Source organism: Dicentrarchus labrax, unplaced genomic scaffold, assembly GCF_905237075.1.
Source record: "Dicentrarchus labrax unplaced genomic scaffold, dlabrax2021, whole genome shotgun sequence".
NCBI lineage: Eukaryota > Metazoa > Chordata > Actinopteri > Moronidae > Dicentrarchus > Dicentrarchus labrax.
In genome coordinates, this window is record NW_026136705.1 from 15,611,961 (window position 1) to 15,733,856 (window position 121,896).

Genomic DNA, 121,896 nt, shown 5'->3' on the forward strand with positions numbered 1-121,896 from the left:
GAACTCAATAACTGCATGTTATGAACTCTAAAGCAGGACTTCACTGGACAAAGCTTTTCACTTTGTGTTGAGAAAATTCTACAACTTTTTATAATAAAACTTCCAACGTGCCAGATCCAGTAACATTTGTGGAGATAAAAGGAGCATTTATTAGTAAATGTAAAGACAAGACATCACCTCTTCTAAGACTTGCTTGTCCAACATTCTTCACACATTTTTTGGTTGAGAGCAATTTATTGACCACCTGTCATGCATCTGTCTCATAATAATAACTTGATGATGAGAGGCAACTAGTCTACTGTATGTGACAGTATTTTCACATAGATGCCTCCTTCCTTGTTAGTGTAGAAAGTGTATATTGCATAGTAAAGGGATAACCTGCAAGAGCCACGTTTCTTTGGTTTTGGTGGAATATTTGACTTTTATCAGCTCATCTACCTCGGATGCGGCCTGTCTCATGAGATTTTCAATAGACTCGCTGTCATTTAAGTTTATGTAGATACTTTAGGACTTTTGTCCTTTCTTTTCGGTTTTTCTAAGAAAAACATAATACAAGTGTATATGAAAACATAATGGATTATTACTTTATGCTATTTAGCACAAGTAAATATTCTGGGCACAGCTTTTGCTCTCTAAATAAAGTTGTCCAGTGTTAAGAACAAACAGAACTGATTTGAGTACTTTGAATTACACCTCTGCTGCCTTCTTGCCCATTTTGGTTTAATTCTACCCCTATCATTTGGTGCCTAGATTAGAGGTTTTCAGTGTGTCTGACATAATGAGAGTTTCAGACTAATGCCACCCTTCTCAGTCCTAATGGTGCTGCCAAGCTGCCAGCAGGGCATCTGAGTAGGGGGGAATCTAGTATTAGGCGTATCCATGGACAGAGCATTGCTCATTTCCTTTGAATGCCCCTCCTCCCCGACAGAACAGGCAGAGCGCTCTGTCATCCTCCTCCAAAAGCCCCTCATTAGAAAATCTGCAGAGCAGACAAAGCTACTTGAGACGGCACAATGGTGACTCCCCACATGGTGATTTTAAAGAGCATAAAGGAAATCCAGGTCATGTTTTACTTTTTTGGATCCTCTCTCCCTGATTTTGACTTATCCACTGAGCCACCCACCTACAAACCTTCTGTTTAGTTTCATCCACCATGTTTTTAATTTTCAGGTGACATTATTCAGACTCCCACATACCAACAGAGGGACTCACATGGCTGGTTAATACATTTTCTCTATGCAAATAAAGAGGAAAGGAGAATGAGATGATGAAAAGGAAAGTAGCATTTAAACAAGTGAACACACATGATCATGACACAGCTCTGTGATTCAGCATAATTCATAATAATGATGACAAAGCTTATATTGTGTCTGAGGAAGAAAAAGCTTCTTTACAAACTACTCATCACATGACGTCATCCTTTATTGCTCATGGTGGTCCTCCTGGAGTGGCTGCAGCTGATTAGGCTCAGAGTAAGCCTCTCAAGGTTTTTCCAGCTATGAATAAGCTTCCATGGTAACTGATGAGGTCTTGTTTAATGGGGCTGTCATTACTAGAGAGGTCTGTCCTGCTCATCTCCCTCTTTACCGTAACAACAACATCACACCATTACGACTCATGCTGTGCTCAGACTATGTGAGCATGTACCGAATTAAACACATTTTCCATGGATCAGGAATGTTAACTCACATCCTCTCATTAATTTATTCAATCATTGACTTATTCTTTCATAGTGTTGTTGAATTTGATCATTCCCTGTCAGTCACAGTTACTTTTTATTTAAAATGACCAATTACTGTAGTATTTAAGTAGCAGCTGTGTTAGCTAAATGCTAACACCAGCATACTAACATGTCCTACAGGCAGTGCTAACTGGCTGATGTTCAGCATGTGTAATGTTTCCCATCTTATTTTACCATGTTAGCTCTCATGTAAAGTACAGCTCAGGCTGATGGGAATTACAACCTTGACCTGTTGATGGTGCTAGATGAAAAGTCAGTGGTGGAAAGTACATATACTTAGTACTTTACTTAAGTATATTTTTAATTAAGATAATATATATAAGAGTTATTGAACCACCTTTATAAGCTGCAACATTTAAGTTATATACAAATAAATGCTTCAATAATTATAATGCAATAATATAACTTATTAATATATATTATTCTGAAAAGCAGTGTTGTACTTGTACTTCTTCCACCATTGTGAAAAGACAAGGAATCACCCCAAGTGTCACCAAATGAGGCCCCAGCTCATCCTTATTTACCCTAATAACACAGCACTAATGATTTGTGGCAACACGGTCACAGTCATCCAAGCACACAGGGTTTGCTCAAAGTCACTTTGAAACTTCAACCTGTTCAACTGTTGTCATGGCAGTTGTATTTTTCTTCCTTCAGTGAGTATTTCATTGTGTCCTCCAAGTCAGTCCAGCGTAAAGTGCAAGTACAAGCGTACAAGTGCATCTCAGAGCAGCTGGGTTTAAAGTGCCTTGCTCAAGGTCATGTTGACAGTTAGTGTTAAGGGAGGCGACAGCATGTCTCCTTCATTTCCTGCACTCTGATTTAGCAGCTTGCCAGGGGATTTAAACTGATGGCTTTCCAGTTTCTAGTCTATTCTCAAGACTACTGCTGCTGTGACTCTGCAAAACGCTGAAGTGGGTTGTGAGAGGGACTGTGATAGATTAATTTGGACTGCTGAGATGAAGGCTTTCTCGCTGCATCATCATCACTGTCTCATCATTTCATGATTTCAACTTACAATAAACTGGAAGAGACAGCAATTAGCAATGAGGGTCATGAAGATGATTGTCTTCGGCCACTTGTTTTTTGGGAGTCATCATCAGTTGGCTTAAAAATATTAAGTGATAAAATCTAGTTACATGCATATATTGTTATATAATATTTGATGTAGTTGACAGCACCAGATGGAGTCACATTGTTGGCCAGTACAACAATAAACGAAGACTTTTTATCTGGTTCAACAGTGACTACTTCAATTCGTCTCACTGGGACACAGAAAAGTCAAATATGGGCCTCATTTGTGTTTAGTTCCCTAAATTATAATTATGATGACAGATGTATTTATGAGAGACTCCAGTGTTTGCGTTCTATATGCAAAGCCCTGCTTGGCTTCACAGTCACTCTGCAGTCCCACTGTGTTCCTGGATGTCCACCTGTCTCTCCATGGCTCGACCACTGTGGGCCTGTCTGCCAGCTTGTGGACATCTGTTTACTTCCTCCTCCATCAGTCGTCATGGCTGCAACCCCCCCCCCACTATTGCCACCAGACCCCTCCCCTCACTGGCCAACCTCCTCCACCCCTCTCTCATGTTTCCCCCCAGATACCAGCTGTGAACCACTTATGCTTATCCTGCAGTCCACCTCATTCAGCCCTGTCATACGGACGGCCAGCACAGCACTCTTTCTGAAAATGTACTTTGCTGTTTGTACTGGTGTGCTGACACACAAACACCTCTCTTAAATAAGCACACTGAAACTGGGTGCAAGTTTACAACAAACAAATAAGCTGTGTGACATTTTGCACATGGTTAAATGGAAGAGAGAAAGGCAAATGCAGTTTTGAAAACACCCATTGTATCTGTTTACTATTGCTACACGAAATGGCAACCAGACTATAACACATGTGATCCTACTCACTTGTGATAATGAAGAAATACTCTATATAGTTCACTTCTTGGGTTGATCTACGTTTTATGATGTTTGTTATATTTTTTTGTGTTTAAATTTGACATCAGTATGTACGTTAAACTGAAGTAGAACATTATTTATCATGTGTCTGTTGCACCGGAAATGTTGGCTAACCTGACCTGACATAGACATAAGCTGCAGGCTATGAATTAGTTGTTAAATTCAGTATATTCAGCCTGGAATGGCTGGCATTTAAAGCTAGTCATTGCTAATGGGAAGGACAATTGTGACTGTTGCTTCACCAGAATACATCAGGTCCTAACATTTGAGAGGCAGAATTTAAATAACTTCAAATTGTCTGTTATTGTGGGGCTCTTTATGTGACAGTAATGATGTATGAAAGCATGGTGAGGTCATTTTGATTTTATCATCTTGAATAATTTCAGCACTTCAAAACGTTTATTCATCAGCATACTTCTTTTAAGTGCCAAGAGTAACATACTAGTGTTTTCATATTATAACTCGTTAAAAGACTTCCAAAAGCTTTGAAATCCTAAAAAAGTATGTATGTATATGTGTGCTGTGCATCACAAAACTATGTTTACACTGATAAATGGTGACATACAGTAGTTCAATTATCAGCACAGGATTGATTGTACTCATATGGATGGTATTTTAGCATTTTCCCCCCATTTCTCTCCAGGCAAAACATTGATGAAATATGACTAGACAACTAAAAAAGAACTTATCAAATATACTCAATGATAAACACTTCCCCTTGACGTTGAATTTAGAGATGTCACATTTACTCTGTCCACGGGGCCAAATAATACATATTAGAGAGATTTCTTTTCTTCCAAGTCAGACAGACAGAGAAATGCCTCTTACACTAACAAAGCATCATAACCAAAAAAGGAATTATGTGACCAGATTTGTAAAGTCGCTGGGTACATCTTCAGTTTTGGCATGAAACATTGTGTGACACAGCACCATACTGAGAGCCAAGTATCCAAATCTGCTCCTCTTCCCATATGCCCCCCCAGCCTAATAAACTGCCTCTTGCACTGACACTTTCTTCCCTGTCCCCTCTGACAGACTGCATGCAGCGGGCAGCAGCCCATGGGGAGCTCGCTGAGGGAGGTGCAGAGCAGCCAGTGATCAGAGTGAATTAGAGTTATGTGTGACATGCAAAGGAGAGGCTCCAGAATGTGACAACAGCTGAGTTTTAAAGTGAAGCTTTTCCGCCTGAGGGGAGATTAATAGATGACAAAGAGAGTGCAGCTTGCTGTGAAAAGAATCAACTTTTGTTGGCTCTTTAAAAACACAGACCTGTTATCCATTGGTCTTCTTGTCTAAAGCAATGGGCAGCTCAGTGATGTCTTTAACATCAAAGTAGACAATCTAATTAATGAACATGGTTGCCACAGTGTAAATCATCTTTGCACCCAGCATCTGCAACTATTGTTATCCTGTGACCAGTCCATCAAGACAAAGTCTAAGCATTAACTTACATTTCTTGCCCAAAAAACACATTTTAAATGTAATTCTGAATTGGCAATTTGTGTAAAACTGTGTTTGACTCGTATTTTAATCCACAACATTTACCAGGAGTTGACATAGTTGTAAAATAACTAAATGTCATGTGGATTGTGGTGAAAATAACCCAAGATCTGAGAGACAAAGCCACATAAACAGGGTATAGAGAAGGTAACCTTCAAGCGAAGAACATCAGTTACTAAGAGAACCAAAATAATGTTTATTTTTTCACAGTTTATTTAAAACCTTTCCCTGTCCAGACACATGGACTTCATAAAAACTAATCAGTGTTACAAAGTTGGATAATTTAGTTTGAAAGCACATTTTTTCATTCTGTGTTTGGCAACATTCAACACCAAAGATGAACCTTATGGAACCTTATACATTGTATTGTGGCCCAGTTTTGAGGCCCAGAAGTAATTACTGTCCAAAGAATACCATGACAATGGAGTTCATTTGTTTGGTGATGTTACACTTGTGTTTTTCTTGCTACATTTGAGCCTGTTGGGAGTATCTTGTGACACCTCTAAAGCTCTACATCTCACCTTTCCCTGATCTATGACACTTCCTGTGGAGCCTCCACTAGTCTGACTGAGTTGTCAGTGAACTCGATACCCCACTACAATAACTAGCACAAGGCCTTTTTATCAAAATCAGTTACACGAGGTTGAGAAAAGTCTTCATTCCCAAGCTTGTAATCTAATATGAAATAATGACCAGCGTGGGCTTTACAGTGACGTGGTGTTTTGGTTTCTTCAGTCTGACAGTTTCTCCCTGTGTAGTATCTGTAAAATGAACCTGACAGTGTCATGGTAACATATCGCTTTGCTGCATCTGTCATATAAAGTTCATGCAAAATCAACCACAAACATTTGTTTCCTTGGTCCTTGGCGAGCGGTTGTCACTCCCATCATCAGATGATTTATTACTCCTGTTATCATTAAGAGCAAATATGTCAAATTACTTCTTAAAAAGTAGAATTCAAGGTACAATACAATAGCTTTATTTGATTTACTCTTCTTTGAGGCTGTGTGACATATTTTCAGACTAAAGCACAGGTGTTCTGTCAAAAGCAAAAGTAAAAAAAGTAAGCTGAATGTGTGTCACACATATTGGCAATCTTGATGTTTAATCATTGTCGACTTGCTGTATAGAGTTAAACTACAAAATATATGGTTCCCTGACAATCAAATACTTCCTCCCAGGAAGGGAGGTCAAACACAAGCACTGTGGTAGTCAAGCTTTTATCTTCCAGCAACAAAGAGCTCCACCAGACCAAAAACTGTGGTTTGTCTCAAAGGGACACGCTGATGATTTTGACTTGCAGGGACACACACAGCGAGAACCACAATATTGTAGGCTGATAATAAAACAAATCCAGCAACTAATATCAGGGATTCCTAGGGAAAGAAAATAAATTTCATTTTCACTTGTTGAGAGAAAGCATCAGTGCCTCAAACATATCATAAGACCTCTAATAGGCTCTGTCATCTTGACTCCAAATAATAAAGTCTTTACTGTCCATATACCTTTTGGTGAGACTGATGTCAGCTCCACCCCAGCCCCACGCTGACTGGTACCCACACTGTTCACCCACAGTGGGCGGGTCCAGGACTCGTTGGCTTTAGGACCCAGTGGCTCCTCCAGTGAGGCAGGCAGCGGCACGGCTCTCAGACTGAAAGCAGACAAAGGCGAAGGGAGAGACGGTGTGCCGCTATCCTGCAGCATCGACTCACATTCACACACACTCCCCCGCGCACCCACTCCCTTCACTCCGCAAGCAGCGACGCAGGTGAGTCCCGTATGGGGTGGGATTATCCGCAGACTTTAACTGGTAAAATGAGAAAATGAAAGTAAGGGTGGTTTTCGTTTTGGAGTGGGCAAATTTGGATGACATTGTAGGTGTTTTTGCGCAGAGGAAATTAATTTGGGTTTTTTTCAGATGGGCGTTCATTGAAGCAGGTGGATTGTGAGTAGGTGTGTGCACACCCAACCCCCCTTTTTTTTCCTCAAGAAAAACTTGCATTTTATGCCGCTGCTCTTTGCCATGCGGTCACACTAATCCATCATAAATGAGAAGTGTCGTATCATGAAACTTTTCTTCTTCCTTTTGTGACTTGTGGTTTAAAAAACCCAGCTCTGCGTTGTCCGTGGGGTTTTTTTTCTAGACAAACGCTGCATGTGGATCAGCTTTGGATGAAGATGACTGGAGAGTCATAACGTGGTGCTGGTCTGTCAGGAGTGTGTAGTCACCGGGGTGTTGTGTGGGTGGCTCAAACAGGAACACAGAACCAGCAAAAAATATCAGTGATAGCGCACAGTGTTGCTGCAGTGCTGCTTAATGCTCAGCACAGGCTTTAATTTTGGGAGAAGGCATGTGTTTAAGGCTGTGGTGGTGATTTCTATTCAGCTGTTAACAAAAGTCTGAATCATGAAGAGAGAAAATCATGATGTAAAGCTGGATGTCATTTAGTTTAACACTGAAAATCTTTGATAGCATTCTACTATTACTGCTCCCATTGAGAAGATGGACTTTGGGAAAGCCGGCTGTAGGCTGGAGCAGCAGTGATGGTGATGTCACTCAGAAGGCAGGCACCCTGTTTGAGACAATGGACTGTCCTAGTTGATGCTCCACTGGGGAAGGGTCACTGTTAGCTCTGCCCATTAGTGCAGCAGATGGGCTTGAAACCTGGCCTTTGTCAGCTGAGGAGCACCCATTCCACAAAAGTCCCACCCCTATCAGCGTGCCTGTCATAAAACCCCAGTCAGCAGCACAGCCAGGGGTTAGCAGGAGATTGGAAGGCCCCGCCACATGGATGGGTGGCGGCAGCATGTTTCCTTCTATTCTATTTAATGGCCTCCATTTGTCATTGTGGTCGTCTGTACAGTTCCGTATACTTATATGTACCATATAGGCCATTAAACCAGCAAATGAGAAGTATTATACATTGTTTCATTCATTGGTTTACATGCATGGAATGAAAGGAGTGAAAGAGGCACTGGAGGAGACTGCATTAGAAGTAGAACCTGCATAATATGTCTGCGATCAGTGTTCAAAGCTAGGGCTGCACCTACTGATTATTTTTCTTATCTGATTATTATTTTCTCAAACGATTAGTCGGTAAAATGTCAGAATATAGTGAAAAGAGTCTGAGGTGACCTCATCAAATGTCTTGTTTTATTTGACCGGCAGTACAAAAACCTAAAGATGTTCACCTTTACATTTATATTAAACACATTGGAGAAGCAGGGACCAAAGAAGGGTTGACATTTTTGATGGAAAAAAGATAAAACAATGAATTTATTATCAGAATAGTTGCAGATTAATCCTTTTTTTTGTCCTTTTTTTAATTCTGTTCAAAGCAATGAACCGTGTTCTGCCGTTGTGCATATGGCAGACAAAATTCAGATGTGAAACGAGAAGTGAAGAAATCTGTTTCTGTTTTAGATTTATGTAAAACAATAACAAAATGCTGAAAGTTCATATTATTACTATACAATTCCAGTCCCTAAATAATATTGAAACATTGCCCACTTCAAACTAGAAGTAGATTATCTTAGAAGTATCTTCTCACTGCGAGTCTGGTTGAAATTTGCTGCAAAAGATTATTTTAGTGAGAGAAGATGGTGGTGTCGAGTCTTAAACGTCATCAAGGAGGAAAAGGCGACTAAAACACAATAAGGGACATACAGTGTTTGTGTTGTTAACAAGCCACTCAAAGATGAGATGTGTTCAAAGACCAGTGACCTCAGTATTGTCAAGCTAATTATGACCTGTAAGAGAAACCAGTGACATACATGACACTGGGTCAGACTAGGCAGTGAAATTCATAGGTCAAGACCACTAAACAGTTAATCAGAAAAATAAAAAGATAGGATTGTGATCACTCTCTGAGAAAGTTGTATTATTTTAAACAAAGTACAGTTAAAATTAGATGATGTGGTGGAGCAGGTCTTTGAACTTTGCACAGAAGTTCCTCTTTTATGTGGGTGTTTCTGTGGGTGTGTGTCAGTGTTTAGTTATGGTTCAATGAGTTTTTGTGGCTTGTGAGGTTTGGGTTGTGGTCATCAGGTGGCAGGTCAACGGACGAGAACAGAAAAGCTGCTCCAGCTTTTGGCCAGTCCATCCTGTAGCATAAGTGGTTTATTGTTTATTGGCTGAACAGATGCATCATTTGCATCATTTCCAAGAACCAGGAAGAACTGGATCTCCTGTTATATATATATATATAAGTCTAGTCTATTTTGGAAATAGAAACGGGAAAAAACAAGGGTAACGTTTTCTTTCAAATGATGAAAGCTTCTAAATAAAATTAAAATCTAGTCAGAATGTGATAAAACCTGAAATTTCAGTAGAAATAAACTGATAACACTTAAACTCACTTACTCTAACACTTTATCCACTTAAATATTAAACACTGCTCTGAGAATCCATTATTTCTACTGAACAGTGTAACAGTATCACAAGACTTTGACATTTGATCTTGTAGACATAAATTCAAAACGATGTACAGTGGGATACGCATACCCAGAATGTCCGGAGTACTCTTGAGTACTTGATATTGAAAGAATACTTTACACAGATGCTTTATTAAATTGTTTTCATTACACCGGACACAGTGACATATAAACTACACCAAAGAAATGGAGGAATAGATTTCAGATGTCTAAACCAACAATCAACAATTTACCAAATGTTCTATCAAAGGGTAATTTCATATCTGTACCATTGAACTATATTAGTTGGCCACATGCCAGTTGCTGATTCATCTGCACAAGTGAGACAATTGCTCACAGGTGTATGTAGGTGGGAACAGAAGAAGAGAGAGAGATGTGTCATATGCTACATATAGCAGTTTAAGCAAAGAGGATGAAACATTGAACAGTAATGTTTCTCAAAGCAAAAAATATCAACTTAATTCATTATATGTCCACAGTAGAAGAAAGGCATGGGGTGACATGAACGTTTCCTTTCATGATTATCCTGGCCAAAATAATTCATGATATGATAATCATCAAAATATTCTCACTAAAACATACTGGAAACACGTTACCTTACATTTAATTAAGAAACAAATATTTTTATTACATCACAGGACATCTCAGACAGGTACCTCATCTCCTTCTTGTTCTTTAGTTTGGAATATATATTAGTATTACTACACATCTGTTTTTTTTGTGGGGGAAATAGGCGAGCCAAACCTTCAGCCATGGTGATAGGTTTAGGATTTAGGAGTGACTGGAAAGATATCAGTTCTCCCTTGTCCCCTTGTTCAAAATAAACCAGGAAATCAATATAGGACCACACATTACCGAGATAGACAGCCTATGAAGTCAGAATAGCATGAAAATGTTTATCATCAAATCTAATCTGACAATGAAAAACCTAAATAGCAAGTTAGCCAATTTAATCCCCTCTCTGTATAATCCTACTTTTACATGCCTAAATCTCCACCGTCAGTATCCCTCCGCTCCAGCTTTATGAGTATTTAAACAATTGAAATTGAAAGGCGTAATCTAATTCCACATCAGAACTCCACTGGCTGGTGCCGTAGGGTATCAAATCTGCACATGGTTGAAGGCAATTAGATCATCTGTGAAGATTAATTTTTAGTGTATACTTTAAAGCTAGTAGTAGTAAGGGAGGTGATCTGGAGTTTTTTTTGGATAGTACAACTTGCGCAAGGTCAATCATAAACTGACACGTCCATAATGTTCTTTAATGTGGTCAGAATTTGTCACTGTTTGACTATCAAAAGCAGTCCTTTTGTCTCACTAAAAATGTTTGATTAGTGGTTTCATTTATTGTCCTCCTGTATGCAGACGAAACCACTACCATCATTGCAGATTTTTGAATTCAGTTCCTAATGTCCAAATCACAGAAGTTAGATGTCTAATGAAATTAATAAAATGCATGTTCTGTTTGTACTAAAAGTTGTGCAAAATATAGAACAGAGTTTAGCTCACCTAGTGCTATAGTGATGTCATCTGGTGACTAATGAGAAAATTCATCAGACCCAGTACTTCTGTCAATCTGTGACTTTATTCCTGGCTTTTAAAACAGGTAATTCGATCCATTAGTTTGGAACAGGCCAAAGTAGTAAATCACAATGTTGCATTATTGTTTTGGTTATTATTATTATTATTATTGTATTTTACTCTACGATTACATACATTGTTTTCCTTCTTTTCCTAGACTCTCCGGAGCTGGTCACCACCACCAACCATCTGACACAACCATCACAACTTTCAGTCATCATGGAGCTAGACTTTGGACATTTTGACGAGCGAGACAAGGCATCCCGTACCCCGCGGGGTGGGCGCATGAATGGACTTCCCAGCCCTACCCACAGCGCCCACTGCAGCTTCTACCGTACACGCACTCTGCAGGCCCTCACCAATGAGAAGAAAGCCAAAAAGGTGCGCTTCTACCGCAATGGAGACCGCTACTTCAAGGGCATCGTGTATGCTGTGGCCAATGACCGATTTCGCACCTTTGACTCACTCCTGGCTGACCTCACACGCTCACTCTCTGACCACATCAACTTGCCACAGGGTGTCCGCTTCATCTTCACTATTGATGGCTTGCGCAAGATCTCAACCTTGGATGAACTTGAGGAAGGTAAGCACATTTAGTAGGACGCACCAAGCACTTATTATTAGTACTTATTATTTAATGCATCTCCTTCATGAGATAAGGGATCATTTGAATTTTCAGTTTCTTTGTTTCCCTGTAGTTGGAGCAAATTGAAACATTATAGGCCGCCATGTTAAAGATGATCTGCAGTTTCAAGTCAGTTTCTGTGCTAAGATTTAGAAGCATAACATTTCCAGTTCTGAGATTAGAAGTCTTATCTTTTCGGTCTAAACTCCTGTAATCTCTTCATATGATGTATCCACTTCTAATCTGAGGGACATGGTCCACTTCTCTCAACTGTTTGCACATTGTACATTTTGTAAGGCTTTTAAGTTAAATTCAAAATGGAACTGTTCTTTATTTGACAAATGAAATGCAGTATTTTCTCTCAATGACAAAATGTGTGAGGAAATGTATCTGAGATGTGTTTTAAAAACCTTGTCTTGCCTCATTTTACATTCACACCACATAACCTGTTACTCATGTTAGATTGTATTTCATGACTCTGCTTTCAAAGATTTCTTGAAGCAGCTTATAAAGCTGAAACCTGGTCTTCCATTTTGGGCTTAATGGGAATCAGTGGTCTCAGATTTTGGGTTTTTAGCTTTAGACTCTCACAGGGGTTCATACTGTGCTGTAAAGTCAGCTCTCTGCAGCTCAGCAGGATAAATGGTTCATTAACAGACGCCATTAGCCTCTACTTCTTTCAGGAAACCTCCAGTCACTAGTGGGAATTTTTACTGTCAAATGTCGGATTCAGCAGTCAAGGTATTTTATATAACAACATATTTTATGACCATTCTGATCTTCTGTCTGATAGATGAAGTTGTATAAATGAGAGATGGCTTCATTAGCAGCTGCCATCATGGCTTTTGGTGTCTGTTGTAGCCTATATTTGGCATTGGTAGACTGATCAGAAGTTATTTATGTGCTGACAGATCAATGTTGTAAAAGTCAGCAAAGATGATTTTGAATCCTTTTTGGTAAATGAATGAAGTTTTTGCTTGGCACTGGACAGGATGATCCATGCATTTCAACCTGAGGAAGCTCATATTTCATCGTAACCTTTGTCTGGATGCAGCAACATAAAGATGGATAGAGTAAAACAGTACAGGGTTACAAAAGAAAATGTTTTTCGATTGCTGATGTTGTTTTTGAATATTTACTGAATACTGTTTAACCTGGCAAATCCTTTATCATTTTCAGTCAACAGCCATCAATCAGATCATTTTCAGGAATTTCATTTCTAGACCTAGTTAAATGACCCAACTTTAAGTTGTGGCCCATTTACTGACAGACGTTACTTTATGAGAAGTGGGACGAGGTGGACAGGGTGAACTTGGGGTAAAGCTAGTAGATAAACTGCAGCTTAATTTGTTCAAAATGAGATGATCATCTCTGCTCCTTGAGCTGCTTAGGGAAGATAGGAGTGTGTGTGCATGCCTCCATGTGCTGTTCTGCATGTATGTGTGTGTGTCTGGTGACTGCAGTAAAGAAGGGGCAGCACTGTAAGCACTGTGGGTGGTGGAGGGCATTTCATTGTGCTTCCTCTGGTGGGATATAATTAATTGCTCAATCTCCTCTGCACTGTGTAATCCTGTTTTGTGCCTTTGTCTTTGCTGTAATTTCTCCACATTTGGCCTAATTGTTGCCTTCTAGATTCCCCTTTTGTCAAAATTTCTCTTTCTCTCCATCTTTCTCCCCCTGCTGCATTTTGTCTTCACTTAAACTCCTCTCCCTGTCTGGGCAAGAGCAGCACAATCTGCTGTAAAGACTGGTGGTCGATAATGACAAAGAAAATGGAGGATTATTGAGAGAATTGGAAGAAAGATGGGCCAATTTAGGAAAAGTACATTTGCAGTGAGAGGCTGTAGATTTTTTTTTGAAAACCATTTCTTTTGAAAAATGGTAAAAGAATGCTTAGTCTCTCTATGGCTGAATTCCTCCATTAACAAGGAAGTCTCACGACAGGTTTAATCTCAAAGGATGGTTGTTATAGTGTAAGTCTAACCAAGCCAAGGGTTACATGCTTTAAACTCAAAACACAATTAATCTTTAATAAGTGAAGATGTGTCTCTACTGTATTGCTATTTCTGTCAGTGTGTGCTGTAAAGCAGGTATTGTTGAACTGATATGTGCTATGGTCTCATGGAAGAACCTTTTAAGTTAAAACTCAAATTCAGCACCAGACAAAGACATGGACTTGTGAGCTACGACAAAGAAATGTGTATTAAACATTAACATGAAATCCTAAGCTAGTTTCCTTCCTCCAAAGGATTACTTTAAAGCCCTGTATTTCTTTCAAATGACAAAAACACGTTACCATTCATCCTGTTGGTAATCTGACCAACCAGATGTTATAGTTTTGGTGTTTAAACATTCATCCTGAGACTCCTGCCGTTCCCTCAATACGATGGGGATGAATGAAATTTGGTTTGTGGTGATACCATTTGGAAAAACTCAACAGCAACATGTCTCCAGAAAGAATCTGGTTGCCCAATGCCTGGCTCGTAACAGCTTTTACTTTCTTCTTCAACAAACAAAACTAAAATCTGCAGTATTTACTATTTACTTCAAAGTAAAATGATTTGTAGTTATTACATTAGATCAATGTGAGATGAAATCCAAGATGATGATAATCAAATTATTTGAGTTCCTGAAGGTTCAGATGTTTCTGAGTGGACACCTCTGGGACTCTCAGGTGTCAAAGTTGAATAGCTGAGTGTGCTACAACACACTAACCCAATTTTCTTTGTCGTTACAGGGGAAAGCTATGTTTGTGCATCGGAGAACTTCTACAAGAAGGTTGACTACACAAAGAATGTCAACCCCAACTGGTCCGTGAATGTAAAGGCCTCAGCGAGCCAGAAGAACATGCAGTCCTTAGCCGCCAAGGCTGCCGGTGAGACCAGAGAGGGCAAGGACTTTGTTCGACCCAAGCTAGTGACGGTGATGCGCAGCGGTGTGAAGCCACGCAAGGCTGTGCGTGTCCTGCTCAATAAGAAAACGGCACACTCCTTCGAGCAGGTGCTCACCGACATCACAGAGGCCATTAAACTTGAAAGTGGCGTGGTCAAGAGGATCTACACACTTGATGGCAAGCAGGTATGTCTCGCTCTCAGCTATTATCCAATTACATCATGCTATCCAGTAAAGAAATTCAGTCACATATGAAAAACCTAATTCAAATATACCACGCTGCTTCCTTTTTTTTGGTCTGCATTTGTTTAATGGATAGGGCCCTCTGTTCTAGGAATAACTGGAATAAAGGGGGTACAGTACTGTGTGTAAGCAAAGCTACACAATAGGAAAATTTGTGGTCAGGGCTGTGGACAGTTCATCATTCATACATCCACCCACACCCAGAAAGGTATCCGGATCAAAGGAAAGCAGGAAACTAAATGATTTGCTTGGAAATGAAGCCCGCTCCTACCCTCAGTCAGAAATGACACAGCATGTCCATGAGAACCTCGAACATCCATGAGAACAATCTGTGTACACAGTGACCTTCATTGTCTACTATTAGTCTGAGGCAACATACTCTCTTCTCTTGTGGTTCAGGTCAGTAGTATCCTGCCCACTAGCCTTTGTTGTGAAGTTAGTTTTTAGGCCATTGCTATTTCTCAGTTGATCTGTCATTGAAAAGTTCAAAAGTCCTGGGAAGTTCTGTCTTCTACCCATTATGGTAGTCTACAAAGGGCCAAACCCTGTATTGTTGTTTGATCATTTTGTCCTCTTTGTTACTCTATTTCGGATGCTGCTTTCTTTTAGTTAGTTTTAGTTAACTTGCTGAGACACATATGAGGTTTGGGGTAAGACCAGTCACCAGACAGTCCTAGAAATAGCACACTATCAATAATATCAGCACACTGGCACATGATTATCAGCATGAATTCCCATTTTAAGATGATGCTTTAGTTGCATGTTGAAGATCAAAATGCAGACATTGTCGTGTAACAGAATCCACAGAATACAGAGCAAAGTGTCTTTAGTAACCTTGACTATTCTCTGGTGTTCGGTTAAGGGACCCTTCGGCTGTAGTAGCCAAAAGAATTCAGGACACTGGAATCCCACGAGAAAGAAAAAACCTGCAGAAAATACACTGGCTGGCTGTGAGCAGTAAAAACTTGCACTGACATGCATATTAAACATTTTATATACACAAAAGTAATTTCATTAATTGAATTTAATACAGAGTCTCCTGAATTAAAAAAACAAGATTTTTATTTCATTACCAGCTAACATTACATATTGACCTTACTAACTTACTGACAATTGTTAACATTAGGCTGGGAAAGATGCACATCAGACAGTTGTAATTTATTTAACAGGAAATATTGAAACATGCATCCTGTATGCATTTGGTTTATGGCTGACTGGGCAGTTGGTTAGAAGTGCTATCTAATTTGTTTACCTGATAACTTTAGTCAGCATAATATATCTTTATTCAAGAAATTTCTCAATAATTTCCTAATTTTCTATTTGTCTCATTGATTTCTGTCCATGTTTCCCAGTGTAGATTGTGTCAGTCAAGCTGCAGGAACAAGCCTGGTATTCATAAGGCAAGAAAATGCTTTCTCTTTTTGCCTTTTTAAAGGGATAGTTCGGGTATTTTGAGGTTTTATGAGGTCCAATTTTTGTGTACTGTAGTGTGTTATCTACAGTAGACAGCGGTCAGCACGCACCCAGTTTATAGAAGCAAACACATCCAGGTGCAGGAACAGAGTGATGCACTTCTGTGGACTGGGGTTGCAGAAAATCCTATTTTAACCTCATAAAAAAGCCCCTAAATAATCTTATCTTGCTCGTAAAGGCCAACTGTACCATGCACTGTAATATGCAGATCAGCTGTTTTGTTCAGAGAAACAGCTGCACAACCCCAAAAAACACACCATCTTTGAAATCTTGCAACTTTCTGACCCAAAACGGCTAAAAGTCCAGTCTTAAGATGTGATAAGATAGACTTTATGGAATAGAAAAATAAAGGATATAATGAAAATAGGAAAAATAGAATAAGAGTTAAATGTACACTATATACAGTCTTTTATATATGTGTGTGTGTGTGTGTGTGTGTGTGTGTGTGTGTGTGTGTGTGTACACATACATACAGATGTGATTGATATTGAGCATTACACAGGTCACAGCAGGAGATAGGCATGGTGTAAAAAATAAATAAATATACACATTATAAAACTATAAAAGTACTGGTAGTAAATAGTGCAAAAAGTGACTTCTATGATATGCAAATCTGCAAGCGCAACCACTACATGTGTCTGTATTACAACTGACCTATCTTGCGGTATTAATGATTGTAAAAAATAATGCCAGTATCTTTCCCGTGATTCAGATCAGCACAAAAAAAATTTTTTATGGGTTCTTCCATGGACCGTGATACACCTTTCCCCCAAGTTTTATGAAAATTGGACCAGTAGTTTTTCCCATAATCCTGCTGACAGACAAAGAGACAGCACTGAAAACATAACCTCCTTGATGGAGGCAATAAAGTCCATATAGGCTAGCACTTAAACACATAAAAATGTAACTTGAAGAAGAGCAGGAGGCATACTGTATCGAACTAACTGGCAAAAGTGAATCAAATGATCCATATGATGCAAACAACATGCTTTAACTTTGCCTAAAAGTCACTCCCTGGGGAAGACTATTGTTTTATCAGCACACTGGCTAAAAGGACATAATGTTTTATTCATGTTCATGCTTTATTGGAGCAGTGTTGAGGAACAACCACAGCCACCATGCAGGGTCACCCACCTGGCTGGCTGTGGAAAGGTCTGTAAGATGGACAGTGTAGGTTTATATCAAACGTGTGCTACTTTATAAAGTAACAAATAAAATGTGAGTGTTATAGTCCCAACAAAGTTTGGATATGAATAGGAGAGGTACATTGTCAAAATACGGTTCTAAATATTTGTCTGTGCAGTAGGGAGTGACCTTTTTAACTACAAAAACATTCAACAATTACCATAAAATGTGTTTGCAGATTAACACAGTTATTGATCTATAATTTCTCTTGATCATTTCAAAACTCACACCTGTAACCGACTGCATAGATCACATACCTGTGCTTTCCACACTATTGTGAATCACAGTTAATTAACAGAGGCGGATGTGGAGTGAGCGTGAAAACATGTGTGGATATGAGCACGGACATCTGTTCCTCAGTCCTCTCTTTGATATGGTTAAATGTTCACTAATTCTCCTGTCGGGACATTTTCCTGTATTATTCATTACAGATGGACTGGGGATCGTGCCCTGCTGAGCTCCTTTTGGTGTTGTACTTCTTCAGTTGTTTTTTTTCCCTCTGTATTAATAAGGCCCAAATCACATGAGGCTTGGAGGGAGGGGAGGTGCGCTGAGATGATAGATGGGGGAATTTGATTTTAATGCTCTCTCCCAGGGGTGCAGTCTGGCTGCCCCTGGTCTCATACTGGTTTTCCTGCAGAAACACCTGCTAAGATGTTCGGATATTGTAATCACCTTATGGAATATGACTGTATATGATTGTTTTAATCTTTGTGGTTGGGATATGGATTTGATTCCTCTCCTTCCCCCTTGAATTTTTCCATGCATTTTTAATGATGTTTCCACAAAATGAATTTAATAGCCACCATATGGTAGCTATCCCAATCTGAGCGTATTGATTCTGTTGTCATCACTGTAGATATAGATTAATTATTTCATGATTAGTGTCCGGTGATCACTGACTCATGCCAGGGACTCCCAGATTCATCGCGATGCATGAAATTGTTAGAAATGCTGCACACATTATTGCAGTGTCTTTGTGTGCAGAGGCACACTGCAGCTGCTCTGTGGTGGAGGTGATATGGTAGAAGCAATATTGATGCAGTGCCCGCCCCTCCCTGACTCTGCGCCGATCCTCCTCTTCCCATTCCATTACGATAGCTGCTGGGACCGGTTGCTAGGAGACCACATCCCAGGCACAAAGAGAGCCCAGCTGGTGTGGACTGGTCTGTCAGATACCACATCCTGTAGTGGGTGTGAGAGTTTACTATCAATGCAAGCCTTTGGTTTAAAAATCACATGTCATGGTTTTTTTTTACCTGTATATGTTCTGTAAGTGGGTGTGAATTGGAAGCATGATGGACTGTAGCAGGTGCATATATATAGTTCTAAAGGATCCGTTTTGAGATTAAGGGTGATTCAGATTGTGTTTTTACAGCATTTTTGAAATGCCCACTTTTCACTCATGATTTTCCTCTCTTCCTTACTGCTGTATAGGCTCTAAAGACAGCCTGCTCTCCTCTCTTTTGTCAGTGTTGTGAACAAAATCACTCCCATTTTCCCCTCAAATTCTGGTGCTTTTCACTTCAATCTGGAAGGGTGGGGCCAGTAGATTCAGGACTCATTTTCCTTTCTTAGAGCAAATTAGGATCATTTTATTTTTGCTGATGGGTAATAATTATTCCCCCTGCCTCAAAAAAAAAAACATTACTTGATTTGCCCTCACTGCTTCTAAAGGCTAAATTAATTCAGAGAGTTTATTTAATAGCTGGCAGCCATTTTGTATTCATTCATTTTTGATAGAGGTGTCTGCCTAGGAGAATTGTTCTGATTTGCATTTAAGATCCACTGCTTGTTTGTCTGAATTGCACTTTGGTTTCTGTCTAATAGATGCCGAAGACATATAAAAATGTAATTTGTAAAATATGTTGAAGGTAAATTGTGTTGCTGTGCGATTTGTCCTTTATGAATTATCTTGAGTCCATTTGAGTGCCTATTATTGTGACCCGGTTTAGAATTTGAGGTTTAAAAATGTATTTGTCAACAAATAGCCACAGAAGAAAAGAAAGAAATGGATGCTTAAGCCATGTTTCAGGCACAAGGTCACACTGTTATTGTCGGAGAACAAAAGATTCCAATTTGCTTTAAAAGTTAATAACTCATTGAGTGAAATTTATTCACTGAATAGGATATGGATACAGGCATGGGCTGAGGGCTTCTTAACGACTAAAATACATCCAGTAATGGGGAAGAAAAGCCTGCTTTTCCTTGGTTATCAGTGCTCTTGCAGTCTGCCTGCTCTTTCCTATGCTGCAAAAGCAGTTGTCATGGCAATAAGCTCCACCGTGATGGATTCAGTTTGTGACAATGGCTGTAATACGCTGAGTGTGCTCTTTACATCGGGTCTTACCTGCTTGCTCTCTGTTCCTCACCCCTCTGCACAGCTCACTGCAGTGTGTGCACCCCCCCCCCCCCCCCCCCCCACACACACACACACACAGACACACTGTTAAACCGAGGCAGACAACCAGGCTGACAGAGGGGCGTGGTCCCTATGATGAAGCATCTTGAGCAAGCATGGAAGCCTGAATCCCCTCGCAGCTCCCCCCCGTTCCTGCACAAGCACCACATCCCACATCAACAAGTGAGCATGACCTGGGGGAAGGGGAGGAAGCACAATTTAATAATGCTAAGGCCACATCAGTCAGCCAAATGGAAAGCCTGCTTCCTCGGGGTTTGGGAGGGGTGGGGTTAAAAAACATCATGCACCAGCTGCTCCCCATGACTGTGCAGATACTGCTGCCTAACTGGCTCATCTGTGCTCCAAATGCATCCGGAGCACCTACAGTAGCACATAAACACTATGCCAGTGCACCAAGGTCACAGACAGGTCAGAAAGGCAGCCGACTGTAACAGTAATGTTTAGAGTGGGAACGATCACTGCAAATCTATTGCAGATGCTCAAATACTGGCTTTCTTTTATATTTTGATCTATTGGATTTGACTCCTATCACTTAATTATATCCATCAACTGAGCTGTTGCTATAAAAGCAAACACCCTGACATGATTTTCCAGCTGTGTAGCTTTGTATTGTCTGTGAAACCTTCAGTTGAGATGGACAAAATGGAGACAGTGTGTGTGTTTTAGAGGAATATTCCACTCAGTGCAGAGGCTCTGATATTGATCAGGTCTGTGTGCTTACGGTGAAGGAAATGGTGTGGGAGTTTTCCCCATGGGTTGCAAAGCAAGGTCTTTCTGGCTCTTTTTCAGCCTTTATATTTTTTTTCTCTCGCATAGCGTATTAATACGGAGACTAGACAGTATAACATTTAATAAAAACTAATTTACTCATTGTGAAATTTGTATGAAATGCAAAATGTAAAGAAAAGACAAAATAGAAAATGCACCCTTGCAAATCGCCTGTCTTAATTTCAAGAATTATTTTGTTTCCAGCTGATTTGTGTGGAGGCAGAAGGAAACCCTCACAAACCGATCTGAGAGTAGGCTACCCCTCTATAGTGTCTTTCAGAGCACAGCAGTTAATTAGTCTAATCAGTCATATTTGATTCTACTGACTGGCCATTTGCTGACGCATCAGTGGTAAGCCTTTACTGTTTGCTAGATAAGTGCTGATTAGATTACCCACCCAGGTCATGTCAGAGAGTGAAAACGGTATAATGCAGCATTGAATAGCTTTACTTCTGCACAGAGATCAATTAACATGGCTGTGCAGAGTCAGAGATGAGACGGATAAAACGGAGGATCAACAGTCGACCATTCATTATTGCTCTGACTGTGCTGCTGAAAGGATGAGCTGAACTCAAGACAAGCAGCTGCCTGTAGAAGACAAAGGATGCATGAGCTTTGTTTGGAGATGTTTCCTGCTGCTTCAAACAAAAGCTGTGGCAAGGACTGCTGTTTGACCATTATTGACCTGAGATAGTGAATGTTGTTTTGCAGTCTAAATTGTTTAAAAGGTTGGCAGTGGAAGGTTTAAACCGTTTGAGTAAAAAGATACATCATACTGTAGCATATATTGGACAGGAAACTTGGAGGCACTGCTCAGCCTGTGGTTGTGGTACTGCACATGTTGTCCCAATAAGAGTTTTCCCCATTTACAGAGGGATTTACAGGATATATCTGTTATTTGATTTGCTTATTTACCTTATTTATCACGTGTTAATGTTTTTGAAAAATTCTATCAGCATTTGTTATATTTAATTTCATAGACGTGATACTGTTTGTTGTGGCGAATTTCTCTGGTGTCTCAAACAGCTTGTAGTTTGATGAAGGAGTCCTATAAAAGATTAAACGTCACATCTCACATCTTGGGTAATTCACAGAAGTTTTTGGTTTTGTAGAACTAATACTGAAATGAAAAACTGCTCGAGAGGGACTACAGAAAATTAACTTAACATGTAACGCTAACTTGTGGCCCACTCTCATTACAGAGTGCTCCATTTCTATATTTACCACTTGACTACCATGACCTACCTACCATTGGCCGCAGTTGGGCTAAAGGAACTCTGAATAATTCAGTTGTTGTAGTTGGTGGATCCCTGCGTAGCTGCTGGTGGTGTTGGTGGTTTTCAGAGGTCATGTGGTCCTGACAGCTGGTGAAGCAGAGATTAGGGATGGGCTTGGTGGGACAGAGTATGGTGGTGGGCACCTGGAGTCTGGAAGGAGCCAGTTTTTCAAAAAACCCCACCAGCCTGCCTCCCATAGACACACAAATAGATCTAGAAACACTAACTCTGATATGCAATATGACAGGGCTTTTGATAGTATGTAAGTTGAATGTCAAATTGTCCTTCTCCTAACTTCTGTTGGCAGGTGGGTCTGGTTGACGCAGTTCTGGTTGACCTTTTCAAATTGAGAGAGGATGCTTCTTAACCTATATACAAATGTGCCCAAGCTGGCTTGCCCTTTCCTTACTGCAGCCATGTTTCAAAGGGATTGACATTTTACATGCATGCAAAGTAGAACAACATTTCTATCAACTGTAGACAGATGTCCGACCAAATTTCACTGAAAGTTACTGTAACTATTAACCCATGATAGGCATGCCATGTGAAAACAAATGACTGAATCAGAAGGTTGTGCACATGCAGGCCAGGTTTAGGTGATTGTTTAAGTGTCTGTGGGTCATTTGATGCACACTGTACATCAATTATTTGGGGGCTTAATGATGCAAAGAGGACTGGTCAAAGATCTGCACTGTAACTGTACAGATAATGTGGATCTTAAGTGATCCCTGCAGGGAATAGGATTAGTAGGATTGTTTAGAAGGATTCAATGTTTTTGCTAAGGACTCTTAAGGAGGATGGGTGCTTTCTGAAACATAGGGTTACACTCAGGTTTTTTCTCAGAGCACTAAGTGACCCTGCTTCTAAATGTTTGACACATTTATTTGTTTCTGAAAGATTTAGAAGCCATACAAACATATATACGTTTAGATTTTGGATGTATCTAGCAATTGACGTACCAACAATCTTGGTTCAAGAGCAATGCTTCTGTAAGTAGCTGGCAAAGCTACTGCACAGATTGGAATAGTTTTGGGGGTTTTTTTGCTGTGGAAGCCAGATAGCCAGAGGCATCTAACCGACACTGTCTATTTGGCTTCTGTTTCAGTCTCACTTTTGAGAGAGAGAGGGAGAGCAAGAAACTATGGATTTGAAAGCCAACAATAAACACATTTTTAAACACAAAAATCAAGATTTACAGTCATGCTTAATGTTTAAATGCACGCAAAATATTTAATTTTGAAGTATTTATGTTGAATCACCTAGTGAGTGGACAGATTCAGACAAACTAATTCTGCTTGTCAGAAACCTGCAGAGAGTCTTCATTTCCAACAGAGATTCTGTTAAGAGAGATTAAGGTAGCAGTCTGTTGGATAAACACTTTATCCCTTTAATCAGATCTGTTCCTAAAGCTATTAAAACATGGACTAGCCTCTACCCTCCCACCCCAGTCCAGCCCATTTCCATCTCCTCTCCACCAACCGCTGGCCTTAAGGGAAAAAAAGAGCACTTCTTAATGCTTCCATCTTATGATTAACTGTCAGGTGCCCTTGTTGCCACACAACAGTTTAACCTAATGAAAATAGCATGTATCTAATCTCTTGATAATGAACACAGTAGAAAACCCAAGTTTTCAGCCTGTAAATTAGCCCTGGCTGAAAAGCCAATTAGATTTTGATCCCCCTGGAGTCAAAGCACCATCTCCGTACATCAGCAGGGATCTGCCAGGCCTGTATCCAGGGAATCTTGTGGGACACAGAGAGAGGGTACAGCTGTTGGATGCCTCGCCAGCGAGTCACCACCACACACTTTTAGCTTGTCTAGCAGGACAGAGAATCAACATGGCAGCTGCTGGGGTGGGGTGTTCCCAAATTATCTGCAGCGCCATAGTTTGGATGTGTATCACAAAGGAAACCATGATGCATCTTGGCTATCCTGGCAAATGTCCCAACACAGGGTAATCTTTCACGCCATGGACCTCTCAGAGAGTCTTGAGTCAGTGAGAATATTGTGTTTTTAGAAGAATAACCACAAAATTAGCCCTGTGAACAAAGATGGAGTGAGTCATCTGTAGTTCAGTGAGTTCATATGTTCATGTATCCAGTAATTCAAGTGAGAAAGAACTAATTTCAAGTGGTGTTGAAAGGCAAATTGGAAATGAGGCTGAGACGCTTTGTAACAAATCTCATCTGCACCAGGAAAACAAAAACAACCAAAGGGAAGCACAGCTTTTAGCCTGAATGGCTTTAATAGGCGTGCCTGAGCTGGTAACAGGGCCTGTATAATGGAGAGCAGAGGAGAAGGTGTGGCCCAAAGACATCTGTCCACTAAAGCCATATTGTGTCAACAGCTGCTATAGAGTAAAAAAGACCCAAGGGAAGGAAGTTGAATCATTTAAACATTACAGCAAAGGTGTAACAATATACTCTGTTTGTGCTTTTTTTTTTGTGTGTGTGTGTGTGTGTGGGTGTGTGGGTGTGGGTGTGGGTGTGTGGTTACATGCACCTACTGCAGCTAAAGGCATGTTAACATGACAAGTAAAACACAAAGGTGGCCTACTACTGCCTGAAGCTGACTAAATCCTTTGGCTGCCAGACAAGGAAGACCTTACATTTACTCAGTGAATTCATCCAAATAAGGCTGTGTGTTCACACAGTTCATCCCCTTTTTTAATTAAATGTAATTGGCATTTAACATTTTCATTTCTTTCATCAAATCTGTGAGCACATCATCCATGGTGTTTCCTCGGCACAGCTATTAGAAACGTTTCATCATGCTGGAAATGCCTGTATGGATGTCATGTTTTAATTAGTCCTGAATCAGCTTTTTCAAATGCACTTTATTAAATTATGAGTAATAACAACACAGATATAATCAGATGATTTGGAGATGATAATCCTCCCTTGGCAATGCATAGTGTTCAGTATTGTAAATCTTCAGTAATGGCCTTGATTAGCATTTAAAACTGACATTTTAGCCACGCTAGCAACATGGCTCCACCACTTTGGTCCAGACTAGAATTGCTCAACAGCTATTGGATGCCTTGCCAGCAAAGTTTGTGCAGACATTTTTCATTGAGGATGAAACCCAGTGACCTTGGTTGATCCCTTGACTTTTCCGCTAGCACCACCAACACAGTGAAATATCAACAACTTTTGGATGGATTGTCGTGAAATCTGGCCCTCAGATACCCTCCGGGGGAATTGTAGTAACTATGGTGATCCCTTCACTTTCATCCAGCGTCATCAAGTCAGACATTTTGTCCAATACTTTGTTCCTGATTAAACACCTAAATACTAATAGCCTCATCTGTACTTTGTGTTTATTGCCAGTTAGCAAATGTTAGCATAGTTTTAGCCCAAAGCACTGAAGTACATCCTCTCTGAGCTGCTAGCATGGCTGCAGACGCCTTGTGCGGTTATGTAGCAGTTGATGCACTGATGCCAGATTATCAAGTTTTCTGTCTTCTTGGCTCACAGGTTACCTGCCTTCAAGACTTCTTTGGTGATGACGATGTCTTCATTGCATGTGGACCAGAGAAATTCCGCTACGCCCAGGACGACTTCTCTCTGGATGATAACGGTGAGCGTGACAGCAGTCGTTTCTATTTTACATCATAGTATACAATACATGCTAGCTGTATATTGACTGTACATACAACATTATAATAATCATGCAGCAATATCAACCTAAAGATTAAAAAAAAGACCCTAAGACAGTAAAACAGTATAGCTGTGAAAAGATTACTGAGTCATATAACAAGTGACACCCATAAATGTATCCATATACATTAAGACACACTCCACGGGGCTTTTGCACTGTTTATGTCTGCATTTTGATTTACGTTAGTCAGTTAGTGGAAGGCGTCCAGTGGGATTTATATTTTGCACTTTTGCAATTTGGCTCTTGCTTTTACTGAGTCACTGGAAGTGTAAACTGTAGAGTACATCAAGTGAAATGTATATATTAATGTTATATTATGGTTGTATGTGTCATGAAATATAAATTACTGGTTACAGAGGGTTGGTTTTTACCAATATTGTGGACTTCCTTACTCTGGATTCTTATTGCATGGGTTTACTCAACTAATATAGTGAGACAGACCTGACGATTAGATAATTAGAAAAGGGATTTGAGAAAATAATTAAAGAAGGAAACTTGAGCAATTTAGCAGCATTCTTAACATTCAGTTTAAAATATCATGTTTCTGGTGTACTACCTCTAAAATTTGAATATAGGGACTTTGGGGACCCTTTAGATTTATTATAATGGAGTTCTCTCTAAAATAAGTTATATTCATATACAAAGCTGTGTGTCTGTTTATAGTGAGAAGAAAAATATGTATGTGAGAGGCAGGCAAGTAAAGAGAGGGAGTCAAAGAGAGAAGTCTGTTATCTGCAGCCGGCAGAAGGGATAAGAGAAGGTAGAGAAGAAGAAGAAGAGTCATTAATCTGTCCGGTGACAGGTTTAGGCCACCTGATCCGTTGGTGCTGATACTGCTGAGAAGTCGAGGAGAGAAAATGTACAACCAATTCTCTCACAGACTCCCTCTGCTCCCCACAGGCCTGGAAGCCCTAGTTTTAACAACCCACTTCCACCTAATGTCCCCTCCTCAAAACATTCAGTATCTTTACAAATGTCTTTTAATCTTAACGTTGTGCTGATTTGTCTTTATGTTCCCTTCATCTCTTCTCCTCCCCTCAATTCCTTGTCAAGTCTTGGTAGGACGGAGATGCTGGTTCATTTATAATGATCTGGGTCTTTTCCTTTCAGCATACTCCCCCGATGGAACCAAAGCTAAATTGTTTCATTCAGTCTATAATAGCCTTGGGGCAATACTAAATAGAATGGCTGAGAGTCTCAAGCATCCAGACATCACTGAGTTTGCCTCAGTGGAGTAAAAGAGGAGAGAGCCCTGTCTGTGATACATCACATGGACTTTATATTACAATGCACAGATCACTGTGGATGACTTATGGTCAAATCCTGATGTTTTATAAGGCAGCTGTTGTGTTGAAAACAAAGTGTTTTCAAGGAGTTAAGATGCTATATGTGCAAAAATCAGAGATAACACAATCGTGAAATGTTTCTTCTATACTTCTGTCTGCGCTGGAGATGAACCGAATGTATTTTTCTCTTTTCTTCCTCTCACAGTTGCTTTCAAGTTACTAGTTTGGCAGAATTACTAAAATAGATTCAAATCCCTTGTGGTTATTTTTCACACTTCTTATGCTGAATACAAGAAAATGCAGATGGACACAGACATGTACCTGCAGCTCTGTTTAAGCAGCGACAACATGAGTTGAAGCTGAGAGAGAATCTGTGCAGATACATTGTGGGCTATTTTGAGACCACTGAGTAGACCAGACAAGCTGCCAGTCTGAAGCATTGTCAAAGGCGTGGTGGCACACCTTGCAAACAATAGCACATGAATGTACGTCTGTATCCAGCAGTGTGTGAAGGTTAAGAAAGAGGAGACAGACGTGGTGCGATCCCTGGAGAAGGAGGGAGGACAGATAGTATAATTAGCATCAAAAGTGGAAGAGAGCGGAGGGAGGGGGAGGAAAGAGAGAGCCTGACAGTACAAACAGAGGGGAAGATGCAGAGGGAGGGGTAGCAGTGTCTGGAGTCTGTCTACCCTGATTAATACAGTGACCCAGAATACTGCGTACATCTCTATATGATTTATATAAACCCTCACTGCTATGCATTTACATGAATTCACAAGCAACAGATATTGCTCTTGAATAGTAAACCCAGGAACATAAAGATGGTCATCAAACTATTTACGATTTGGGCTGAGAATTGTTTACATTATTTAATACCATTGCCAATAAGATACCTTTCTTTCCGTACTGACACCAAGATTATATATTTTTAAATGGCTTACTTGTGTAAGTAAGTAATGATGTTTCTACAAACTACCTTTTTCATTTAACAAAAGAAGCAAAAAGCCAGTGTAAAATTGGCTAAATTTTGTTGTGAATAAGGTAATATCTGATATATCTGGTAATAAACACAAATATGAATCTGCCCAGAAATCCAATGCCACCTTTTGACACTTGACAGTGTTCGTTGCTCAGTGCCACGGATACATTTGTCCGTATTGAAGTCTGACTTACAATAATGTTGCTCAGTGAACTGAAATCTAGAGCCCTTCAACCTGCTGCTGATTGTCATGTTTCAGCAGATTTAACACAAACCAAAGTGCATCAATTAAATCCATTCTAGTCGTCACATCTGTGCATGATTATAACAGCCTGTGTGAGTTTCTTGTTAGAAGAGACATGGTGATATTCTGCAGGAAACAAACCCTATCCATGTTGTATTTTATGCTTTTCTACTTTATTCCTGCTCATTTTAATCTCCCTGTCATGCTCATGCTGCAGACACAAACAAAGCTGGGTGTGTTTCCATGCATTGTTTGTTGTCAGAACCCAAAATATTAGTTATTTAATTATTAGTTATTACAAGGAGTGCGGTCTAGACTTGCTCTATTTGGAAAGTGTCCTGAGATAATTTCTGTTGTGATTTGGCGCTATACAAATTGAATCAGGCACTTTCTGAATTTGTCGTTCAGAAAAAAATATTTTGTTTGCAAACGTAGCTCAGGATCACAGCGGCTACCTCGCTGCTTCTCAAGACTACATATGTTCTTAAGCACTGAGTTGTGAATATATATATATATGTTTATGTGTGTGTATATGTATGTATGTATGTGTGTGTATATAATATATAATAAATATATATATATATATATATATATATATATTGTGTATATATATATATATATATAGTGTGTGTGTGTGTGTGTGTATATTAATTTTACATGATAAGGATAGCACCAGTGTGAGAATTATTTGAAAGGTCAGTTATAATCCAAATTGCAACAAAAGACCAAACATATATTTTATAGAGATGCACAAACTAAATTAATAAAAAGCTAAAATGCTAAATTCTGGGCCGACACCGATGTTTGAAATAACAATTTGGCCAATAGCCAATGTCATTGTTTTTTTGTTGTTGTTATTTATTCATCCTTTTGTGCCAGGGGAAACAATGGAAATCTACAAAGATAAGCATCTCTGCCTTGTTACAGCTCAGTCTATTTCTCTTCTCATCCAACATGTGAGACGCAGAGAACAGCCGCTCAGTGCCGGAAAATGGAGATGATTATTACTCCATTATCCAACATCATAAATTGGTGAATGCCACCACGATCGGTCGATGTCAGTCAACAAGGCGAATATCAACCAATACCAATGTTCAGCCGATAAATCGGTGCATCCCTAATATTTGCACTTACTCCTAGTGTTATGTAGCCGTGTGGTATCTAGGTATTTCAGTTTGGGGATAGTGATGATTTCTTTGTGCTTCTTTCCACAGAATGCAGGGTGATGAAGGGACCCAAAGCTCAACGTGGTGTAAAGAGTCCCGGCCCGATCAAGCGCAGCAAGTCTCCTGCCGAGTCGAGTGAGCCCATTATTATCTCACCTCCACTGTAACACTTCCTGTTTTAAAGTAAAGCAGAAACTCTCACCCTGTTCTGTAAATCAAAACAAAGAGCTGGTGGAAAATAAAACCAGGCCGTTTCCAAGTACAACATGAAATATGTCAGCAGAGTGATATAGTGATCAGCTCTTGGGTTTGTGTTGCAAAACCTTGACCTTTGATCTTACTTTGAAGGGAATGATGAGCATAAATATGGATTTCTCCTTTTAGGATCAATAGTGTATCATAGATGATTGCTAAAAATACCATCAAGCTAGCTTTCAACAACAATACTACATGTTTTTTTTTTTGGTGGGGGGGGTTATGTTCAACTGTAATTTACATTTTGGTGTCGGAATTTCAAGGCAGAAAATGAGTTAAAATCGTGATTCCTCTGTGTTTTCTGGTTATGCTTCGAGAGTTGGAGTCAGACTGTTTTTACTTAGGCCGACGACATCAGCTCCTTAATCTCACTACAACGCCTCATAAAGACCCTCTAACACTTGAGAATGGGGACAGTAAAAGTCCAGCCTTTGTTTATTGTACTAAATCTTTGTTTAGTATAATAAACCAGCCTTGGTTGTTTTGTTTTTTTTATACTAAATCTGATGAGATTTAATGTTGCTAATGCAGATTCCTATTAAAAGTCATGAATAAAACATGAAAAGTAAACAAAGACGGCATAAACAGCTCTCAGCTGTTTGTTTGACAATCAGGCATTTTAACATTTAATAATATCCAGGAGGCAATGGAACATAATAGAGACACTGGTGCCTGCTCATGTTTAAATCTTTTATGTTAACAACACTGGAAAACAGTGCTATACCTCTTTGTTTCAATGCTATCTGAGTTTATGTAGCTGCACCGTTAGCTGGCTGAACAGTTGGTGTCATGAAATCTGATCAGGTGCAGGCATGTGAAGAAAAAGCTTGCTTCCTCACAATCTGTGAACACTGGAAAAGCAAAACTCATCCAAATAAGTTTCAGTTCTTTTCTCATGCCTCACATAACTGGGTTAAATTACGCAACTGTTAGATTTTGTGTTTTGTAACACTGTATTAGGTCTCCTACTGGTTATTGTTGTATACCACGATGACACACCCACATACTGTGGAGGTTTTGGTATGTGTTCTTAAATCCTGTTAAAGTATGAGCAAGTGACAGTGTGTCTCCAAAAGTGGAAAGACAGAGCAGGTGAGTTGTTAAATCCCCTGTAGGATAACTGCAGAGAGTTGATGCTCTCAGAGCTGGCAGTGTGGCAGCAGGAGGTAGTCCGCAGTTCGTGTTTCTGTACTTTACGCCATCGGTGGGCGGGTGTTGGTGTCTCCAGCCCTCCGGGTTAACTCAGTCCTTCAGCGGTCTTGAATATTTTATTGATCAGTAACGGGGGATGCCTGGCCTTTATGACAGCAGATGGTTGGCCAGCATGCTGGGAAGGCAGTAAACTGTTGAGCATTAGCCATCTCTGTAATACTTGAGAGGTCAACAGGGTGATAATGTGGTCGTGGCAGAGTTTAAGAACGTATGTGACTTGCCTATGTTAACTGGGATTAGTGCATGTAAATCATGTTGATGAGAGTTTTCAGTTTTCTTATGAGTGTGTGTGTGAGGTTGAAATAAATATTTTGGGATCTTTATATCTTATCTCTTTTTATACTAAAATATATGTCTAAGCAGCACTTTCTAGAGCTCCTGGCATTAAAAAAACCCAACTTGTATTAGGGTGCACTGGGTTTGGCACAGTCCTGAGACAAAAGCCCACAATGAATCACAGTTATCTCTAGTTCAGTGTAGTGAACTGAACTGAAGGGCCAAACCTGGACAGTGTGGAAAATTTTGCTGTACACAGAGAAAGGCTGTCTCTAAATAAAACAGCTGCTCACTCCGTTCAGTATGTGGGATAGCTGCTCATGTTTAGGAATACTAGCTTTAAGATTCCAAGATAATACAACTTGTGATGTTGTCCTTTAAAGTGTTCAAACAGCTTGTTAAGTCCACATTTGTAGGTCTGTGTATCTGGCTGAGTGGTTAAATGAAGCCAGTGGCATTAAGTTGGTTAACAATGAAGCTTTATCCGCGTTGTGTTTTCAACACTCAATGGCTCAAATTTACACTGGCCATCTGGCTTATAGTCTTCAGAATCCTTTTCATCTCTTATAGACAAAAAACTCTTTTAAAGCACTTAACACACACAACTACATCACATCGCACCACTCTCAGATATAAACACAATGTTCCACACAGAGGGAAGCCTAGCAACGTGGCAGGACGCAGAGTGAGTGAATAAAATGTCATCTAACAAACAGAGAGCTTGTCAGCCACCTAGACCTGGACTAACAGCGTCCCTCTACGCTGCGGCCAAATGAGGCCACAGTTCAGGAATGACTTTTCTCCAGAGCCAAGGATTTCTCTTTGGTTCAGGCCTCTCTTGCACACTTTCTAATCCGCACTACTGTTTACCTCTTTTTCTCCTGTTTCCCTCCTCTTCCCTCCCTCTTTCCCTCTCCTCTGCTCTGTGGGCTCTCTTAGCCAACGGGACAGGCTCCAGCAGCCAGCTCTCCACCCCGATTTCCAAGCATTCCCCCACCTCCACCCCCAACAGTCCAGGGCTCAACAACAAGCAGAAGGTACCCCGGACATCTCTCCCTCTCCTGGCCTGTCATCTTTTTGCCCTTTTTTGTCTCTAAATGCATCATTTCCCCGCTCCTAACTGTCACCTAACCCCTCTCTTTGTTTGCAGGATCTCTACCTGCCCTTATCTCTGGATGATGATGATTCTCTCGGCGAATCGATGTAGACTCTCCTCCTGGAGCCTGCCTCCTTTATGGCCTGAAACACAGAAGTTTTTATACCTCTGCTGCTTTCCACCTTCACTCACAGTGCCACCTGTTGTCTAGGAGAACTACTCTTTGTGTCTTTTTAAGGCCTTAGCCACCGGGGCTATGACACCATTTGCTGCTTGAGAATAACACAAAACACCACTTTTTTTAAAAATCTGTTTCAGCTCACTAATGTTCAGACATACGTTTCTATGTGGAGGTTAGCAACTATTTCTCAAAAGGGCACACATTTCACTAATCAGCAGATTTCACGGTGTAAAAATTTCACTTTGGCCTCAAAACATTTTGTTAAAGGATGCACTAAATATTTCAGTCACTGAATTCCAAGCAGCAAATGGATATTCTTAGGGGTGTTAGTCAAAGCTGACTCAACTTTTGTATCACTTGTATTCGTGACGTTCCTCCATGTCCTCCTGTCCTTCTGCCCTATGGTTAAAGGTGTGAAAGGTAATGGTTCCTTGTCAGAGGAAATCTGCTAAGCCAGATAAAGTCCTTCTAACCCGCTGTAAATACTGTCTATAGCTATCCATCGTAACATCTCTGCCCAATGTCCATTGCTGTGCTTCCATAACTTCACTACAACGTCTGTCTAACATTTGCTCAACATGATACAGGGTATGGTCAAAGTAAAAGAAGAACCAAAATATAAAGTCCCACCACAGAGGGTGAGGATGTGTGGGATCCAGCTCCTGACTGAAGAGGATTATCGGTCAGAAGCGAACGCCTCCTCAATGAGAATTCATGTTCCCAGTGGAACATATGAGAGATTATAAAACCGCAACCACAGAGGCCTCAAAATCCTGATGTTGGCAATAATTGGCTTTCATCTTGTCTGATCAGGGACAAGGAAATAACAATGTAAGAAGAAAGCATCCCACAGAGCCCTCAGTGAATTCTTTATGTTGGTGTTTCCTCTACTTTGACCCTCTACATAGACCGTAGGCTATACATGGTATATACCCTCTGTGTTTTAGATTTTCACAAACTGCAGTGCATGATATTGATGAATGATTATGAAACTTTGGGCATGTAGAAAGCTGATTTGAAGGACCTAATGGTGCATAAAAACAACCAAAGGAAAAAAATAAAAAATTAATTAGGCCCCTTTTTCAACATAAAAAAGAAGCCAATGCACATTCAGTTTACAGTTGTTGTTTTTTATTGACTATGTCTAAATAATTCCCTTTTAGGCCAGTTTACATCACCACAACTAACGGGGACATTTTATCGTATAATTGTGAAATTCAAAGATAAATAAATAACGGTGTCAAAGCCAAAGTATGATTTTAGACCAAGAATTATAAAAAGGGGAAAATATGTAACTTTATCAGTTTAAAACTCTGGAGGAAAACTCACCTGGAGATTTATGCATGTTACTTTTAATGCATCAGAATAACATCAAGATTAAACCATGCTCATCTGAGGCAATTAGAGTTTTATCAGGGCGCTAAACAGTAGTGGTATTTCACTTATTTTGCATGGCTCAGCATAGTTCTCAGATACAGGGGAGATGAAAACAGTTGTCTAAATCTATGTGTGGGTTTTAAATTTTTATAAAGTTTATTAATTTATATCAAGGGTACTGGTCTAGTTTTTTTTAATTTTTCTTCTAGTTTTAACCTGCTCACATGAGCTCTAAACACTAGTACTTTTTTCAAGCCTCTGTGTGCAACTTTTTATGGCCATACTTTCTCTATTGTCACGACTCGCATCGCGTGTCTTACAAATCTACTGAAGAGTTTTCACAGATTTCTGCAGGGAATCAAGTTTGAGAATCACTAATTGGACAACACTGAAGCACAAAGCAGGGAGCTACTTATCCATCACAGCAACAGACACTTTACTGTCTACTTGCCAGCATTGCAATGCGTGACCACAATTAATATCTCAATATATTGAAAAGAAAAATGCTGCACCTGTAGCATCCTTTAGATTAACATCTATGCATTCGGATTCAAGAATAGTTAAAACAATATTTTCTGTAGGAATGGCCTTTTTATACCTAATAGCTTAATAAGAAATGAACTAAAAACTGAAGTTTCCATGCAGTTATTCCATTGTGATGATGTGACGGTCTGAAAGTTGTATGTTTTAGGAGTGATCCGGTGCCCGCCCTCTGGATTAGCTTTGAATAGCTGTTATCATCAGCCCCTAATGCTCAAGACAAACCATCATCAAACCTATCTGGTGCTGTGAACTACACCTTTCTCCTGCAGGGAGTGCTGTCACACCAGCACAATAGCTAATAATATCAGCTAATCCAACAGCAGGGACACACTCACTTTACCCACCATTTTGTACAAAAAACTCCCATTTGTTGTCATTTTTCTCAAACTATTGGTTCTGTATAACCTTACATGCTAATAATATTCCTGTTTCCTGGATTTTTCTACAGCTTATTACAGTGCTACAGCATATAAAACATAAAATGTTGGTTGTCTTGTGTTAACCGGCCCGCCACCATGTAAGATGGATGGTGTGAATTCATCACCTACAGTGGTGCCTTTTTTTAGATTACTGTCTTTTGATAAAAAAAAAATGAAATGGGACATCAAAGGCTTGTTCTTTGTTAACAGCTGTTTGTAAAACATTTTTAAACGTCTTGAATGAGGAGGCCTCCCAACACACTTTGTTTTGTAGAGTTACAGGACACTTTATCATGGTGTAAATACGCTCCCTTCCTGAGCTCTTTCATATGTATGCCTTTCTGATCGAATGAATGACTTTTCTTTCTTGGAAATTTACAGTGTCCTTTTTAGTGGTATTTTGCAATGTCACAGTGGCTTGTTTCAGTGCTTCATTCAATGTATTAACCGGTATCCTTTTGCAATTAAAACAGTTGTATTTCACTTCTCTTGTCTCTGAGTTTATTACAGTGCCACCCACCTAAAGATTGTTTTCTTTTCTCATCTTCACAGATCTTCAACAGAGTCTCGTTGTTTGTATCAAATCACTGCAACAGTGCTTTGCACATCATTTTTTTCCCCATTCGCTGATAAATCTATAATTCAGAATGTTTCAGTCAAACTAAAAAAAAGAGTTGTGTATGCAACCCTGATGGCCAATGTTGAATGTGCGTTAAGAATCTATTGAGAGATGTATAAATAGATAAAAGATTTGTGAGTTAAAAATAGTATTGTCTTCATGTGTAGATCACTACATAACCATCTTCATCACCATGGGAACAGGAAATCTATCTCACATTTTTAGTGGTTGTCAAACAATGGTTGAACTATAAACTATAAACATTGTCAGTTTATTAATTTTCACTTGAGACTGAATGAAAATGTTAAAATAGGTTCCATCATGCTCTTTTGAATTCTAACAAGCAAACTAACTCAAATGCATTTTTTTAGTTAACTTTTATATGGTATATGGATCAGTGAAACTATATTAACTGCATTGGATCTTAATTTGGGCAGTTTTCCACCATAGTGCTGTAATTATAGTCAACATCACAAATACAGAGGGTAGTTTGTATGTTCATTATTCCTACAGCCACCCAATAATCCCTACATGTATCTAAGACGTAGAATATGAGAGGAATGTTCTTCTATAATAACATACAGAACATTTATGTGGATGCACTGTATCTGCTGTACTGGCAGACATCAGCTCATTGCTGTTGACATTCACATTATTAAATACGTAATACGTAAGACCAGAACTCACATTTGTATTGTTGTTGTGTTATGCTGGAAAAACCCCCCACCTCCCACTGCTATCATATAACACTGGATCTGACATGCTAAAGTTTGAAGACTGAATATGCTGCTCTGGCGGCCTCTACTGCAGGGCTCAAGTATGGACACACAGATGGCATTCTTTTATAAACGCATATAAAGGAACATATTTACCTTAATGGCTGTCCTGCCATCTATTGGCTATGATGTGTGTGTAATGTAATTGGACATTTATTCCTGATGGAAAGCCAACATTTTAATTGCAATAAAACTGACTTCAACTTTTGGATTGGCATCCTGACAAAAAAAATAGATAAAACTAAAATGTTATCAGTCACTATCTCCTACTGTTAATGTACTTTTAAAAGTGTGTAAATGTTTAACACAGGCACTGAGAACTGAATACCTGTCTTTGTTGCCAACCCTTCAGGGTCAGGTAAGGTCATAAGCATCAGCAGCAAAAGGTTTTTTTCTTTCTGTAAATGCCTTTGAAAGTTTCCACAGAAGTAATGTCTGGCCGTTGTCTGGGTTATTATCAGCTCAGATTAACCAAGAAGTCTTAAACTATTCATTTTGTTCTTTCATTCTCTGCTTTCAAACACAGAAATAGTTATTTATTTTAGGTAGAATAAAATATAAAATATCCCTAAAACGTGACAGTTTGTTCTTGAGTTAAACTGTTCAATTAAAGCCAATAATAGAAGAAAAGCCCTGACAAACAGGCGTCGTAGAAATACTTAACCTAGGAATTCATATTTGAGTCCAATCAATATTTGTGAACAATGGTCTAATCTTGGATGTCATTATGATAGAAAATCCTGGGCAGCTCAGTTGACATTGTGGATTATGTGTGCCAGAGAATGTACTCTTATTCCAAATGCTCTGTGCTTTTACAGTCAGCCCACTTTTCATTCCCTGGATCAGTTTCAAATTTCACATCTTGACGACATTGAGGGTCAAGGTTTGGCGCCTCCTGGCTTCGAGAGAAATAGTTTCACACTCACAAATATTGGCTCTACAGATGTTTCTCTTTGACCTGTCCTGTTCATAGTGTCCATTATATATCACAAAAGTGTTTCTCTGGGGTGATGAGGGTTTGCTAGAAACATGACAAGGGAGTAGATCTTATATTGATATATAGTAGCATGGGACAGATCTATGCTGTAGTAGAAAGCTATCAGCTGTTACTTGCAGCATAATGAAAAGTCTAAATCTCTGCTAATAGCCCCAAGAGGCTTTAATGTTCCTTACGTCCCAAAATACTAAAGCAATGGACAGAGTGTACGACATAGTGATACAATAATTGTGCAACTTGTACAGCCTTAGTGGTGGGGTAGAAAATGTTTGTTTTCTGGGTGGCACTAGAGGAAGCACATGAAGTTGAAATCTCTTTTATTTCAGTGCGCTTATAGATTCATGAAATATTTTGTGTATAAGTATACTTTGGTGTAAAGTGAAAAAAAGACGTCTGTGCATTACATTTGTGTGATGATAATGCAAGATTGTGGGCCAATAGACCCAAGCTTCTTGGAATGAAATGACTAAATATGTATGTCAATAAATACATTTTATTACACACATTATGGAATGAATAACCATATAAATAAACAGGTATCAACCAATATACCTGTATAAATGATCTATCATTTTCTCGTCTAACTATGAAATTTCCTGAGAACATATACATTCCCACCAGGGAGATCCTGTGACCCTTTCCATAGTGCCACCATCAGACCACACTTTGGCTGCCCTTTCATAACTATAGCCTGTCATTTACTGAGTGCATTGTTGATTGTGAAAGTGACTGTAGATTATTCGGCCTTATGGTCTGCACTCCTTTTATTGTGCTGTCTTCTTTTTAAATATGTTCTTGTCATCCACTGTGTGACAAGATACTTTTGCTTTCCCCTTCTCAAACATGCATTTTCTTATGAACTCTTGATCATTGCCTTGCATTGATCCTCTCTCCTATCACTGCTAATCCAAATGATTTACTTTCATTTTAGGATTTTCTACAGTTTGTTCTTCATCCTGTCTACTTAGCTCCTGCATGGATTTACCATATTACTGTTGGCTCCCTACAAACATTCTTCACCAGCTTTCTTTTTGCCCTCAGTTTCAAAGCTGGAATTATCCAGACAAGATGTGTCTGTTTGAGGGAGTCAAATTGCTGCTTGTGCTCCTTAAAAGTTAAGACCACTGAGTGCCTGGCAGTTTGCCTTATTACCACAGTTCACTTGCTTGGGGACAGCAAATGTATTTGTGTTTGTTCAATGTAAGTGACCTCTGGCTAACTGCAAGATTTTTATTTTTTATTTTAAAGACCAAATAAAATACAATAAATGATTTAACATAGCTAGATGAAACATCCAGCACATACAGTGAGAGAGGAATTAAATTAAATGGGTGCCTTCTGTTGTTAATTTAAACAACAGATGCTGAACAGGACAAGTTTTTTCTTGTTTTCACCTATGAGCTGCTGAGTGGTGGGAGGTGTTCAGTCTCAGTCTCCCCTTCCCTCATCATGTAGCTTTGCACAACACCTCCTGCTGCAGAGAGGTTCTCGTCAGACCAGTTTTCAGTCAGAGTTATTGTGCAAATGAATGTGTTCGGTGAAACCCTCAAAGCCAGAAACTCAAACTAAAGAAGCTGGATTTGGTTCTGAGAAAGGTGTAACTGCCTGTTGTCAAAAACAGATCTTATAAAGTGGACGTTAAATGTGTTTGAGCTTGTAACTGTAAGGATAAGACAGCCCACTACAGGTGAGTGTTGCTTTCATTTTCTTATACTAAACATTACACTTAGTTTCTTGACATAAGGTTTCATGGTATTAGCTTTATGTAGTTCCTTGTGTTTTCTTTGATTCATTACCAGCACTTCAATACTTTTAAATGAGATAACCTCAGTTCCTTTCTTGCCTCAAACCCTTCCAACCTGTTCTTCTTTACTAAATGACATGTGGCGACTTGTGTTAATAAGTCTAGAGGTAATGTACCACACTCCTCTGTGGGCATTTATTGCTTTATAAAGAGGTTTTCTCAGTACAAATTACTCTTTAAAATGTGAAATATTTAAACATGCCGCCAGCCAGATGATATCTGTTGTCTTATCTGATCTGATGTGTTCATTTTCTTGTTTTGACAGCACTTAAAAAGACTTAATCAATGTCTCTAACATTACAAAAGTCTGGAATAGGAACTGCTCTCACTTTTATTGAAAAGCTCAAACAGAGAATAAGAACAAATACTGTAAACAGACGCTCTCGATGTAAGAAACACACGTTTTACAGTCCTGTATTACACTCATGGTCCACTAAAGAAGAGCAAATAACCGACCAAAAATAACCTGCCTGACCACATTAGCCAGGAACTCTCAAACAGATAACACTCACACACAGCATGAACAGACTCGCAACCCTGCTACCCCCTTACCCACAGAATGATTTATTTTCTCAGTCAAAAAAACATGGTAGCCACATACATCTGAAGAAACTTCATTCCTTCCTAATGTTAAACAACAGGAGGTAATAAAATCAGGAGCAAATACTGCCAGGGTGTGGCTGTAACAATGAATGTGCATAAATAGGCTACTTGTGTGTGGGAGGGCGATACAGGCAGGTACAACACCTGGAGACTTCCTTATTGTGAAGCAGGAAGAAATCCTGCTGCTCTCCGAGAGGTACTATCAGCAGTACCTTCTATCAGAAGTGTCTTCTTCTCTTCATTTGTTTTCTCTTCTGGGGTTTTTATCTCTGGTATTTTTTCAAATTTACATCTAAGACATTACCACCTAATTTCTAGTTGTTGCTGTTGCAGTTCGAGACATTTCATTTCTCTGTGCCAGATCTGGTTCATTTTCTGCCCTCTCTGTACAATATAGAAAAAATTCATGGGTCTTTTTTTGCTGGGGCTTCTTGGGAAGAACTAACTGTCTCTAAGTTCTTGTTGCTTTTTTACAAGTAAATTAAATTAGATTTTGTGACTTTGTGTTGTTGTTGGCAAAAATAAAATATTAAGATTTATCCAAAATGATTATATTGGCGTGTCTTGTCCAAACGCAGCCCTGAGTGGTCAGTGTGAAGGGACCAAAAGATCAAGAGTTAAAATATCATCATCCTCTGGAGAATACAGCTGTGTTGTTCATCACATCCTCTGTTATAAATACAGTTATTCTCTGCAAAAACCATCTTATTCCAACTGAATGTGACAGTTTAGTGCCGATCAGACACACACTGTAGCAGCCATTGTGAAGGACATGTAATTATTTTGCTTTTCTGGGTGGATAAATGTTCAGTTTAAAAGACATTTGTAAATTCCTTTTGTCCATCAGACAATCATAGCATCAGACTAATAAAACCAATGTTAGCTTTGGTGAGATATCTTTAGCTTAACTGTAGCTTTCCTTTTTGGGTTTTTTCCATATAAACCAAATAATATACTGTAATCACAGCCCAATTTTAGTGAAGATGACTATTTCAGTTTTTATAATGCTGTAAAGAACAGTTTATGTTTCATCATACAAGCACTGTATGCTCAGCAGTGAATCTAGACTCTCCAAAGGGACTCTGGGTTACAGGGAAGTCTGCTGTGGGATTTATAGGATGCACAAAAGCAGGCTTTGTCCAAAAAGTTCTCAGAGGCAGAGGGTGGAGAGCGATCCTGCCCACATAAAGTACTTTTAAACACTATATAGAGTCTGAAAACGTCTGGTGTCTGTCATCAATCTGCAGCTGTGAGACTTCAGCATCTGGACCATGTTCTCCTCTGCTGTCCCGCACAAAAACCAGCACTACACTGAACTGAAGAGGAACTGTATCAAGGACAAGACGCTGTTTGAAGATCCAGAGTTCCCAGCCACCAGTGCATCGCTGTATTTTAGGAAACCACCTCCTGGATTTGTGGAGTGGAAACGACCAGGGGTGAGTGGCACATGGTGGTGGTCCATCGTAAACATCCATCAGGGAAATCAACATTTCACTGTACAAGGTGGTTTGCAGACTGACTTAGTTAAAGTAGAAAAATCACTGAACCATCACTACACTTTAGATTATTATAAAGATTATTGACAAAAGAACTGAGATGAAGGGCATAATAAAGTGACGGCCTCTCTTTGATTCCCACATGGCAACAAACACCTGCCTTTTTCGGAGAGATAATACAAAGTGTTATTATCACAAATGCCATATGAGAATAGAGAGCATTTTAACAACAATCGAACTGAAAAGACCACACATACCTCTAAACTACACAAACTAGACTGTAAATCTTCTGTAAATTGCATCATGTTAACTTCTCTGTTGTAGGAGATAGGAAATGACCCCCATCTGTTTGTGGAGGGCATCAGCTCCCATGACCTGAACCAGGGAGTTGTGGGAAACTGCTGGTTTGTCGCCGCCTGCTCCTGTCTGGCTTTGAAGCCAAACCTCTGGAAGAAGGTGAGTTAATTTGGTTCCTTTATTCTGGTCGTGTAAGCCGAGGGGCTGGACAATTTAATGTTAGTAACCAAATGTTAATAAGGCTTATGTATTCTGATGAGCACAAATGAAACTGCCGGTACAGTAGCACTGAGGCACATAACCAGCTTAAAGCACAGTTTAAATGAGGGCAGCAGGAATTGACCTCAGGGGGTTTAAAGACGGAATAGTCCCGTGATGCTTACTGCTTCAGCTGAAAATGACTCATTAGTCACACACATTTAACATTTGCTGCATTGTGTTTTGTGTGTGTTTCCAGGTAATTCCTGACTATAGTGAGCAAGAGTGGGATCCAAAACACCCAGAGAACTATGCAGGAATCTTCCACTTTCAGTTCTGGGTGTTTGGAGAGTGGGTGGATGTGGTGGTAGACGACCGGCTGCCTACAATCAACGGAGAACTCATCTACTGTCACTCAAAAGACAACAACGAATTCTGGAGTGCTCTGCTGGAGAAGGCCTACGCCAAGTCAGTAAAGTTCAACCACATTGTCCTTCTAGCAGAAATAGATTTGTATTTATTTATATATAGTTGATATTATACATTTGAATTGAAAAACAAAGTGTTGTATTATGTATTCTGTATTGTTGCAGATAAATGACAATATATTCAATATTTAAATATTTCTTACATACTTCTTACTAAACTTCCCCTGCACCTTCTGTGTCCAGGCTTGCTGGCTGCTATGAGTCCCTGGAGGGGGGAAACACTGGAGATGCTGTGGTGGATTTCAGTGGAGCTGTGGCTGAAGCCATCGACCTGGAGAAAGAAGCTTTCTATGAGGACCAGAATAAACAAGATCAGCTGTTTGAGGATCTACTAAAGGTTTATGACCGTGGAGGAATCATTAGCTGCTCCATTAGGGTCTGTACTCTTCCTGAATGTTTGCTTCTTTGTCGCTATACTTCATAAAACCTGAGCATACTGTAGTAGACAAGTTCTTTTCATGTTTTCATCAGGCACAGCCTCATGAAATTGAGCTCAGGATGGCAAACGGGCTGGTAAAAGGCCATGCATACTCAGTGACTGCAGTGAAGAAGGTGCGTTTGGGTCACGGCCTGCTAGCCTACTTCAAGAACGAAACCATTCCTCTGATCCGTATGAGGAACCCCTGGGGCAAGACAGAGTGGAAAGGAGCCTGGAGTGACAGGTGAGAACTTTCTTCCAGAAAAGCTGAAATTATTTTGAAAGGTGTCAAAATGGAACAGGCACTGTCTGTAGATTTAAAGATGAAAGTGGGTAGTTTGCTCGTTTAATGGAGAAGTATGCACCTTTTCACACATATCCTGTGGTATTATCCACTTCTATCCACTGTCCATCCATACGCTCAGAATGTTCCCCCCAAAATCTGAGTAAGAACAAGAAGTAGGGGCTGTATAGTGAGCAAACCAACATACTTTCCTACTCACAAGCTCACCATTGTCATGCATAATGACAGAGATGGGACTAATGTGCTGCATTTTGGTTAGAATAATGTGGAATATACTGATAATGCTGCAGAACTGATCTTTCTTCTAACCTGACTAGAGGAACCTTTCTTTGTGAAAAAGCTAATTCAAACTTTTTATATCCACATTTTATGGCTCAGAAGGTGGATTTTGTGGAGATTATAATCTTAAAACAATGTATTTGTATCTAGTAGAATTAGAATTGACTTGCTTTGCTTGCTGCTTTTTCAGCTCTGAAGAATGGTCAAAGGTTGGTGACATGGAAAGGGGCAACCTTGGCATAACAGTGGAGGATGATGGGGAGTTCTGGTAAGTTCCTCTTATTACAACAGTCCATCTGAGGAGTTTATCTCCTCTTTCAGAGTGAATTTATGCATTTTCTGTTCACATCCACAGGATGTCATTCACAGACTGGTGCAAGTTATTCACAGATGCAGATGTTTGCCGTCTCATCAATACTTCGCTGATCAGTGTCCATAAGACATGGAATGAAGTTGTGCACTTTGGGAGCTGGACCAAAAATGCAGATCCGCTGTTAAACCGCTGCGGTGGCTGTGCTAACCACAAGCAGACATTCTTGCAGAACCCACAGGTACTGGACTCTGCTCACATCAATGTGTTCATGCACACGTAACACATGCTGCATATATTAACTTATTTTCTACATCTTTTACAGTACTTGTTTGATGTTACAAAGGAGGAAGATGAGGTTCTAATCTCCTTACAACAGAGGGACATGAAGATCCACAGAAAAGTTGGTCAAGGAGAAAATCTAAGCATTGGCTTTGGTGTCTTCAAGGTAACATATATTGTAGCACTTCCACTATACATCCAACATACTATTATTACTACCATTTATCTAATGAATGGTTGGTGATTGATTTATGACTGGGTGTTGCACAATAAGCACTTATAAATCATGGGTAAATTACAGTTTGTGTAACATTGCAAGATCTTGGTGAGCCTGATTAGAGAGGAGTACAGAGGAAATGGTCTTCGTCTGGGACAAGAACGTTAGTCAAGGGTCAGTTTGTTTTGGGTGAAAACAAGGTCATTTCATCACATTTTGGCTTTCATTTTGGTCAAAGATTTTGGCTTCATTTGACTTTTACATGTTTTTTCTATGTTTATAATGACAGGCAGACATTACTTGATAGGTTTATCGGAACCAAAACAGACCATTTCCACAAGACGCTAAATCATACGTGATTAATCACAAAAAATGTACATTCTTTAGTTGATTGTTTCAAGCTGAAAAACGGCGTGGACACATTTAGTGACAATTTCTTCTAAACTCTCAGTAAGATGCAAAGAGTTGAGTACAAACTCAGGAATGTGTTTTAGTAGAGGTTTTAACTCAACTGTAAGTCAATGCAGTCCTCTTATGCAGCTGTAAAACTTTTATCTTACTTACTGGGATTAGTTTGTCACATTCAAATTAGGCCATGTAACCGTATGCGGCAATACTGACATCGCATTTCCCCTAATGTGATTAACTTGTCAGAGATCTGGCTAAGTTCAAAGGTACTCTTATCATGCTGACAGAAGTGTTGCCAAAGGGGAAGGTTCTGGGCAGCAATAAAAGCTGGTGTCACAAGGAGTATGTGATTAAAAAGGTAGCTGCGTGCACACGGTCCCACTGAACGGCTGTGAGCCTGAACCTGGATTTAACCCTTGTCATCTATGGTCATCAAGCAAGTGATGTGTCCAGACTCCAGACATTCTGTCCATTTTCTCTGTTTTATATGTTGCCATCTATTACACTTTGTATCTTCCTGTTTGAGAAGTATATCAGGGGACTTTTAAAATGACTTTTACTTTAAAAATATGTATCAGTGGACGTCTGAGGGAATCCCATCAACTATGTTGACTGTAATTATTATGTTAACCTAATGGTTGGCTGTTAACTATTCAGACAAAAATGCATATGCAGTATAACCCTGGAGCCGGTCCGACAGGATGTTTTTTTTCTTCTTGCTTAACTGACACTAATCTTACCAGTGCAAGCATTATATTACTCTGTACCTTCAACAACACAGTGACAAAATACACACTTATATTAGATTTAAGTTCTATTCACTATTTTGCCACCAGGAGGCAGAATAATCTCTGTAGACAGAAAACAGTAAATTATTACTCCTCTAGCTCCTGTTTAAGTCCTTAAAATGTATTTTTACACCTCTATTACATCATATTAAATGTATTTTATGCACACTGCTATCTCAGTTTTAAGTCTTATCCTGGTTTTGTTCATTTAGGGATTTGATATTTATATTGAATATGGAAAAATGGTAATTAATCTCCCTGCTTATGCAATTCTAACAGTATCCATGTTTTTAATCATCTGCATGCAGTTTTATCTTGATTTCTCACCATCTAAGCCACTATGTTCTGCACCAACAAAGAATATTTTATCGGATAAGATGTTTAGATGTCACAGTATCCTATTTCTGAAATCAGGACAAAATGTTTACAGCAAACACATAACCAGGATACTAGTCCTCATGTAAATGCATTCATCGTTAAAATCATTTGCCAGAAATACTTTTAAAGAGTTAAGTCAGTGATTTGTTCAGTGATTTCTAAATGAACGTTAAATAAAGCCCGAATGGTTTTCCTTTCCCAGGTGGAACTGAACAGGAAGTATCGGATGCATGACATCCTGACCCAACAGTGTGTGGCGACGTCCACCTACATCAACGCTCGTACAGTATTCATGAGAATTACGCTCCAACAGGGCCGCTACGTCATCATCCCCACCACCTTCAAGCCTCAGACACTGGGGGATTACATGATCCGGGTTTTCACAGATGTGGACTCAAACTGCAGGTACGAGGTGTGATGGAGGTGCAATGTTAAACCAGTGACTATGTGTTTTAGGCTGTCAGGCAGAAATGCTTAATGTTTAATGTTTACATATCTTGAAATGATCAGGTCTTAGGAGACAGTGCAGGGAAATCGAGAGCAAGGTTGTTCTGGTGGATGGATTATATCCAACGAAAGCACTCAAATGAGTGTTTCGGAGGACTATAAAATTATGTTCATATTAAATCACTTCACAGTAACATCCCTCCTGTTTTTCTTGGCCAAAGATTTTGTTTTGCCAGACTTTGACGATCTTGTTTGCAGACCTAAACACCGACCCATTCATGTTTGCTCACATACAAGTCATCCAAGCTGGCTAGTCCAACCAGTGTTGTGTTTATGAAACACAGGCATGATGTCACTCCCAATGTCTTCTAATTTGCTGATAGTAACATCAGGAGCTCTATTTCTCTCCGGGTTCTCTCCTCTACTCTCACAGGGAGTTGACAGAGGATAAGCCGAAAGTGAGATGCTGGAGTTCATTTCTTGGATACCCACAAGCTGTGACTCACGTCTATGTCCACGGAGCCGAAGGGCTGGAGAACCAGGACAGTACAGGAGGTTAGAGGGCTACACAAACCAGACTTTACCCCAAATCTACTAATCAACAGAAACAAACTGTAATCCACCAAATTGGTTTGCTAAGATGGATTTTTACATGTTTTTATGCAGGTGCAGACCCTTATGTGATCATCTCCTGTGAGGGCCGGTCAGTCAAATCCCTCATCAAGAAGGACACGTTGCAACCAGAGTTTGCAATAAGCGGCATTTTCTACAGGAAGAATCCCAGGAAGCCCATAACTGTGCAGGTAAGATGGCGTCACTCTCGTCCTGAGGACTGTAATTAATCTCAGTGACTCCTTCACTGTCCTGTGGAGAGCATGTATCTCCAAAAATTAAACTTTTCACACAGAAACAGCCTTGTTTCAGGCTCAAAGACAATGCATTTTTCAATGATCCAATGTGTTTTGAAATGGTTTTGAGAGCATAAGAGGGAGGAGAATTATTACGACCTATTGAGGCACATCATCCCTCAGTTCATCTAAAAAAATCATAAAATTCAGAGATATATTTCTACCAGCTTTTTAAGCTGCTCGTATGTTATGTGCTCAGGATAACTAATAACAATTATAGCACGAACAGACTGAATCCATAAACTGGAAAAACTTACATATATAACTGGTGATCAACTGACAGATTTAATGGTAGCTTGTAACTGGCTGTAATAAAGAGCACAGGTCTTTGCCTGATAACGTTATTGCTCAACATTATCAAATCAGATTCACCACCCCTCTGTTGAAGCCCTGCAGATGTACTGTGGTCATTTTGTAATGTGTGACAGCAGAATTCTTACATATATTTCAAACTGACTGGTCTTCCTCAGGTGTGGAACAGCAACGCGGTGAAGGACGAGTTTATGGGCCAAGTAGTGTTGTCTGGGTTGGTGAAGGACACCACAGACCCTCAGAGACTTAAGCTGAGGAAGCAAGGAGGGCAGATGGCTGATGAGATGCCTGGTAACATAGGTTTGAGGATCATCACTTCTACTCAGCTGACCGCCATGTGACCTCTGCGGTGACCTGAGAGAGGGTTGAATGTTTTGGTTTTTTTAACTATGTGGTGAACAAATTGTGCGCTCATCAAAGAACCAACAGTTGTTCAACCTACTGGATGTCTGTGCTTGTGTATGATTACTCTGAGCTGAATTCTTCACTATTAATTGCACGTTGGTGAATTATTTTGCAAAGTCGAGAGGTGTGCAGGGCAATATTGGACAGACTGAATGTCATTTCCTCTTATTTTTATCCAAACGTTATTTTCTGTATGACTTTTTTTAACCACTTTTGTTTAACTTATAACATATTTTTTTATGCTTTGCAAGTTGATTGTATAGATAGCACTTCTTTTTTTAAAGATGTTACTCTATACTGTGAATAATGTGGCAGTAATTTGTCACTAAAGTCTTTGATGGTCACCTTTATGCAGAAAAACTTGCAGTATGTACAATTCATAATTCATGTATCATCTTATTTAGGCCCAGTGTGTAACATTTAGGGTCTATTGGTATAAATTGAATATAATATTTGTAGGTATGTTTTCATTATATGTGAAATCACCTGACCCGAATAAGAAAAGTTGTTTTTGTTTTCTTAGAATGAGCCAATTTTTATCTACAGAGAGAGCAGGTCCTCTTGTGGCAGAGTCCGCCATGTTTCCACAGCAGCCCAGAACAGACAAACCAAATATTAGCTCTAGACTGGGTCTTTTACGTTTTTTACACTTTTGGAACATACCAACAACTGCAACTAGACCTCTAAATCCTACACACTGGTCCTTAAATGCATCTTCTTTTACATTCCATCAGTTCATATCATGTTTTATTCTCTTGACTGTTATGAAAACAGAAAACCATGAATGGCATAAACAATTAAAAGAAGTTCAACCTAAGAATCACAATCGCCTACAAACATTGCCACAACTCTGGTTTTCTTCCTCCTTTATTTCAGTCCAGTTCCCAAACTGCAATATTTTGTTTTTTTACACTCAAGACACAGCCATGCACAATTCAAAGTTCAAAAAGTCTATTGCTTCAACCACAATTAAAAATAGTTTATCCAAAACCTCATTTCCCCGTCACTCATTTGTCCTTTTTCAAAGATGGGGAAGGGCCTGCTGAGGTATGCCAGATGGATCAGCAGTTTTACAAAGCTAGACAATAATAAGAGTAATAATAATAATAATGATAATAATAATTTAAAAAGTAACATTTTTTGTCTTTGTTCCATTCTCTTGATACACATTAATAGAGGAATTTTCACACCACATGTACAGGTTTACACATTCAGAAGATAGGAATGTACAGGAGCAACCACAGAAAAGGGGCAGGTCAGCAGTGTCTCTTGTCCCGAAATTCACCTTTGTGCTCATAGTTCAGACCTGTACATGGGGCAGAGGCCAAACGTCCCAGGGCCCGAGGAGCTTCCTGACAGGCCACCCACACCTACCGCACACACACATACATGTACTAACACACAGCAGTGGTACTCAGGACAGACTGTGTGGGCCCGCACACAGAGTGCTGCATCCATCGGCTCTCTGTCCAGATGAAGGAGTGTCCGATAAAGCCCAAACAGGAGAGCTGGATCCAGGAGTGCAGAGACAGCTTGTGTGTTTGTTTTTGTCTTTTTTGATTTTCCAGGGTGCAAAACATTTATTGATACATACCATAGAGCAACCTGAATATTGTCATTTTAAGTTACATAATTCTGAAAAAAAGGGGTTTTCTCCCATCATATTTACATACATACATACATATCCTAACAATCTTAACCTATTTGAAGATGAGATACAGTGTATAGTTTGTTTTACATGCATGAGTTCTGTTGCATCCTCCTGTCTAATATCACTCCTTCATCTTCTGTACATTTGCTGTACAATGGAGGTACAATATGACTAAGCAGCTACCCTGCACCTCAAAGTTAAGGTGGACAACACGAGTGAGGCATCTTCTAGTGCAGATTGAGGTAGCCCCCTAACACACAAAAACACACACCACTCACACACGGAGGGATGCTACACGGGAAATGCCTGACAAAGCTACCAAACACCAACACAAAGTAGATAACTTCTGTACAGGAATGAGTTTAAACGCTAACCATGTATGGAAGGAACGTTAGCAAAAAATATGAGCCTCTACTTCAGTTTCTGTTTTCAGTGCTCATCAGGACAAGGTACAATCATAAAATGGCACTTGGTACTTCGCTCAGTGGATAACATTCCCCCTCTCTAATCCGCCACACGTTCCAAAAACGCCACTTCAAAAAGAAAAGAGCATATGAAAGAAAGTCACATAAGACACCATTAAAGGACGAAAAGGACACTGAAGCATGAATGAGCAGCATCTTAAATACCAAAGGAGAGGACAGGGAGGGGATGAGGGTGGGCGAGGAGGACAACTGGTGCCTCATTAGACGTGAATATCCGTGTATATTCAGTATTTTCACCTGAACAGGCAGGTCAGGATTTTGGTTAGCACTTAATCCAAACATCACAGTCATATAATGTATTCTGCAATATAAGAAGACTTAATAATGAGGAATTCTCATCACTTTCATCACATTTAAACTGAAGTTACTTCTTTTATCTGCATATTACATTTCCTTTCATACTTTAAAGTTTAGATGTCTCTCAAAGGGAAAATCATTTTAAGTCACCACAAATAGCTGATTAAATAATTGATTAATTACATGATGAAGAAAATGTGTTTCTCCCTCCGTGTGTTTGCCGGTTTGACTGATCATTTTGGACTGAATATGTTCAGCGTATCTTATGTTTGCATGTTTTTTTTGTCGCGCGCATCTTTCCTGCTAAGGGTTTAAGGTCACAGGGATGCTTGGGGCACTATGAGAAACTGTGACAAAGTGTGGCACTAGACCTCTAACTCTCTGTAGGTAAATAATTACATGACCTTCTGTTTGCCACAGTTTTAGAATAAAGGCTTTAATGTCAATCCACTGTGTGCCAGCAGCTCAAAAAGGAAAATCCCTCATCAAATATAGATATTTAAATGAAAACATGTATATTTCTGTTGAGTCTCTGATTTAGAATTTGTTTTTACTTCTACAGTATTTCATACTTAATTGCCTGATATAATAAAAAGCAGGGATTGACATTCATTAAGACACACATACTGAATATCTATAAATAATCCTATTTGAGATGCTTGTACACACCGAATGCTACAGTTTGAATTATGTATGAATGCATTTAAGAATGATTTGCTGAATTTTTCACATTGGACAATGAAGCTGGCACCATTTTATAGTCATTCTAATAGTTTTCCGAGAGTGATTTAGGTGTGCGACACATCATCTACATGTCAGTGCAAGTGTCTCTAACTACATCACAAAAATGACCACCAAAACAACTGAATATGTATCACTTTCCTCTATTATATATTTAGAATCAAATATTTGCTTGTATGATCTACAGCTGGATCACATTATAGTTCTGGTTAAATTCAATGTTTTATGTAGACAAATTGTGCCCTAACAGTGTTTCAGTATTTTTAAATATTCAGAGCATTAAAGCTGATAACATGTAGCCAGTTTTAGAGAGAAAACCTGCAAATGAACTGCAGATAACGTGAACTCCAGTGACTCTACGGCAGACACTGAGAGAAGTGGGCTCAAATGAAATAAGAGACCCGTATCTCTTCACCAATGTGAAGCGGATTAATGAAAGATGTTTAAAGCTGGCATAGGTCATGTGAAATTATTCTTGAATGTTTCCCCTGTAGCTGCACCCCTACACACATTCACTCACACACACATACACATAAATATGCCACCTTGTGACAATCCGCAGAGGAGTAGCAATGTTTCTTCACAGAGCCATAGTCATGCAGGCAAAGATTGGGTCCCAGAGTCACTCTCTCACATCAGCTGGTCACTGCAGGTGCAAGTGTGGCCTGATTGTGCTCCATGGAGGGACTACAGGAAAGAAAACCAAGCCTAAAGCTGGACAGGGGAGGAGTCACAGGCTCTTCAGTTTCGTCAGATTCTCCTCTTAGCTCCTGACGTTTCTTCTTGAAAATGAGCACATTTTCTTTATGATTTTTTTCTTAGTTTGGAGAGTGACTGCTGCCAAACAAGACATATGACACAAAGAGATGTGCACAGTTTGAACGCACACACACACACACACACACACACACACACACACACACACACACACATACCCACACACGCACACACATACTTGTGATGGACTGCTCTACATGTACAGATTGCTGGAGAAGTAAACGAGGAGGCAAGGTCTGTTCAGCAGCATTGGCCAAGAGGCTGCAAGGCCAGATGTCCGTCCTACATATGAGGCCTGGGGGTCTTTTGTCCTTGTGCTGTCACTGTATGTCACACAAACCCCCCTCCTTGTGCTGTCACTGTCACGTCACCCACCACCCATACACCCAAGCCCCTGCCCCCATGAACGCACACATCACAGGCAGGGCTCCAGCCTCAGGTGGGGACAGAGGGCACACCCTAGCGACTGCTGTTCTTTATGGCTTCCTTTGCAGCTACAATCAGAGGCGTCAGGCTGGATAGAGGCTTCGCCAGCTTGAGGAAGGAATGCTGCAGAGGACAAAAAGGATAAAATAAAATGTAGATGTGGAGCCAAAGAAAGATGTATGCAGATTTGATTCTATACCATCCTTATGGTTGTAACATATTTCTACATTTATAATCATAACACATTTATGTATACTGAGGATCGAGTCTCGGTTCTACCTGGAGCAGCTCCTTGGCGGAGCCTCTGCGGTCCACGTCCATCTCCAGACAGCGATTGAGGAAGTCTCTGAACACAGATGACAGCCTCTCTGGGTTCTGCAGCTCTGGAGTCCCGTTGGTAGCTATCAGGTACAGCGCCTGGATAGATGGATGATGTCAAACAAACCATCGAAAAAAAACAGTTCAGTTAGGGGATCCTACCTAGAACTGTTCTGAGGCACTCAAGATGGTTGATCTAAAAAGCCTTTAATATCTCATGGTTATTTACTCACAATAATAGTTACCAAACAAATCTACACATTTCAGGCCTTCATCAGGGCAAATACCATATCACGAATCCTGTGCTGTAGCTGCACTTTGTGTCTTACCCTGAGTGGATTCTCATTCAGGTAGGGCGGTTCTCCCTCCACCATCTCTATTGCCATGATTCCCAGAGACCAGATATCCACTTTTGGGCCATAAGCCTTCCGAGTCACCACCTCCGGTGCCATCCAGTAGGGCGTTCCCACCATTGTGCTGCGCTTGTTCTGCTCTGGAGTGATCTGGGCACAGAAGCCGAAGTCGGCTGCAGAGGAAGACAGAGGGAGGGAGGTGCAGTGGTGTGTTATATTCTTTGTTTGCATTCTACTTCATCACATAAAACATAGAGTTTCTGCTTTGCTTTTACCCATATTTAATTTAAGTGGTCTTTCATTTAACAGTGTACCATTTCTCTTAACCTTCAAACACTTTCACACACACTCAGAACTGTTGTTTTTTACTTTACTCCTACCACACCAAAGCCAAGGGCAAATTCATATACTTGAACAAATAATTAAGACTTACTGAGCTTGACAGATCCGTCCATACCCAAGAGGATGTTGTCACTTTTTATATCTCTATGGATCACCTGGTTGGAGTGTAAGAAGTCCAGGGCTTGAAGACACTGAAGAGAGAGAAGAAATCTTAAAAATATATCTGATAGACACCTACTCATAAGGAAGGAAGTGGGCAGTGTTTTTTTTCTCTTATTTGAGAGAAGTGTTGAAATTTTGTTCAAATGTTTGCATGTGTCCACCTGAATGTAAGGGTCAGATCATCATAGCCACAGAGGTAGTGGGTGGTATTGCTGATGTCTAAACTTGGCTTCTTACCTCTCTGCAGACTGCAGCAATCTGGCCCTCGTCCATGCAGGTCTCAGTCACTACATCTGTCAACGAACCACCGGCCAAATACTCCATCACCACCCATAGCTCATCTCCTACCAAGTAACTAAAAAAAAGCAAGAGAAAAAGAAAAACGTTGCTTTGACAAATCAATAACCTAGGCACACTGGTTGACACTTGCACATATGCAGAGAATGTAGAGTCAATTACAACACACAGCAGGTGCTCAAGCATGTTACTGTCAGCTGTGAACAATAGGAGAAAGACCAATGTAATGAAATCAGAGCTGAGTGGAACAGATGCTAAAACCTTGATGAGGAACTGAATGGTTGTGTGTTTTAATTATTCTTTACGTTTAAAAACAGTAGGTGGCAGTAATGTACCTAAAGATTAATGCTGACCACTATTAAAAGGCAAAAGAAGAAAGAAGAAGACACCGAAGAAGAAGAAAAATGATCTGAAAAGATCCTCAGAGGATCCCTCAATGTCATTATGGTAACAACATGCATTGACCTGTTGGCAAATTAACACCAAATACATTCAGACCTCTTCCTGAGATTATTTTTATTAGGACCCTCCAACCATCTTAGAAAAACAAAAATAAATAACAAAGAATATAATTAACATATGCTACAAAAGCTATAACAACTGTGCCATATACCTGTTAATGTCTTGTTAAAACTTTGTATGGGCTCATAATTGTGTAGATATGGGCAGGGATGTGTTGTGAATTTTTTTTGATTAACCGATTACAAAATCCAGCGAACTGATTTAGTGTTCAATTAAATGTCCTTTATCAGCCCATCATCTGCTGGTTTGGAGGTCTTCTCTCTATTATATAACTGGAAATCTCATATATTTTGGTTTTGCAATTGGAAGACATCACCATGGGCTCCAGGAAAATGTGATGGCTTTAACTAATATAACCAAAAACAGACCTTGACCTCAGGTTTATGTTTATTTTTGTGTGCATTGTGACCCTGCATGTGAAAACTGACCTGTCCAGGTAGTTCACTATATTGGAGTTTTTGTTTTCCCTCATCACCAAGATCTCATTGATGATCAGTTCTTTCTTGGGTTGCTGCTGAAGGTTCATCTGCTTGATGGCCACCTGAGAAAACAGACAAGGAATCTGTGGCTAAGAACAAGAGTAAGCCTGACAGCTTAGCAAGGAAAAATAAATAATATACAGTATGTAAATGTTGTATCATTGACATTAGACTGATAATTAGATTAGATAAAGACTTACCTCTTGGCCGGTTGCTATATCGATGGCAGTGTACACAGTGCCGGATGCTCTGGTGAAACACAAGATCAAAATCACATTAATGATACACCATTTAAGTGATAATCAACAAGTCTAACAAATTTACAATTCAACATCTCTATCTCTATCTTTGTCTATACAGCGTAAGGTATCTCTGAAAAACTTAGTGAAAAGCTTCAAGAGACTTATAGCATATACTTCAGTGAAATTATGTTCATCATTTTGCACTGCAGCCTCAGAAACAGAGCTAAATGCTTCTCAGACAGGCTTAGGAGGACACAGTATGATTCACCCACGTTTCTATATTAATTGGCTGAAGACCAATTTTAAGTTGCATGCATCAGATTTAGTAGTTAACATTCAGACCACAGATTACAATTTAATGAAACTTAACAAGAAAAGCGAACCCTGCTGGGATGTGAGGGTAAAATTAGACTGAGTGGACGAGTTAGCATGTTGGCATGGCTAAATGGTTTTGTTGATGCCAGAGGCTTGAAGTTATTTTATTTTTATTTTTAATTTGTTTTTTCATCAACAAACTGTATGTGCTATTTTTAACTTAACCAGTATTAAATAGCCTTAGCAGTGATGAGCACACTGGATCCACAAATTTATGGCTTCCAATAGCTGGTCAAGGGATTGGTATGCAGCCATTCTGTCCTTATTTGGAAGCGTAACTGATGATACTAAAACCTTTAGTAAATTTAGGCTCCTAGTCTTTCCCTCTTTCTCTTGCTGTCAGCTACACCGGTGTACTGTCAGAAGCTATGAATAATGAAGCACAGTTCCTGGTACTAATAAGTTAATGATAACCCGGCAGAGAGTACATAGACTGTTATCTACTGTTTAAGATAGAAGCTTCCTGATCAAATATGGAAATAGTGACCATGAGCAGATAACAACCGCACAGTTTTTATCTGTGCAGATGGGAAGTGAACAGGGAGAGTGACAGAAAAACAGCAGCCTTTAAAACAAAGAGAGAGAGAGAGAGAGAGATGGGTGGGCTAATCTTGCCTTTGGCCATTTCAGGATACAGTTCTCATTTCCTCTCTACTTAGTTTTCTCCCAGTCATTCAACCTGACCCTCCCTCTGCCTGTGTCTCACTAAAGTGGTCACTACAGCTCCATCTCTCCCCACGAGAATGACTGCTCCTGAAATTGCTCTGTGTGTTGCTATTTCTCCACTGTGAAGACTGGTTTATGACCACGGATGTACTTACCCTTGTCCTATTTTCTCGAAGCGTGTGTACTTCTTTTTGGGATCCCCCACGCTCACAATACTCCCTGAGTCAAAAAAACAGTAGATATATAATGAGATTGTGTGGGCACACACAGCCATGACCGCATTCACACAAATACATAGAAAACATTGCTGAAATAGAAAGGTAGAACCTTTTTCTGCCTTTCTATTTCAGAGATACATCTCTACTTGCAGGTGCTTGCTGGTAACACACTCAATGAAAATTCGAAAAGTACTTCCTAATTTGATTACATTAGTGCTCCCACGTTCTTTTACACTAGAAGCAATATGTGGAAAACAGCCACTGGAAACCAAATATCCATCTTCTGACACTAAGGTCAAATCTTCAATATTGTTTTCGGAGTATATTCTACAATTTTAGATGATTATGATATATTTCAGACTACATATCTTTAATATAATTAATTCATTCATTAATTTTTTGCCAATTAAACATTCCAAAATCAAGACATTTAGGATTTCTCCACCAAAATAGTTCATAGTGTGGAAGGGTTTTACAATCATTTGCAGAGATACATTTTACAGGGAATGAAACTGAACAATCAAATAACTGTGAAATGTAAAAGTGAAAACAATTTAAATAATTAGAAAAAAAACGTTTTAGTTGGTGAAAAATGTCTTAAGACCCTCAGTATTTCTAAAACTCTGCCCTGATACACATAAAAACACGTGCAGCTCTACAGACACGTACTGAGTCTCTCCAGAATCTCCTCATCTGTCATTTTAGACTTCTTCCTCTGGCGGTCAGTGTGGCGATACATTGTGTTGGACGTGTTCTCCGGTTGAACCTGCGACTCTGGAGGAGTCAACACTTCTTTGACTGGGGTGGGAGGCTTTGGTGGGTCCATGACGGAGCGCGTGTAGATCTGCAAGGAGAAAAGAGTCAAAGAATTGCAAAAGGCATTTGCCGCAGAATGATTTCACCAATTGTTCGGTATAAACTCACAGATTTGGTGTGCTCAGGCCGAGGCGCAATGACCGGGGGAAGTTCGTCCTCATCATCCTCTTCTTCCTCCTCCTCTTCTTCTTCCTCTTCTTCCTCATCCTCCTCTTCTGACACGGGTGGGGCGATTGGAGGCTCTGATGATGATGTTTTGGCAGCCTTTGGGGGGGTAGAGATGTAAGTGAGTGTGGATGCATGCGTCAAGTAGCAGCATGGAATGAAAAAAAAAACCCTCAAATGTTTCCCTAACTTAAACCAAATTATAATTTTCTCTAATGAATTGCTGTCACAGTCAGCAGCCTGCAAACCCCAAACTACCCAGAGTTTGAGTTCTGGCCAGCTGAGTTTCAGAAGAAGTCTAACATAGAAGCTGTAGTGATGGTGAATTAATTTCTAAATTGCATCAATAAGAGACTGAGATCATATCATTAAAAAATGTTATTCAAAAGCAGTGACAAAAATGAGCACATGTGATCAACATAAACAAAATACAGATAATCTGTTGCGATAATCTACCCTGTAACAGTACATCTTGTGTAGAAAATAAAATAAAAAACAAACAAAACCGGAAATGAATGGGGTTAAATTGTCAGAAGCAATTCTGTTAATAGTGGAGGGAAGTCCAGTGAGAGCTAAAGAGACAAGTGTTAAAAAGAGTGAGGTGCCATTCAGTAAAGTTTATCTTTATATCAGTTTATATCTAACTGTGCTATAGGAGAAATCATGCTGCCACATTGCAGTCATGTGCAGTATGGCGATGAACTGTAGACATCCTTTTGATATGGAAATACCTTTTAACAAGTGTGATTAATAAGCCTCAGGCATATTTATTATGCCTAATGCTCAGCCTTTATTTCCCTCATCCAAAGCTCTGCTAGCCTTGGATCATCTTCCTCTTATGGAATGGAAACATTTCATCCATTTCCAGTCTCGTCATGCATAAATGAAGCAGTGCAGCTTAGTTGAAGTGATTAAAGGGAAAGGGTCTGGCTGAAGGAAAGTCCCAGTCCTTCATTCAGACATAGTGGGCCTCTGACCTGCTCCAGGGAGGGCAGTGCAGAAATGAGTGTCTAGCTAACTGTAAGCGGTGATATGTGGGTTTTTTTTTTTTTTTTTATAGAGCCATGCGGTAATGTCTACAATGGTGATGAAGTTACAGGCACATTATTGGAAATGTGGATTAAATTGTAAGGAATATGAGCTCATACATGCAGTTTGATAGTCATCACAACCCTCTGTGGCATGCGCCCCTGCCCTGCCATTTCATAGACGGTCCATTTGGATAAAGATTAGAGGTGCTCTGGTGGAAGATAATAAATACATCTATAACATCAAAAACTAATAGATCCAATCATAACCCCCATGGAATTTCAGTACAGAGAGTGATGATGCCTCTAAATTAAAATATTTGTACGTATTTTGCATTAGCCAGTTGGAATAATCAAAATTAGGAGATCAAATTTAGCTTCAAGGCCAATGCAGAGAAATATCATGTGGAAAGTAATATGGAGGAGTTACCTTGTCAAATAATGCGCTGCAGGTTCTAAGGCTGACAGGAGGCCCAGATGACAGCAGTCGGTTCTGAATGTGAAGGTTGAGAATGGGAGGATTTACTCAAAACAAACCCACACAATGTTTAAGAGTAAGTGGACTTCAAGGAAGGGGGGGAGGGCAGGGGTACGCTACTGAGGGACGGATGTTAGGTCCGTAAATTGTCCTCCTACCACCCAGCATGTGGAGAGGACATGATAGAGACACATCATGCCACCTGAGGACTGTCCTTGCCCAAGCCTAGAACACATCTCTCTCTACTTTACTTTATTTCTCTTCAGTTTTCTTGCATAAAATGTTATTTTAATCAGCTTTTATTTTAACGCTACAATGAGGACAATAACTTCCACCTCTGTTCATGCACCCATGATGTTCTTATGCCTGATTTCAAATGTCCTGATAACATGTTAAAGATGCAATCCATTAGACTACCAAAATTAAAGATTAGATTATAAGATTGTATCTTAATTATTGTCAAGTAGTGTTAAAGTATACACATATGCACACACAAATACAGACAATTGTGTTAAAACTCTCTTTTCCACTGCATTTGTTTGTGTTTCTTGGCACACACTTTGTTAGAAACTCAACATAACTTTTGGTTTTTAATGTCCCCTTGCATTAGCTGGCAGGAAAGCATTGTTATTGAAACTAGTGTTGTGGTATTCACTTTGACATCAAGGTAAAAATGTAAAATGTGGTGCTGTACAGCAGGATTCCACATGAGGAAAGTTTGCTGTTTGTGTTGTTTATGGTAGTGTTTGATACTTGAACATAACTGTTACTCTGTTGATAAAAGAGAAAAGAGAGAATGGTCACATACTGGCTACTGACTAACTCTCTGAAGAAAACGAAGTGGCTGCTCTCATTCATCTGACTGGATAAATGCTGTTTCATAATAGCCTATAAACATTTTCCATTCAAATCATAATTATGACCATGTAATGATTAAATATCACAGCTGGTGTGACAACTTTTTTTAAGTTGTAGCGAGGTAAAGCTCACACTGATAAACAAACTCTTAATGCTGTGAATGCAGTTATATGAGCAGTGGTCTAGCTGTCTGTGTTGGTTGCCTCGTGGTCGGACACTCAGACAACACACTAGAGTTAAATATACAGGACTTCATCTATCCAGGTTCTATTAATAGGACTAATAGAAAATCATCACAGTTATGACTTAACTGATGGCTAAACAGGGGAAACTCCAGGACAGAAAAACCAAGACCAAGTTACCAATCACTTAAAGCAGCAACAAAGGCAATCAAATTAATACTGAAAGATTGAAGAACTTGTTACTACAAATAACATTTCAGAGGTGAATCTATTGTCTGGTAGAGGGCACTAAAAGGACACTGAGAACAACATTCAGCATGTTAGAGTGGTTAGAAATGGTAACTAAAGTTTAGATTTTCTTTCGAAGTCCTAGAATCTAAATTTCTACTCCAACTTTTTGGCCTGACCAAAAGCTTGGATTAGGATGCAATAGTGTCCCTACACGTAGCACCATTACCACACTTATAAATGTACGCTGCGCTAAGGTCAAGATGAGGCTCTTGATTCACCTAAAACATGAACGACTGGCTCAAATGGATGCTCAAAGAGGTCAAATAAACACCGGAGATATTATAATATGACCAGTGGATAGTAATCTGTTTTCCATCTGACTAAACAACATGGGAAAATGACTCAAAACAGTTTTATTTTATTAACTTCTTTAATCCTTAATGACAAGACAAGAAAACAGCAGGGTAGAAGCGGTCTGTAGCAAGTAATAAGAAGTTGAAGAATATAAGTTGTTTAAGGAAGGCAAAACACAATATATATATATACTCAATATAATCTGACAGAGGGCATCAGGTTGCTCATAATGGGTTACTGTTTCCCTCTGAAAAGAGACAGTTTGCTTCTGTAGACAAAGTATTGGCACCTCTCCTGAAGTTCTGCTTGCCTGAGACACTGCGGCCCAATCCTAGAATGAAAACTGTGGCCCTGTAGCCAATTGCTGAGTCACCTCTGCAGACCGTGGACCATTGTGACAGTCCAAGGCTGAGATGCTCTCAAATACCCTCACTGGGCTTGCACAACCTTTTAGACCCACTGCCACACCCGCTTGCCCTTCACTGGCGAAGAGCTCTTTCAAGCGGTAGCCCTGCATTAACTGACACCATTGTCGTTTGCCAGGGGCAGCGAATCCTACTGAACAGACTTGGATTCCACTTCTTCACCCAGCTGAGCGTGTACAGGCCAAGGCATTCAAAGCATAGATTACTCTGGTCAAAGCCAGGAATGAGGTCAGCACAGCGGGAGTCCTTCTAGATGCAGCTGAGCCTCCAGTAAAGCTTGTCTATTGGTATTTCAAAATCTGGTTAAGTCGATTGGAAAAATAAACAATGAGCAGCAGTAGCTCTCACAGCAGTCACCGTTTCTGTGCAGGATCTGCAAACTGATTGGCGTGTATGGAAAATTCAGGGCATTATGCTGCAGAGTGAGGGCAGCATCCCTCTAGAGAGGAACCCACACATTTCGCCCATTAGAGGCGATGAACGTGGAAAGGAACAGAGTCTATCCCAGAAATTCCTAGACACAGTTATTGAGAGTAAAGTGAGAAAGATTTACTGTGGTGCAGTCGAAGAGTTTCAAGGCGATGAAATAAAGCCACATAATGTTGAAACTTACCTGTTAAGAGTATTACACTGTTACATGTATATAAAATCAGGAAGAAATATATTTTCTCTCCATATTACTTTGATTTGAGAGACTTTCCAATATTACAGTGTGTGGCGAAGAACCAGAGATTGGGTTGATTTGTACTAATATTTTTACTAATAACCAGACAGTCTAGGGAGGTCAAGATATGCAGTGCAGCAATATATTTCCAGATAAAACAGACTGAGGAGAAACCTCCAACAAAAGGGGGCATGTTTAATTAACAACAACTTAATTCATTTAAAACTGAGCATTAAAGTAGTTAGGTATTATCAACTGACATATATTTTTGTTCATGTTTATCATATCATGGTGTTTTTCTTCAACACATATTCTTAATAGTGATCAAATGTAAAATATTACACTAACCAAAGTAAGTTTATATATAAAAGAACTCACCAGAGTGTTTGCTGCTATGTACCCATGTGCCGACTTGTCTGAAACAGAAAAGAACATTGTTGTAGAGGCAGCATACTGACAATCTTTTGTATGAGACATTAGAATGAATATAACATGTTTCTTCACATTGGTGGTTGTTGTCAGTATTTTGGTGTTGCTTACCTCCCGAGGTGAAGCTCATGTACTTCTGGTTGTTGACAGTCTCTTTGGAGTCGTAGAACTTTAAGACGTCCAACACGGCCTGTGGGTTCTTCTTCTGCTCCAGCTTAGTGATGTTCGAGGTCTGTAGGAGCCGTGCCCACTGCTCTGGGATACCCTGCACACATAGACAGAGGTTGATAATGGTCGTTCAATTATAGCCAGAAACTGTTGAAAAATATATATGTAGTGTTTCTGTTGTAACACACAGGCTTTTAGCAGCCCGGATAGTAGGGTGGACAACTGATCACTACAGCTGAATGAGTTGAGACACCTCTAAATCCTACAAACATTTCCCCACACCTACATCTCTTTAAGCCTTAATATCTTATATAGAGATTTTAATATTGCCAAAAATAAAAATTTAATTTGGTAGTGAAAAAGATTTTTACGATTATACATACAATATTTTACTATAATTTCCGTCTGAGTTTTCTTTCAGTTATGTCTACACTCTCAAAACCATTAGAAGAACTACATCTTAAAAGAATTGTTCAACATTTTGGAGAATTTGTTTATTCGCTATTTATTCTTTAGCTTAGCATAACTACTTGAAGCAGCAGGAAAAAGCTGGCATCAACCATACTTGTTGCTTTCACATTTCACTTTCTGTATAGGTTAAACAAACAAGATGTAGCATGTTTAATAGTGAGCTTTAGAGATGCTGGTAAAGGTAGCTAGCTGTTTCCCCCCGTTTCCAGTCTGTATGCTAAGCTAAGCTAACTGGCTGGAGCTTCATATGGACAGAGAGCGGTATCAAGCTTCTCATCTAATGCTCAGAAAGAGAGTGAAATTCCCAAATCAAAAAGTTACTATTCCTTTAAGGTATTTCTACACTTTTTAGTCTGTTTTGCATGTTTTAATGCCTGTGGAGTCTGAATGTGATTGAACAATGGGTTTCATTCATGCCATCTTTGTACATGGATATTTTTACACTTAGAGCAACTGTCTTCGGTTCTGTGGAATCAATGATGTTAGGGGCTCATACTTCGAGGGTGTCAAGGGACAAATCAACAGTAATCCTCCCATAAAACCATGAAAGACATGAAATTAAAGTGGTTTGGTTTAAAACTGTGTTAATGTTTCACAGGCATACAGCTTATCAAACGAACAAGGAACTATTCGTTGCTGATATTATGAACTGAGCGCTGTTCATTTGCAAGTCAAATAGACCAGAACACATACAGTGTTCCAGAGTATACAAGTTTTAAAGGGGAATGATGAAAAGTCTCTATCTTAAAATAGTTATTCCTCTCAGCCCTAACCAAAGACGACTAAACAAGAAATTTAAGGTATAGTATAACACTATTCTGCACCAATGAGCTGAATGAACATCTCTGTGGGATAAAAAACTGACCATTAAAAGCTTTATAAGCTTTGCTTTGTCTAGAGTGTTGCTTAGAGTAACTATTTGCTGGGGTATGGCATAAAGTATAAAACAAAAAAAACACTTTATTAACTGAAAAGAAATTATAAAATTCAATGTAAAGAACTTTAAACAGAGAAAATAATAGATGGAAACATTGTGTCATGGTATTTTATATCTAGGTTTGTGTAAGAATTAAACTACTGCCAACTGATACTGCAGCTAAAACGTAATTTACCAAGAAACACTGAAGGATGCAGTGCAGGTTTCAGCTGACAGGGGAGATAGATTGTCATTCAAGTCACTCATAACCAATTTTATGTGGAGGAGAATATATCATTAGTGACTCTATCACCTCAGGGGATTTTGATTTTAGAAATGCGTGCTGGGACTGTGCGTTCAGATGGGGAAGAGGATTTTAGAAGCACATCAGTCCGTGTTTATATGCCTGATTGTCAGGTGAAAGAGATACTTACTGTGAATTCTCCTGTTACAGCATCAAAGCCAACATGAATGGTGTGTTCAAAGTCTGAAGGTAGGGATATCTCAGGGCGTTCCTTCTCCTTTTTCTTGTTTGCTACAGGAAATGAACAAAAAGTGATTACAGGCTGATTTCTAGTATTTTTATACGCATGAAACTAGTAAATAATGTGCATTAATGTGGAGCTGAGCGCGAATGTGACATGTGGACAAGGATACTCACTCTTGTCTCCCCCGGGGAAGATGGAGCGCAGGCGGACCTTCTTGTTTTTCTCTTCAGGAGCCATTGGAAGCGGTTTAGAGGCGTGATTCAACAATGAAGAGTCTCTGGAACTACTGTTCATTCTCAAGGGGGGGGCTGGTGGTTTCTCTTCAATATCGACACTATCAGACATCTTTAGTAGCACTCACAATGTCCTATGAGAGAGATAGAAAGAGAGAGAAGTTCAGTGTTAAAAAGTCTGGCTAAAGATCAGTAAGAACTTTGAACTTTAACATAACAACCTTGAATTTCAACTAGTACTCCCTAGCAAGCGTACAAAATATATAACGACTATGGACTCAGTTAAAAAATATGAGTCTGTTTTGGTTAATTTTTTAATGATTTTGTCAATATCAAAGTCGGTTGCAAGCAATGACCTTGTAATGACAGCTTGTTGGGTGCAACAGGGAGCACCAATTATATAATATCTGTCTATGATGAAATGCATATTATATAACTGTAAAATGGTGTGAAATTGACCACTGAATTTCCCAAATTGACCACCCAACAGCCCAAAACCCAAAGACATTAAATTTATAATGATATAACACAGAGAAAATAAAATAAAATGAATGTGATTATTTTACTTGAGAAACAATTTCTAATCAATTAATCCTATCAGCAACCCAGCAGTCACAAGAATTTTTACTTGTGACTCAGTAAAAGTCTGTTATTTGATAAAAGTCTGACATTAGTGAGTTGCACAGTGTAAGTCTTTTGGGTGGTTTCTAAAGAAGCAGAACTAGGGTAACATAAATGGGGGGAAAAAGCCATATTAAGACTTGATAGTTGCATTCAGGCAGATCTAATGCTGACAGAACACTCCTAGTTATAGTTTCAAAGTGTTGTATTTGCTGAGCTTTGGCCTATTTTAGAATTGTAACATGAGGAATCCTGTTGCAGCGACACTGGATGCAGGTCTGAGAAATTCTCATTGAATCGTATAGCCTATTTTCAATTCTCTGCTTACAAATCTGATACGTTGCACAACAAATTTTTAATTTTTTAGATTCTTATAAGGTTCTAGAAAATGTCATTTTGATTTTAAAAAAATAATAAAAATCAATATATCCTATGACCTTCATCACGTTTCCTCTTGCTGTTTGAATGGAGGCTATTTGGGAGTGACGTGGAGTCCAATGTCCACGTCAGCTGTGAAAACGGTAACCAGGAGTTGATTCTAAAAGAAACCGGCAAGAGTAAATGTTCCCATCACTCATCCTCTCATCTTCCATCTACCCACTACCATCTTAAACTCCTTCACTGCCTCACCCTGAGGCCAAGCCCATCATGTGATGTGCAGCACAACCGTCCCAGAAAGCGAGCCATCCAGGCTGCCCCCTTAGTGAAGACCTACATTAGCAAACAAAGACCACTCTTTGGCTTATACACAGCACTCACTGCCCCTGACAAATGACACATGTGCTTTCCCAGTGGCCTTTACAATTTTATGCAACCATCTTCTGCAGAAGACAAAATCTGGTTGGTTACACCCTTCTCCTTGTTCACTTCCTGAAAGAACTGGTTTTGAATGAAGGAATTAGATTAGGGGAAAAATGTTGCATATATTGATAAGATCAAGACCTCTTTGTTTTCCCGTTCCGCAGGCTCAAATCTTGAGAAAAGATGCTTCTTCTTGTGAAACAGATTTGTCATTTCCTGTTTGGACGCTACAACCAGAACCAACCAAACAGTCTTTATAACTGCAGAGATGAGTGACTATTATGATTTTGTCTTACAGTCCTCTTATGAATGACACTTACAACAAGTCAGCCCTTTAATCTAGATTCATTCCTTTCCTGACTGCCTACTGGATAACTACAGGTTTATGTACACACTGAATTTGATTAGGTCAGCGTTTTTCAATCTTGCATCCATAAGAGCGGAAGAGTTTCTCATCTACAGTAACAGTTTTACTTCCCTTGGCTAACATTAACCAATATGCATTAATGCATAATTAGTCTGATTCTAATGTTTTATTCATATAAACCAGAGTACAAAATATTTGCCAATACTTATGTGAAAAAAGTCAAACAATGGTCTAAGACAAAAGATTACAAATATAATCTTGATGTTTCCTAATAAACAGACACTGGTTTTTTTCCCCTCTCTACTTGTGATGTGATGAGAGGAAAAGAGTTTAGTTTAACTTGGCAAGAGAATGTAACACAGAAACTGCATGGTGATCCATTCAGTTAACAAACTACTCCATAGTAACAGCAGGAAATGATTTGGAAGGTAGCAGCCCATACTTCTCCTGGCTTTCAATATCAGAGCTTGCTGTAGAGGAATTTTCTTGTTTTATCTGAGTTGATGCAACAAATGGTGGACAACAGTGAAGTGGGGAACATGACAAGAATAAAGATTTCTTTAAAAAAAACAAAAAACCACTGCAGCTCTTTTTCAGATTGAGATCGATTGTATCCATGTGAAACTGGTGAGCTACCCTTTCCCAAAACAGGTCACTCCTGACAGATTGGTTAACTGTATAAATAAAAGTTACATGTTTGATCCAGTTTAGCTGCAAGGCACCCACTATGTGTGAATAATCAGACAGCTACAGAGAAACACCTTGTGATCTTAATGTACTGATAAAGATCATTTTCCTGGCATCTTTCCACGATCTTATGAGATACAGTGGTGGTGGGGGGTGGGGGTGACTCTGCTGGCAGTTTCTACCATCATGCTGGGTGAGACCAGACAACAGCAGCAAACAGGTTCTCTTAGGTTGAAGGTTAGGCGTGTCACTAACAACAAAACCCGGTAAAACTCTGCTGTTTACAAAGGAATGTCACAATATTGACATGCTAAAGCAACAGGGAGTTGCTGCCAGTGCGGCTATCACAATACCTGAGAGAGAAAAAACAACAGGAAGTTGCCGGTAGGGAAGACATAGGGACTTCCATCACTCTGATGAACATTTAACTCTGGACACAGGAACAATCCCTGAGCAATAACCCTGTGACTCAAACATCCACTGCTGTAAATTATTTATTCTCATTGTTTAAATACTGTATATACTGTGCATCCACCTACCTCGTGTATATAAAGTAACCTGTTAGATAAAAGCATTCTTTGCACTCTGCACCATTGCACTAGTGTCTTACTGTATACAAGTGTTGTTTATATATGTTTAGATATACTACATATACGTTATATATATAGTATATCTATACATAACAGTTTTACACATACCGGGTCATTAAAAGTGATTCTGACTCTGACATGGTGGTGTGATATGGAAGCCTTACAGTACATGCAATATGACACAACGGGCCCTACTGTATACAACTGACCATTTAAACAATATCTGAGCTTTCCATTTTCACCATGCTGTAAAACAAAGGTTACAAAATGCTTTATAGGATTTCATTTAAAATGCCAGTTATGGATTGATGCTAAATGATCAACAAAAATGCACAGAACCAAGTACACAATGAACCACTTGAACCTTTATTAGCTTTGCCACTAAGACAGGCTAGCTCAGATCTGCTGGACTGCTACTCACAGCATATCATGGCTTGAAAAACAATGTGAACTTTGCAACATCTTTAACAAAAAATAACAAATAGCATTCAAATCTTAAACAATGTTGCACATAATCCCTTACATATATCCAGCTTGTCCTTGTTTTTCCATTACAAAGACACATACAAGTGCTTCTGTCCTGTTGAGAGTAAAGCAGCTGTGACTGATGCCTCTGTTAATCCATTAACATAATCTTCTGAACACGATCTTGCCAGCTACAGTATGTCATACAGCTTTTATAGTCATGCACAGAGGTGGATTCACGAACATGTGCACATGGCACAAGCAAGACCTGACAACAGCAACTGAGATCTAATCAATCAGATCACAATCTGGTCAGCAAATACAGAGGAAAAAAATCAATGACTGCAACATCAAATAATGACGAGATGACAGGAGGTTTTGAACCCTTTAAACATAAAATTGATATTTTCTTGAGGTTTATTGGGTGAATCATACTGTGTAGTATGCCTTAGCTTCATTGATACTCCTGTCCTCCATGGGAGCATGCAACACAAAATACACTTAAAGTGAAGGTAGAGTGCATGCTCATAAATATGATAATTTCAGTAAAAAAGAGGAGTGTCAATGAATTATGTAGCTGAAAGACACATCTGACTTTGGTCACTTCTATATCAGGCAACAGTGAGAATCTGTGCCACCGGCTGAAGGATACAACCACAAGTAACCAATTTTATACATTACAAATCTCTAATGCAAGTCCTCACTGCTGTGTGGCTGTTGGGCTAATCACCTGACTGCCAGCCGATGCAGCAGCTCTGCCGAGTGGTCGGAACAGCTAAAGATGGCAGATTCATGGAGGCCCGGACATTACTGATTCTTCACTCACATAAAACACTGACCTATTTACTGTGCAGACTGACAGGCAGGCAAGCAGTCAGTGAGTGCACTGTCCCTGAAACAAGCAGCTCCTATTTCTGAAACACACACAGGCTAGTCTCTCAACATCATAAATCAACTCTATGTCTGCCGTTTGCCTGATGCTGAAGATAGTCGGTTCATGAGGCTGAACTCTATCAGCAGACAAGGAAAAAAAGCTTCATTAAGAGACCAAGTTTTCTCTCAATGTAAGACAGCTGCAACACTGATCCATAATATGCTAATTTGTCAGAAATTTCACAGCCAACCCTCATTCTGCTTGGCTGGCTTTGGTCGGATGTGACATTTTGACAGCGATATATAAATGTCTAAAATATCACACACACAGAGAACCACCGCAGACACAGCAGCTCAGCTCAGATATTACTGGGGATGTTTTCACATTTCTCTCCCATAAAATATTAATCTATCCATGAAGAGCAGGCATTTTCTCTGCTCTTTCAAACATTAATGCTGAATTTGAATGGCTAACACAGGAAGAGGCTCTAATCTTGAGCCCATGGCGGCCCAGTAATGGCCCCGCAGTGGGGGGAGGGCTCCATAAGCCCAGCTCTTCTTCATGCCCCTGATTAGGACACACTCTCTGTTTGACTTGGCTTTAGCTTTGGCTGTGCTTCTTTGAAGGATGCTGATTACTTGGATGGGATGGACAGCTAGAGGACATTCAAAGGATAAGGAGGAAGGGGGGGGCACTCCAGAGGTGCAGTTTAGCATTGTTACCTCCTTTTTCTTGGTGCCGTCCATACTGTACTTCTACAGGCCACTTGAATCAGAAAAAGTTAGCCTTTTCTGCTGTTAGCAAGAGCACAGAAAGAACAGTTCACTCGACAACCTTCATACAACACAGACAAACCTAGACACTTCCCCCAGACATCAGAGCACTGGAGGCCAACGACGCACAGATGTCAACATGTTACTGCACAAACGCTTCTCTCTCACATGGTTGGCCTCTCAAGGTCAGAATAAAACACACAAAGTCACAGTGTGGATGACATTGTGCATTAATTTCAAAAGAAAGTGGGGAGGAGGAGGAGGAGGAGTTTGGTGCTCCTTCATCTGTTCTGATGAAAAGGACTCCCTTTGAAAGGGACACAGTCAAATTTATGGTCACAAGATCAAAACCTCATGTGGTCTAACATGCCACAGCATCTACAAGGAAATCATCTAATCTGATTCTAGTTTTATGTATTCATTTTTAGTTTATCGACAAAAATTTAAACAAGGCAAAAACTGTTTTTGAACATAGTGTTAAGTGACTAAGCATTGACAGCTGATGGTTATTATGTTATTAAATAAATATTCATCCCTTCTACTGGCTCTTGAATCCAGTCTCCCTGGGACTGGGTTCACATGGACGTGTACAGACCTGGAATTAATGTTCACTTTTTTTAAAACCATAACCACACTCTTTACTTAACTGACATGTACAGATATTGTAGAGAGATTGCCATTGAATGTCAAAAAACATAAATGTAATCCAGGCTTTTGCAGAATCATTCAGTATCAACATTGTTGTCTCATGACAGGATTTGGGCTTTAAGTGTGATTTGATATTTTGGGAAATTAGCTTATCCGCTGACTTGCAGAGAGTCAGATAAGAAGAACACTCTTATATCAGTAAGCTATAAAGAAACTTCTCCCTACAGCCAGTTAGCTTAGCTTAGCATAAGGACTGGAAACAGCTAGCCTGGTTCTGTCCAAAGGTAACTAAATCCACCTGAAGCTCACTAATTAACGGGTTATATCTTGTTTGTTTAATCTGATTTTTGCCCCTATAAATTCAATATTAGAAATCCAGGTACTTAATCAGTAGTAAAGCCTAAAAAAGCTGAAACACTGTGAAGACCAACACACAGAGCATGCATTGAACCTAGAATTTCCAAAACTAAAATATAGCTGGCTACTGTTTCATACAATTAATGACTGTGACTTGGTTACTGAGCTATAATTATTTTTGACATTTCAGCTTTTGTCAGACGAGGCTCCACTTCTCTGGTTTGGTCCCCCCTCCTGCAAAACTCAGACGCTCTACTTTGCATACAGCTGCCAACGTTTGGTTCATGAAAGGGACAAGTCACAGCTCACCTCCTCAGTTTGCTTATAACAGGTGGCAGGTGAGACAAGGGTGTGTAAGTTTATACTCAACTTGAGACATTAACGTAAATCTTGTTGAGTTCACTGTAAGTAAAGTTCCTGTGTCATATCTCATGGAGAAAGTTTGTTTGTAGAATGATTTTAAAGCAGCAGCAAACATCTATACACAGGGTAACAATTAATATAAACATATTGATGATGTTCGGACAAGAGCTAGATAAAAGCTTTGTTACATATTCATAAATACTGATTCAGTTGTTGTTGCTTTCTCAGAAAGTGTAAAATTGTTTCTTTCATCATGTGTAAATTGCTTCACGAGAATCATGTGTTTCATTACCAAACAAAAATGTCAAAATCAAACTTTTTTTTCCAGCTTCTATTTTTAGCTCACACACACATGCCTTGGGAGAAAGGCATGAAAATGTTGAGCATGAACATCTTTTAATCGTGTTGGTATAAAAGACTTATACCCGTTCATAATATGCTAACTTGAGCATGATTACACAATATCAAAGGCAAACCACTCTAAATGTCCATTCACACCGACCTATTACATCCCAAAGAGCTCTGTAAAACTGTTGCTATACATACACTATATTATCCTGTCAAGATTAATTTTGCTAAGACCGAAAATGACATCAAACACGCAATCGTTATGAAACATCTTTAATCAGTAACCAGTGATCTATTATTAGCTACCAGCCAGATGTCTGTCTCATCTTGGCTTTTTTTTGTGTGTGTGGATTGTCTAGAAAACTTGAGACAAAAAATTACACAGCAATGAAACTGGGTCACACAGCAGTTACAAAACTTGATTTTTCTACTATGGATATAGAGATGAAAGGCAAATTGAGGTCCTCGACTCCACAGAACTAAATCCACCACGTTTTCTGATTCAGCCTCATTTAATCTAAATCAGATTACTGCAATGCACCTTTTGTTTGGCTGTTCTGATCTTGTCCGATGCTAATCAGCAACAATACTAAAAATTGAAAAAGCATGATTGTTTAAAAAAAAATACACAAATGACTCTCTAAGGATCCAAATATTCGTCACACAAAAATATTAAAAACAGAAATAAACAGGTTAGTCTACACTCAAAACCCATTTATCCATCACAGGCTACAATCCACTATGACTCTCATTTTACCAGGCATGATCCTTTCCCAAACTCCCCTGCTGGGGAGGCTTGAGAGCTCGCTGTGTCATTTAATATTTAGTGCTGCTCTCTCATATCCACACATGCACGTGTATGCACAGACAGACACACACACTTTGGCTACATGCTTTAAACCTGTCATGTTTTCTCATTTTCAATAGATTCTTGTATCACAATCTCGACAGTTTTGGTGGTCGTTTTCTGGGGTCATTTAATTAGCTGTGTGCACACATCTTTTTTGATGAGCACATGTCAGCAGCAGAAGTAAACAACATTAAATTAAAAGCATGAAATCAAACTATTGAACAGTCACAGCTAACAAAAGTGCAATGCGCCATGTTCTGACAGTTTGAGCTGCTCTCTCTGGATGAGTTACCAGTCGCATTAAAAGCGCTTTAAAGTGAAGCAGTTTCTTTTCTGTCAGGTGGGAAATTTTATCAAAATGGACTACCAGTAGCATAAATGTGCTTAAAAATATGTCTCATTCTGTCAAGTAGACAAAAGGGATTCACAATGTAATAAAATTACCTAATTTCTAAGCTCATTGAGGCTATACTGGATGTGTTTTGAGAGATCCTTACTTCCTGATAGAAAGGCCTAATTTTAATTGAAGCACATAGTATATAAACTTATTTTGATAAACCTCTGTCTGTTATACTAGTACATTATGACATCTTTTCTATTCTCCCTGACAGAATGACTTACCTTGTTATATTATATATTACATTTATTATATTAGTGTATTCTACTTATAACCTTGCATTCAGGACTTCAGAAACTGTAAATATGAACTGGTATTCACTCAGGTCCAAAATAAAGACACAAGACGGATGCAGAGGTTTGTGGTTACTGCTGGCTTAGTCCAGTGGTTTATATCACCAGCTCCACAGCTCACCTTTTTTTATGGCTTTTTGCCTTTATTTGAAAGTTGGACGTGTGTGGAGACTTACGGGAGAATCAAACAGAAGAAGCAGTTATAAATTATGCATCTTGGACCATAGACTGCAGGGAGGCCCAAAACCTTGAATACTTCATACAGTTTTGACATCCCAAGTAACCCTCATAGTTATACCCTGTGTTGGTGGCTACAACCCATGAATACATGAATGCAGCGAATACACTTTAAGTAACGAGCCATACAATACATCAGTTTCCAACATTACAATAAAGAGACACCAATGGCTCCATGTAGGCGATTGGACTGTCCTTCACATGACACATTCTCATCTGACCTTCACTGGAAGCATCTCTAAGTGTCGAATATTATACTGTAGAATTTTAATTTCATATCTTACCTCGAACTTGACAAAGCACAGCATGGGGACGTGCGGGCAATCAGACATATGAGGTTTGGTAACTTGGCTGTAACCAGTCATCCTTGAATACAAACTATACATTGCCTTCTCACTCCAAAACAGATGCTTTGGGTTAAATTAAGTTTGTGTCTAACAAAGATGTGAGCTCCAGGCACAGGTTACACCGCTCATCTTGTACTGTCTGCTTTAAGGCAACAAAGTGGGGTTCCTTTGCATTAGTGTGGCATGGGTGGGCATATTTGAATGCCAGCTGGAGGCAGAGAGGGGAGTGGATTCCCTCCTACAATGCCAGCTGGTGCACCTGCTCTGAGTCAAGTTGAAAGGGTTAAAACTCAACCATTATAAGGGGACATAGGAGGAGTGATAACAGCTTGTAGATTATGTGCATGCTGTCACTCTCTCACAGTATTTTCTCCAGCAATGTATAGTTTGCCTCTATGCAAGGTCAGTTAAGTTTTGTGATTGTGTAAAATCCTTCATGTAGAGGGAAAAATATATCTAGACATCACACCTATTCTACAACTATACTGCATCTCATTACTACAACTAGCATTTCATTTTGATAACCTCTCCCCTGCCAAATGCATATAGCTGCATTATGACTTCGCATAGACAAACACTACCTGGAGATTAATATTTGTGTCAGCAAGTGAATCAATGGAGAGGCACGTGTTTGCACGCAAAGTAGTTACACCTCCATGCAGCTGAGAAAAGAAACTGAATCTCTTGTTTGGAGACAAGGGAACAGTGTGACAACACTGCTCTGGATGATTCTCAGTTCAAACGTGTTATATATTTGTGACAGCGGAGTAATTCCTTTCTACCTAGAGTTACAAATGTTGGATTATGCTGTTATGGTGATAATACATAATTTTGCACAGAAACTGCGCTTGGATATTTTCAGTGATTCATCTTAGTTTTGTGAGCATAAATGTGTAATATCAGTGACTAATCAAATACAAGGCTTGCTGCCTTTGAACTGAAGTTATGTTGGGGCATGTGTGAAGGCCTTAACTCAGGAAATACAGACAGGGAATTCACAATAGGACAATCAAAGCAATTCTTCTTCTTCTTTTGAACCACATATGAGGCCACTTGTAGTCTTTATCATTCACGACCTCCAACATTTTATATTCTGTAGCCTGTTTATCTTCAATCAAATTCAAGTTCAGACGCTGAAACTTGTTAATCTCTTAAACCACCTGAACCCTTTTCCTCTTCTGCAACATTTCATCCATTAATTATCTACAGTCTCTATCCTATGGGCCTATGGGGAGTCCTCACCCATTGCACCATCTTACTGTAGGGGTTTATACACCTCTTACTTTCTGGAATCTTGAATATTTCTCTTACTATCTTAAGCCATATTTGCTATTTGTGTTTCATACATCAGACGCAGTGTAAGTCACAGAAGTACTATCTTTGTTACAAACAGATGAGCGCATATAAACACACAGACACACACAACCCTATTCTAAGTAGCAACAGACATCAAGTAGGGAGATTACGGAGGGAGCTGTGTCAATGTGTCAGTGTGTGAGTGTTTCCTCTGTTACTCTCTCTCTCCCTGTCTCCCTGCATCCATCTCTCTAATTTACTCCCCCTCCCCTTTCCGAGACAAAATGGCCAGATGGCTTCCAATCCTACATGCTAATCCACAACACACAGACTGTAGCTCTGACACACCTACCACAAGACTACTGCTCTGCTTTAGACAGATATTCCACTAAACACACACAAAACACCACACATGAGGCCACTGCACATTTATAAACTGTCAACAAGAGGCCTAAACGGTCACTACACCGGACAATAGCAGCATAACTCACTCAGACTAAGTCCTCAACAGATGGAGGCCTACTTGCATGTGCTGTGTGTCCTACTATCATATTTCAGGCAGCCCAGTTAGCAGGCTACAAGCCAAGATGAGGTTCTGTGTCCACTGCTTTTGTTAGCTGAGGTGAGGTAAGAGAAGCTGTGTGTGTTGGGTTACACTGGCCAGTGGAAAACATGGGGAAGCCCAGAACTGCACGCCATGGATAAGCCATAGAGACATGCAGGCAGACATACTGTAAAAAGAAAGGTTTCACATTGCTGCTGTGCGCAAATAAAGTTCTGCTTTTATCATTTGTTGTGTTAAATAAAGACGCAGGACAATTTATGGTTACATGTGGCGGCAGATTAAAATTAACCATTTAATTTTGGTCATACAGGTCCAGCCAGATGCTCATATTAATCACATAAATAAAACAAAGTAAAACGATACATCTACTAGTACATTTATCCTGTGGCTATGAGATGAGGAGATCCTGATAGGCAATATCTTTTCTAGTACTGCACACAATACTTACCAGACAAATCAAGCTAGAATAAAGTAATTCATTATTTTAGCAAAAATGTCACATGTCTTTGGTGAAGCAGGAAAAGAAAAACAATCACTTATTACAGTGCATACACTCTACATGTTGAAGTTGTATCTCTTTCCTGGGATGATTTAGTGAATGAGTTTCCCTCCCTTTAGTCTTGCAAGGTAATAATATCTAATGTTGTTCATACAAATAAAAGTAATGGAAGTTTCGGTTATGCTAGTTGATCACAGGGTCAGTTGTGAAAACACTTGCATAAAAAGCCAAGCTGCAATAAGCTTTGATTTTGCCTGCACAATTGATGTTGACACTATAAACAGTATGCTTTAGGGTGCAGTTTTCCTTTTATTTTTAGTAACACAGAATGCACATGCTGAGTATTCGACTGGACACATCACCACCTTTTAACTGGCTTATGTCCGTGTTCTTTCTTTGCAAATATAAAATTTTCATGAGGTGCATGTAACCTACACAGAGACAACGGCTTATACGAATAATTTTAGGCAAGCAGCTCTACCCAGACCCATATCAACACACAGAATAGAAAGCTATTAATTGTCCTTTTGCCTGTACAGACCTGTGTAGATAAAGGTCTGATGAATATATAATTCTTGCGGCATGTGGAGCACAGCGTCTGAGACCCAGAGCGGCAAGCAAATATACAGCAACAGTTTCCTAGATATGTTGAACAGCAGGATACCGAACACTTCTACTCTAAGGGTATATCACAGCATCTCTGTCTGATTGTCTCTCTGCCTTCTGATTGTGACACTGCATTAGATTACTACTGTAGGCCTGGTGTCCTTTCTGCCAAGCCCAGTGCTGTGCAATGTGCTGTACTGGCACAAACTACTTTATGCACTGACAAAATTTCCACAGAATTTCAGGTAGAAACTACCAAGTGATAATCAAATGAGGCTTTTGAGCTACATAAGGGACGAAGGAGTGGCCAAGACAGTTTATGTTTTAACAGCTTTGTATTAAAATGCAAAAAGATAGCAGTAGACACCCTTGGATGAACATGGAAGGAATGGAGTGCAGTCATGGTGTTAGACCGGACAGATAGATTAGTGGTGAATGGAACAGCATGAATCACATCTATATCAATATACCAGGCCAGTGTTCGAAGGGAGTAGTACCTTAGGTACCCCATCCCCCAATTCCCCTCTACAATCATCTGACCCTCCCTTGATCACTGACTCCCTAGTATCACACGACAGCCAGACAACAGGTCTCCCATCAGGCCCTGCTCCTCACAAGCCGGAGAATGACTGCGCTTCCTGATGGAGGAATCTCTCCCTCCCTCCATGTTAGCTCTGACACCACAGTCTAAACGAGCAGAGGTGACGGGGAGGCACACGTTCAGCTTCAGCACCGTAGCCAATCCTTCCATCCCTCTCCACCATTGATGGCTTTGGGAGAATCCGAGGCAGAATAGCTCGGCATTCACAGGACCGGCCCCCACCCCCACTCCGATCCCCAATGAAGTCAGGTGACCAGATGTTGTATATCTCCCTGTCACTACAGCCGCCATGAAACTGCTACACACATCCATGTTAAAGCCAGGAGGCAGTAGCGCGTCTCTGCTGTGTGTGTGTGTGTGTGTGGCCATAGTAAGACAGGAATGGAAACAGAAGCCATTTCTTCATAAAAACCTCCCTAGAAAGGCCATAAGTGAGGCAGTGCAGAGAAAACAAAAGAGCATCCATCAGCGTATTAACCATCCATCACCCCCCCCCGCCACCCGCCTACCCCGCCATCCACAGCATATACAGCTCTGATCCATCCGTCAGCCTCGGGTCTACAGACCCAAAATAGCATTGCTTCTTTTTTGTTCCAGTGTTGCCACTGCAGCTGCTGCATTTCTCCAGGACTGACACACACACACACACACACACACACACACACACACACTAACACACATATACACACATAAGGCCGTACAAACACCACCATTGATTCTAACACCTCCTCATCAATAAAGATGCTATTTGCAAGGCACAAGGGAGTGCATACAGAGATGATGTGATGCAGAAGGGGGTATATGATCACACATAACATGTCCAGCCCATCTGATGCAGGCATCCATTTCCATCTCGCCCTCACGGACAGACTGCTGATGAAACAGCTGCCTCCTTAGCAGGGCAGAATGCAGAGTGGAAGAACAAGAAGAAAAAAAAGGCTACAAAGCACCCCTACATACACAGCCTCCCCCTCCTCCTCCTCCTCTCCTCTCCTCCCTCCTCTGCCGCCCCCCCACCCCCCTCCACATCCCATACACAGAAAGGGAATTACCTGAAATATGTCTTCACATTCTCTTGATCAGTGTTTCGTCTTTGAGCCCGGAGCTCTGGTAGATTCATCGTCAACGTACAGTCCTAATGACAGTTTAAAGGCAGGATTGCCATTCTCTTGTCAGACCAGTTCCTGACCCTAAAAGCAAGCTTGTTCGGCAGGCTGGATGCTTCACTGGCTGCTCACTGTTCCCTAGCCCATGATGTCATCCACCCTGCTCTACCCATTGGCTGAGAGGCTGAATATTAATGCAGGCAGCAGGTCTGGGGGAGGAGGCAGCCAACGGGCAGACAGAGTTGGTTTTCTGTTTGACAGACCAAACCTGCTGAGCGAGAAGGCCAGGAGGGGGGGATTACATGTCCATGCTCAAGAGCTATTCTTTTGCAAACTTGTAAGGCATTGGTCTGTGTTGCTAACGTATTAATCAATTTCAACTGAAAAAGCTTTTGTAGAGGGATGTGTTTGATTGGTTCCTCTAAAACTGTTATGGTTTCACAATGTATATGAAGGAATACAATATATAAGTAAGCAGTGGTAAAATATAACAATAATTTCCTACACAAAGCAAACAAAAGGAGTACACAACTAATCGCATGCTGAAATCCCTGCATTTGAATATTTCTGAAATTTGTCACAAACACCACCTAAACATATTTACCTGTGGTAAACAGAACAGTAAACTCTTACTTTGTGCAGGAGGGGAGATGATGAGAATGATCGCACTCCTTAAAATAAATAGAAATAACAAACATCTGTCAATTCTGGCTATAGGTGTAAAGCTTTCATTTTTACAGGAAGATGCTGCTTGTGTATTTCAGAAACTAACCCTGGTACCTATCCCATATTTCATAAGATGTTTAAGATTTCACAAAACACAAATAGAGACGTGACTAGTTTATGAAATTATAGCTGGCCTCGGATTTAGAACAAAATAATATTTAGCTTGCCAATGAACTTATGGTGATAGTCATCCCTGAAGAACTGATATCAAAGACGATTCCCTATTGCTATAAAGTAATGAATGACATGTAGGATTACTTATAAATCAGAAAATGTATGTTCTGTGCACCATTTGGATGTTTCTGGCAAAACCATGTACTGCTGATGCGATGTTGTTAATTTACTGTAATACTACATTTTCAACCTTAAAAGTGTGTAACCACTGTTAATGAAGTGTCAGACAAAATGTTTCATTGACAGATTTATATGGACTTTTTAAAGTATTATTTCTATCAGAGCAGGTTTCCACATTTGGAAATGATACTAAAATTTAAAACCAAATATTTTCCTGAATGAATGATTTACAGATTTATTTTTTCAGAATATAAAGCAGGCGGAGACAACAACCAAAATGCTCACTGCATTTGCCCTAATTTGCCTATGATGTCATCTTTTTCCTATAGCTCACCTGTGATTGGCTGACTGGCACAGCATCTGCTCAGTCTCATGGCTAGTGCTTCTAGCCCAAGGTGGAGGCCTATCTGAGGCTCTGTGAATCATGGCTGGTTGTCCTGACAACCCCTGTAATGTCGATTCCTTGTCGGAGAGTAATATGGCTGTTCTGAGACAGTGTTCACTCAAATGGAGAACCTGAAAATTACAAGAAGACAGTATCTGTTATAATACTTTATTCACATCAGAAGGTGGCCTTTGTAATATTTTTAATAAACTGCATAACTGCATCATATTTTCTGAGAAAATGGAGCTTGGAAAAAAATTTGGATTATAGAGTACAATAAATGTGGGAAAATTTCAGATTTTTTTGTTTCTTTTAAAGCAATCATTAGACTTGGACGTCTTGGGGATTTAAATTATATTAAAATATTAATCCAATGCTCATCTTCTTTGACAGTATACATTTTTCTCCAGCTTTGCAGGCATGCAAGTGTTGCAATAGCAAGATTAAACCCAGCCAACATAGACAGGAAAGAAAAATGCAAATGTGAATTTAGTTCAGCAGTGTCACGCAAACATCTGAAAGCAGAGAAGAGGTTTTGCTCTGACTTCTGACAGCAGACACTAAGGATCACTGTACACTTACACAGAAGAGACGAGGCACAGTTATTATATAAAAGTGTCAAAATGACACAACTAGCATGACAAAGCCTTTAAAGCATGACATAAGACAACATTTGGAACATACTGGCCTCTTAGATGTTATACTTTCAGGACATATACGTATACTGTATTCAGATCTCTTTTTTGTTCCATTTTCCTAATCTAATACTAAAGTTTAAGACAGCAGCAACCATTAATTTCCAGGCTTACGTTCGTACATGTGACTGTAATTATGAATAGTCAGCGTCACAGTGGGGCCGCCCCAGCAGGCGTCGGCTGATGTAGAGGAAATACCCTGGACAGGTCAGCTGTCCATCACAGGTCCGACACATGGACAAACTCACCCTTTCAGGGACACTATTAACCAGATTCACATGCCTTTGGATTCAAGAGAAACATGCAAATCCATTAAGAGGAAGTCACACTGAGCTATCATGCTCACAGGAACCAGGGTGGATTAATTCATGTATTTTGTATTCTCAGTATCAATATAAAAATTTGTTGTTTGTTTTTTTTGTTTCTTGTACCAGAGCAACCACAGTGTTATGCTTTTGGCCAGCGGTGTTTATGCCATCCACCCCAGAGTCAACGCCATGATACCATGAGTTTTCTCCCACAATTATAAAGGGCTGTTCAATAACTGTAACCCATCTGTTGCTGTACACATGTTCGACCTTAAAATCTATGAGGCCAGAATCTGGACCCACCACCCAACAAAGCACACACACAGAACCACTTCTTTACATGTCTGCATTGACGTTGTCTCCCAATGATGCTTCAGTCCTTCTTTAAGCTTACTTTTCGCCTTCATTTTGTAGGTAGTAGATCAAGTAGATTGAAAGGTGAAAAGTAGATTGAAAGATGAAAAGAACAAGGGATTGTGCGTTTCACCGGGATTAATGTGCTTAGTCCACTCTGTGAGACGAGCACTTCGAAAGAAACAAACTGGGATGGCAACAATGATTAGAAAGGTCACAGACTTTCTGTGTGTCCTTTCACAACCGTGTGTTGTTGTCGTGTCCTTTAGAAGTACAGAGTACCTGCTCCCTCATTGTAAGTCATGCTAGATAAGAGTGCATGAAATGTTTTTATTAAACAGTCACATGAAAGAACAGAATCTGTAATTACAGGCTACAAACAGTCTCCCCCTTTTCTTTTATCTGGTCATTATCAGCTCCAGCAGCTGTATATTGACTAATGCAATATTTTCTCCAGTCCACGTTCTCCTAAATATGTGAAATTTACGTAGCCGAGTAATACTCAAGGCAGATATTTCCTAAAGCTTGGTGGTAAAAGCTAAGATCAGGAGCTGACAGAACAACCTGCAGCTGCAGTGAGGAGGAGCATAATTTACTAGTATCCATAGGCTGTCAGTGATCAGGTTTATATAATGAATCCTATAAATATCCTCGGAAGCAGAGCACACTCGGTGGTGACATTTTGTAATAAGCCCTGTCTGAAATTTACTAGTGTTTTAGGCAAAGTCAGGGAAACTGCTTTTGAAATATAACCTACATATAACATACATATATCCTGAATCTAATCTAAGTTTTGTAGCCTCGATATGTGCATTTGATTTACCTGCCTGTAATTTAAAGCATGTTCCACCTTTGTTAATTCACTGCATCCCATAATTCACTTTACACTGAATTTGTTACAGTGGTAAATAATATTTCCATCAATGTGCATCTAGAGCTTTGCAGCAAATGACCCAGCCAAGATTTGTATGTGAGACCCATGTGGGCATTAGATGGCGCTATATAGGATTGTCCCTAGGTTCAACAGTGGCCCCATGTCAATTGCCCACATGGGCTTTATGCAGGATTACACTAGGTGTTAGGTGGGGCCCAACTGGGCATCCGGCAACCCAAATGACCCCATTTGTGTTGCCCACTCTGAGCCCATGCTCTCATTTTCCATTGGTAACCCAACTAGGTCCCACACAGGGAGCCCACGTGGGTTCGCCCATGAATTGAATAACCCAAAAAGGGCCCACATATACATATGTGGCTGGGTACAAACAAGTGTACATTACATTAATTGTCATACCATGATAATTATATGAAAAATACAAATCTAGTCAATTACAGGCTTTTTATCCAAGTTAGAGGCTACAGGGACGGCAATGTTGGTCTGTCAGTCCACCACTTTGGCCCAGACTGAATCTCACAAGCACTGAATGGATAACCATGAAATTTGGTACAGACATTCATGGTGCATAGAAGATTAATCCTAATGACTTTGGTGATGCCCTGGCCTTTCCTCTTGCACCACCAACAGGTCAATGCTTTCAATTATCCAATGAAATATGTACTGGATAGACTGGCACAAACATTTGTATAGATATTCATGGTTCCTAACCTTGCAAGGCAGCTGGACTTGCGAGATCATAAAATCACAAGATGACAAGAGAAGGCTTTAATTTATGCATTTGTGGCCACATTACAGTGGCTATGGGGGTGGGCGCTATGTGTGACACTATGAAAAGACACTGGTCGTTAAACAACAACGGCGGCGCCAATTGAGGTTAGCGTAGATGCGTGTAGCATCAGTTATATCAGAACTGGAGAGTATTTATCCATTGAAAGAAGTAAAAATAACAGCACCTTTTCCAATCAGTTTCCAACAAGGGCTTCCCAGGTGGTTCTGTATAAAAAACCCTCTCGCACAATTAGGTACAGATATTAATACCACCGATACTTTGATTTATCTCCAAAACAAATAAATTCCCATCAGTCAGCTATACCTTGTGTTTAGGGCTGATCAGTAAATTGTGAACATGTTAGCATTTAGCACAAAGGACTGCTGTGCCTATGTACATCGCCACAGAGCAGCTAGCATACCTGTAGAGTATTAGTCCTGTTTGTGTGTATTTCACATATCATGTCTATACGTGTAATGGATTCAAAGATTTATGCACCTCTTATTGATTCTTTTCTTCTCGGAAAATGTTCCCCATCAGGGGAAAAGGAAGTATCATACATTGCTACAGTGTGCTCAACAAGTTTTCTCATTTTATAGCAGTGAGGCTTTGCAATCCAGTCCAGTCTTTCATCTGCTAGAGGATTCCTTTGGATTACCAAATTGGCACGTCAGCCATGACTGCCATCAACATCATACATTTTTTGTTTGCAATATGAATGTGAAATTTCGTCACTGCTTGTGTATAGCAGCATTTCCTAAAGATCCTTCTTCATCATCTCAAGAAGAATGTTTCATTCTGCAAAATGGAAGGAAGAAATTTGAGATGATAGGTTCTTTGGTCTAGAATCAAATAATCACAGCGCTGGTCAATCACTACTGTATAAACCATATCAAATTATGGTTTAGATTATCATATTATGGTAGAGCTCACTGTGCCTTGGGAGCCGAGGCAGAGGGAAGTTTCAGAGAGACATGCAAGCCTTGCAGGAAATGATGATATATGAGACGAGATGAAGTGTGTATGTGAATCCCACCGAACTAAACTTCACTTTCTGCTACTGAAACCAACAAAATCTCTCACCTCTCACCTGTACCTGAAGATATATCATGTAATAACTACTGCACAGTTTTCTTAATCCAGTAGTGCAATTTAGAAAATATATTGTTTGTTTTCTGCTGATTTCATACATTTAAGTTGAAAGTTTAGAACACCTGTTTCTTGGACACCTGGACAGGTAACCAGTTCATCACAGACCTGTTTTATTGTTTAATAGCAATGGATATTAGGAATAATAATAGCCTTTATATTCAGAAAAAGGAGCAGATTAAAATAAAGTACTTGTTCAGCATAAACAAAATTAAAATAAAGATTCATCCACATTAGTTTTTACAATTAAAATGTCTTTAAAAGCTGTTTTCATTGACCATAATCCACCAACACAAAGCATATATAGCATAAGACAGTATTTGTCTAAGTGTGCTCATGTCAGCGGATAAAACAGAAGAGAGAGGGCTGGTGTGGACAGTGTATTAAATGCTCTTCATTTTACCACATCAGATTAACTTCTGTAAGCCCTCCACTGGTAACTTGGCATGTAAAAGATAATGGGTCACGCTCATCCATGCAACAGCTACATAAACAAACACTAAAACTACTTTTTGTGTTTTGTGTATAGTGGCACAGCAGAGATTACCCCTAAAGGAATATAATTGAGGTTAGTAGGCTTCTATCCAGCTGATTATGGTACTGATAGGTTACCCACGGTCCTATAAGAACTCAAGTCCTAATTTTTCACAGTGAAAATGCTCAACGGTGGCGTAAGCGCTGACAGCTGAGGGCAGTAATTACAGATTACAGCATGGTTTAATGTTGTGCACTTAACACCTTGGCTGTTTTGCCAAGATTTTAAATGTGGGCTATGTTACATGTTTCAGCCTGCTTACTCAAAGAGGATGCTGAGGCTAAGAGGGAGCATTTCATCTAACTCATGCTACCGTATGTTTTGGATGATGAATGCTAGTTTGCGATTCATTTATCCTCACACTGTTAATCTGTGGTTACCCGCAATGGGAGATGTGTGGAGTGGGGTCTTACTGACATTTTGCAGTATCATAGTCTGCTGTATCTGATGGCTGGTATAATCTATTTAATGCAGGGTACATTGTTTTTTTTTTACAAATGTAAATCTAATACATTATGGCCTGTGATGCTAAACCAATCTGAGAGATATGTGCTGCTAAAATACGATTATATCAAAACTATTTTATTTGCACTCAGGGTAGTATTGCATCCCGGAAGCAACTAATTTGCCTTTGAAAATATATCCATCCATGCACCTGCTAAGGGAAACAATTCAGTCTAAACTGCAAAATATTTGAAATGTGTTTGAAACACACTGCTGTAGATATGGTGACGATAACTGCACTGTAATTACATTACATAACTGCTTCTTTGTTTTTATTCTTCTAAAGTCATGTACAGTCTCATCCTACTGTTAAACATTTGGGTAGTATTTTGATCAACTTTTCCCATTCAGTACACTGTAACCTCTGGATTTTAACACGGTCTGGTAAATCCGTTCTTAAGAGGGATCATGGGATTTTTATTAGGACATTTGTGTGATAGTGGAATCTACAATATAAAAGTATAAAAGTATATAAAGTTGTGGAGATGGCAGCACACATTTAAGACAGCAAATATGTCAGGTTTTGGCCACGCAGATTAAATATGTATCTCTTTAATCATTTAAAATAGTGTTCTGTCAGGGAGGTTACACTGAAATGTGTCTAAATAATAACAAAATAAAACATAAAAAATGACAATCACATCTTTGATAAAAACAAATTGAGTAAAGCTGTTTATATTCCTGTTGTATGATGTCAGACAAGTCTTAACAACTGTGCAACCAAAGAACTCTGGTTGTATATTATCTCAGTATTAGTGCAGTATAACAACACACATACATTATTTAGTGTACTGGTGGGAAATCACAAGTAACTTGAAACACATTGCAAGGACATCGGCGTTGATGCTGCTAAGAAGATGCTCAGGGAGACACCTTTGAATGTAAAACAGGTGTGGGGGTGGAGAATGAGGGTGTGTGAGCCCTTGTAAAGGTCAGTTACAGTTGTTACACAAGAATTATAAAAAAGGATATGCAGGGTCAGTGGTCAGTGGTGAAAGCGCAATTCAACAAAATGTAGCACAATTCAACATCTTCAGACACAAACAATCTATTATTTTCTTAATGAAATTAGGTTAGCCTGGTTTTCTTCTTTCCTTTATTAATCTTATCATTGTGTTAACATGCAACAGTTGCACAAACACTCATTTGTACACTGGCTTCCCTCATGGGCACTCACAAACCACAGAGTATCAATATTCACTTCACCTTTGCTGATATTTCTGTGCTGAATACGTAATAAGTGATAATTCATTAACACTGTTCACTTGCCTGTCCTCAATCAAGCCTTGTGTCAATATTAATCAGTGCGTGGCGGCCTCACACAGGAGCACCTATCAGCTCTCAGAGGGCAACACAACACAAAAAGTCCTATCCATGACAACGCTGGTCTGAACAAGCCCCTCCCACTGACAGCTGGCTTATTGTGTGCTGTGCCTCTGAGGCAGCCTTGTTTCCCTTTGCTTGGACAGTTCAATAACTAATCTGAATGCAGCCAGCAGCGTGTAGCTTTGAAAATGAGGAGGGCAGGCCCAATGGAAAGTCGTAATCTGCTTGTCAGTGTTGTGTCGGTTGGAGGGAGGTTACCTTGTCAGTTCACATGAGGATTCATAGGTGTGTCAGAAACAGTGCACACACCTTGGCTGTACAATATGACAGTTAGAGCAGACTGATATTTTCATATTTGCTTTGCAGTTAGTCTCTATGGCTTGCTCTTGAGTAGCCATGTCTTTGAGACAATGTTTCATGCATTTTTAACCAAAATGTCCCACTGGGGACTGAATACCTTTTTTTTTAGTTATCAAAATTAAAAACCACACTGTTTTATTCAGCCAACATCTCTGCGCAGGTCCCAGGGAGCACATTTGTAACCTATTTTAGCTTTTGAATATTTGCAACATTTAATCAACAACTTTTCTTTCAATTTCTACAGAATAATGTAATAAAATTAGTTATATCAAAGGTTATTTGCAATTATTTCTTCCCAAGATTGCAAATGACATTTTGATCTGTCATTTCATTGCAACCCCCATAGTAATGAAACTGAAAGAGGGCAATAGTTTTATTTCCATCCTTCAGTTCATTAATACATCTGTCACATCTCAAGACACCCAATTTTGATTAAGCTCAGTGGGAAGGACACATGTCAACAAAGCTATACTAATTAGCTCAAAAAATGCACAGTATGCACTCCCTTCGGTTCAGTGTGTGAAGGATATAGCATCTGTAACATTAAACCATTATGTTTGTGATGTGCTATTTAATTCAAGTTCAGTCTAAAAAGTGATGGTATTTTTCATTTTGTGCAGATAATGGTGTTGTCTAAAGTCTATTCATTTGTTTAGCCCACCAGTACACCACACATTATCATCAGACTTAGACAAACCTTGAATGAATTATGCATTACGATCAGAGCACAACAGATCAGTTAAGAGCATCTGTAACAATATCTTTGATAAAACGTACTTAAGAGCACGTTGACCTGTCGAGTCATCGCTCAGCCAACGGTTACTTGCAATGACAACATCTGAACAGCACTCACAGCAGAACAAACAGTGGATGTCCCTGATGTCACAGCACACAGGGCACGCGAGCGGCCCCCTCCCTCCGTCACATGTAGGCTAATGAACAGCAGGCTCGTGCTGTTGATGGAGGAGCCTTTTGGACCACAAGAACCATGTCTACACACCACTTTCTGCTTGGACACACACAAACAATGGGACACGTCTGGAGTGCTTGGGGCCCAAACCCTGAGGAAGGGCAGATGGTGCCCGGGATTGAGGACCGCACCCCGATTAACATGAGAAAAGAGAGGGACAGAGGCGGGGGGAACAGGTACCCTCTCTCCTATTTTCCTCCTCAATAGAGATTAGAGAGGGGGTGACTCATTTACCCAACAGAGTCTGTGGCACTGGAACCCAATTAGGAGCAGGCTGTCAACTCAACAGCAGACAATATGAAGTGTGAGGATCCTTATCGAAGTCCTATCTATAGCGGCATAAAAACTGCTGGTTTTTCTTATCCATATTTAAGAGTTTTAGGACATTTTAATTGGCTTGTGCCATGTTAGCTATAGAGTAACTGCTTCAAGATAATATTTTAACAACATAATAAATGAAAAGAAAATATTTTAGTTATATAAAAAGTATATTTTTATGTGTTTTGACATGTGACAAAGATTGCTGTAATTTTTGAGTGAATAAGAGGTCGTATGATGGGTTTTTTAATCCAGCTATTAATTGAGTTATAGTTTAAACGCCAGCAGGAGGTTAAATCAGTACATTACAGTACATTTTTAATCTGCATAAATCTCTGATTTAAGTGGATGTACATCCTGGGTTTTCATGTTGTTAAGAGAGATCTGCAGCTGGCCATGGCTAGAGTTAAAGCTGCTATTATTTGGTAATATACAGTATGAGCTGTTAAAAAGCAAGACTATCCGGTACCAACTATTAAATCACTTTGGATTTTCCTGAATGTTTCTGGGTCTGGTAAAGCTATTTCTCATCATTATGAAACCCCTGATGATTTAGAGAAAGTCGGTTTCAGTATCAGTAAAAATAAAATGTTCTTACAGATTCATTTAGCTTTTCAAAACAAAAAGTTTGCCAGATTCCTTGAGGGCTGGTAGTGTTTTCCTTTCTTTCCACTGGAGGCATCTTTTACCTAAAAACATAAACACTCCTGTTGCCACAGCTGCATATGCTGGAGCCTCTCTCCGGGTGGAATGAGGCTGCTCTGTTGTTTTCACTCATTAATCATACCATACCAACCGAGAATTTTTTTCTTAAAATGTCTCCCTTTATCTCTTTTATTCCAGAACAAAAACAACTTATTAGGGAAGCTGAACTACGACATTTTAAGTTTCAAATGCAGCAAAACAATAATGAAATCATTATGATTCCCACCACACAGTGTGATTAAAGAGGAGAGACTGGAGAGAAAGAGGAAGATACTGCTAAGGTGCATTTCAGTAGGCGTACAGCAGTGTTAAACTCATATTCTGTCTCCCCCTAGTGGCTACTTGGAGGACAAGCGTCACAACACCAGTAACTCCTGCTTTTGATCACCTCCAGCATAATATCTCTATATCGATAAATATGCTGTCCCACACGGATGAGAAGAAATAATTTACTTAATAGCAAAGACTATCTGTCCGTGCCCTCTTCCCTTCCACTTTAAGAAATAACCGCAGGAGACAGTGGAGCAAGTGCTGTGAATATCACTTTCATGGAAGATTTGGGTTTAGCCATGCGTTTCATATTAATGAGCTGGTCTGGAAGGGTGACTTCCAACTTATCAAATGTGAGCTTTTGTAAATTTGTGAAATGTTGTGAATTTTAAACCTTCAGTGTACTCAAAAAGACATATTTTCTACAAATAATAATAACTCTATTCTATATTTAACTGTATCCATTTAAACTCCACCATAGTATTTTTTTACTCCCCAAATATTTTCACCTATTTTGTATTCATCATGGTGAACCACCCTGATGTCATACTTTAATAGCCAAAAAAATAGCCCCAAAGGGTATAAAGCACAGTGTGCTGGAGATGAGTTGTGTGATCATTTTAATTAAGTTGTTTTGAAGGTCAAACAGCCTTGCACCCTGTTTTGTGTGTGTGTGTTTCCAAAGAAAGAGACTGACATAACTGCTAAATGTAACTAAATTGCACATATAAAACTTGACTATTTTGAGTGACTATTTCAGGCCTTTCTCCTTTTGAACCTTAATTCCGATACTTCAAAATGTTCCGCAAAGTGCTACTTGAATATTATCTATACCATTATGGTGGAAAACTTTCATCCCTCACCTCCAGGAGGTTTAAATTCAGATCACAAATAAAATCTCTAAGAGTCATTTAGAGAATTTGTTTGGCTTCAGCAGCACTCACAAATCTGCTGCCCCAAACCAGGACCACTATATATCTTCAACCGGAGGGCCAAACATCGGCCTTTATCACAGGGTTTAATAAAGGCTGATGGCTATAATATTGTGGTGAACCGACGGCAATTATGTGCAGATGGAAGTGACAAGAAGGCGCCCTGCTACCTCAGCAAGATGTCCTCTTAGTTCACGTCCAGAGCTCTAATATTAGGCTTACTCTAGACTCTGGTCAGGGGAGCAATGATAGGGTGAACAAGCCTACCTTGTAGATTGTGACCTTGCAGCTGACTGTGAAGGTGTCATTAAAACCAAATCACCAACAAGTGGTTTGTGGGTTGTAGCCACGGCTGCGACGCTGTGGTAAACAAAACAACCAAGAAGTCTTTCAGTTTAAAACGGACAAATATTAACACCCAGAATTTGGCAATGATTTTGTGTGCAACCTTACCATGAGATTAAAGTTCACCTTGTATACTCTCCAAATTACACAGGTCACTCCTCCACCTGAGCAGAGAGAGCACAACAGTGTAAAAGAAATTAATAATGATGATTTAACCACCTTAATTTAACTGCAAGATCATTCAGTTTCATTATGGCTGCTCAAAAAAAAAAAAAACACTGAAACATAAAATTCTAGTCCTTATATATGCACATTGCATTTTAGCACCAGAAATGATGAAATCTTTTCAAATGAATATGGAAGATTAATATAACGTTTGGGGAGGACTTGCAATGTGGTAACCTAGAATATTTAAAAGAAAATGTTCCTGCTTGTGTGTTGTTGGGTTGACCTGTAATAAAAACATAAACTGTATATTTTAACTCACACAACAGTAATAACTACATTTTGAGTTATTATATATATATTTAAATATATATTAAAACAACAGGCCTAACCTTACTATATAAATGGATACAAATATGACACCAGAATGGTGATGTTAGGGCTAAAGCAATCATTGACTGATGATTGATTGACAATAAAAGTTATTCATGAAGGAAAAATGCCAATTGCCAAAAGAAATGCAGCATTTCGAAATGTGAAAATGTGCAGCTTTTCTCGGTTTAAACTAAGTTTTTGACTTTATTTCTTTATTCATTTTTACATTTATCATTATATTCTGAACAAACAATCCGACTAAACAATTAATTCATAGATATTTTTGACAACAATGACTTATTAATCGACCACAAATCTGCAGTCTCAGCCCACACCATGCGGCCCAACGAGCCTCATTGTAATATCCTAGATAGAGACGGAGTCCTCCTCCCAGTCAGAGATCTCCGCCCCAGTCATCTTGGGCTGCAGCTCGGAGCCCGGATGCGCCGCCATGCCGACTCTATCAGCGAATGGAATAATTTATTCACCAACCTGCCTCACACTGGGCGACTAGGAGTTCACTGAAGAAGTCGACAAGACAGTTTGGAGGGCACAGGAGCCCTTTACTGCCGACAGACTTAGCACGGGATATCCGCGCCGTGTGTGCTCGCGTTGCCTGCCACCGTTGTATCGATGTAGTTAGGGACACTTGTGTGCTAGCTACTAGGCTAACGTTAGCTCGAGTAGGGGAGAGAGTGCGCGGCAGTGACAGTCCGGCCGGAGGCGGGGAGAGCTGAGGTGAGACTGTTACTTTGAGGGTGTCTACACTGTCGACTGTACGCGAATAGGTGGCCATCTGGTAGATAGTACCACTTTTATTAATGTGACTCACGTTTTTAAAGGGAGAAAGGAGAGAGATAGAGATAGAGAGGGGGGGGATTCAGGCAGCAGCATATCGAGGTTGGGTACTTGTTTGTCTAATAACGCTTTTTGGCCGGACTGGAGCTCTACGTTTAGTCGACGTTTCAGTCTTCTGGCCCGCGATAGAGAGGCTAGGAGCTAGCGTGCTAACTCACAACACCGGGACTACTAAACTTTTCAGGTCAGCAACCCCTGAGTAGACGTGCTTCAGATGTCAGATCCCCAATCTGATAATGGTTTAGTCCCAGAGACCGTGCATCTAAAACGGACACTTTTGTTAAGTGTTGTAGTACTCTATGTTAGGAAATAACCGTGTAAAGTTAAATGGCTCATCATATGGGAATACAAGGTGACTGAGCACGACATGAACTTTGAACACCTTGGAGGTGCAGGTCTCCGGATTTCAGCATAACCAAGTAGTTGTGTTGGTTTGAGTGACTTTTGTGTGGTTGCAGTGATAGGGTGGCACCTCTTTTTGTGTAACATCATTCACCTTACCTTAAAGGATTTATAACACATACTTTAAAGGAGTATTTTAACGTTTTTTAATTGAACCGATGTTATTTTTATCTTTCAGATCCAGAGGAATTTCCATGTCCGCATCAGCTCTGGAAACCAGAAGAGATGTCTGTTGATGAGGATACCGTGAAAACTGGCAGTCCACAGGCCAGCTCGACGTCGTCCCTGCAGCTCTCAGAATGCACTGGAGGTTACAACACTATATCTGTGGTGGTGGAGGGTACAGCAGCCACCCCTGATTTTGCAGCTGCGTGTCCTGTCCTGGGCACTGCAGCCTCACCAAAACACACCAGCACGGCCGACACGCTTTCTCACTCCGACGACGCCGGGCAGAGAGCCGGCGGGAACGAGAATAACATCAATCGCAGGAACAGCTTTCATCATTCCAAACAACAGCAACAAACGAAACTAACAAAGCGGCGCAACACAGCGACCACTAGTTTCAAGCATCCGACATCCGGCAAGAGGAGACGAAGGGCCAACTCTGAGAGTGACTCCGTCCTGCCTACCAACTTCCTCCTGGGGGGGAACATTTTTGACCCACTGAATCTCAACAGCCTGCTGGATGAGGAGGTCAACAAGGCACTGAATGCAGAGACTCCCAAATCCTCCCCGCTGCCAGCAAAGAGTCGAGACCCCGTAGAGATCCTCATCCCCAGAGACATCACAGATCCACTGAACCTGAACAGCGGGATAGCAGACAGCAGCTTTTTGGTGTCCCCCTTCAAAATTGGTGGCAGGAAGAGACACCGCAACAGACACCATGGAGGTGGAGGAGGAGGAGGAGGAGGAGGAGGAGGAGGAGGAGGAGGAGGAGGGGTTGGTAGTGGGATGTCAACCACACAGATCAACCTCTCAGAATCAGGAAAAAGTGAGGTTAAAACTGGCACCTCCACACCGCTTCCAGGTATGTTAGCTTCATCTTCTGCACTAGACGTCTCCAAAGAGTCCAACATTTTCTCCAGTGTCACAGGGGATTCCCATGAGCACTCCACTGACAACTCAGCCAGCTGCAAGGAAGAGACGACATCTGTATCTATGGAGGATTCCACTTTCTCCATATCGGGGGGGCCAAACCAGCACACAAGCAGACGCAAGCGTAGGCGCAACTCTGGTAAGATGGAGCTCCCTGTGACCCATTCTACGCCGATTGGAAAGTCGGGATCTGGAGACAGGAGTTATGGTACAGGGGGACAGAGATATTCTCAGTCCTTTCACACACCAAGGATTGGACCCAAACCAGGGCCAGGAGGTCGCCAACACCAGCAGCCCCACCACCAGGCAAAGGAGCAACAGAAGAAGAAGTTCCAGTACGGGAACTACAACAAGTATTATGGCTACCGCAACCCAGGAGCCAGTGAAGACCCACGGGTACGTGTGCTTCGTCCAGAATGGTTTGAAGGTAAAGAAGTTCTGGATTTGGGTTGCAACTCAGGCCACCTAACACTCTATATTGCCAAAGTGCTAAGACCTGCCCGCATATTGGGCCTGGATATTGACAGCGCTCTGGTTCATGCAGCCCGGAAGAACATCAGACATTATCTGTCTGAACTGCAGACTCAAGAGGCCAGGCGTGCAGAGAGGAATGGAAATGGGAGTCACACAGGCACAGACAAGAAGCACAATGAAGCCGAGAGCAGGGATGAAAACGGGAGACCAGTGAAAGGAGAAAGTGGCCCTGTAGAGGCTGTAAATGACAATGACTCCTGTCACACAGATGAGGCAGCGGCCCAGAGGCAGGACAGCAAAACAGAGGAAATGGAGCAGGAAGATTGTGATTCACCCCCTGCTGATCACTCTGTGAGCTGCTCTTTTCCTGTGTCCCTACGGATCTCCAGGGGGCCCATCGCTGCTCCTCCACTAACAGAAACATCCACCACTCGGCCCGGGGAGTTCCCCGCAAACGTGTCCTTCATCAAGGTAAGATGAACTGTCCCAGCGTGTATGAGGGTCAAAACAAGATCAGACAATTAGACACTTCCTGCATTATGTTTGCATCATTAGCATGGTGTAAAAACAAAAACAACTAGCCCTTATACATTGAAAAACGTATTAAAATGCCCCTTAAAAACTCACTACAGAGCACCAGAGGCTTGTTACATGAAACACTCTGAGGTCAGACTGACTTCACAAGAGGACTTGATATAAATTATGTGCCCACTTGTTCTCCCTGGATGGGATAATGATAATTGTCTTGTCTCCAAATTATAATCACGTTTGCGTGATTGGATGCATTGTTGAGAAGTTTTGACAACTCAGGAAATTTTAAGATATATTTGGAAACCGTGAGAAATTAATTCAATGCATTTTTTTTGTTTAACAAAAGCTACTCTGCTTCTAGTCAAAAGCATTTAGGTTTCTCCCCTCTTCAAAGTTAATTAAGATATATAAAGCAATCATGCTGGCCAGAATCTTTAAGGTTTCGAGCCTCTAATAAGGAAGCATCCAGACCAGTTTCATTTTCTGAGTCACTTCAATTATTTTGAGTTTATTGTCACAAACTGTGAGACTGGAGGGATTTTCCACTAGTTTGTCCATCCGTACGTTTGCGCACCTCACTGTGTGTTTTACCAATCAGTTCACTATTCTCTTAAGCTGCCAGTCATGTTAGGAACTGCAAGATGGAAGTGGAAAACGGGAAGCAATCTGTCCTCTTCACCAGATTGATGATGATGGCATCGGCCTATGGCCACTTTATGCCACTCTTAGTTGAGAACTTGAGAACACATATGACGGCAGCTTTTCTCTCATAAATACACCATAAACATTCCTCGCTAAAGGTTTTATTATTGTTGTTTCTATCGAAGTATCCTCACATCCCTGGCCTTGGGCCTTACAGGCTTTGTGTAGGCAGCTACATGAATTGGTTAGATGCAGAAACTGTAGTGTTTCTGAATGAAATCAATAACCGCCTCTTCCCTGCTATGAGCATTAGTGATAATGGCAGTGTAGCACAGAGCTTATCCTGTAAATGAGTGAAAAGCCTCAAGACGAGTGCCTGAGCCCCCTCAGCCTGCACAACACAAGATGGATTTTGGGGTAGAAATGTCAGGCAGCCTATTATTCGTATGACAAACCTACCCAGGTATCAATGTGTGGAAAGTTGTGGGGAAGCATATTTGATTAAATATTGCAGGGGATTTTTTTTTTTATTGCTACATTCTCACCAGTCCGGAAATGATATAATTACCCAAAGTAGTTTCAGTGATTACGAGAAGGACCCCTTATAGGCTTTCTTGGATGTGTAATAGACCAAGCTATTTCTAGTAACACCTGTGCTTTTCTTGATATGACATTTAAAAGTATCTACAGTGAAAAATGGTTGGTTTTGGTAAGCAAGTTACCTTAACTTTCTCAGTTTTCTTTTGTTTGATCCAAATCGAAGACTCTCCTTCTGTTTCTCCTCAACTCTGTAGTTCTGTCCTCTGTTCTGCTTTTTGTCATTCAGCAGCAGTAATGTATATGAGTCTATGCTTGGCTCGTTTGTCATATCTGGCAGTTATAGTATAATCAAGAATATCTGTGTACTGTAACCCGCAGTACTGTGATTTCCTGCCTTATTCTTTACAGTCAGTAATGGCGACCATAGGATGTGAACCTTTGCTGCTGTTGCACTCATCTGCTCTATGTTAGGGCTGCAAGTAGTCATCATTTTCAGTATTGATCAATCATTATTTAAATTGTTTTGGATTAAGGATTTTCTTTGTATAAAATGTCAGAGAGACGACTTATATGTAGAGGATATAAGTTTGCTCATTTTGTTTGATCAACAGTGATTTTATTTACAACAGTGTGAAACAGAAAAGCTCTGTTTGTCCAGATATGAGAAGTAGGAGCCAAGTTTGGCATTTTTACTTGATAAATAACCTTGAAATGATCGATTATTTATCATATAAGCTCTTTGCAGACTGATCTGCTCACAGGCATTCATACTAATCTTGCAATATGTATAAGTCAAATGGTTTCACAGAGCAGCGGTAAAATTTGGTGGGTTTTTAATGCTCAGCTGCTCCTGTGTTTGTGTATGTTGCACAGCCCTGCCACCAGCCTGTACTGGAAGTTCACTTTAATCTTTGTAAGAGCCAAACAGTCAGTATAATATAAAATGTTGTTTACTATTTGTTTTAATATATAATTCTAGGATGTTTTTAAAAATCTTACCTCTAGGTTTTCAGTGTTTTATTAAAAATATAATTTGCCTTTGCTGTTCATCAACGATAGTTTCCCATTCTGACCTGAAATTTGCCTGAAATGCAAGTGATGATTTGTAGATGTGTGGGTTGATCTGCACATCAGTGCACTCTAGCGTCCAAAAGATCCAAAATAAAATTCAAGACATTTTCATGAACATCACTCAAATTAGATTTTCAGATATCAGATTCCCAGCGGTGGCCATGCCCCTAATGTGTGTATGTTTCAGAAAAAGTTTCTACCTGGCATATACCAAAATAGTGTTCTGTCCTGTTTTCTCACTGCAACTCTCTGCTTCTCTCCTAAAGGCCAATTATGTGCTGGACAACGATAATCTTCTTCTGACTCAGCGGCCAGAGTACGACGTGGTCATGTGCCTGAGTGTTACCAAATGGGTTCACCTGAACTGGGGAGACAGTGGCCTCAAGCGGCTCTTCAAGAGAGTCTACAGACATCTCCGTCCTGGAGGCATGTTCATCCTGGAGCCACAGCCCTGGGAGTCCTATGTGAGGAGGAAGAAGCTAACAGTAAGAAATTGAGATGACTTTTTTAACTAAGGAAAAAAATGCCTGGGATTTACAAGGTGCACATTCTGATTATAAAGCTTGTTTTACTTATTTAAAATGTTTGTTTTCTCTTGACAGGATAATATTAGCAAGAATTTTCACAGCATCCGCCTCAAACCTGAGCAGTTTCCGTCGTACCTTACAACAGAGGTGGGCTTCACCAGTTTTGAGTACCTTGGGACCCCCAAGTGTTCAATAAGAGGTAATTCAGTTATTTGTCGCAACAAATTCACACATTATTATGTTATTCACCACTGTAGCTTGATGTCATGTTCAACTTTTCTTTTCATCACAACAGGTTTTCAAAGGGCAGTGTACTTATTTCACAAATGACCGCTCCTGCCTTGAAGATCTTTGAATGTGAGTAGCCTAAAACCACCACCATACGTACAAGCCAGCCAGCTGCCCTGGACTGCAAGGAATCCTCTGAATCCTTCACAGTTACTCCAGCTACTCAGATGCTGAAGATGAAATTCGGAAAGGAGAACAGGACCAAAAGTGGAATTAATTTCAGAAAGGTGAAATCTGTCGAGACTAGGCACCTAGCAAAAGTCTCTGGGACTACAAATTCTTAAAATATGGAGTGAACTCAGATAGGACTCTAAACATCGCACAGGCTGTGGAAGAGGGGCTCATCTGATCATTTCTGTTGACTATCCTAGTGCTAATGATGCCTCAGTTTGATGCACGGCCATAACATGTGTTTGAATATCTTGGGCCATATATCTCTACTTTCATAACTTTGTTCTGTGCCACCACATCACCATACATACATTATACATGTTAGGGTTGGGCGATAGGGCAGACATTTCCTAATTGGCTACAATCATTGCTTTCCCTGGCGATTGATGGTGGATTTACCACATTAGCTCCATGTGACCAACTGTGTGTGTTGCATCTGCAAAGGTGCAGTATACCACTGGATTACAAAGCCATTATTAGATCATTCTGACATGATGTCTCCTGAAAAGCCACACTTGAGTGCAGGCAGTGTGTTTTATCCCTGGCTACTCTTGTAGTGGTGCAATATTTGTATCACTTTTGAAGTCTTGAATCCTGGTCTATAAATGCACATATTTTGATGAATTTAAAGCAGCTAAAACAAATTCCATCAGGCTCAGATTCAGTCTGTCACTATTGCATAATTTGTCCCATCTCCCAACCCTAATATATAGTTTGTTTTGTCATTGTTTTGCAAAATAGGCCTAAGAGCTGAATTAACTGTAGTGTGTTACAGAGCTGTGAAAATGTACAAATCCATATTTTGGAAATGGACAATTTAGAAAGCTCCTAAATTGCACAAACACCTAAGATCCTATGAAGTGAAAAGTGTCTCGTCTCAGCAATAAAGACGATGATGCACAAGCAGAACTCAAAACAGCCAAAACAACAAACATCCAGTGAAATAATGAACGCTCATCAAACAGCAAATATGTCTTTACGGTATTGTCTCGTTTTTAGTAATACTCCGTCATTATAACACAGAGACAGTATTCAAGTTTAGCAGGTTTTCTACCACTGGAGTACTCTTACAATGTGAAAAATCAGGTGTCTACATTTTCAAGAAAAGCATTTTGGCTATTATGAATGTAAACTTTCTACAAATCTTCAGGCCTTTGTAATTTATTTGAGAGTTTGAAGTGTTTAGGAAGCAACAAATCACTTCATGGGTTCTTGAAGCATTTTCGATGCTCCATCCTATTGGTAGGGGGCACATTTGAGCTGTGATGACACCCTGGTGTTGGCTCAGCTCAAAATAATTCAGCACACAGACCACAAGGACTATTTTGCAAGGTAGATCTGTAGCATGCAGTGATCTATTCTTTTTTTTCTAATGACAGTTAAGCCATAGCCCTACCTTATATGTTGTTTACAATGTCCTTCATGAGGTGCTGACTGAGAGTGTAATTGGGTGTCAAATCAAAGGCAGAGGCCTGTAATTACAGAGTTGCTACAGCGTTTTCATTGCTGTATAAATCTGACACGCATAGTTTTGTGTGGTGTGATCATCACTACTGAACAGATATTAATTCAAACAGCATCAGAATGAATTGTGATGCTTTTTTAGCTCCTCAACTTCTGTAAGCCTAAACAAAAATTTACATTTGTAGAAACCAAATTGTTACTAAAAATGACTGAAATATATCCATAGGACTTTTTACCAGATTGAAATACTAATATGCTGTTTGTATTGAAACGCTGCCAAAATATTCTATGGGTCTTTTGCTCTTTGAATCTGACATAATATGCCATCATCACCTTAGTCTTCGGCCTAATGAGGACAATTATGAGTTACAGGTAGTCGGTCTTTGTGATTGTATTTTTATTGGTGTGCACTGAGCGCCGCTCTTCTACAATCTTTCATTCGAAGTGGCGGGGAAAGAAAATCTTCCCTTTTTTTGTGACTGGTTCAATTACAGCATTTGGCATACTAGGATAGGAAAAGAGGGAGAAGATTGATGATATATGTTTATATTTTAGTAAGTGATCAATGTAAATAAGTTTGCAAATTTTCTTTTACTGTTGTCGACATTGAGTTCACAACTGCTTTTGTCATTTTTTTGTCTTTTCACATGTTTGCTGCCAAGTTGTGAGTGAGTCACAGGCCAGGACACTGGGGCAGTTTTTGTCCTATATTGCTAATCCAGCTCTGTAACAACAAATGAATATGTACATTGCAAAGTTCTGATGTGTTTGCTTTGTTCTGTCCTGGCAAGCACATGGATTGTTAGATTGGCTCTTTATTTTTTTATAAACTGTTTGAAAGGAGTGTTGTTGTCAATGCACTCTCATTTCAGTTCATTTGACATGTTGTAGACATTTTAAAGTTCTTCAAAATACTTTTTTCCATTGAGCCTTTTTAATACAAGTTGTGGAACACTGATTAACTAATTATAAAATAAAGCTTCAGTTTACATTTTGAATTGAAAGTGAATTGGCATCAACCTCAGTTGGCCCATCAGACATAGGGCCCCAAATCACACCTTTCTCCTAAGCTAAGACAATCGGATTCTCAGGCTTAGATCAGCCCACTGCTGTAATTACACGGGCATTTTGCTTTATGCATTATTAACAAAGGTTTCCTTCTCGCAGGTCAAATATTTTTATTTGAGAAAACAAATTGTTTAAAGCTAAACTGTGCTTTGCCACCAATGTTAAAGATTGCACCTTACTGTCTCGGCAGCCGTTTTACCCCACTGGGCCTGAATTGTGAGTCCAGATATCCAAGCTAAAGCATGTCTTTGCTGGAGATGTGAGATTACATGTTGTCATATACAGTGCTGTAGAAACTTTTTGTACTCCCCTTGAGGTTCTGCACATAAGTGTGCGCTGTCGAAGTGATGTTTCTTTTTAGGAAATTAAATTACACGAAAAATAGGATGTAAGAGATAACACCCCTTGTTTGTACAAGGTTTAATGACCGTGAGAAATATTACTAGTACTATTTCAAATTTATGATCTTTATTGTATTCAGGCAAAATTTTATGGAATGGAATGAAATTTAAAGTGTGGGATGGATTTAAGTTAAGAAAGTATAGAGTATAGTTTTGAATGTGAAAGCTTTAGGGTCCACATTTTCATGTTGCAAAGAAAACAAAAGTAAATATGACAACATAAGCTGTAGCGAAAGCACACCCTATTGTATTTTGTATTTTTTGGTATGTATTTTCATGTTTTCTATTTACAACATGGAACACTGGGGGACCCTTTTCCAAGTAACAGGTTAGATGAATTACAGAATCTGTTCTGGGTTTTATTTAACAATATTATGCAGATAATTGAGTAATCCTGCTTTGTGCAACAGACCTGTCAATGCCACAGAAAGTTAACTTCACATTCAACACTAAGCTCACATTTTCTACATCTTAACTCTTCTTATACACTAAAAGTCCAGACTATACTATTGTAACAGCAGAGTGATTTTTTTTAATGCTAACTAATGTTTAAAACCTGCAGTTACAGTCCAGTTATAAGATTTGAGCAGCATTAGCAATAAAATGCTGATAAAATATTTCAGAGACACAATAAATCACTGACAAAACAACAGACATACTTACCTTTGCATATCCACTTATTTATTAGAAGTGTTTCTAGTACATAGTGTGTAGGGAAATAGTAAAAATTGGATGTCTTAAACAAATGTAGCACAACAAATGCTCAAGCTCTAGGGGTGTATAATTTTCAATGGCACTAAAATTCACCTCTTCGTGTTGAATTTGCACTGATCTGACTCGGGGGGGAATTAAACTAGTAAATACATTTTGCAGTTAAAGTTGATGTTTTACATGTACCATACATTTCCCTAAAATAAGTTTTCTGGAAAAACTGTTGGATTAAAATGCCCCCATCTGTCAGGGAAGCTTTTAATTTTCATGCCTCTGAACAACAAGATATATCTGAATGTTTCTTTGTGTTTAACATTTTAATTGATTAAAAGTGGTTCCAGATCTGGTGGTTCAGTATTTGCTTACACAGAACCATACAAGGTTATTGAACTGTTATGTTAAATAAAAATCTTTTGCTGGTTGGTAGACATTAAGGTATTATATTTATTTTTGGATTCATAGTAACCCAGTTATACAGATTTGGTTTTCTTAGAATGCCATAATATTATTATACATCTTGCTACCTTTCAGACGTTGTGTATTCAGAAGTTGCTCTGATAAGCACCAAGTAGTGAGCACTGGTTGGGGTCTGCCTATAGGTGGGCTTGTGTAAATAACATTTATTAATAACAATAGTAACATTGACAGTATATATAAGGTTAGTAACCTACTTTGAAGGAAGTGGTAAAAGTAAATCTTGTTTTCAGGTATGTTGAAAGTTTAGCCCTGTGACCTACAGCTGTATTGCTTTATGTTTTCTGCCTGCTAAGTTATTTCATGCAGTTTATGTCTCATAAAAGTCCACGTGATTATCAGACCTGCAGTCCAAAGTGTGGTTGGAACAGAGTGAGGACACAAAGGACAAAACCTGTACATTTTAAAGCAAGCTGATACAGTATCCCAATGATTTGTCCCAATAATGTTTATTGTAGAGCTAGAGTATTAAACTGTACAGGTGTTACTTCTGTTGCATGGCCATCAGTAACCATTTTCATTCATATTTTTCTGCTTGTGTTTGTTGGAGAAACTTTATTACCAGAATAATCGTATGTACATGGATTTGAGCCCTTTGCTGTCATACTCCATATTGACCTTCTGCAAATTCACTTCAGATTGCATGATTTGCAAATGTCAGAGCAAAAGCCAAATCAAGAAACAAGCTCAGAAAATTGTAGTAGAAAACCATCAAAGAGAGGGGGAAAAGAAACATTTGCTGTACATTGAGGGTGACAGGAGATCCAAACATCCACTCAGAGATCCTCCGCAGGAGAACTCGCCAGAAGGACAACTGTCTCTGCAGCTTTCCATCAATTAGCCCTTAATGGTTGTAAAAGTAAAAGGCTTATGACATTCTACTTAGAACTTGGCACTAAATGGACCCTAAGAGCATGAGGAAAATGATTGTCTGGTTTGATTTCAACTCGAGCCTGAATGTCAAGCACTACTTTAAATGAAAGCCGGTTTCAAATGAAGTCCAGGTATTGCTCATCACTATCACTTTGGTGGATTACAGTGGTGGCAGATGTCTCCCAACTGGTCAAGACAGAGTGAATGATTAATGGAGCATAAGCAAAGATTCACCCTTGGGCATAACAACGACCAGAAAAAAAAATTCTAGATCAGGAACTTGAAGTTGTAAAAGCTTTTTTGTTTAATCAGGCTGTAAACGTCCACAATACCATATAGTAAGTAGGAGGCCATTTTATTTTGCTGACTTATAATAACATCAAAACAACAACTTTAGCCTCAGGAATGACTCAACACAGAAGCAGACGATAAATGTAAAACAAAAAAATACACTTAGAGGTTTATATGGGTAAATGGCTAATTTATACTGCATACCAGTAGTTCCCAATCATTTGCCTTCAGAGACCCCTTTTCTACCATTTAGTAAACTGACGAGCCCTTACTAAGTGACATATTTTATGGATATTTCATATTATATTAAAAACTTTATAATAAACCCAAATAGTGAACACAGTAACTGTGTGTAAAATTAGTGATTTGTATGAATTTTGAGCAGATTCTAAAATATTTAGGGAACGTTTCATACAAACACTTGGCCATTGTTCTATTTGACAATTTACTTTACATTTATTTTACTTCACAGAAGTGAACCAGATGCTGAGATATAGGCCAGAAAACATATTCAAGGTACATAACAGTCACTATTGAAATATGCATTGTTAAAGGCAGAAAGAGTAGGAGTTGGAGTTGATTATGGTTTGTAAGCAACCATACCCAACTCCCCGGCTCAGCGTCACCAGAAGCCCACACCCCCTGAACACAGTTGTCAGGACACAGGTCTATGTACCACCATCAGCATCATATACCTGTGTGCTGTTATTGGCTGGGCGCTACACACCCACTGCTCAAAGGCTGACCCCCAAAAACATCCCGAACACAGCAAAATAAGAAAATACAAGAAGAGGGCCGGGTCTCATGCAGATACAAACACCGCTTCTAGTGGGTCATAAGTGAGGATTTTGTACTTGTATTTTGAGTCTGTACATTCTTTTTTAGGGAAAAACCTACTCATTTAAATGTGTTCCTCTCTAATAAATAATTTCTTATTAAAGTTTCCATTTTATTTTGATAAGTGACTGCACGAGAGCACCCCTAACCAGGACTCATATTACTTGGGCTGCAATGTTAAAGGTCATAATTTCCAGCCTGAGTACATTCATGTGATTGATTTGTTTTAAACTTATAAAAAAGTACCCGCAGCATCTTCAAACCCTAATTTGTCCACAGTAATACAGGTCTACACAGTCGCAGTTCAAAAATACATCCATCCTGTAATAACTTTCTGTTTTAAGCTGTCGCTGTCAGCTTTGTGAAGACAGACTCGTGTAAACAGGTTCGTGGGGGTTTACCCCTTTGTAGTTTGGTCACGCTGTGCTGTCTGAATAGCACAAAGATTCAACCCAAATGACAATGCAGGGCACAATACAGTGGCTCATGTTTACAAATAGCATCCATGCCTTTAACACATACTAGACAGGGCCAGTCATCAACCATCTTCAGATCCTGGCTCAGTTAACTCTGGTACAACTTTCAGTGTTTGAATCATATAGTAGGTTTGTTTCTAGATGTCAGTATGTTATGATTAATGCTTATTGTTGTGTCAAACTGAGGTGAGTATATTTGTTTTCAGCTGACAGTCATGTTGCTTCCTAAAAAAAGGTCACCAACAGACATTTGTTACAATCGGAGATAGGCTGCCAATATGACAATGAATTTGCTTTGCAATCGTGACTAGTGGATTGTGACGTTGTCCGTCTGTTCCAGACAATGTTGTCCAGACAGACAGAATGGTGAAATAACATAAACACAGACATAACACTTCATTCACAAAAGCTCTATTCCATCACAGCTATTTGGGTCAGTCACTTGACCGTTATTGTCCCCTGTCAGTGCAGAGCTGAGTGAAAGCATGCCAGACTCAACTCAGACTGCTTTCCAGGCTGTTATTTCTCTAAGGTCAAGCCAAGTGTGCAATGGGGTGCACATGGACGTGTTTAAACTATATTTTAGATTTTTCAAATGTAAAGTGAAAGAATTACTTTGCATTATATTTGGTATAGTGTGATTATCTCACCTAAACGGCATAAAAAACCAAACATGGGTAAATTTATTTTCATGCATTTATTGGCAACACTGCATTTCAGAGAGTAGAACAAACTCTTCACAAAGGATTTATAATGAAACGTTATTAAATACGAGATACAGGATCAGTCACACAAAGCTTCAGGCAACAATGTATGAGCAACAGGACTCCAGCTGCACTCCTAATAGCTGCTAATATAAAGTACACTTCAAAAGCACTCATAGTCAGATCTTAGACAGGGGTTGATTGAGAGTAAAGTTGTTATCCAGAAGAATGCTGCGTCAGTTACCAGGATCCCTGCTCCCTGAAGATGTCAGCCCTTATGCTGTACATCTTCCAGGCATCATTAGATGACAGGTGCTAAGAACGTGTAGCACAGCACCTGAAAATGAGCACAGTACAGCTTAAGTTAATCATACAATTATCAACTTTACCTTGTTTAGAATACATGTTTTGTTCTGCTGAAACTCATACAGTCTTTGTAATATAAGTACAAAATTATAAAGTTATTCACAGTTCTACTTTATCATCTCCACAGGCCTACCTGTATCTTCGTGGGCAACCGTGATGACCAACGATGTACTCCTGAGCATAGCAGAACCGTCTGCAGAGTCCTCTATACCCACATGTCCAGTACTGCATTTCTGGATCATTGCCTGTATATGATTATATCATCTTCTGAATCATCTTAAAGTTCACAAAATTGTGAAGAAAACTGTCAAGTTGTGATTTGATAATTAGTTTTTCTCCTCCTCAGGGCCACACAAACAGGCCCTGTATGAGTCCTGTGTAGTTTGAGCATTTGCCATATCATGATTTGCTTGATTTGATCTCACACAGTAAGAAAATGGTGTGTATCCATTGCTTACCCTCCCCAACTGCGAGCATCAGGAGAAGCACAAGGAGAACCAAGCTCAGTCCCTTCATGTTCGGGTACCAATAAGCTTTCAGACACTGTTGTGGACAGGCTGATGCTGCATTTATACAGCATTTCAACCACGGGGGAGGAGTCCGTCGTGCTCTGTCCAAATCACAATAACAAAGTATCGCTGAATGATGGCAGTCTGAGGGCTGAAGGTCAGGACTGTCAGCTTACTCAGCTTAGTCAACATCTGCAGTTTCTTAAGAATTAAAGGTTGTTTTTAGGCACTTTAACAAAGTGCTTAGTGTGCCAAAGCAATACTTTAATATTAAACTTGCTCTGTGATTTAAAGATACTGTAAATGATCTGTATTGATCACCAACACAGCAATCTGATGAAAAAGGGACAGTTTTTGGTATTGTACTTACATACGCCCCTACTATGTAAGTACAATACCAAAAACTGTCCCTTTTTCATGTCTGGACAAGTAACACAGACCACAAAGGGCCCCTTCCAAACAACTTCAACAGTTGTAATTACAGGTGAAGTACTAACTAATCTGTTTGTTTTAGACATTGTAAGCAGTACAATTCTGTCTGTCCTGCTGTGTTTTCAGGGCTGGCCCTCTGTTCCACCACTGCGTTGCCCACATCTGAATATGGCAGTAGTTCATGTGTTATTGCTGATGCTGTGAAACTACAATCAAAATGCACAAAACACACTGCTCCAGTGACGCAGGGGAGGATTGTTAACAAAACAATAACAACACGAGGCATAGACACGTAGACATGTGCTTGGATAGCATGCCCCCTAGTGCTTGTGCAAAGATGTTTGTTTGCTTTATTATCACACACATACAGATAAACCACCTTAAAGGATCAAATTATGATCCCCTCTGTGATCAATCAGTCTAAAGAATGTGATTTTTTTTTCCAAACCTATATTTTTGGCACCATTGGTCTGGAAAAAACAGAAAACAACAGAGCACGAGGAGCCTGGCAGTAGCTGTGCTCCGCATCCAAATAAAGCACAGGACAGTTTAGCAGCTTGTCAGGTTTTAAAGCACTTCTCCTGAAGAAGAGTAAAACTGTGCAATCTATTGCCCATGTGCAACTGCTGCTACTATTTGTGTTATCTGTTGTTGTGGATTCTTACTATTTTTTTCTCTTGTACATAGTGTTTTTATTTATTATTTCCCTACTTACTGTTTTTTATACTGTTTTTTAGCACCTTTTTTTCTGATCAACTGTAAAAAATGTGATGAATGTGTCTGTGTATGTACAATTTACAGGAAGATAGAAGTAGACATAGCCTACAGCTGAACAAACATAGGTAAAAAATACATATATATAATATAACTATTATGTACATATATAAATAACAACCAATAACATACCTATATGTTACAAGTCAAGCTGTTTCTGTCAAATGTAAATGTGCAGAGTGCTGGAATAGATATTGATTGACCCTAACCCTATGTAATAAGTTACTTTATATACAATCAGTAGGTGGATATGTACATTATATGTATATACGTCTATATACAAACTATTTTTATATTTGACAGTGATGGTGATGATATACATGTTAAAAAACAATGTGTATTTTATCTTTGAAATAGATATAATTTGTTGTACAGTGGATGTGTTAGTGTTACAGGGTTTGTGAGTCAGGGGCTCTTTAAGTAATACATAGAAATTCACAGAAACACTAGGGACAGACAGGCGACTTCCTTTTACAAATAAAAAAGAAGTTTCCATATGGTTTCATTGTATAACATAATTAAACAAAATAGATAACACAGTGTAGCAATATAACTATCTGGTACAGTAGATGGCGATAGATAGTTTTCACGCCGGTTTCTTCACACAGCGAAGAAAAACTTTGGTGATCTGCGCCTGCGCAGTCCGTACAGCTGCAGCCAACAACAACAGTCTGTACGAGTCTGCCCTTTCATTCCAAGATGGCGGACCTCCTAGGTTCAATCTTAAACTCGATGGAGAAGCCTCCAACAGTCGGCGACCAGGAAAGCCGACGAAAGGCTCGAGGTACACAATGTATTGTTTAGATAACGACTCAATTTGCGTTAGTTTGAAGCTGCGGAAAGGGACCAGATAAAGGACTGTATGTGAAATTTAAAAGGACAGACGAAGGGAGCTCCTCCGGTGCTCCTATTGGCCAGCTGGGCTTCATGTGAGCGCCGTTGTCCCGGGTTTAGCGCCGCCTCACGGAACACGCAGACACGCATGTGCCGCAAACTGTCGCAGACCAGAGGTCGGTCTGGACCGTCTGCGTTAGTGGTTGAGGAGACAAAGCTTTCTGGATCACTGTGAAGCAGTTGTCTTGTAAATGGTTCACTGTTTCGAAGCACTCGATAAAGTCAAAATGGCGATATTTGCCGGCCAAATGTTTGGTAGTGCTCTCTGTGAACATCCAGCACTGTTTGATCTGCTGCACACAGTCTGCATGTAGAGAGTGATGTATTATAAGCCCTTATTGTTTCCATTCTGTATCACCTTTAGCTTTCTCTCTGCCGATTAATTCACAGCTTAGACTTTTAAGAAAGCTTAATCTTCTTGTATATTCAGGATATGGGCATTTGAGTGAATTATAGAGGTGAATATTGTGAGTAAAATGTGCACATAATTCTGAATTTGTTCATTTGTAAATGTTATTGCATCTATAAGTTAGTGAAAGATCCCTTTTGAGACTTTAATAGTTGCAAATAGCAGGCACTGTTCCTTTAGGCTCCATTTATATCTAATTAAAAACTGCAGTATCCCATAACTGCAGCGTTGTAAAACTTCATCCACTTTAAAATTGTGAAGACAAAGCCACAAGACGGCGCTAATAAAAAGAAAAAGTATCCAAATCCGTTTAATTAACTGTAATGAGTATGCCAACTAATAAAACCTCAGAGACTGTTTGTGTGTGGACACATGCAACAAATAATAGGATTATACGGCTGTGGCTGTAAGACTGCATGATCTGTGTTTACAATGGAAACTTTAAATACTATCGGAGATAAACAAACTCCATGAAAGCTTTAACTTCTGTTTTTTCGTTTTTCAGAGCAAGCTGCAAGACTCAAGAAGATGGAGGAAGATGAAAAAAGAAAGAAAGCAGCGTTCAGGAAAAAGGTGAGAGCTTAAGTGTCACATATAATACACATGAATATGCCCTCAGAGCCACTTTATTAGGTAGAACTGTACAATCTAATGCAACCCAATACAACTACAGCACCACCACTGACAATGACCTCAGTGCTAATACATAATATGTTACACCTCTATGGCCATGTAAACAAAACCTGAACATAATGGGCATCATAAAGTAGAAACAACGGCAGAACTGTTGTATTTGAATGCAAGTGTGCCTAATTAAATGACCACTAAGCTCCGGTTGCCTCCCTTTACCACTGCTGCTCTGTATCACATGCACACTTACACAGACTGTGTCTCCCTATATCTTGTTTAGATGGAGAAAGAAGTGTCTGATTTCATTCAAGACAGTTCACAACAGAAACGAAAGTACAATCCTATGGGGAAGATTGAAAGGAGTATATTGTAAGTGGCCATTACTTTAGATTATTACAAAAAGCATAAACATGATATGCTCACAACTATTTACATTTCATTTCGTCCTGTTTCGTAGGCATGATGTTGCAGAAGTGGCTGGTCTGACTTCTTTTTCTTTTGGGGAGGATGAGGAGAGCCGTTACGTCATGCTTTTCAAGAAGGTCTGAATGCTTTGTTTTTAATCCAGTGTTAAATTTACAAGTAATGTGGGGAAGTGCGACTAATTTCCAGTTTGTGCTGTGGCAGGAGTTTGCTCCATCAGACGAGGAGCTGGAAGCCTATCGCAAAGGAGAGGAGTGGAATCCGCAGCTGGCAGAGCAGCGGCGCCGACTAAAAGTAAGACTGGATGCTCTGTTTTTTTTTAAGCTCCTTTCAGACATACACCCCTCTACATTAATCTGATGGCAATTTAAAGGGTGGACCCAGTAACCTTTCCATATCACTTTGAACATGGCCGAAGTCTGAATTGAATGCAGTCATATTGACGTAAAGGCTGCAGCATTACTAAGTTAAAACATGCAGAGAAAGACAGAAATACATGACTTCCACTGCCTTCTAAGATCACTGATTTATAATCAGCTCTTACGCACAAATAGAAAGAAGATCAATCCTGCAGTATTGCTTATGTCAGATCAGTCCATAAAACCCCTTTTTCTCCCTGCAGTGTGCCTGGGGCAAAACAGGTTTAAAAACCCTTGAACAACCACAGTAATAAACAGAACAGTCTGTCCTTAAATTTGTAGTTTTCATTCATGCCAACTGTGTGGATGAATAAATAGGATTAAACCACGAGTCCCAACTTATTGTCCTGTCAGTCAGTGTTTGTGGATGTCGGACTTGCAGCAGCAGTATGTTAAATGATGAAGCTGTGGATTCACATCATCAAGGCCTCAACTAAGTGTTAAAACCCTTCAGTGATGCAGCCTGAGAGAGAGCAGAAAACTCGGGCTGTACCAAATGTCATTTGCTTACATTCAAAACTTCTATTGATGTTTTTGAATGAAGCTTTTGACTGAATTGTATTTTAAATCCTCAAACAAAATAAACCTACATTTTAATATAGTGATTCATCGGATTAAATAAATCTTTAAATGCAGAATAAGTAGCATTTGTCAGTTGCTGTTTGTAAGCACGATTCACAGTTGGCCCCCGCCTCAACAAGTGAGAGGTGTAGAGATGAGCCAGTGTTAACGAGAACAAACCAGTAAATCAGAGAAATAAAACAGTATTTTCTGAGAAGCGCGGCACAAAGCACAAATAAACACAACTACAACTCTGCACCACCCTACGGGACGGAGCCGCGTTGCCAGATTTTGTGTGAATGCAGCCGAAGCCACGCTTCATCCTCTCCGCTTCCTTGCTATTATAACAATTTTAACCCACCACTACTCTCTTTCCCTCGCTCTGTCTCTGCTCCCTCCTGCACACAAGTCGCCAAATATCACATGAGTAAATGTCCTGTCATGTCTTAATAAAGCCAAAACCTTTACAGATAGAAGTCACCAATGTTTTCCATGTCTGAAAAGGGCTTAATACATACTAACCTGTCTCATACATAGGTATACGTATGTGTGTCTAGGTGACCCTATTGTATAACAATGAAATCAAAAAGTAACAGGCTAACTTGCATTTCTGGGTTTTATTGTGGTGCATTTGTTTCATTACTATCAGTAAGTTGCTGAACATAGACAAATTAACATCATGAGATATTTATGGTTTTAAATACCTGAACTCCTTTATTTATAAAGTTCTTACATTCAAACAATATTATTTGGTATTTCACATTGCAGCTTGATGATATTGAACAGTCTCTGACGTTTTCTGTCCTCTTCACTACAGGAACAGGCTGCATTGGAAGAAACGGCATCCAGTAAGACAAAGAAGGTCGAGGCCTGTCCCAACTCTAACTACAGAGACAAGTACAGTCACCTGATCGGCACCTCAGCTGCAAAAGATGCAGCACACACACTAGAGGCCAACAGTGCTTATGGCTGTGGTGAGTAAACGTTGTCACACTGAATCTGTCGGATAGGGGTAAAAAATGGATTGCTCCACTTCTCACATAATATCTGCTCTTGATTTATTCATTACGCTGGTATTTTCTCCTCTCCCAGTGCCTGTGGCCAACAAGAGGGACACTCGCTCCATAGAGGAAGCCATGAATGAAATCCGAGCAAAGAAACGGCAAAAGCAAGAGGACGACACAGGAGCACACAGCAGCAGTTCTTGAGTCTTCACCATTTATGCTTTCCGTCTACTGTGTGTTTGTGTGTGTCTGTGTGTCTGTGTGTCTGTGTGTGTGTGTGTGTGTGTGTGTGTGTGGGTGAGGTTGTCTCTGTGTGCACAGTCTAATTCATCCTATAATGCAATATCCTGTACTTATGACATTTTAAAAGTATAACTTATATGACAGGTGTTGAATCTAGTATGTATGCCACTCTCTGACTTAGACTGTGCTGAAATCATGAAATCTTTGTTTGGTGGAGGTACTCAGGTGTGTCTGATCCAGGAGGTGGATCACTCTACATGTTTAACATTTGCTCATGTACTATACAGTATGAGAAACATGTTTTGATTTAAAAAAAAAAAACGTGTCCAGTGCGTGTTCTGCTACTTTACAAACACTCGATATCTTCTTACATAATTTTTAATGGACTTTTGTTTTTTTTAGCATTGATTGACATTTTTAATGCAGATGTGCATTTACAGTTCGAGGTGACATTTTTATCATATAAATACTGAGAAATTTTAGCTTTGGCAAGGCCGGGTGACATTTTGAAAGCAAGGTTTTAGGCAAAGCATGGTTGAAGAGTCCTGCTGACAGTGTTCCAAATATCCAGTGCAGTTTTTAAAAGGGAAACAAGAATCCGTCTATTGACCGGATTTTGGTTCAATTTGTTCATTATCTTTTTCTTAGTCTCACCCTTTATCAGAACTTTGTAAAATTGGAAGCATGCCATCTCCTACATTTCAAGAGGAATAGCATTTTAGAAAATACAGTTTTGTGGATTTTAGGAATCTGTGATCAAGTTTCGTTTTTGTTTCTATACGTCTGCACGGACTGTAAATCAAACTGTTACTACAAACTAAATGTTTTATTATCGAGCCATGTGATAAGCATCATAGGAGGGAGCAGATGTAAACACAACTTATTGTATTGGTGACATCTCTTTTGTTTTTCATATCTTCAAGTATGTTTCTTGGCATCTTGATGTCTGTTTTAACATGGTTGCACTGTTTTATCTCCCCATGTGTTAATAAATGGAGAACTGTCTGTATGTTGCCCTCATTTGTGCATAGCCTTCTCTGTGCTTTTTAGATGGTTCAGACTTGTTTTGGTGTTTACTACAAGGCACAAGAAACTTAACAAGGACACCTTTATAAAACATAACTTAATCCAGCATTATTCAGGGATACTTTCTCTATCACTGAATGTAATAGAAGATTAGAAGAATTATGACAGTATATTAACCACACACACTTGTGTTTTTACCCATCTGAAAACTACTCTTCTGTCATCGGGAGACCAATAGCCAAATATTATGTTGGGGGGCAGTAGTGTGCATGTATAGCCATTATTTGGCATTGGTGCAATGCAACAAACTACATTTACACAACTGGTACTTGTCCTTTACTTGAGTGCTTCCATTTTAAGTTACCTTCTACTTTTACTTCACTACATATCAGAGGTAAATATTGTACTTTTTACATTTATCTGACATCCGTAGTAACTAGCTCAGAAAATATTCTTTGATTATTAAGCTAGTATAATATGTAGTTAAAATTAAAATGCACTTTAATGCATTGCTAATAATAGTCAAAAAATAAAGTAGAAAACACCTTGAAAGGAGTTATTTTTGATACTTTAAGTCCCTTTAGCTGCTAATACTTAAGTATTTTTACTTAAGCAGCATTATGAAAGCAGGACTTTTACTTGTATTCGGGCTTTTTTGTGTGTGTGTGTGTGTGTGTGTGTGTGTGTGTGTGTGTGTGTGTGTGTGTGTGTGTGTAAAATCGTTACTTACACTTAAAACATCCCACACTTCCTCTGTTATTTGCTCCATATCTCATCTCTTTTCGGGTCATGCCTCCAGTCTGCTGCCATCCCTGTTCTCGATCCGGCGCTACCTCTTCTGTCCTGAGGGGGGCGCCAGAGATCAACCGAGGAAAATGCTGGACTTTCTTTTATGCCTGTTTCACACTGTCCTGCAGTTTTTGCCTCCCTCGCAGAAACACATATTTATTGCGCGTTGAAGACTCAGTCACGCACATGTAAAAGATGAAGTCCACGTTTTTGTTCTGTTTCATCATTTGGTTTGCAGATGCGGAGCTAAAACCCCGGAAAGGTAAGACCAGACCCTGCTGATGCTTATTCTGTCCTGATCAAACGTGTGGGCTTTAAAAGAAGGAAAAGCATGAAAATGTGACTCAGACAAGGAAAGTTTAGTCGGACTTTGCCAAAAAGAAAAAACTGAGGTGATATTTTAAAAATGAACATCCTCTATTGCTCTACATATAAGTTGGTGTTTTGGGGTGAAGTTTATTCTGCCACCAAAAGTTAAATCATGACTTCTGTTTGCGTTAATGCTTATTATGGCCTGTAGTGGGATCAGTGCAGTTTCACGTCCCCCTCTAGTTTGCATTACTTGGAGCTGATTGTGGCTTTGGACCCAATGTTTTATACATGAGTTCACATGTAAAATCCCCCCTGTTCGGTTCATCTGCGCCATATGCGTTTCTCAGTACTCATCCTCCTCATTTTTTGACACCTCAGGGTCCGGGGTGGTGTGTACTTTTAAAGACAAGACATACAGCCCAGGAGACAGCTGGCATCCCTATCTGGAGCCCTTTGGATTCATGTTCTGCATGCGCTGTGTCTGCACAGAGGTACATTTTAACACTGACAAACGTTATCCCTGCAGAGAAAACATCTAAAGGAATATTACACTAAAATTAAAAACTGCTGGACTGTGTGAAGAACTCTCGAGTTTCTGACAGCCTCTGCTTGTAAGCTGTGATTTTGCTCTCTCTTTCTCGCTCTCTCTCTCTCTCTCTCTCTCTCTCTCTCTCTCAGACAGGCCATGTGAAATGTAACACAATCAAGTGTCCTGCTCTGCCATGTGAAAACCCAGTAGCTGAGCCCCAGCAGTGTTGTCCAAGATGCACAGGTAGACTGTCCTCTTCTAAACACTTATCAGCTCTGAGGCTTTACAGAGATTCGCTTCTTGTTGTGACTTTAAAAGCCTCCTGTCCTGTGTGATGTGTCGTCTTCAGATGAGCCCAGGATCCCCGCAGGGCTGAGAGCTTCAGTGAAATCCTGCAGGTACAATGGAAGTATTTATCAGCCAGGGGAGACCTTCAATAAGCACGACCTTTTTCCGTCAAAGCAAAGCAACCAGTGTGTTATGTGCACATGCTCTGTAAGTTGCATCTCATTTATTTACTACTTTTGTTTTTAGTCAGAAGGGTTTTTTGTTGATCTGGCAAAAGAATATCAGATTCTAAATGCAGACAGTATGCATGTGCCCATGATTTTAGGTCATCCTACATGTAGTGAAACTCCAACTCTCCAGACTATAAAAATAAAAAAGAACACAAAGAAAACCTCAAATGTGGCCAACGGTGACTTATGTTTGCAATAAAATGTTTCCTACTGAATATTTATGAATTCCTGACAATCCTCCTTTCATTGGAAATTGCTCTTTTCCTCTTAAACAGCATATTTGAGCACTTCCACCACAGCTGCGTTTATATCACCAATACTTTTTTACATTATAAATATTGCCGGAGCCTCTAGGCTGCCATATAAAGGCCACTTGGCCCTTGGCAGTGGCCCGAGTGTGGAACTGTCTTATATTTCATGCACTGAAAGATTTTAGATTTATCACTTCATTATGTGTGCATGTGTGTGTTATTGTGTGTCCATTAGGCCTGTAACAATACTTACGTTAACTTATCATATATATACGGTATGTAATTACTGCCAGTCACAATATCGACTTATCGTCTAAGAATGTCACCAACATTTTAGCCAACATAATGCCAGAATAAACAGCAGGCTTTTCCCTCCCATTACTACATACGCTATAGCCCACCCCTGTGCCAAATCTATATAAGCGCAGTTTTTGCTAACAGAGACTGAGCGTTAATTTCATTTTTTGTTCTGGTTGTGTGGTTTTATTTATGTTTTATTTCTCAAGGATATTTTGATATTTTCTTCACATTCCTATTTCAATGTCTGATTATTCTTAAGAATTAAAAGTGCATTGCTCTTTGAGAGGGTGTGGTTACATTATTATGTTTATCATTATATCAGTGGCACAAAATGATCATAAAATGACAATAATATTGTTTATCACAATTCTTTCTTGGATAATATATCGTCTTACAAAAGTAGTTATTGTGACTACTATTGTGCCTGCCCACTAACATGCAGCTGCCAATGCTGTACAGTGACAGTGGAAATATACTGAGAATTTTCCATTTATTTTAAAATACTGTAGCTGGTGAAAGTGTCTTGCTTTGGTATCGTGTGTTGGCTCAGTGTGGTTGGAGGAAAGTTTTAACTTAGAAAACCAAAGGCAGATTGAAATCCTCCTGGAGTTGTCCATTAAAAAGCCACATGATGAGATGTGAGAAGTTAATTTTACGAGTTGTTAATTGGTGTTCATTAACGGATGTTTCTAGGTTTCCAAGGAGACATCAACAACACATAACAATAGACTGACTGTTAGGATGATCCCTAGTGTATATTTAGGACAGTAAAACTCCTGTTTATCCTTTTTTAAAATGTATTATATTCACATTATAATATTTCTCATGTCAATAGTAACCATTTTCACTACAGTGTCTGTTCAAGCCTTGATTTCAGTGCAACATGTTCATAGCTTTGCTTATTGCTATGGCATAACTTACCTTTATATCACAGAAGACAGTGGGATTATGATTATGATTTATTGCAGTTTTTAAAATGGATTACGTCCATTATTGGTAGGGTTGCTGGTTCAAGTGTCCCTGAGCAAGACACTGAACCTTTAAGTGCTTCCTCGCAAGACAGCACCTATCTCAGCCACCTCTGATGAGCGAGTGAGTCTATGTGTGGACAAAAGCCAAATAAATGTAATGTCTCTACAAATAATAAATGTAAATAGATAAATGTAATGTTTAAGAACATTAGATCTCTTAGACACTACGAGTGTGTTGTTTGGACTTTGTCTCTTTTAGTCCCAGAGAGATAAATACATAAACAAGTTTAGAGAGGCCTGCAGAAACCTTGGAGTACTTAAGGCTTAACTTTTGGAGAACATACAACTGGAACGAAATATTAAAAAACACAAAAACGTTCCTCCCTTTCTTTTCTCAGAATGGAAACATCTTCTGTGCTTTGAAAACATGCCAACCAATCACCTGTTCCTCACCAGTCTCAGTTCCAGATACCTGCTGTTTGGCGTGTAAAGGTAGGCAAACTCATCCGAACTGAGAAAATGACCATGAAATGAATTTAACATGTAGATTAGTCCTGTGCATATGCCTGATTAATAAGAATGTTTTTTTTTCTTCGATATTTATGTCAGAATAGATTCAAAATGACACTTAAATAATCAAAATGATGCTTTAAGCAAATCATTTGGTTCCAATGTAAAGCTAAAATAAAACCATATCAGACACAATAGGATCATACTGTATCATCATGATACAATTCCACTAAAACTCAGTATACAATGATTTTGAATACAGTCCACCCCTAATGTTAATGGCTGCCATATATGTTAATTACAGCATCCTCACACTTGATTTTGGTCTTTTTCTCTTTGGCCTTTAGATCATGGCACCAATGGGTCCTCATCAACTGAGGATGGAAACCAGCAACTGAACAGAGGCGTTGTATGTGCTTGCAGATTTATATACATAATGAACATATCTTAGACTGTGCTTTCATATGAAACCTGCCTGTCTTTGAAAATATATGTTAAATGTAGTGGTTGATAGCAAAGTGGTGTCATCAGTTGCTGCACTTTAATTACAGGCTTGGGACTCTGAGGCAAGTGTCTGCTCTGATGAAGTGTGCTTGAACTGGGATACTGATACTGAGATCATTTTAAGTTTCCGGGGAGCGGCTCTATAACTGACGCTGACCTTTGACTTCCCTGTGCAAGGGGACACTCAAATCAGTCACTTTCTCTTAAGGATCGCGAGAATAATTTGCTCAACATGGCATCACATTATTCTGATTAACTTATTCTGAGACATCCATTTTGCTGTGATCATTAAAAACAAAGGCTTCAGATTTTCCCTCAAGATCCTTGGACCACTTGGCCTGATAATAAAACTGAACTACAGAGTTGTTCTGTTTGAATTGCTGAAAAAATCTGAGATGTGGGTCGTGATTTACGATGATGCTCCTTCAGCTATCACTCAGGGGAAAGAAGGGAGGCCAATAGCTGAATAGATGAAAGATAACTGTGTTTTATTATATCTGTGTCTACAAAGAGACATTCAGTCGACCAGTGTTCTGGAGAGCAGAGCAGGGTGCGGTCTGACCGTGCCACTCCACCCAGGGTCAGGACTTCTCCCAGAGGCCTGAGCCTCAGTAAACTTAACCTCAAAGGGGCTTCAGAGACCACCGTGAAGATTTTGTTGCAGAGGAAACACCAAAGAGGTGAGACTTTGTCAAAACAGAAAGATCCTGTATAGGTGTTTGATTTTATGGACATGTTCCTCACAACTTTACGATCGCTTCCATATGTAGCACGATGCTCAGATGTTTTCCATTTCTTTTCAGCGTGTTTGTACAATGGCAAGACATACTCTCATGGAGAGATGTGGCACCCAGTTTTGGGGAAGGTCCTGGAATGCATCCTGTGCTCTTGTACTGATGGCCTGCAGGACTGCAAACGCATCACGTGCCCCAGCCAGTACCCATGCCAACATCCTCTGAAATCAGCAGGAAAGTGCTGCAAGACTTGTCCAGGTAGTCAAACACAGCTCATAATATAATGAACTGTTTATACTGACTGTGATGTTGACCGACTGTAAACCAATTTCGATGCAACCTCTTTCTGTTTTTTTTCTCCAGAAAGTAAAGCTGAAAGTAACCAGACTCAGTGTTATCTCGGATACAAAAATAACCTCTTGGTGTATAAAGTAGAATCATCTTTGAAAGTTGACCCACCCAACACAGTTAGGATCATTGCTGTTGAAAGACAAAGTACTGCTGAGGTTGAAGTGCAAGTCTGGAAGGCTGTAGAAGGTACTGTGACTACTGCTGGGAACTATGTTAAAGGAATAGCTCGACATTTTGGTAAATAGGCTTTACGGTTCATCGCTTTATGGCGGAGAGTTAGGAGAGAAGATTGATATCACCATATCTGTTTGTTAGATATGAAGCAACAGCCAGCAGACAGTTAGCTTAGCTTAGCTTAGCTTAGCATAAAGACTAGAAGCAGGTGGAAACAGCTAGCCAGCACATAACACCCCACAAAACCAGAACTTTTACACATTTTTGTACAGATTAAATACAACGTGTTCATTTGTTAGCTTTGGACAGAGCTAGGCTAGCTGTTCTCCCCCTGTTTACGGTCTTTATGCTACAAGATCATTTGAGGCAGTACTTTGCTGAAATGAACACCCACACTCTTTGAGAAAAAAAAATACAGAAAACAACAGGATGTTGGATCAACCAATCAGATTTGTTGATGCAGGTCCGCTCAACGCTACGGCTCCTCTGCGGGCCTCTGTGACCTACAGCTAAAGGGTTAGTGTGTCTCAGCAGAAGCATCATTCCATCTTAAAAGAAACACATGAACGTGTCAGAGCGACACATGTATACGTTGGCAAGAAAACGAATAAGCATATTTTCCATAATGTCGAACTATATAAGACAAATACACAGTATCTCTGCACTGATGTGTGATTCTCATCTGAGTTCTTTATTTATGCAGGGGTTTCACAATTAATGGATATTGGTGACCTTCAAAGAAAAGTTATTATAGATCATCCAGAGAATTACACATTACTTACGACACTTGATGAAGGTTTGTTTCATGATGCCTTTTTGTTAAATCCTCCTGATTTATTTTAATATGATAATTGTGGTTCTGGTGACAGTTTTATATTAATTCAAGTTTATTTTTCAGAGACATGGAGAAGATTTAAAGAGGAGGGAGACAGTCTGAGTACAGCTTCTCAGACCACAATTTGTGAAGACGGCATTCGGGAGATGGTGACTTTCCTAAATCCCAAGCAGATAGAAGGGCTGTGTTCACCCTAATAGTTTTTCCTCCCTTGACACTTTTTATGTACTTTATTCATACATGTTGCACTTTCCTGCATCATTCCTGTAATACAAGTGGAATTTCTCATTTATAATATTCTTTATTGTTTGATACGTTGTTGTCCATTATGTTTTAATCATCACATTTTTCTTTTGCAAATTATTAAGTGATAAAATACAGTATATAGCAGTGCTTTCATAACTGTTATAGTCATAAAGTGGTAGATAGTTCTGCCTCACGTCATGATTTTAAACATTTAGTTGGATGTAGGATGTAGCTCTAAACAAAATGGTGAATGTGAATGTGGAGTATAGAGATCAGAGTTCAGTATGCAGTCATGAATTTTGCCTCAGTGATGGTAATATGTGCCTTTATTGAACGATTGAGGACATTTTTCCATCAGTATTTCTCAAACAAACCCTTTGCTTTAACCATATGAAAATAATTTGTTTAGAGTGAGTACGTTGGGCCACGTTCTGTTCAGAATGTAAAGGGTTTTTTTTAGGATGTTATATGATCATCAGCATATTTATTGTAAATACAAATTGAGGTTATGTCACCTTATTTAAAGCATATTCATAGTTCTTGTATAATTTCTGTGTATATACATTTGACTGTCTGAATGTTTGAATGACGAAGCATTGCATTGCATTGCAATCTGCCAGTGAATGCACAGCTGTGTCACAACTGTGTATTTGTTAGTGTGAAAACACCAATTCTTTCTGATGTCAAAATATAGACCTACTGTACCTATTTTTATGCAGCCACAGGATTTGGTTTGTTATTATAGCCTAATGACATTTTACAACTCCACATACCAGCAATGTTTGTATTTTAAAGTGGTCATAGCTGATATAGCTGAATGCACTCTGTACCTCTGCTCACAGTTTTAACCCATAAAGATTTCTTTGTGCTTTACACTTGTAAATATGTTTATCTGATTTGTATTTAGCTCTAACTTTGATGTTTAAATGGCACATGAAGTGGAATAATTTGCATGGAGTCCTACGCAGTAAGACAGTGGGAATATGTACTTAAGACGTGGCTCAGAGCTCAGAGTTGTTTTTGAAGGCGTTGTTCGAAAACGATTTGCTGATTCATTTATGGTCTGCATGCCGGCCATAGCAGAGCCGTCCTAACACCGTCACCGCCTGAAGGCTTCCATTAAATAGAACTCCGGAAGGCCGGATAAACTGTTTTCCCGTTGGAGATGAAATGTTATCAGAGGTATGAAAATCAAAAGCAGAAGTTCAAACTTCCTTCACCCTTCCAAACTTGCAAACACACAAACACACGCACACACACACACACACACACACACACACACACACACACACACACACACACACACACACACACACACACACACACACAAACACACAATATTTTCCCAACACAGGCCTTCTTATAACAATCAGTTGTTAATCTCCTTGAGAGGGTCTGATGACTGGTTGCCTCGGTCTCACACCATGTGTAATCTTTCTTTTTCCTCTAAATGAAAGGGTTAATGTGTGAGGTTTTAGTGCCTCATCCTTAGGTTTCTACATTGAATCTGTCCTCTTAGTCAGGATGAAATATAGCAGTGGAAAATACCTTACACTTGATCCAGAACCTTATATAGCAAAACAACCCTCAGTATAAAAAATCCCTACAAAATCCAGTTAACTAGCACATTGTGTAAAGTGTTGGCTGGATACAGCAAAGATATGATTAACTAATAGCTATATATTTTTTTTATTACCCTTCAAGACAGTGGCCCCTTGAGTCCCATAAGGTGATATTTTATATCTTGTGTGCAAAAGGTATTTATCACTGATCTTTTATAGATCCTTTTACACAGATTTTTTTCATCGGTACACCAGTAATATTGCTTTTAGTCAACTGTATATTGCAGAATCACCATATTATTATACTATTACTACAATAATACCATAATATATGAATTATTGATTTAGACAGATTATGATAATTATGGCAAAAAATATAGTGTAACAAATCTATGAAGAATAATGAATACTTTGGCCAATATTTAAAAGTATTTTTAGATATTTGATGCTTTTATTATCTAACAAGAAGACAGGAAGTAAGTAATAGATACACAGGTCAGCCATAACATTATGACCTTCTGGGCACCCTGGTGGTCATAATGTTCATCAGTGAGCCTTGGCTGCCCGTGAACCTGTCTCCGGTTCACTGCTTTTCCTTCCTTGGACCACTTTTGATAAGTAGACTACTGACCACTGTAGACCAGAACACCCCACAAGAGCTGCAGTTTTGGAGATGCTCTGATCCAGTCGTCTAGCCATCACAATGTGGCCCTTGTCAAAGTCACCAAATCCTCACGCTGCCCATTTTTCCTGCTTCTAACACATCAACTTTGAGGGCAAAATGTTCACTTGCTGCCTAATATATCCCACCCACTGACAGGAGCCATGATAACCAGATAATCAGTGTGTTTTTTGACCAGAGCAGCAAAGAAACCCCAGAGAGACAAAGTTAGCGACTGGAGAGTAAACACAGTGGAGCATTTAGCAGCTAAAGAGCCAGATATTTCACTCAGGAGTTGGTGGAGACCAAACACTGAGCTAAAAGAGAGTAAATAAACTTATTACTGTTACTTTGTATGTGCTGGATGTGTAAATAAGCAACTGCTAGCTAAGCTGTTCACCATATCAACTGAAATGGTGATAATAATATTGTCCACCAAAGAAAAGTAAAAAAGTATTGCTGATGACAAGTTTTTATTTTCTAAGAACTGACAAATGAGAAAGTGCAGAGAAACAATACTAAAAGTTTACCATACAATATTTGTGTGTGTGTGTGTGTGTGTGTGTGTGTGTGTGTGTGTGTGTGTGTGTGTGTGTGTGTGTATGTGTAATTTTAAACAAGTGACAACACAATAAATATTCTAGCATGGCTGCATGTGTAGGCCTATTCTCATTTTTTCCTGGCTATCAAAGGCCCCACTGAAAACTTTCTTCCTTATAGATAATTACAAAACTGTCAATGTTTTGAATTAGTTTTTTCAATGGGTTGATTGATTGTGCTGTTAAATTTAAATAGTAATATACCCAGAAACTGAAGGGCATCTGTATCTCCTAACACAGTAAAGCAAGTAGATCATACTTAAAGATCCCTCAGTCATTAATTAAGACATATACAAATAGTCTGCTTGGAACAATAATTTGTGTCTGAAATGTTTTTTTATGCAAAGAAAGAGTATAATTTCCACATTAAAATCTTTAAAAAGGCATCTACTCCTGCTATTAAAAGTTCCACAATCTCTGAATATGCAATTTTGCTCATTTCTAAAGTTTTCCTGCTGGACACAAGATGTTTCCTATTTCACTGTAAAGTCCATTCTCAGTATATGTGCAAAGGTGGCTTCAAGTTTCTACATCACACTTGAATAAGTTGCATATTGGACCAGGATTGACTTACAAAGTATTTGTGATGTCAGAAAT

General features: G+C 39.6%; 6 protein-coding genes across 8 annotated transcripts; 5 read left to right on the forward strand and 1 right to left on the reverse strand.

The window, feature by feature from the left end:
• Positions 1–6,818: 6,818 nt before the first annotated feature.
• Positions 6,819–35,286, forward strand: LOC127364487 (neuronal migration protein doublecortin). The gene is made up of 7 exons (XM_051402082.1): positions 6,819–6,977; positions 11,382–11,807; positions 14,587–14,927; positions 25,586–25,688; positions 29,493–29,579; positions 32,127–32,224; positions 32,338–35,286. The coding sequence occupies exons 2-7, from the start codon at positions 11,444–11,446 to the stop codon at positions 32,392–32,394; spliced, it is 1,050 nt and encodes a 349-aa protein (XP_051258042.1). The 5' UTR covers positions 6,819–6,977; positions 11,382–11,443; the 3' UTR covers positions 32,395–35,286.
• A 3,361-nt stretch (positions 35,287–38,647) lies between these two features.
• On the forward strand, positions 38,648–48,357 carry LOC127364483 (calpain-5). Its single transcript, XM_051402076.1, has 13 exons — positions 38,648–38,882; positions 40,850–41,038; positions 41,423–41,554; positions 41,853–42,061; positions 42,265–42,457; positions 42,553–42,743; positions 43,273–43,350; positions 43,438–43,633; positions 43,718–43,840; positions 45,668–45,870; positions 46,346–46,467; positions 46,579–46,715; positions 47,291–48,357. The coding sequence occupies exons 2-13, from the start codon at positions 40,874–40,876 to the stop codon at positions 47,471–47,473; spliced, it is 1,932 nt and encodes a 643-aa protein (XP_051258036.1). The 5' UTR covers positions 38,648–38,882; positions 40,850–40,873; the 3' UTR covers positions 47,474–48,357.
• Positions 48,358–48,386: 29 nt separating this feature from the next.
• Positions 48,387–77,641, reverse strand: LOC127364484 (serine/threonine-protein kinase PAK 3). Of its 2 annotated transcripts, XM_051402077.1 has the most exons (16): positions 77,432–77,641; positions 63,735–63,928; positions 63,508–63,608; positions 61,630–61,783; positions 61,468–61,505; positions 58,328–58,390; positions 56,813–56,968; positions 56,558–56,732; positions 55,826–55,889; positions 54,588–54,636; positions 54,337–54,449; positions 53,327–53,444; positions 53,019–53,118; positions 52,562–52,758; positions 52,194–52,331; positions 48,387–52,037 (listed from the first exon to the last, which is right to left on the reverse strand). In XM_051402077.1, the coding sequence occupies exons 2-16, from the start codon at positions 63,904–63,906 to the stop codon at positions 51,948–51,950; spliced, it is 1,728 nt and encodes a 575-aa protein (XP_051258037.1). In that variant the 5' UTR covers positions 63,907–63,928; positions 77,432–77,641; the 3' UTR covers positions 48,387–51,947. The 2 variants fall into 2 exon arrangements, with proteins under 2 accessions (XP_051258037.1, XP_051258038.1); XM_051402078.1 differs by lacking the exon at positions 58,328–58,390 and having other exon boundaries at positions 77,432–77,640.
• A 12,631-nt stretch (positions 77,642–90,272) lies between these two features.
• On the forward strand, positions 90,273–100,450 carry mepcea (methylphosphate capping enzyme a). Of its 2 annotated transcripts, none has more exons than XM_051402074.1 (5): positions 90,273–90,603; positions 91,304–93,165; positions 95,745–95,963; positions 96,081–96,204; positions 96,301–100,450. In XM_051402074.1, exons 2-5 carry the CDS (start codon positions 91,351–91,353, stop codon positions 96,333–96,335), a joined length of 2,193 nt encoding a protein of 730 aa, XP_051258034.1. In that variant the 5' UTR covers positions 90,273–90,603; positions 91,304–91,350; the 3' UTR covers positions 96,336–100,450. The 2 variants fall into 2 exon arrangements, with proteins under 2 accessions (XP_051258034.1, XP_051258035.1); XM_051402075.1 differs by lacking the exon at positions 90,273–90,603 and adding an exon at positions 90,611–90,907.
• Positions 100,451–106,474: 6,024 nt separating this feature from the next.
• Positions 106,475–111,432, forward strand: spag7 (sperm associated antigen 7). Its single transcript, XM_051401907.1, has 7 exons — positions 106,475–106,628; positions 107,653–107,720; positions 108,058–108,146; positions 108,235–108,319; positions 108,405–108,494; positions 109,998–110,154; positions 110,273–111,432. Exons 1-7 carry the CDS (start codon positions 106,544–106,546, stop codon positions 110,386–110,388), a joined length of 690 nt encoding a protein of 229 aa, XP_051257867.1. The 5' UTR covers positions 106,475–106,543; the 3' UTR covers positions 110,389–111,432.
• A 916-nt stretch (positions 111,433–112,348) lies between these two features.
• Positions 112,349–119,360, forward strand: chrdl2 (chordin-like 2). Its single transcript, XM_051402145.1, has 11 exons — positions 112,349–112,504; positions 112,933–113,045; positions 113,233–113,326; positions 113,433–113,578; positions 115,522–115,615; positions 115,981–116,042; positions 116,649–116,817; positions 116,941–117,129; positions 117,235–117,408; positions 118,100–118,192; positions 118,295–119,360. The coding sequence occupies exons 1-11, from the start codon at positions 112,438–112,440 to the stop codon at positions 118,426–118,428; spliced, it is 1,335 nt and encodes a 444-aa protein (XP_051258105.1). The 5' UTR covers positions 112,349–112,437; the 3' UTR covers positions 118,429–119,360.
• Positions 119,361–121,896: the final 2,536 nt, after the last annotated feature.

Excerpts from the sequence above, each read along its gene's own strand:
- LOC127364484 (XM_051402077.1), bottom strand. The coding sequence starts at position 63,906 with ATGTCTGATAGTGTCGATATTGAAGAGAAACCACCAGCCCCCCCCTTG. Across the intron at positions 58,391-61,467 it reads ACATAGCAGCAAACACTCTG|AACCGACTGCTGTCATCTGG; the intron begins GTGAGTTCTTTT and ends CTTCACATTCAG. Across the intron at positions 52,332-52,561 it reads TGAATGAGAATCCACTCAGG|GCGCTGTACCTGATAGCTAC; the intron begins GTAAGACACAAA and ends CCATCTATCCAG.
- chrdl2 (XM_051402145.1), top strand. The coding sequence starts at position 112,438 with ATGAAGTCCACGTTTTTGTTCTGTTTCATCATTTGGTTTGCAGATGCG. Across the intron at positions 112,505-112,932 it reads GGAGCTAAAACCCCGGAAAG|GGTCCGGGGTGGTGTGTACT; the intron begins GTAAGACCAGAC and ends TTGACACCTCAG. Across the intron at positions 113,046-113,232 it reads TGCGCTGTGTCTGCACAGAG|ACAGGCCATGTGAAATGTAA; the intron begins GTACATTTTAAC and ends TCTCTCTCTCAG.
- LOC127364487 (XM_051402082.1), top strand. The coding sequence starts at position 11,444 with ATGGAGCTAGACTTTGGACATTTTGACGAGCGAGACAAGGCATCCCGT. Across the intron at positions 25,689-29,492 it reads CTTCTCTCTGGATGATAACG|AATGCAGGGTGATGAAGGGA; the intron begins GTGAGCGTGACA and ends TTCTTTCCACAG. Across the intron at positions 29,580-32,126 it reads CAAGTCTCCTGCCGAGTCGA|CCAACGGGACAGGCTCCAGC; the intron begins GTGAGCCCATTA and ends GGGCTCTCTTAG.
- mepcea (XM_051402074.1), top strand. The coding sequence starts at position 91,351 with ATGTCTGTTGATGAGGATACCGTGAAAACTGGCAGTCCACAGGCCAGC. Across the intron at positions 95,964-96,080 it reads TGAGGAGGAAGAAGCTAACA|GATAATATTAGCAAGAATTT; the intron begins GTAAGAAATTGA and ends TTCTCTTGACAG. Across the intron at positions 96,205-96,300 it reads CCCCAAGTGTTCAATAAGAG|GTTTTCAAAGGGCAGTGTAC; the intron begins GTAATTCAGTTA and ends TCATCACAACAG.
- spag7 (XM_051401907.1), top strand. The coding sequence starts at position 106,544 with ATGGCGGACCTCCTAGGTTCAATCTTAAACTCGATGGAGAAGCCTCCA. Across the intron at positions 106,629-107,652 it reads AAGCCGACGAAAGGCTCGAG|AGCAAGCTGCAAGACTCAAG; the intron begins GTACACAATGTA and ends TTCGTTTTTCAG. Across the intron at positions 110,155-110,272 it reads CAACAGTGCTTATGGCTGTG|TGCCTGTGGCCAACAAGAGG; the intron begins GTGAGTAAACGT and ends CTCCTCTCCCAG.
- LOC127364483 (XM_051402076.1), top strand. The coding sequence starts at position 40,874 with ATGTTCTCCTCTGCTGTCCCGCACAAAAACCAGCACTACACTGAACTG. Across the intron at positions 43,351-43,437 it reads GAGGATGATGGGGAGTTCTG|GATGTCATTCACAGACTGGT; the intron begins GTAAGTTCCTCT and ends TCACATCCACAG. Across the intron at positions 43,841-45,667 it reads TTGGCTTTGGTGTCTTCAAG|GTGGAACTGAACAGGAAGTA; the intron begins GTAACATATATT and ends TTCCTTTCCCAG.